The sequence below is a fragment of the Grampus griseus genome, assembly GCF_964374135.1.
Source record: "Grampus griseus genome assembly, chromosome: 6".
Lineage (NCBI taxonomy): Eukaryota > Metazoa > Chordata > Mammalia > Artiodactyla > Delphinidae > Grampus > Grampus griseus.
The window spans coordinates 24,123,201-24,267,379 of NC_139000.1; the positions used below are offsets into that span (position 1 = coordinate 24,123,201).

The 144,179-nt window shown below is 41.1% G+C and overlaps 4 protein-coding genes and 1 long non-coding RNA gene across 5 annotated transcripts; 2 read left to right on the forward strand and 3 right to left on the reverse strand.

Annotated features, from left to right (window-relative positions):
* Positions 1-10,836: 10,836 nt before the first annotated feature.
* Positions 10,837-73,810, reverse strand: ELP1 (elongator acetyltransferase complex subunit 1). The gene is made up of 37 exons (XM_082657469.1): positions 73,570-73,810; positions 68,277-68,439; positions 67,335-67,487; positions 65,626-65,707; positions 64,879-64,959; positions 61,743-61,828; positions 59,536-59,632; positions 58,524-58,614; positions 57,320-57,443; positions 56,282-56,375; positions 53,096-53,326; positions 51,803-51,973; positions 50,904-51,003; positions 48,999-49,181; positions 46,698-46,804; positions 46,048-46,151; positions 44,799-44,852; positions 44,601-44,706; positions 43,633-43,748; positions 43,190-43,263; positions 42,367-42,445; positions 42,185-42,264; positions 40,482-40,619; positions 40,287-40,372; positions 39,602-39,750; positions 38,903-39,026; positions 37,877-37,974; positions 36,199-36,400; positions 34,045-34,106; positions 22,508-22,570; positions 22,061-22,121; positions 20,221-20,334; positions 19,401-19,512; positions 18,196-18,323; positions 17,659-17,813; positions 15,462-15,537; positions 10,837-12,693 (listed from the first exon to the last, which is right to left on the reverse strand). Exons 2-37 carry the CDS (start codon positions 68,424-68,426, stop codon positions 12,626-12,628), a joined length of 3,999 nt encoding a protein of 1,332 aa, XP_082513595.1. The 5' UTR covers positions 68,427-68,439; positions 73,570-73,810; the 3' UTR covers positions 10,837-12,625.
* Positions 73,811-74,033: 223 nt separating this feature from the next.
* On the forward strand, positions 74,034-79,836 carry ABITRAM (actin binding transcription modulator). Its single transcript, XM_082656466.1, has 6 exons — positions 74,034-74,218; positions 75,343-75,394; positions 76,000-76,129; positions 78,241-78,317; positions 78,397-78,466; positions 78,560-79,836. Exons 1-6 carry the CDS (start codon positions 74,122-74,124, stop codon positions 78,695-78,697), a joined length of 564 nt encoding a protein of 187 aa, XP_082512592.1. The 5' UTR covers positions 74,034-74,121; the 3' UTR covers positions 78,698-79,836.
* Positions 79,837-82,120: 2,284 nt separating this feature from the next.
* LOC309824060 lies at positions 82,121-83,171 on the reverse strand. The gene is made up of 3 exons (XR_014296885.1): positions 83,113-83,171; positions 82,856-82,969; positions 82,121-82,179 (listed from the first exon to the last, which is right to left on the reverse strand). It is a non-coding gene; the product is annotated as an uncharacterized lncRNA (long non-coding RNA).
* A 14,187-nt stretch (positions 83,172-97,358) lies between these two features.
* Positions 97,359-101,055, reverse strand: ACTL7A (actin like 7A; the record flags this gene model as incomplete). The annotated part of the gene is given in 3 exon segments (XM_082656873.1): positions 97,359-98,660; positions 98,664-98,770; positions 101,025-101,055. Coding segments are annotated over 3 exon segments (1,440 nt in total).
* A 3,449-nt stretch (positions 101,056-104,504) lies between these two features.
* On the forward strand, positions 104,505-105,896 carry ACTL7B (actin like 7B; the record flags this gene model as incomplete). Its single annotated transcript, XM_082656121.1, has 1 exon — positions 104,505-105,896. Exon 1 carries the CDS (start codon positions 104,643-104,645, stop codon positions 105,894-105,896), a length of 1,254 nt encoding a protein of 417 aa, XP_082512247.1. The 5' UTR covers positions 104,505-104,642.
* Positions 105,897-144,179: the final 38,283 nt, after the last annotated feature.

A 144,179-nucleotide genomic window follows, 5' to 3' on the forward strand; every position in this document is an offset into this window, starting at 1 on the left:
AGTTTTTCACCATTGAGGACAATGTTGGCTGTGGGTTTGTCATATATGGCCTTTATTATGTTGAGGAAAGTTCCCTCTATGCCTACTTTCTGCAGGGTTTTTATCATAAATCGGTATTGAATTTTGTCGGAAGCTTTCTCTGCATCTATTGAGATGATCATATGATTTTTCTCCTTCAATTCGTTAATATGGTGTATCACGTTGATTGATTTGTGTATATTGAAGAATCCTTGCATTCCTGAAATAAACCCCACTTAATCATGGTGTATGATCCTTTTAATGTGCTGTTGGATTCTGTTTGCTAGTATTTTGTTGAGGATTTTTGCATGTATGTTCATCAGTGATATTGGCCTGTAGTTTTCTTTCTTTGTGACATTCTTGTCTGGTTTTGGTATCAGGGTGATGGTGGCCTCGTGGAATGAGTTTAGGAGTGTTCCTCCCTCTACTATATTTTGGAAGAGTTTGAGAAGGATAGGTGTTAGCTCTTCCCTAAATGTTTGTTAGAATTCGCCTGTGAAGCCATCTGGTCCTGGGCTTTTGTTTGTTGGAAGATTTTTAATCACAGTTTCAATTTCAGTGCTTGTGATGGGTCTGTTCATATTTTCTATTTCTTCCAGGTTCAGGCTCGGCAGGTTGTGCATTTCTAAGAATTTGTCCATTTTTTCCAGGTTATCCATTTTATTGGCATAGAGTTGCTTGTAGTAATCACTCATGATGCTTTGTATTTCTGCAGTGTCAGTTGTCACTTCTCCTTTTTCATTTCTAATTCTATTGATTTGAGTCTTCTCCTTTTTTTTTTTTTTGATGAGTCTGGCTAATGGTTTATCAATTTTGTTTATCTTCTCAAAGAACCAGCTTTTAGTTTTATTGTTCTTTGCTATCATTTCCTTCATTTCTTTTTCATTTATTTCTGATCTTTATGATTTCTTTCCTTCTGCTAACTTTGCGGGTTTTTTGTTCTTCCTTCTCTAATTCCTTTAGGTGCAAGGTTAGGTTGTTTATTTGAGATGTTTCCTGTTTCTTAAGGTAGGATTGTATTTCTATGAACTTGCCTCGTAGAACTGCTTTCGCTGCATCCCATCGGTTTTGGGTTGTCGTGTTTTCGTTGTCATTTGTTTCTAGGTATTTTTTGATGTCCTCTTTGATTTTTTCAGTGATCTCTTGGTTATTTAGTAGTGTCTTGTTTAGCCTCCATGTGTTTGTATTTTTTAGAGATCTTTTCCTGTATTTGATATCTAGTCTCATAGCATTGTGGTCGGGAAAGATACTTGACATGATTTCAATTTTCTTAAATTTACCAAGGCTTGATTTGTGACCTAAGATATGATCTATCCTGGAGAATGTTCCATGAGCACTTGAGAAGAATGTGTATTCTGTTGTTTTTGGATGGAATGTCCTATAAATATCAGTTAAGCCCATCTTGTTTAATGTATCATTTAAAGCTTGTGTTTCCTTATTTATTTTCATTTTGGATGATCTGTCCATTGGTGAAAGTGGGGTGTTAAAGTCCCCTACTATGATTGTGTTACTGTCGATTTCCCCTTTTATGGCTGTTAGTATTTGCCTTATGTATTGAGGTGCTTCTATGTTGGGTGCATAAATATTTATAACTGTTATATCTTCTTCTTGGATTGATCCCTTGGTCATTATGTAGTGTCCTTCTTTCTCTCTTCTAATAGTCTTTATTTTAAAGTCTATTTTTCTGATATGAGAATTGCTACTCCAGCTTTCTTTTCTTTTGCGGTACGCGGGCCTCTCACTGTTGTGGCCTCTCCCATTGTGGAGCACAGGCTCTGGAGGGGCAGGCTCAGTGGCCATGGCTCATGGGCCTGGTCGCTCCGCAGCATGTGGGATCTTCCCGGACCGGGTCACGAACCCGTGTCCCGTGCATTGGCAGGCGGACTCTCAACCACTGCACCACCAGGGAAGCCCTCCAGCTTTCTTTTGATTTCCATTTGCATGGAATATCTTTTCCCATCCCCTCACTTTCAGTCTGTATGTGTCCCTAGGTCTGAAGTGGGTCTCTTGTAGACAGCATATGTATGCGTCTTGTTTTTGTATCCATTCAGCCAGTCTGTGTCTTTTGGTGGGAGCATTTAATCCATTTACATTTAAGGTAATTATCGATATGTATGTTCCTATTCCCACTTTCTTAATTGTTTTGGGTTTGTTATTGTAGGTCTTTTCCTTCTCTTGTGTTTCTTGCCTAGAGAAGTTCCTTTAGCAGTGGTAAAGCTGGTTTGGTGGTGCTGAACTCTCTCAGCTTTTGCTTGTCTGTAAAGGTTTTAATTTCTCCATCAAATCTGAATGAGATCCTTGCTGGGTAGCGTAATCTTGGTTGTAGGTTTTTCTCCTTCATCACTTTAAGTATGTCCTGCCAGTCCCTTCTGGCTTGCAGAGTTTCTGCTGAAAGATCAGCTGTTAACCTTATGGGGATTCCCTTGTGTGTTATTTGTCATTTTTCCCTTGCTGCTTTTAATATGTTTTCTGTGTATTTAATTTTTGATAGTTTGATATGTGTCTTGGTGTGTTTCTCCTTGGATTTATCCTGTATGGGACTCTCTGTGCTTCCTGGACTTGATTAGCTATTTCCTTTCCCATATTAGGGAAGTTTTCAACTCTAATCTCTTCAAATATTTTCTCCATCCCTTTCTTTTTCTCTTCTTCTTGTGGGACCCCTATAATTCGAATGTTGGTGCGTTTAGTGTTGTCCCAGAGGTCTCTGAGACTGTCCTCAGTTCTTTTCATTCTTTTTTCTTTATTCTGCTCTGCAGTAGTTATTTCCACTATTTTACCTTCCAGGTCATTTATCTGTTCTTCTGCTTCAGTTATTCTGCTATTGATCCCTTCTAGAGTATTTTTAATTTCATATATTGTGCTGTTCATCGTTGCTTATTTCCTCTTTAGTTCTTCTAGGTCCTTGTTAAATGTTTCTTGCATTTTCTCTATTCTAACGTTTTGGATCATCTTTGCTATCACTATTCTGAATTCTTTTTCAGGTAGACTGCCTATTTCCTCTTCATTTGTTAGGTCTGGTGGGTTTTTACCTTTCTCCTTCACCTGCTGTGTGTTTTTCTGTCTTCTCATTTTGCTTATCTTAATGTGTTTGAGGTCTCCTTTTTGCAGGCTGCAGGTTCGTAGTTCCCGTTGTTTTTGGTGTCTGTCCCCAGTGCCTAAGGTTGGTTCAGTGGGTTGTGTAGGCTTCCTGGTGGAGGGGACTAGTGCCTGTGTTCTGGTGGATGAGGCTGGATCTTGTCTTTCTGGTGGGTAGGTCCACGTCTGGTGGTGTGTTTTGGGGTGTTTGTGGCCTTATTATGATTTTAGGCAGCCTCTCTGCTAATGGGTGGGGTTGTGTTCCGGTCTTGCTAGTTGTTTGGCATAGGTGTCCAGCACTGTAGCTTGCTGGTCGTTGAGTGAAGCTGGATCTTGGTGTTGAGATGGAGATCTCTGGGAGATTTTCTCCGTTTGATATTATGTGGAGCTGGGAGGTCTCTTGTGGACCAGTGTCCTGAAGTTGGCTCTCCCACCTCAGAGGCACAGCACTGACTCCTGGCTGCAGCACTAAGAGCCTTTCATCCACATGGCTGACCAGTCCTCCTCCAAACTGTCAAAGTCTTGAAAAACAAGAAAAGCCTGAGAAACTGTCATAGGCAAGAGAAACCCAAGGAGACAGTATGATCTGCTGTACTGTGGCCTCCTGGAAGGGATCAGTTGTGGAAGCTGCAAGTCCGAAACCAACGGGCATCGGGGTTGGTTTCTGCTAAAAGCTCTCTTGCTGGCGTGCAGATGACTGCCTTGCTGTGTTCTCACATGGTGGAGAGGGCTGTTATTTGTAGTTTAAATTTTCTAGTTCTGTTCTTGGTGTCTGTTATCTTCTCTTACATCCTTTTCAACTTTTAGCTTGCTGTGTCATGCCTTATAATGGAGTGCACCTAGCTCTCCCAGATGCTTAGCAGAAAAAGGTGGAGAAGACAGTGCTCAAAGATTTTTGAGAAATGTTACAGGGTGGAGTCACTTCATGTGTACATTTAACTTAGTTTACACAAGTCACCAAAAGGAAGAAAAGATAGCTGTTGAAACAGTGGAGATGACTCTTCCTGGTTTTGACAGTGATAATATGCCCTGGAGTTAGCATGAAATGGGAGACGTGACTCTGCCAGCCACTTAGTTAACTCTGGGTTCTGTGTGCCTCTCATAGTGTAATTATCTCAACTGGGCTGAGAATGAGTCTCAGATCTGAAGATACTGCAAGACCCCTGACATAAGCCAACTACCCCCATCTAGTGCGCAGCCAAAGAAACAGCAGCCTCTTCCTATTAGAGGAAAAAAAGGATTAGTGCGAGATGCTAGGTCAGTTTCCCGTATGTGTGCCTTTGTATTTTTCATGACTGATTTTGACTATATGTGATTTTCATATCCTATGCTAAATTTTGATTGTAACTGCCATTTAAGATAGGACCCCATGGTATTCCTGCCTCTCTCTCTCAGAAATTCACAAAGTATATAGTTTGATACAGAATAAAGACATATTAATGAAGCATTTCAGCAAAAGAATGCTTAACTCTACCTTACCCAGTGCTTCACAAACGTACTTGACCTGAGAATGGTTTCTTGGTCCTGCCTTTTATGATCCTTCGAGCAGTCTTGGAGAACACTTTTGAAAATGCTATTTTAAAGCAGTTCACTTTGAATGTATACTCTGTAGAGCTCAATCTCCAATTTGTAGGGGACCATTTTGATTTAAATAGTACCACCAAAAACCGTTTCAACTTGAGTTTTGGGAATACCGTTCTTAGTAAGCCGACTGTGCTCAGATGCTTACTGTCTTTGCAGGAAAGCTAGCTGAGCAGAGGAAGCACGGCGACGCAGCCACAGTTTTGGAACAGTACGCCCAGGTAAACTCAGTGCCTCCCATCCACACCCCTCCCCCACCCCCAATCAACAAGCAAGTACCTTAGTGATCATGAAAATTAAAGGAACTGTGGGTATTTAGGAAATCCAGAGATAGTATTTCCCCTGAGGGTCTCCCATCTTGCTGGCTTGACTTGGTAATCTAAATTCAGTATATCTCTAAGTAATTACACTTGCTGTGCCAAAGAACACTATTATAATATGCACTAGTGGCTTGACCTTGGTAGAAAGTATAAATTAAATCTGAAGGGAGTTATACCTTTTATATTAACTTACCAAAGTAGCAACAATGAGAAAAGACCGTTCTCAACCAAAGGGATGGAGCGTTACACCCTTTTTCGGCTTTCACTTCTGTTCTTTCTGTTGGAAATGTCTCTTTTACCTCGGGCAGCTTGATGGGTTCCAATTTCCCACCAGATTATAAGGATAAGTACCTACACCAGCTTTTGATAGAATTCTAGGATTTATTATGAAAATAATAAAGCCTATGTGCTGTCACAGACTTAACAGGACACAGGTACACAATTAATACCAGGGATTCCTGCCTCTAGGGTTTTGGCCTTTGATGAGAAAGTGTTTGTTACAGTTGTCACTAGTGGGCACATCTGCATAACAAAATTGTGCTTTTAAAATACTTCATTGTCTTTCATGTAATAAGAGTGAGTGAAACAAGGTAACTGTGATATCATTAGATCCTGGAAAGAAAATATGTTGGGTGATTGAGCTGAAAACATGAAGATATATCCCACCTAAGATGGTTAATTAAATGGATAAGATGCCTGCTTTTGATTTCTAACATTTCTTTTTGACTCTTTCTTAGAATTTCCAACTCTCTGCTTACATGACCCATCTGTTCTTCCACGTTGTTTTTTCCATTAGAGGTGTTATCATATTTATTGTACTGATCTTAAGTTCCCAGCCTCACAATCTCAACATCCCTGCCCTATCAGAGTCGTGTTCTGATGCTTGCTTTGACTCTTCAAACTGTGTTTTAATCCCTTTTGTATGCCTTGTAATTTTGTCAGAAGCCTAATGTGTGTGATAGACTGGGTTAAAGCAAATCTGATAAATAGGTCTTTAATGATATGGTGATGAGGCTGGGGGTTGGGTAGGAGAAGTGTTCTGTAGTCCTGTGATTAGCTGGCAGTCTTGAAGTGAGCATGTACCTCATCTGTGAACTTCACCAGTTATTCTCAGTTTTTTTTCACTTCTTAGGTAGGATAGGAAGGTTAGAGGGGGCTGCAGCTGGGTATTTCCCTGCCTCCACATTGGTTAGGCCCTGGTGAAACCCACTTCGATTAGGCTTTGCCAAAATCACTTGAGTGCAGGTCTTGTCAGTATTTTCAAATGTCTGCTTTTCCCTTCCCCGTGCTAGAAGTACGTAGACACTGTGAGAAGTTCTGGTAGGGCTCTTGGAGGTAAAAACTCACAAAAGTGTAGGAATCTCTGTAAGTATGGACCCCCATAGAGTTTTTAACTCTTGGCCTTGTCTACAGTGAGTGCTATTAGCTGGAGAAATTCAGTCTTTCACCCTAAGTGTGATGTTTGCTAGCTTTTTTGGGAGTTTAATAGGTGTGAGAAACTGGGAGGGCCAAATCTTGTTGGCCACCTGTTTTGTACATAAAGTTTTATTGGAACATAGCCCCACCATTTGTTTACCCATTGTCTGTGGCTTCTTTTGCACTTAAAACCACAGAGTTGAAGAGTTGTGACAGACACAGTCTGGATGAAAGTCCCAGAAAGCCTAAAATATTAACTTTTTACAGAAAAAATTTGCCAATCCTAGCCCACTTGTGTTGAGGAAATTCCCTTTTATTTCTGGTTCTGAGAGTTTTTATCATGAACGGGTATTAAAGTTTGCTGATTGCCTCTTAAACTAAGATGTTTTCTGTTTTGTTTTTAGACCAGTGATAGGGTGAATTGTATTTATGTTTTTTCTTTTTTTTAATTGAAGGATAATACCTTATTTACAATGTTGTGTTAATTTCTGCTATACAGCAAAGTGATTCGGCTGCACATATATATACATTTGTTTTTATATATTATTATTTTCCATTATGGTTTATCATAGGATACTGAATATATACTTCTCTGTGCTATACAGTAGGACCTTGTTGTTTATCCATTCCATATATAATAGCTTACATCTGCTCACCCCATGCCTCCCCGCCCCCTTCCCCCTTGGAAACAAGTCTGTTCTCTATGAGTGTGAGTCTGTTTCTGTCTCGTACATAGGTTCATTTGTGTCATATTTTAGACTCCACATATAAGTGACATCATGTGGTATTTGTCTTTCTGACTTTCTTCACTTAGTATGATAATCTCGTGTTGCTGCAAATACCATTGTTCTTTTATATGGCTGAGTAGTATTCCATTGTATATATGTACCACATCTTCTTTATCCATTCATCAGTTGATGGACATTAAGACTGTTTCCATGTCCTGGCTATTGTGAATAGTGCTGCTATGAACATAGGGGTACATGTATCTTTTTGGATTAGTTTTGTCTGGATATATGCCCAGGAGTGGGATTGCTGACTCATATGGTAATTCTATTTTTAGTTTTCTGAGGCACCTCCATACTGTTTTCCATAGCAGCTGCACCAACTTACATTCCCACCAGTGGTGCAGGAGGGTTCCCTTTCCTCCACATCCTCTCCAACATTTGTTATTTTATAGAGTTTTAATGATGGCCATTCTGACCTGTGTGAGGTGGTACCTCATTGTAGTTTTGATTTGCATTTCTCTAATAATTGGCGCTGTTGAGCATCTTTCCATGTACCTCTTGGCCATCTGTATGTTATTGGGAGAAATGTGGATTTTGGTCTTATGCCCATTTTTCGATTTGGTTGTTTGTTGAGTTGTATGAACTGTTTGTATATTTTAGAATTTATGCCCTTCTCCATAGCATCATTTAGAAATATTTTCTGCCATTCTGTAGGCTGTCTTTTCGTTTCGTTTATGGTTTCCTTTGCTGTGCAAAAGCTTCTAAGTTTGACACGGTCCCATTTATTTTTATTTCCATTGCCTTGGAAGACTGACCTTAGAAAACATTGGTACGATTTACATCAGAGAATGTTTTGCCTATGATCTCTTCTAGAGATACAATAGAACATATAATGATACAAGAACAGTTAAGAGTTAATTGATGTTTCCAGGACATTACATCCAAAAAACCAGAATTCACATTCTTTCCAAGTGCACAAGCAACATCCTCTAGGACTGACCACATACCAGGGCACAAAACAAACCTCCACAAATTTAAGAGTGTAGGAATTATTTGTAGCATCTTCTCAGACCACAGTGCCATGAAACTTGAAATCACAGAAAAAGAAATGCGAAAAACGATTACATGGAGACTAAACACCATGCTACTAAAAAAACAATGGGTCAATGAGGAAATGAAAAATTACCTTGTGACAAATGACAGTGAAAATACAACCATACAAAATCTAGGGGGTGCAGCAAAACCAGTTCTAGGGGGAAGTTTATCACAATACAGCCCTTCCTTACAAAACAAGAAAAATCTCAACCTAACCAACCACTTAAGAGAATTACAAACAAAACAAAGTCAGCAGAAGAAAGGAAAGAATAAAGATCAGAGGGGAATAGAGATTTAAAAAAGGACAAAAACCAATAAAAGCAAGAGCTGGTTCTTTGAAAGGGCAGACAAAATTGACAAAACTCTCCAGGCACAAAAAGACAAGAGAACCTAAATAAGCAAAATAAGAAATGAAAAATCAACCAGTTACACAGAAATACAAAAAACTATAAGGGAATACTATGAACAATTATATAGCAACAGATTTGAAAACCTAGATGTAATAGACAAGTTTCTAGAAAGACAGAGCCCACCAAAATAGAATCAAGAAGAAATAGACAATTTGAAAAAACTCCCTACAAAGTCCAGGACTGGATGGCTTCACAGGTGAATTGTACCAAACATACAAAGAAGAACCTATACCAATCCTTCTCAAACTCTTTGAAAACACTGAAGAGGAGGAACAAACACTACCAAAGACATTCTATGAAGCCACCATCACCTTGATACCAAAACTGGACAAAGGTATCACCTAAAAAGAAAATTACAAGCCAGTATCTTTGATGAATACAAATGCAGAAATTCTCAACAAAATATTAGCAAATTGAATCCAACAACACATGAAGATCATACATGGGACCTCCCTGGTGGTGCAGTGGTTAAGAATCTGCCTGCTAATGCAGGGTACACAGGTTCAATCCCTGGTCCAGGAATATCCCACGTGCCATGGAGCAGCTAAGCCTGTGCGCCACAACTACTGAAGCCTGCGCGCCTAGAGCCCGTGCTCCACAACAAGAGAAGCCACTGCAGTGAGAAGCCCGCACACTGCAATGAGGAGTAGCCCCCACTCTCCGCAACTAGAGAAAGCCCATGAGCATCAACAAAGACCCAACACAACCATAAATAAAAAATCATACACCAAGTGGGATTCATCCCAACTTCACAAGGATGGTTCAACATATGCAAATCAATGTGATACACCACATCAAAAGACAAGACAAAAACCACATGATCATCTCAATAGATGCAGAAAAAGCTTTTGCCAAAATTCAGTGTCCATTCATGTTAAAAACTCTTTCCAAAGTGGGTAGAGAGGCAACATATCTCAACATAATAAAACCTATTTATGACAAACCCACAGCCAATATAATACTCAATGGTGAAAAGCTGAAAGCCCTCCTGCTAAAATCTGGAACAAGACAAGGATGCTCACTTTCACCACTTCTACTGAACATAGAACTGGAAGTCCTAACCACAGCAGTCAGACATGAAAAAGAAATAAAAGGTATCCAAATTGGGAGGGAAGAGGTAAAATTTTCATTCTCTGCAAATGACATGACCCTGTATATAGAAAATCCTAAGCACTCCACACAAAAACTACTAGAACTGATCAGTAAGTACCAGGATACAAGATTAACATACAGAAACTGGTTGCATTTCTTTACACTAACAATGAAATACCAGAAAGGGAATGTAAAAAAAAAAATACCTTTTAACATCACAGCCCCAAAATAAAAATACTTAGAAGTAAACCTGACCAAGGAGATTAAAGACTTATATGCTGAGAAGTATAAAACATTAATAAAGGAAATTAAAGATGATTCAAAGAAATGGAAAGATATCCCATGCTCTTGAAATGGAAAAATTAATATTATTAAAATGGCCATACTACTGAAAGCAATCTACATATTTAATGCAATCCCTATCAACTTACCTATGACATTTTTCACATAACTAGAACAAATAATCCTAAAATTTACATGGAACCATAAAAGACCCAGGATTGCCAAAGTAATCCTGAGGAAAAGAACAAAGCAGGAGGCATAAACCTTCCAGACTTCAGACAATACTACCAAGCTACAGTAATCAAAACAGTGTGATATAGGCACAAAAACAGACACATGGATCAATGGAACAAAACAGAGAACTCAGAAACCCACACACCTATGGTCAATTAAACCTTAAAGGAGGCAAGAATATAAAATGGGAAAAAGACAGTCTCTTAAGCAAGTGATACTGGGAAAGTTGGACAGCTGCATGTAAATCAATGAAGTGAGAACATACCTTTACACCATGCATAAAAATAAACTCAAAATGCCTTAAAGCTTATTTTTAAGAAATCCTCTTCAATTATGACTATGAAAAATCCCTCAGATGTGTGCATGTGTGTATATATGTAGATACATATGGAAAAGTTATTTTAAAATACATGGCAATGCTAAGAAATTACACCAAGCTATACTCATAAAGACATAATAAAAATATTAGCTCCTGCCTCTGTTTTTTAAAGAAGTCTAAATTTAAAATGTGCATTTATTGGAGAAAGTCCTCTGCAAGTTTCCTCTTGATGTCTGGAGCATCTGAACAAAGCTGATTCCATGGAACAAACTAAATAACTGAGGCTTTTAGCTTCTTGCATGAATTTGCTTTGGGAAGAGGCCAAATTTGGGGGAAGAATTATATACCCTTCTCTAGAACTTGACAAAATCTTTCCCACAAATTAAGCATTCACAACTCCAAGGAGTTTCTCCTTTGCCCATACACAGCACTTTTCCCCATGAATTCACCCTTGACTTAGCCTTCAATTTGGAAGGTCTGCTCTCACTTGCTTCTACTCCAAATGAGTAAAATTCCTTCTTGCTCAGAGAGAGAATAACTGATAGTAATTTGTATTCACACAAATTCTTTTTTGCTGCTTCAATATATTATTTCAAGGAAAGTGAACATCCATGCAAAGTCACACCATTATCAACAGACACATTTACTTCTATTTCCCACCCATCAGCATGGGTCCCTTTACTATTATCCATAGCAAGAGCACTATAATATATTAAAATGACATGTAAGTTACCATGTTCATTAATCCACACCAAAGAGTAGTCACAAAGCACCTGCAGCCTTTCAACGTTGGGCACTTAATTATAGACCTTCTTCTACTTTTTCTATTATTTTGTGAAAATTTTCAGACACACAGAAAAGATGAATTATACAGTGAACACACCTAGATTCTAAAGTTTACATTTTGCTATACTAGGCAAATTCTTCTTTAGTTACACAATTCTGGGTATACCTATACTCTGATGTCCTGTTAGTTTACGTAGAGTAATAAAGGTCTGGTTCTGGTATTAAAAGCATGAAAGAGACTGTTAACCTTACCCAAGAGTCAGCCACAAACTTCTGTCAAAATGAACTGAGCTTTTTTCTAGACTCACTAAAAAGAGATAACATTCTCATTTCTTCCAAAGAAAATAACTAAAAGACAGAGGTCAGTTAAGCACCATAAAGAAAAATAAATGAAATGACCTAAATACTGACAAAAACTTTATGTTAAAAGAAGCAACATTTGGATAAAAAGGAGTAACTTACTACTGTTCATGCTTATGATGCACACTGCTCACCATCCCAAATGAACGCAATACTGTTTCAGAAATTCTGATCTATTCCAGCTCTAACACTGCTAACTCTAGCAGAACATTCACAGGCAATAAAAATAGTCTATATGGACACTGTAGTGATAGGAGGCTCAAACCAGTTATAACTGGAAGCACATGACCTGGCAAGATATTACAAAATAACCACTGTCAACCTAGGAAAGCTTAGAATATCAAAGGATAGATTTCACTTTTCACTCTGCTTTAGTTCAAGGTGAAGTCATTTAAATGATTAAATTCGACCTATTGTTGGGAGCACTAATAGCCATTAGTTGTTTATACATAAGGCTTTCCTCAAGGAACATAAAACAATTCGAAAACATTATTTAACTTCTCTTCACATTTTTGAGGTAGCAGCCACAAAACATTCCCAATTAACTGAGGCACAAGTCAATTCTGTGATTTGTCCACAGTCCCAATATGATTCAGACCTGTAGCTGGGAATGAAACCCAATGTCCTGATTACCATAAATGCCAGAAATATGCTCTCAATCAGCACTAAGTAGAAGAACAGTAATTTTTACGAAATGATGCTATATGGTTAAAGCCTTGCTAACGATTAAGATTATATGCAAAATAAAATAGAACTGGTGTCTGCTGAGGTCAGCTGCACAGAGCAGCTCTCCGTAATGCTAAGGTAGATGGTCTTACTCTCCCCAGTTCCCAGCAGCCAGGCCTCGAGGAGTGAGGAGTGGAAGGAAAACAGCCTTCTCTGCCAGAGCCCTCCTAACTGGGGTCAGAGTCACTCTAAAAGGCTCAGTTTCCACTGGGTTCTTCTGTTGATCTTTGGTGGTATAAAAAGCTCAGCATCTGAAAGAAAGGAGAGGGAAATTGTGATAGGCACACTATTTTTTCTTGGTGGGAGCTGAGGCAAGTAACTCTAAGCTAAAATTAGGCAACTGGGCTTTGCACCTACAAGACGACCATCAGAACCAGAGTTAATGTTCCATCAAACTATGCACCTAAGATCTGTACATTTTACTGTATGTAAAATTTACATCAATTTTAAGAGTAAAAAAAAGTAGTGGCGTGTATTCAGTATGTAAAGTTAATGGACAGAAAATGCTTTATGATAAAAATTTCTGCAAACACACTGATCAATAAAAATGTCCATATTTTAAAAATATAAATAAATGGAGGCAGCGGTGATGGTTGGGGGAAATTTGTCACCGTTAGATAAAACTCACAGGCCCTCTTTCGGTTAGATTTATGGAGTCTCTTATCTAAGTGTAGGAATCATATACAGGAAGTAGAGACATGAGAAAACATGCATATATAAAGATGGTCTTTCTCAGTATTATTCATAGTACATCTGTATATATGACCCATACAGACATGAAAAATTATTTACATGAATATTTTGAAATGTGTGAAAAATGCTCAAGATAAAATGTTTTAAAAACATGGTTTTCATTATACATATATACATGCATGATACACATGTATGACTAGAAATTATTAAATCTTAATTTTCTTTGCCATACTGTACAATCCAGATTTTCTCTACTAATCATAACAGTTTTATAATTTCACATACAATTACTACTCTCTACACCCCCAAACAAAAATCTATATAGACAGAAAGACCACAAGAAGTTTCGCTTATTTATAATATTGGAAAAGCCTACTTAAATGCATTGTCAACAAGCTCCATAATTTTATGTTAAATAGTGGGTAAACTTTGAATGAGACTCCATCATTTTTTAAAAAAGAAACAAGTTATGAAAATAGTGTATTTTATTTTTAAAAATTAGGCATAACTACAATTATATTTGATTCTTAGACTTAACCAAATATAAATACAAAGTATTGACTTATTGGCAGGAAAGAAATTATTCTGACAAACTGTATGACAGCAGAACATGACATCTTTCACATTTCCATGTTTGAATTTCACAGCACAGAGAGAGTCATTTCACAAAAATAATTTGAGGGCTTTATCAGTTTTTCCAAGGACTTCTCTTAATCCTTTGATACTCAAATCATACTCATTTGAAGAATTTTGTTATTAACTGTAACGAGTCCAGTTTCTCCGTGATTTAAGCACTACTGTGGTAAAACGTTAATCCATTTTATGAAATGGATTACATTTTTGCAGACCTGCAATCAACCTGCATGGTACTACGTTGCATCTTAACATGAAACAATCAGAAAATGCCCCGTCAAGTCTCTGATCCCCCACTACTACTGTTAGCTGGGAAGGGGCAGGTGAGGAATATTTGAGAGGAACTAATTTTGTGAGTAGCTCATCCGCCTCTTTTTGGGTTATGAGAACTTCTCCTTTCCTAAACAATCTACACTAGTGTTCCTACACAGGGACACGGATAATACATACTCTGATAATGAGGAGCCTCAAAATTTTAAAGTCTTTAAGGCTCAGCTGGGAAATGGAAGTGCTCTTTGATAAAGCCAACTAGACCAGCCTAGAGAAAGGTGTGACTGAACTTGACCTGAAGGTCAGCATCAAGCCAGCAGTGAGGAAAAGAGGGGACAAAAATCACAACTGGATTAGACACATTACAAACTAAACAATTACCAAACAGCCTCTGGCCTGAGATGAATTGTAGCATCTCAGAAATAAGTGTACGTTTTGGGACTGATACCAAAGGCAGCTTGCCAGCCTCCAGGAAGAAGGGGATCTAGGGATACAGCAGTTAACTCTCTGCATGTATGAGCTTAGCTGGAACGGAAGGTGGTTAATTTTTTCCTGGTAGCAACATAAGCCATGAAAGTTAAACTTGACATGGCTCCCACAAAGTCTACTTCAAATGTCATCAAAATGCTACCACAGTGTAGCATTTAAATGAAAAAATTTCAGAACATTGCCTCTCACATGCCAGAAATGCAAATAGCAGCCGTAAAAACTGCCACCTTTTCAAAGCTAAAAAGAAGTTGCTGTGCTTGACTGATCCACATGAAGGACAAATACTGTGGCACCAAATTGATCTGTCAAAAGGTTTTTAACCAACTTTCAAAAGAAAGCCTTTTAACTTTGAGGAATATGTAACCTAACTGATGAGAATCCTCTCCCGCCCACCACAAAGAAACAGAACATTTTAGGAATTCAACAGAAAATGCAGATGAAATGCTAATGTTCTTTGGATTTGTTTTCAAATTATACTGTTAATCCTAAGTATGACTAAAATGGTCCAGCTCTTAAGCAAGGAATATGAAAATGTCCCCAAGACACAATGCAAAACTGCCAATAGCCAAAAAGGATGATTCAGATGAATCCTTAAAATGTATGTGCAAATTAGACTGTTTAGGAGTCACACTTCTTCAACTGTGATGTGTCTGTATGGACTAGTGTATGTATGCCATTGTATTAATAAGTGTGTATGTCAGATAAATTTTTTTTTAATTATACATTTAATGTCACATTGGATTTCTTACCCGCTAACCCAGGATCCCAACACTAAAGGCATTAAACTAATTTTACTAAAGACAGACTCTTAGAACTGAGGGAAAATAGTAGTGATTCCCCAATCTCTCCTTATACTACTAACCATCTCAACACTTAGAAAAAGATACTCCTTCTGCTTAGTACTATAATAATTTAGAGAGAAAAAAATACTAACCAAGAACAGGAACTGAAGTCTTTTCTTGTTGGTAAGAGGCCATGATACTATTTGCAGTAGAATTGGGACCTAGAACCTAAGTAGAAAGTAGACTGAATCAGCAAAGATTATCTTATACTTCTGCTGACTGTATATACCAAATCTCTACCAGCAATAAATAGCCTTTCATTTTCATTGTGGTATCAAACACATATGTGATTTTAATTTGCCAGTTTCTCCAGTCTCAATTCAGACCTCTACATCTCCTGTCCACCAGAAGAACAAGGTAATGATGGGGGGAAAACAGAAAAAGAAAATCTCACTGATATATGCCTGGTCCTTTCCAAATAAGTGAGCCATACCCTGGGGGAAGGGGATATAATAATAAGAGGTTATAGAATACACAGAGCACCAGACTGTACTCAAAGATTTGTGAGAATTTTTACATTAAAACAATTCTGTGCATATCACGGAGGAGAATGCAAACTTGCACATGTGTTTAAGGTAAAACAAGAGACTTTGCAGGAATTCCACGCCCGCTCGAGCCTCAGCAGGCACATTCCAGGCCCTCCGCCTCGCCTTCACTCAGGTCTGTGTGTTCTCTCCTGGCGCACTCTCAGCAGTGATGGCATGTGCTCAAAACACTGCCATGTGACTAAAGCACGTAGTATACTGCATATATGACATTACCATGCTTTACCAACCAGAGCAAAAACACAATTTTCCTGGTCATTTCCCCTAGAAGACTCGTAAGTTGGTATCTTAGATGTTAACATGATCTGAATAGACGAGGATAAGGGAGAGCATTGGGAAGCATTATAAATTGTTAGCCTCGAAAGCACTAGTTCTGAAGGTGATCACATTTCTTCTAAGAAATACTTATTATAGTAAATTCAAGTATTTATGAGGGGCTAATTCTCAGTTGCTTTTATCTTTATGGTTTGTAAAATGCTTTTATATCTACCCTCTCATCTAACCTTCAAAACATTCCAGTGAAGTATACAGGAGAGTATTATCCCCATTTATAACTGAGGAAATCGAGACCCAGTAAGCTTATGAGCCGATTTCCAGCCTTTCTCTCAGCTCCAAACCCACCCTTCCTATACACTGTTCGTGATGCTGGGACTGGGGGCCTGAGAAAACACCCCTCCTTGGACAGCCGTTATGCTCCAACAATAGCAGACACCAGCTGGACAGAGGAAAGAGAGGGAATTTGTTCCCTTGTTCGCTTGCTTTCACTCAACAGTAGCTCTGTACCCCGCAGCAGCTGTTTGTTCCAGTTTCTGTTTATTTCTATACGCTTAGACCCAGCCTCATCCTGCCCCCTCGGCAATACCAGCACTAGCTGGCTGCCACCCCCTTCTCCGAGGTTCAAGAACCAGCTCTGCAGGGGCCTCACCTCCGAGCATCTAAATTCTAAGAATCCCAACTTTCCTTTTGTTCCTTCAGCTTTATGGGTACAAGCGGCTGTCGGGTTTCAATCTCAATGTTCCTTCTCTGTGTTCCCTTTCTGCCTTCTCAGTCCTCTAGTACTTGGTTAACCAGTTCCATATATTAAACTCTCTCTGATAAAATAACAGCTGTGGTTTTTGTTTTTCCTTAATGGACTCTGACTGATAAACCAGCCTTTCTGAATCAAAACTGAAACTTTGAACAACAGACCTGAGATGTAAGAGACTGAGCAGATATACACAATAAATAGATGACAATATATTAGAATTCTTGATGGGACACAAACAGCTTTAACATAATTAGCAAGCTTGTTACAACAACACAGAAGTGACAAGTCAAATTTACCATAAAACAAGAGAAAAAGCAATTGTCTGGGCTTCCTTTAAAGAACTCAGATCCCATCCATAAGTCTGAACAGAGAGGTGAGAGGCCTAGCTTGCCCCCTACCCTGACCAATCTCACTGAAGGTCAGGGCAACCATCTGACATCTGACTTTCCCATCTTCTCCATGACAGCAGTTTCATGCAGAAAGGAGAAATAAAAAGCAAACTTAACCTAGGCCAAGGTGTACTATGAACTATACTATCAAACATAAAATCTTACTGACAGCTTAAACATAAGCCTAAGACAATTTAACTATTGTATAGTATGTTTTAAGAACAGGAAAATCTTTTGCTCTCACTATTAAGAGATTGTGTGAGAGTAATAACCTGTCAAAGTGATTAAAAAAAAAAAGCAGCACATTCTGTCTTTGAGGAAAACTTACAGGTGTAGCTGAACTCTGCTGGGGGGTGAGAGTCCAAATTTCTGGAAGTGACCTTTCCATTAGCTGCAGAGTATCTTCAAAGGCCTTCTGTAATTCCCTTCCTTGCTCGTCAAACTCAAAGAGAAAGAGTATCTTTAAAATATGGTATATTTCATCTAGAGAGAAGAAATTTGAGAGTGGTAAGTTGTATCACCAGCTCCACTGCTAGAATCCTAACAGGAGTTTCTTTCCCAAGTGAAAATATCTAATAGCACACTACAATATCTCCCTCATTTTCTTCTTTCTCCCCAAAAGCTGGAATAATTCAACGTATCTACTACAAAAAGAAAACAAACCCACTAGAGCCAAGCAGGAAAGCAGTGCCTCCTCTGTCTTTATCCTGGTTTCAGTGATAGTCTCTCACAGCTCAGGTAGGTGGATGCCAAAGAGGAAGACGTCTAGGCTATTGGCTGAGAAGTTTTGTTTCAGGAATGCACCCTGAAGTGACGAATTTACTATGTTTTTTGTGGGCAAGAATCATCAGTATTGAGAATATACCTTTCAGTTTTTCAGTGCCCTGCACCACATCACTCAATGCCTCCAAAAGGGCCAGATCCTCCAGTGGACTCCCTTCCTTGAGGCTGTGCTTCTTCCGTTCCGCTTTGCGCCGATTCTTAGATGATCTCCTGTTAGAAATTAGAGATGTTTTAAAAGGGGCTCTCCTTGTGCTGAACAGATTAAAATGAATAACTATTGGCCACCAACTTTCTGGGAAACCAGAGTATATACAGATAGTATTTGTATTTTGGGGAAAATGGTGAAGGTGTTAAGATGATACATAAAAATTAAATTGGGAGAGAAAAGGCAGGAAGTAATAAGGAAAACCCTAAAAAGTGATGCCTGGCCTTGAAATTTTGATTAAAATACAGAATAAAATCGGATTTCATCTGATAATAAGAGGCAGAAAAATGAAAAGAACAAACAGCTTCAATTTTGTAGCAAAAACCAAATAAGTTTAAAGGCAACAAAATTAAGTTGAAGTAAGATAACAGACATACAAGATTGGAATTTGAATATCATAAAATATATATGAATCCCACATTCTCTCCTGCCTCAGAGGTCTTTAATTATGCCATTTGTTTTGTCTGGGACTCTCACCCCAACTCTCAAAGCCCAGTTCTAGGTGGCTTTCTTGCAGTTTCTGATTGCCCCACACAACCTCACAGGTCTCCATTCTGAATTCCTAAAGCACAATTTGGTTTAAATATATAATCTTGCATTATATACTTTTGTTTCCCAAGGAAGAGTACAAGCTCTTATAACTCACATCTCCTTAAAAGGTTTTGGTAACATCCACTACAACTAGCTCGATTATACTTCTGACAAGTTGAATTTTGAATTGAAGAAGTGTGAAATCTTTTTTCTTTATAATCTTTATATTTTTCTCAGTGCCTACACATTATAGTCACTTAATATTTCTTAAATGAATAAAGTTAGATGTCATATATAAACTGAGTACCCAGTGTAAGCGCCATGTGGTTGATGGGCAAACACACAGGCCACGAAGTTGCAGCAGAAAACATTTCAAAGCTGAGTCTAATCTCTTAGATATGCTGCGAAGGTCCTTGCACAGCTTCCACAGGGCCTTGAAGAATGTCCTCCCCCTCCTGCTGCACTGTCCTGTTGGAAAACTGACCTATTTACTTGTACTTTCTCCATATACCCAGGGCATGGTCAATGTGCTGAATAAACATGATACATACGCTGATATTCTGGAGTTACTGTGGGAATATTTGCCACTCATGTCACTGCCACTCATGACACTGCTAGTTTCAGAGAAGAGATCTGACTCTTGACCGTGGGGTGCCTCATCATCTAGAGGAGAAGAACCAGACAGCATGAGAACTACCTGCAATGAGGGTTTACCTTCAGTGGGGTAAGGGAACTACAGTTAACCAGGTCATATCTAAGGACATGAAAACTAGTACAAAGTCGATCTCAAAATGAAATAGATAATATATACAGTTTTATTACTGTAAACTAGTACTTTACCAAACTTCTTTATTCTTTTTACATAAAAAATTTTTACTTATTTATTTATTTATTTATCTAGCTAGCTGGCTGCGCTGGGTCTTAGTTGTGGCATGTGGGATCTTTGTGGCCATGTGCAAGATCTTCGTTGTGGCATGTGGGATCTAGTTCCCTGACCAGGGATCGAACCGGGGCACCCTGCATTGGGAGTGCAGAGTCTTAACCACTGGACCACCAGGCAAGTCTTTTTTTTTTTTTTTTTTTTTTTTTTTTTTTTTTAAAGCAAAGGAACTTCTGGAAATGAGGAGATCACTGTGTAAATACAGTAGTCTGCTGCTCTGGTCGGGGTGTGGAGAGAACGTTTGGCAGACCTCTGCCCATTGGTGCCTGGTCCTGCCCCCAAGCTCTCACCAGTACCCACAACAAAGACCCTCACAGACCCTCAGAGGCCTCGGACTTCCACTTGGCACAGTAATCACACTGCGTGCTGAGACAAAGCGCGATGCTGGCCCCCCCCCCCCCAAGCATTGGTGTCTTCAGGTGGGCACTCACCCAGATGCACCTGCTGTGCTTGCTCCTTGAGCTCTCGTACCACCAATAGACGTGCTTTATGGCGACTGAAGGTGGCTGTCTGAGAGTCCAGAAACGCCATATAATTTTTCTGGGCTAAGGGTGCAGATGGAAAATAATTTGAGCACGTTTAAACAAAGAGATAAAACTAGAGTGGGAGTGGTTAGTGAGGGAGTTGGAGCTTAACAAAGAAAAGAAGTTACCAGGTTTTTCAAGCAAGAATTTTTTCTTTAATGAGAAGTAACCAACATTGCTATAGGAGAAAGAACTAGAGATTGAGATTCCAGATCTTAAAGTTCATCAACATCATCCTAGAGGGCTTCCCTGGTGGCGCAGTGGTTGAGAGTCCGCCTGCCGATGCAGGGGACACGGGTTCATGCCCTGGTCCGGGAAGATCGCACATGCCGCGGAGCGGCTGGGCCTCTGAGCCATGGCTGCTGAGCCTGCACGTCCAGAGCCTGTGCTCCACAACGGGAGAGGCCACAACAGTGAGAGGCCCGAGTACAGCAAAAACAAAACAAAAATCACCTGAACAAAAGACTTGGTATGTAACCCAAGAGAAGACTAGTAAATAAAAGGAGTGCACAGGAAGCTGCTAACAAAAATAGGAGGAAAGTCTCTGAAATGCTTCTTAAACATATAAGTATTAGGTCTTTGTAGTTTTTCATCTACAAATACCCAATACTTATATGTTTAAGAAGCACTTTTTCTAGGTTCTAATTAGTGGAGAAAAATCCAAGAGTGGGCTAGATGGATTGTTATAGGGCCAGGAAGGATGCTTCCAGTATCCAGTTAGGAGTACCTAAAGTGAATGATACACAAAGAACCCTCCCAGTTTTGAGTAGGACAGGGTAGTAGAGAGCAGGCAGGGTAAGAATATAAATACATGTTAATGTCAGAAAGGCCAGACATTACTTACAGGGTAGACTGTGCAGAGCTTAAAATCAACCTCTACTCCCAAAGACTTTTATAAGTCCAACTGATGTCCTTCTTTTACACTTTGCTTTTAAGGGATATAGCGAACACCAGAGTATACTAGAACTGATAACACTCATCTGTTATTGAGGAACCATCTGCAAAGGTTCTTCTTTTTATTATTATTTTCTGGGCCGTGCCACACTGCATGCAGGATCTTAGTTCCCCGACCAGGGGTCAAACCTGAGGCCCCTGCAGTGGAAGTGCAGAGTCTAAACCACTGGACCACCAGGGAAGTCCCTTCTTATTTTTAAAAAATTTTTATTTTGAAAAAGTTTCAAACCTACTTAAAGGTTGCAGTAATTCAATGTACATACATATACCCTTCACTTAGATTTATCAATTATTAACATTTTGCCATATTTTTGGCTTCCTCTGTTTCTAAACACACACATTTTTGTGGAACCCTCTGAGAGGAAGTTGCAGATATGATTCTTCCCTCTTAAATACTTCAGCATCTCTCTCTTAAGAATCAGGATATCATCTATATAACCACAATACAATTATTAAATGCAGGAAATTAACCATTTGATACAATATTATCTAATATACAGTTCATATTTGAGTTTACCAACTATTCCCAAAGATTCTTAATTGTATCTTATCACAGGTTTTTAACATTCAAATAAGTTATGTGCTACTATTTAGCAACATACCATATTTAAAAACCATGTTCAGAAGTAAATTTCACACCCACTGGAGAACTCTGATTGACTCGATATAATGAGTCCTTTCATCACTGACATGATTAAAGGATGTAATAGCACAGGCAGTACTCTCCCATCTCCCTCTCTCCCAGCAGTTCTATACTTCCAAATCAGGAATTCTATCTAAATGTAACCCTCACCTTCTAAAATGGAAGGCTTTACGTTGGTTTCTATAATATCTGGTCTGTTATATTTATGTACCTAAAAAAAAAAAAAAAATACAACAATTTTAGGCAGGAAAACTTCAAATCACTGGAAAGTTAAGATACTTGGAAATGGATCACTTTCAGAGGTGACAGGATATTTTCCAGAGGAGTAGGCCTCCTATAAGGTAGCCAATGAAAACTCAATTCATTTCAGTAAAAATTAGTAATATTTCATATTTAGAGGACTAATTCCAAACATCAAGAATAAACTTTTTAAATGGTTTAAGAAGCACTGCTTATCCTTAGACCAGGAACCTGAACTATTTCTAACAAATTTCAGTAGCTCCGAAGACAAGGGACTGCGGCTGACGCTGTCTCCCCTGTGCAGGCTCTTGCTCCGCTTAGCACTTCATGCAGGGAGGAGTTTTGAAGTCCTCTTACCAGTCTCAGAGCTTCTTCCCAGGCAGCTCCTTCTAACAGCAAGAGCACAGCTTCTTCATAATCCTGACAGGGGAACATCAAGGAAGGTAACAGGCTAATGGAGCAAGTGTGTTAGATGCCACCATAATAAACTGCAAAACTGCCCACAGAGCTGCCTCCCTCTGCCTTTCCAGCCTATCACTCACAGTCCCAGTTGGTGGGACTGGCCTAGAGTACATGCTCGATAAATATTGATGCAAGAGACAAAGGAGGGGTGTCAATTCTGGAAATGATCACAAAGCACAAGGTAAGCATCACCTCTCTACATCCCTGAGCATCAAAACCACGAGAAAGACTGTTAGAAATGCCCATTTCCCCCGCTGCGCCTCCAAATCTGATTCCAGAGGTTTAGGTGGACTCCTGAATTGACAAGTGCACACTCTGGAAAAATGGTAGACTAGAATAGTAATCTTCTAAACCATTTTTTCTTTTTTAATGTTTATTTTTTTATTTTGAACTTCAAACTTACAAAAAACTGATGAGTGTAATAAACACCTGCATACCCTACAGTCTTTAACCATTTGTGATGCTTGTACCCTTATCACTAAACACTTTTGATCATGTACCCCAATACATAATTAGTTAATGTACTTAAAAAGCATATAAAACAAAACACGTTTTTAAAAGATGAAATATATGAGGCAACTGGCTGAGTTTCTTCAAGTAATCTCTGTTATAAAAAGGTGTATACATTAGATAAAAAGGTGTATACATTAGATAAAAGGGATTTAAAGGACATAACAAAATGCAATACCTGTCCCTAGACTGGAATCTAATTTGGATCGATCTACTGTAAACAATTTTGGAATATTGAGGGAACTTAAATTGTAATTATTAGATGAATTAAAATGTGTCAACATGGAGAGATGAAGATCACAACCAAACACACCAAATTTACAAACAGAACAGCATAATTTCATTTTGGTTAAAAATACGTGTGCGCGTGTGTGTGTGTGTGTGTGTGTGTGTGTGTGTGTGTGTGTGTGGAGAGAGGGGGTGGGGAAGAGACAGGAGAGAGAAAACTCTAGAAAGAAAACAAGAGGTGCTAATAATAGCAATCTCTGAGTGGTAGGAATGAGATGTTTTTATTTTCTTGTATGTGCTTTCAGCACTTTAAACAATCTATAATACATATATACTACTTTAAATAGGTTATTTTTAATTAAAAAGATTGATTAAACATTTTCTTCCGAGAGCCCAAAGGATCCTTGCAGGCCTGTACCACGTGTCCCAGAGGAACGCGGTAGGATGTATTTTGCTTGACTGGCAATGTGTGAGTGTGTGTGTTTTATTGAGATCAAATTCACATAACATACACTGAATGATTTTAAAGTGTGTAATTCGATGGTGTTTACTGTATCACAATGTTGGTAACCACAAGCTCTCCCTTTCAAAATTTTTTTATCATCACATAAAAACACTCCATATCCATTAACCAATCCCTCCTTATTTCCCACTCCTCTCACCCCCTGGTAACTTCTAACCTGCTTTCTGTCTCTCTGGATTTGCCTAATCTGGATATATTGTAAAAAAGGAACCACACAATAGGTGACTTTTTGTGTCTGACTTATTTCACTTAGCATATGTTTTTAAGATTCATCCAAGTTGTACCATCTACTGGTTCTTTGTTCCTTTCTTTCCCCTTATTTTTTTTGATTGTAGTAAAATTTAATATAAAATTTACCCTTTTAACCATTTACTGTATAGTTCGGTGGCATTAAGCAAATTCACACTGTTGTGAAACCATCACCACCACCATCAGTCTCCAAAACTTTATCTTGCAAAACTGAAATTCTATATCCATTAAACAGTAAATTCCCATGTTCCCCTACCCCCAGACTCTAGCAACCATCATTATACTTTCTGTCCAGATGAATTTGACTACTCTAGTTACTTCATGTAAGTAGGATCATACAATATTTGTCCTTTTATGTGAGTTATTTCACTCAGCATAATGTTTTCAAGTTTCATCTAAGTTGTAGCATGCATCAATTTTTCATTCTTTTTTAATACTGAATAATATTCCTGTGTGTGTGTATCTGTGCATGTATGCACATATCACAATTTATTCATCTGTTCATCTGTCATTGATGGACATTTGGGTTGTTTCCACCTTTTGGCTATTATAATGCTCTAAAAATATAAACATTTGTATACAAGTTTCTTTGTGGACGTATGTTTCCATTTCTCGAGTATATATTTAGGGGTGGAACTGCTGAATCATATGGTAATGCTATGCTTAACTTTTTAAGGAACCACCAAACTCTTTTCCATAGCAGCTGCACCATTTTACCTTCCCACTAGCAATATACAAGGGTTCCTATTTCTCCACATCTTTGACAACACTTATTTTTCATTCTTTTGATTAAAATGATTCTAGTGGGTATGAAGTGATAGCCCACTGTGGTTTTGATTTACATTTCCTTAATGAACAACGATGTTGAACATCTCTTCATGTGGTTAATGGCCATCTGTATATCTTCTTTGGAGAAATATCTATTCAAGTCTTTTGGCCATTTCAAACAAAATGAGTTGTTTGTCCTTTTGTTCTTGAGTTGTAAGAGTTCTTTACATATTCTGGACATAACAAGGAAACTATAAACCAATATTCCTTGTGAACAAGCAAAAAAGCCTCAAGTAAACTTTCGAATCCACCAATATAGGTCATACATTATGACCAAGTTGGGTTTAACTCAGGGATGCAAGATTGGTTTAACATTCAAAAGTCAGTGCAGATGAGTGATCAAGATGGTGGAGTAGTAGGACATGAAGCTCACCCCCTCCCACAAATATATCAGAAAGACACATACATGTGGAACAATTCTCACAGAATATCTACCAAACGCTGGCAGAGGACCTCAGAACTCTGAATGAGTAAGAAAATCTCCCTGTAACTGGGTAGGACAAAAGAAAAAAAAAAGAGAGAGGAATCGGGACAGGACCTGGGCCCTTGGGAGGGATCTGTGAAAGAGGAAAGGTTCCTGTACCCTGGGAAGTCCCCTCACCAGTGGGGAGATTAGCTGGGACAGAGGGGGAGCTTTGGAGCCTGGGAGGAGAATGCAGCAACTGGTTTGCAGCAGCTAGAATGGAGAGACAGACAGTGCCACCGCCCTGCACTCCCCAGCCTAAGACACATGTTCTCTGGTATGGGCGGGGGCTGGGTGTGTAAACTTGGGCTTCAGAGATGAGACCCAGGTAGACAACTGGAGTGGGCTGCACGCAGACAGCCTGAAGGGGCTGGAGTCTGGGGCAACCACACCTGGGAGTGCACGCGGAGGAAAGCTAGGCTGCTTTAGCGGCCAGGTGCCATTGTGTGGGCGGTGCGTGAGGGGAGGGGCAGGACCTGCCACTACAGCCTTTTTCCCTGCAGGAGCTCTCAGGCAGCAGAACACCGCCTACACGAGCTCCAGGAGCGGTCACGAGCAGCGACTGCCCTTTGGGCTTTAGGAGTAATCACCAGCTGCCACCACCACCCTTCTGGACTCCAGGATTGGTCGTGAGCTGTCTCTACTCCCTTTGCATGCTCTAGGGGTGCACATGATCTGCCAGTGCCACCGAGAACCCCAAGACCAGGCACTAGCTCCCATATCTGCACACCCCCTGTCAAGGGGATGATGGCCAGCACATGCTGAGGAAAGAGGCTACAGGTAAAAAAAAAAACAGCCCTCATGGGACTTTACTGGTGGTCTAGTGGTTAAGAATCTGCTTCCAATGCAGGGGATGTAGGTTCGATCCCTGGTTGGGGAACTAAGATCCCACATGCCACAGGACAACTAAGCCTGCATGCTCTGTAGCCCGCATGCCACAACTAGAGAGAAGCCCCTGCGCAACTAAAGAGGAGCCCATGTGCCGCAATGAAAGATCCCACATGCTGCAACAAAGATCCCACGTGCCACAAGTAAGACCTGATGCAGCCAAATAAATAAACAAATAAATAAATAATAAAAACAGCCCTCGCACCAAAAATATTAAACCCACACAAGATACACAGGGACAGACCCACATATAAATAGCCCTCCAAGACGAGTAGCTAACTGTTTCTCCTAAACTCACAGAATAAGAGAAATATAAGTGAAATGAAGAAGCAGAGGAACCACTCACAGTTAAAAGACCAAGAGAATTCCCCTGAAAGAACAAATAAACAGACCTCTTCAGTCAAATAGACACCAATTTCAAAAAGGAGATAATGAAAATACTGAAAGAATTAAGGAAGGCTACTGACAGAAATGCAGAGTACTGTAAAAAAAAAAAAAAAAAGGAACTAGAAACTATAAAGTATAACCAAGAAAAATTAGAGAACTCATTTGCTGAGATGACAACTGAACTAAAAGCAATGAACAGCAGAATAAGTAATGCACAAGAACAAATAAGTGACCTGGAAGATAGCAACAGAATAATGGAAATCACCCAATCAGGACAGCAGACAGAAAGGCAAATTAAAAAAAAAAAAGAAAATGAAAGCAATATAAGAGACCTATGGGATAATATAAAGCATGCCAATGGGGATTGAAAATGTATTTGAAGAAATTATGGCTGAAAACTTCCCAAACATAAAGAAGGAAACATATCCAGGTATAGGAAACACAGAGGGTCCCAAACAAGGTAAGCCCAAATAGACCTACACCAAGACATAATACAAACAGCAAAATTTAAAGATAAAGAGAGGATTCTAAAAGCAGCAAGAGAAAAACAAAGAGTTAATTACAAGGGGACCCCCATAAGGCTATCAGCTGATTTCTCTACAGAAACGTTGCAAGGCCAGAAAGGAGGGGCAAGATATATTCAAAGTCCTGAAAGGGAAAAGTCTGCAACCTATGATACTCTACCCAGCAAGATTATCATTTAGAATACAAGGAAAGATAAAGAATTTCTCAGACAAGCAGAAACTAAAAGAATACAGCAATACTAAACCTATTCTAAAGGAAATACTGAAAGGTCTTCTCTAAATAGAAAAGAAGAATATATAAGAAAGAGAAAATCACAATTGGAAAGCAAATCACCTAAATAAGCCAGTACAGAGATTAAAAAAAAATTTTAAAATTTCTGTGAAAGTGATAACCACAATAAACAGCAAAAGGATGAACATGAAGATGTAAAAGAGGACATCAAAATCATAAAGTGTGGGGGAGGAGAGTAAGAAAATGTAGATTTTTTTTTCATTTCCTAGAATGTGTTTGAGCCTATATGACTAGCAGTCTAAGGCAAGCAGATACAGGATGGGGTTAACATAGTGGAAAAACAGGGTAACCACAAATCAAAGACATACAATAGATTAAAAAAACCAAAAAGAACGTAAGTATAACACAAAAGAAAATCATCGAACCACAAAAGATAAAAAGAAAAAGGGACAAAGAAAAAATATAAAATCAACAGGAAAACAAGGTTAAAAAGGCAATTAATACATATCTATCAATAATTACCTTAAATGTCAATGGACTAAATGCTCAAATCAAAAGACACAGAGTGGCAGACTGAATTAAAAAAATGAGCCTACAATACCTGCCTGCAAGAGACCCACTTCAGGGCAATGAACACACAGAGATTGAAAGTGAGGGGACAGAAAAAGATATTTCATGCAAACGGAAATGACAAGAAAAGTGGGAGTCACAACACTCATATCAGACAAAATAGACTTTAAAACAAAGTCCATAAAGAAGGATAAAGACGGACACTATATAATAAAAGGATCAACACAAGAAGAGGATTTTACACTCGTCAACATATATTCACCTAATATAGGAGCATCCAAATACACAAAACAAATACTAACAGACATAAAGGGAGAAACTGACAGGAATACAATAATAGTAGGAGACTTTAACACCCCACTCACATCAATGGACAGATCTTCTAGACAGAAAATCAATAAGGCAACAGAGATCCTGAATGATACAATAGAACAGTTAGACTTAATTGATATTTTCAGGGCATTACATCCAAAAAACCCCATAATACACATTCTTTCCAAGTGCACATTAAACATTCTCTAGGATTGACAACATACTAGGGCACAAAACAAGCCTCAACAAATTTCAGAGTATAGACGTTATCTCAAGGATCTTTTCTGACCACAATGCCATGAAACTAGAAATCAACCACAGGAAAAGAAATGAGGAAAAAAATGACTACATGAAGACTAGACAACATGCTACTAAAAAACCAACAGGTCAATGATGAAATCAAAGAGGAAATTAAAAAATACCTTGAAACAAATGACAATGAAAACACAACCATACAAAATCTATGGGATGCAGCAAAACCATTTCTTAGAGGGAAGTTCATAGTGATATAGGCCTTGTTCAAAAAACAAGAAAAATCTCAAATAAACAACCTAATCAACCACTTAAAACAATTACAAAAAGAAGAACAAATAAAAGAATTATAAAAAGTAATTCATGACGTAATTCATGAATAAAAATAATGCATGAAGTAATTCATGAATTACATGAAGTCAGTAGAAGGAAGGAATTAATAAAAATCAGGGAGGAAATAAAATAAAGATTTAAAAAACAACAGAAAAAAAATCAATAAAACAAAGAGCTTGTTCTTTTAAAGGGTAAACAAGATTGACAAGCCTCTGGCAAGACTCACCAAGAAGAAGAGAGAGAGAACCCAAATAAACAAAATAAGAAATGAAAAAGGAGACATGACAACTGATACTGCACAAATACAAAAAACCATAAGGGAATACTATGAACAACTATATGCCAACAAATTCACAACCTAGAAGAAATGGACAAGTTTCTAGAAACATAGAACCCACCAAAATTGAATCAAGAAGAAACAGATAATTTGAAAAACCAATCACTAGAGGTGAAATAGTCTGTAATTAAAAAAACTCCCTACAAACAAAAGTCCAAGACCAGATGGCTTCACAGGTGAATTCTACCAAACATAAAAAGAAGAACTTATACCTATCCTTCTCAAACTCCTCCAAAAAACTGAAGAGTGGGGAACACTCTCAAAGACATTCTATGGAGCTGCCATCATCCTGATACCAAAACTGGACAAAGACACCACCCAAAAAGAAAATTTCAGGCCAATATCTTTGATGAATACAGAGGCAGAAATTCTCAACAAAGTGTTAGCAAACTGGATCCAACAACACATAAAAAAGATCAGACACCACGACCAAGTGAGATTCATCCCAAGTTCCCATGGATGGTTCAACGTACGCAAGTCAATTAATGTGATACACCACATCAACAAAAGGCAAGACAAAAACCAATAGATGCAGAAAAGCATTTGACAAAATTCAACATCCATTTATGTTAAAACCCCTTTCCAAAGTGGGTATAGAGGGAACATATCTCAACATAATAAAGCTATTTATGACAAACCCACAAGCAATATAATACTCAATGGTGAAAAGCTGAAAGGCTTCCTGCTAAAATCTGGAACTAGACAAGGATGCCCACTCACACCACTTCTATTCACCATAGTATTGAAAGGCCTAACCACAGCAATCAGACAAAAAGAAATAAAAGGTATCCAAATCGGAAGGGAAGAGGTAAAATTGTCATTATATGCAGATAACATGATCCTATACATAGAAAACCGTAAATACACCCCAGAAAAACTACTAGAACTGATAAACAAATTCAGCAAGGTAGCAGGATACAAGATTAACATACAGAAATCAGCTACATTTCTTTACACTAACAATGAAATATCAGAAAGGGAATGTAAAAAAACAATACCTTTCAAAATCACAGCCCCCCAAATAAAATACTTCGGAATAAACCTGACCAAGGAGGTGAAAGACTTATATGCTAAAAGCTATAAAACATTAAGAAAGATAATTGAAGATGACTCAAAGATATGGAAAGAAATCCTATGCCCTTGGATTCAAAGAATTAATATTGTTAAAATGGCCATACTACTGAAAGCAATCTACAGATTCAATGCAATCCCTATCAAATGACCCATGACATCTTTCACAGAACTAGAACAAATAATTGTAAAATTTGTATGGAACCACAAAAGACCCAGAATTGCCAAAGCAATCCTGAGGAAAAAGAAGAAAGCAGGAAGCATAACCTTCCCAGACTTCAGACATACTACAGAGCTACAGAAATCAAACCAGCATGGTATTGGCACAAAAACAGACAAATGGATCAATGGAACAGAATAGATAGCCCAGAAATAAATACACACAACTACTGTCAATTAATCTTCGATAAAAAAGTCAAAAATATATAATGTGAAAAAGACAGTCTCTTTAGTAAGTGCTGTTGGAAAAGTTGGACAGCCACATGTAAACTGATGAAGTTGAAGCACACACTACACAAAATAACCTCAAAATTGTTTAAAGACTTAAACATAAGACATGACATAATAAAACTCCTAGAAGAGATCACAGGCAAAACATTCTCTGACATAAATTGTACCAATGTTTTCTTAGGACAGTCTTCCAAGGCAATGGAAATAAAAACAAAAATAAACAAATGGGACCTTGTCAAACTTACAAGCTTTTGCACAGCAAAGGAAACCATAAACAAAACGAAAAAACAACCTATGGAATGGCAGAAAATATTTGCAAATGATGTGATGCACAAGGGCTTAATTTCCAAAATATACAAACAGCTCATATAACTCAACAACAAAAAAACAAACAACCCAATCAAAAGATGGGCAGAAAACATAAATAGACATTTCTCTAAAGAATACATACGGATGGCCAATAGGCACATGGAAAGATGCTCAACATCATTCATTATTAGAGAAACGCAAATCAAAACGACAATGAGGTACCACCTCACACAGGTCAGAATGGCCATCATTAAAACTCTATAAAATAACAAATGTTGGAGAGGATGTGGAGGAAAGGGAACCCTCCTACACCACTGGTGGGAATGTAAGTGCGGCTGCTATGGAAAACAGTATGGAGGTGCCTCAGAAAACTAAAAATAGAATTACGATATGAACCAGCAATCCCACTCCTGGGCATATATCCAGACAAAACTGTAATCCAAAAAGATACATGTACCTCTATGTTCACAGCAGCACTATTCACAATAGCCAGGACATGGAAACAGTCTTAATGTCCATCAACTGATGAATGGATAAAGAAGATGTGGTACATATAATACAATGGAATGCTACTCAGCCATATAAAAGAACAATGGTATTTGCAGCAACAAGAGATTATCATACTAAGTGAAGAAAGTCAGAAAGACAACTACCACATGATGTCACTTATATGTGGAGTCTAAAATATGACACAAAAGAACCTATGTATGAGACAGAAACAGACTGACACTCATAGAGAACAGACTTGTTTCCAAGGGGGAAGAGGGTGGGGGAGGGATGGAGTGGGAGGTTGGGGTGAGCAGATGTAAGCTATTATATATGGAATGGATAAACAACAAGGTCCTACTGTATAGCACAGAGAAGTATATATTCAGTATCCTATGATAAACCATAATGGAAAATAATATATAAAAACAAATGTATATATATGTGCAGCCGAATCACTTTGCTGTATAGCAGAAATTAACACAACATTGTAAATAAGGTATTATCCTTCAATTAAAAAAAAGAAAAAACATAAATACAATTCACCCTATCACTGGTCTAAAAACAAAACAGAAAACATCTTAGTTTAAGAGGCAATCAGCAAACTTCAATACCCGTTCATGATAAAAACTCTCAGAACCAGAAATAAAAGGGAATTTCCTCAACACAAGTGGGCTAGGATTGGCAAATTTTTTCTGTAAAAAGATAGTTAATATTTTAGGCTTTCTGGGACTTTCATCCAGACTGTGTCTGTCACAACTCTTCAACTCTGTGGTTTTAAGTGCAAAAGAAGCCACAGACAATGGGTAAACAAATGGTGGGGCTATGTTCCAATAAAACTTTATGTACAAAACAGGTGGCCAACAAGATTTGGCCCTCCCAGTTTCTCACACCTATTAAACTCCCAAAAAAGCTAGCAAACATCACACTTAGGGTGAAAGACTGAATTTCTCCAGCTAATAGCACTCACTGTAGACAAGGCCAAGAGTTAAAAACTCTATGGGGGTCCATACTTACAGAGATTCCTACACTTTTGTGAGTTTTTACCTCCAAGAGCCCTACCAGAACTTCTCACAGTGTCTACGTACTTCTAGCACGGGGAAGGGAAAAGCAGACATTTGAAAATACTGACAAGACCTGCACTCAAGTGATTTTGGCAAAGCCTAATCGAAGTGGGTTTCACCAGGGCCTAACCAATGTGGAGGCAGGGAAATACCCAGCTGCAGCCCCCTCTAACCTTCCTATCCTACCTAAGAAGTGAAAAAAAACTGAGAATAACTGGTGAAGTTCACAGATGAGGTACATGCTCACTTCAAGACTGCCAGCTAATCACAGGACTACAGAACACTTCTCCTACCCAACCCCCAGCCTCATCACCATATCATTAAAGACCTATTTATCAGATTTGCTTTAACCCAGTATATCACACACATAAGGCTTCTGACAGAAAATTACAAGGCATACAAAAGGGATTAAAACACAGTTTGAAGAGTCAAAGCAAGCATCAGAACACGACTCTGATAGGGCAGGGATGTTGAGATTGTGAGGCTGGGAACTTAAGATCAGTACAATAAATATGATAACACCTCTAATGGAAAAAACAACGTCAAGAACAGATGGGTCATGTAAGCAGAGAGTTGGAAATTCTAAGAAAGTCAAAAAGAAATGTTAGAAATCAAAAGCAGGCATCTTATCCATTTAGTTAACCATCTTAGGTGGGATATATCTTCATGTTTTCAGCTCAATCACCCAACATATTTTCTTTCCAGGATCTAATGATATCACAGTTACCTTGTTTCACTCACTCTTATTACATGAAAGACAATGAAGTATTTTAAAAGCACAATTTTGTTATGCAGATGTGCCCTCTAGTGACAACTGTAACAAACACTTTCTCATCAAAGGCCAAAACCCTAGAGGCAGGAATCCCTGGTATTAATTGTGTACCTGTGTCCTGTTAAGTCTGTGACAGCACATAGGCTTTATTATTTTCATAATAAATCCTAGAATTCTATCAAAAGCTGGTGTAGGTAATTATCTTTATAATCTGGTGGGAAATTGGAACCCATCAAGCTGCCCGAGGTAAAAGAGACATTTCCAACAGAAAGAACAGAAGTGAAAGCCGAAAAAGGGTGTAACGCTCCATCCTTTTGGTTGAGAACGGTCTTTTCTCATTGTTTCTACTTTGGCAAGTTAATATAAAAGGTATAATTCCCTTCAGATTTAATTTATACTTTCTACCAAGGTCAAGCCACTAGTGCATATTGTAATAGTGTTCTTTGGCACAGCAAGTGTAATTACTTAGAGATATACTGAATTTAGATTACCAAGTCAAGCCAGCAAGATGGGAGACCCTCAGGGGAAATACTACCTCTGGATTTCCTAAATACCCACAGTTCCTTTAATTTTCATGATCACTAAGGTACTTGCTTGTTGATTGGGGGTGGGGGAGGGGTGTGGATGGGAGGCACTGAGTTTACCTGGGCGTACTGTTCCAAAACTGTGGCTGCGTCGCCGTGCTTCCTCTGCTCAGCTAGCTTTCCTGCAAAGACAGTAAGCATCTGAGCACAGTCGGCTTACTAAGAACGGTATTCCCAAAACTCAAGTTGAAACGGTTTCAGGTGGTACTATTTAAATCAAAATGGTCCCCTACAAATTGGAGATTGAGCTCTACAGAGTATACATTCAAAGTGAACTGCTTTAAAATGGCATTTTCAAAAGTGTTCTCCCAGACTGCTCGAAGGATCATAAAAGGCAGGACCAAGAAACCATTCTCAGGTCAAGTACGTTTGTGAAGCACTGGGTAAGGTAGAGTTAAGCATTCTTTTGCTGAAATGCTTCATTAATATGTCTTTATTCTGTATCAAACTATATACTTTATGAATTTCTATGAGAGAGAGAGGCAGGAATACCATGGGGTCCTATCTTAAATGGCAGTTACAATCAAAATTTAGCATGGGATGTGAAAATCACATATAGTCAAAATCAGTCATGAAAAATACAAAGGCACACATACGGGAAACTGACCTAGCATCTCGCACTAATCCTTTTTTTCCTCTAATAGGAAGAGGCTGCTGTTTCTTTGGTTGCGCACTAGATGGGGGTAGTTGGCTTATGTCAGGGGTCTTGCAGTATCTTCAGATCTGAGACTCATTCTCAGCCCAGTTGAGATAATTACACTATGAGAGGCACACAGAACCCAGAGTTAACTAAGGGCCTGGCAGAGTCACGTCTCCCATTTCATGCTAACTCCAGGGCATATTATCACTGTCAAAACCAGGAAGAGTCATCTCCACTGTTTCAATAGCTATCTTTTCTTCCTTTTGGTGACTTGTGTAAACTAAGTTAAATGTACACATGAAGTGACTCCACCCTGTAACATTTCTCAAAAATCTTTGAGCACTGTCTTCTCCACCTTTTTCTGCTAAGCATCTGGGAGAACTAGGTGCACTCCATTATAAGGCATGACACACAGCAAGCTAAGAGTTGAAAAGAATGTAAGAGAAGATAACAGACACCAAGAACAGAACTAGAAAATTTAAACTACAAATAACAAGTTTCTAGAGCAGAAGTATCAACGGAGCCAGAATGAAGAGTTAATAAGACTCAAATAAGGACTTCTTGGTACCTGTAAAAAGAGTTCAGCTTGGAAATTGAAAGGGCTTATAGAAGAGTCCACAGATACAATAACCAGAAAATGCCAGAAACAGAAAAGTGATAATCTCACACATTTTTATAATCCCAAAGGAAAAAAAAACAATGTGAAATTACTCAAGAGAATATATATGTACATTTAACAGGATGTAGTTTGGATTTTTTTTCAGGACTGCTTTTTATGGGGATATCATAACAATATTTACAAGACTCTTGAAAAGGTGGGGGGAAAATATACCAGCCACTCACTCACTTCAAGCATGGCTGAGAGGGCCAGAGCCGCACCCGTCACTTCTCCCAGGCACTCTGGGAATGCCACTCCACTCTAAGAAATCAGACTGGAATAACCTCACCTCCAGTTCAGGCAATCCCTAGATCCTGACACAGCTAAACTGCCTTTGCTTTCACATTGCTTATACATTTGGCTTCATTTCTGAAAATTGCTATTATGGTTTCCAATGATCTATTGGCTATATTTGAACAGTCCCACCTGGAAATTCATCTTTACATTCTCGCAGGGCACATTGCTACCCAGCTACACTGTACCCGGTGTCCTGTAAAGTGTGAGTTTGGTGAATGAGGTAGAGAAAAGTGTTAGCTAGATCATTTCCAACTTTGAGTGTTCTCTCACGATTCTAGCTTTTCCCCTTCCTGAGGACTGGAATACAGATGTGGAGAAAATCCACCTTCAACTCTCTGCCTAAGAGATGGCAGATCCACACCATGGGAGGACTTGTCAGTGCCATGAGAGAGACAAGTAAACTGCTTTCTTTATTGTGCCATTGTATTTGGGGAGCTCTCGTAGCAGTTAAACTTTTACTCTACCTAATAAGCCACTCCAAATTAACCTTTACCCATGCACATGACAGTGCACCAAGGTGTGCTCCCACCTGACACATGTCTGCAAAACTGCCAAACAAAACCACAGAGACACAAAGCCATTAGAGAAGTTATCTGGGAGAACCTAATGGCGTGTTTACCTGCCAGAGTTCTGCCCAGGCCAGCCAGCTGGTCTTTGGTCAAGTGAAGCTGGGCTGCCACACAGAGAGCTTGCTGCCAACTGCCACAAGCCAGAAAGGCGCTGAGAGCTTTCTCGTGGGCACCAGCACGGGCAAACACGAGCCCTGCTGGCTCACAGAGGTGCTCCTGCAGCAGGTGTTCCCCGTAAGCAATGCTGATGTCCTGGGACAGGAGGAGACAAAGGGTTGGTGAGGACAGGTGATAACTGTTTTTTTAAATCTCCAAGGTAGGCTGCCTCTGTCATTATACTTGAAACTCCCTGGAATGACTTAGAAAAACCCTGTGGATGACCAGTGAATTCAATCTTTCTTCCACTCAGAACCTTACTGAGGATGTGCCATGTATTCATCCAACAAATAATTACTGAGTGCTGTTCAGGGCAGCGGGAGTAACAGAGCAAAGCAAAAAATAAAGCCAAACAAAGCAGAAACAAACAAACAGAAAAAATAAGCAGTAACAAGAACCACTCCCAAGTTCCTGCTCTTGTGGTGAAAGAGTACGGACTTATAAACACACTGTGGTCGACAGCATAATGGCAGATAGTGGTAAAGGGATAGAGCGATGGAAGTGCTGTTTCAGAGGGCTGTGAGGATTAGAAGCCATGTGAAGAGTTACGGGACAGTATTCCACGCCAAGAGCACACAAAGCACCATGGCCATTGGGCAGGAATGGGTATGGAAGGCACAGGAAAGAATAACAAAAAGGCTGGTATGACTGAAGCACAGAGGGCACAGGGGACGAACAGATAAGGCAAATGAGAGCAAAGAGGCAGGCTTTGGCCAAATTCTGTATTCCCCAGGCTCAGTATGAGGCAGGGAATCAGAGGGACATAATACGGGGTCCCTGCCCTTAAGGAAACCCACAGCCTGGTGGGGCAAAAAATCAGTAGATAGCAGATTGATAAATGCCCTTCCCAAGTTTAGAACAAGGTGCTCTGGGAGCTCAGTGTTTGGCACCTCAGCCAGGAACGGCTTTCTGGCAGAGGAGACCCGAGAGTTTAGAAGGACAGGAGGGCTAAAGGAAGTGGAGGAAGAGGGCTGCCAGAGGCAGCTGATGCTAAAGAAGCAGGCAGGGGCCAGATGACAGAAAGACGTGTACAATTTGTGGACAAACTGAAAATGGTGGTGATGATGGCACGGGCTCCATATCCCAGGTTGGCCACCTCACGTCCCAGGTCCTGAGGCAAGGTGGTTCCTCATTTGAAAATTGTGCACAACACCTACCAGGTTGTTGTAAGAATTATAATACATGTAGCTGATAAGCAAAGTACTGCACATGAGAAAAGCTAAACAGATGTTTGTTCAAACAAGCGAACCAAACTTTATGCAGAAATACATGGGAAAGATCAGCACTATTCAGGATGATCGTGAGTTTGGGCTGGAGGAGGGGCAGGATGGAAACTGCCATGGTATTCCCGAGGAGGATCCAGAGACAACGCCTAGGTTTCTTGCCTGGGCAAGTTCTTCAGAAGAGGAACAGGTCAGGGCCTTTCTCCCAGATAAGAAGTTCAAGATGAGGCTAATTAGTTTGAAGATAAACCTTGAAACCAAGGACAGTGTCAGGGGCTCAGGAGCCTCATCCTTCTCCAACTACAGCACAAAGCAAAATCAGGAGAGCCTCATTTCACATGCTACACACCTTGTACTGCTGCGAGTTTGGTGGATATAACTTCAGAGCTTCGTTATACAAGTTTTTATCTTTTATTAAGTTCAAGCATTCTGGGAAGTACTCCAGTCCTACAGGAATAAGATTCATACACACACAAGCTTGAGACTTGGGAAGCATAATGGATTTCATTTCTACCAATGGTCCCTACATAAAATCAACAAGGGACCTTTTTAAGACCCGCATAATTAGAGTATCTGGAGAACGGGAATGCAGGAGTGTGAGCTTTAATGAGCACCACTGCAGATTCTGAGGTATGAGAAGCGCCAGTTGCAATCAGAGTTCTACTTAAAAGGAATTTTACACCACCCCTGATGAATGACCATCCAGCCCAGTGTTTGCTCAGCATCCTTAGTAAGAATCATCTGGGGAGCTTATTAACCATACACACGCCTGAGTCCCGTCCCAGCCCAGCTGAACCAGATCCTCCAAGGAAGCCAGAAGCTGAATGCTTAACAAGCACCCCAGGTGACTCTTCCTTGTCCCCGTCTCAGCCCTTAGGAAAGAGTCATAACTGCTGAAGCGTGAGGCTCCACTACTGGTCAGGGATGGGGTGAAGCACAACACCCGGCATCGTGCTGCTTCGACTCCATATCACTGCCAATCAAAACTGTGTCAGGGCACTGCCAGTAGGCATGGCCACTCAGACAGGCTGGGTTTCCTTCAGGTGTCTGCAAACACCAGGAGAAGAGTGAATTATCAACCAATTTTGATTTTAAGACACTGAAGTGAATTTCGAGGATGATCACTCTTGACTCAGAAGCATCTGCTCTATCTTCTTAGCTATGGAGCTCCTCCCGTTCATTCAAAGACATTTGCTTTACCCTCAGCTTTTCAAAACATATGATAAAAATAAGGTGCGCGTACGTAATTGTTAACGTTTTCAGGTGTGGAAATTGAAATCCGTCTGTCTAAACTAACATTTGATTGCAATTTATACCCTCCCTAGTTCCAAAGAATATTTGAAGCAGAAATAAACATACTAACCCTCACACTTACCACATTTGCTGAGGTGGCCAATGGCTTTTTCATACCGTTTCAAATATTTGTCTATAGTGAACCGCTGATAATTCGTTTCCATTTTCTTAAGTGTATTTAGAAATGGAAGGTATTCTTTGGGATCCTAAAAGTTAAAAAAAAATTTTTTTTAAAGGACAATTTTATTGCTCGTGATTATATTACTTATAAAAATAAACATATAATAATTATAGCAATGAAACGAAAGCTACATCATTTTAAAAATATGTAGTGTATTCATATATTAATTATATATAAAACCAAACTACATAAAACCACTTTTGGTAAAAATGCCTTAACATATGGGCATATTGTCCAGGTTCCCAATTTGCACTGGTAAAAGAAGCTACATGATAGAACTGGACTGGAATATGAATCATTTGTTATATTTCCTTTATAAGAGAAGAATTTGTTCACACTTAATGCCTATAAGCTTAAAAATAACCCAGTAATTTTATTTCAATTGCTCAACCTAGCAATCAAAACACTTTGGTAAGCCCAGAACAGCGACAGAGAATGAGCTTGGAAGTATGGGTCCTGGAGACTAACAGTTCTGCCTCGAGGCCTGTCCTCACAGCCTTAACATCAGACCAAACACTGCAGTTTCAGGAGCACTGTTTCATACTACCATGTTCGCATAAACAAAAATGAGAAGTATGTCTAAGCAGTAACTCCACATACCTTCTGTGACTTCTCAGCTACCATGAGGACCAAATCAAAGTTATAGGTCCCAAGAGAATGATCATATAATTCATTAACATCTACAAGAAGCAGCAAATACTTCAGGGCCTCTTCAGCACTCACAGCATCAGGAACAGGTGCAGCACTTCCTATCAGTGTGTAAGAAAACAAAACAGAACAAAACCATTTGGGGAAAAAACCCACACACCTAGCAACATAACCAAAAAGACAAAGTAATACGTTTTCCTGGCAGAACTGGACACCAGATGAATATATTCTTTTGACTCTTTTTTTTTTCTTTTTTTTTGCAGTGCACGGGCCTCTCACTGCTGTGGCCTCTCCCGTTGCGGAGCACAGGCTCCAGACGCACAGGCTCAGCGGCCATGGCTCACGGGCCCAGCCCCTCCACGGCATGTGGGATCTTCCCAGACTGGGGCACGAACCCGTGTCCCCTGCATCGGCAGGCGGACTCTCAACCACTGCGCCACCAGGGAAGCCCTGACTCTTGTACAAGCTTTATAGGGCAGCATTCAAAGAAATGGACCCAGGTCTTAAAATGGAGACGAAAAAGCCACACGCCAAATCAGTGATGTGACCCTGGTCCTGGTCAGTGTGATCTCCAGAAGACCGAAGACCCGATGTCAGTTGAGGCCCCGATACACACACTCTGTCAACATGTCTCTACCTTGAAGCTCGTGTACCTTCTGCAGCACAATTTCCAGTTCTGGGGTTGTTTTTTTCACGTGAGAGGTGAGTATTGATAGGCAGTACCTGAAGTAGTAAGTGAAGTACACCAGAATAAGGAAGGTGAGCAAGCTGAAGAGAAACAACTACACACTTCTGTTACTCAAAAGATGCCACCTAACGACAGCACACGTACTTGTGAGGATTTATGTTCTCCATGGCTGCTCTCATAGCATCGCAGATAAGGTCTACTTTTTTCCCATCAGGATCGCTGGACAGCTGGACAGTGCTGGTAACTGGTGGAGGGTACATGGTTTTTGTAACATCTTCTTCCCTGCAAACAAGCGTGTATTACAAGGTCACTAACTGAACATATGTCCCAGCTATCAAACTACTAACATATATGTTGGAGTGCCGATGAGGTAATAAATAAAAAATGGCTTTTGGAAGACAGTTTAATTCTAAAAATATTCATATATGGTGAAAAATGGAAAAACTTGCTGAGAAAATGGAAACATGTCCACAGAAGACTTGTATGTTAATGTATACAGATGTTACATTCATAGAGCCCCAAACTGGGTACAGTCCAGGTGTCCACCCACAGGAGAATGAAGAAATAAACTGCAGTATGTTTACACTACGGCATACTACTCAGCAATAAAAAAGAATAAACTAGTGATACATGCAAAAACATGGATGAATCTCAAGATAGTATACTATATGATTCATTTATATAAAGTTCTTGAACAGGCAAAACTGATCTACAGCGAAAAACTCAAAAAAGCAGTTGCCAAGAGGGTGGGGACAAAGAACAAATGAGAAGGGATTTGGGGGAACCTTCTGAGATGAAAGAAATGTCCTCTATCTTGATAGGGGTCAAGATTACATGGAAGTATACCTTTGTCAAAACTCAGTGAATGGTACACTTATAATCTGTGCATTTCATTATATATAAATTTGACATGCAGGGGGACCCCGTACACAAAGAATATGCTCTAGTTAATGTTATGCAAGGTGAGGTACTGACAGGTAAAGTGGACTGATGCCTATAATTACCTCGAAATTTGTCTAAAGTAAAGATGAAGGGTGGGGACTTCCCTGGTGGCGCAGTGGTTAAAAGTCCGCCTGCTAATGCAGGGGACACAGGTTCGAGCCCTGGTCTGGGAAGATCCCACATGCCACGGAGCAACTAAGCCTGTGCGCCACAACTACTGAGCCTGTGCTCTCTAGCCCGTGAGCCACAACTACTGAGCCCACATGCTGCAACTACTGAAGCCTGTGTGCCTAGAGCCTGTGCTCTGCAACAAGAAAAGCCACCGCAATGAGAAGCCTGCACACCACAACAAAGAGTAGCCCCTGCTCACCACAACTAGAGAAAGCCTGCACGCAGCAACGAAGACCCAATGCAGCCAAAAATAAATTAATTTTTTTTAAAAGTGCATTAGGAAAAAAAAATGAATGGTGGATGGACAGATGGGAAATAGTGATAAAGCAAATACAGGAACTGTAGAATCTAGGTGCTGGTACAGGATGCTCACTGGACAATTTTCTCAACTTTTCTACATGTTTAAAATTTTTCATTAAAAAGTTAGAAAAAAATAAAAAAAATAGAAAGTTAGAAAAAAGTCACTGCAGAGGAAGACATCATTTATTTCAATTAATAGTTTTTTATGTACACCTAAAATTAAAGTCAAATAATAATTCTAAATGACATCTTTTAAAGTCTTAGTTTTAAAAAGGGAAAAGACTGAAAATCCAGTACATGCGGCATCTAAGAGTTAGAGATTAAAAAAAATATATTGAAAAGTAATTTTTCTCCTCTATTTATCTGTCTGATTTCCTTAACCAGAAGAGAGAAAATTATGCATGCGATACTCATGAATTATTCAAAATACTTACTTCAATTCTGTGAAAAACAGATTAATATGATTTACAGAATCTATCTGTCTTATGAAGGTTTCCACATTTTCAAGAAACACCTACCCAAGAAAAAAATAAAAAAAGGACAAAACATTTTAGTTCAGATCATCTTAGTTCAAGTCTAAGGTAAGCTATGATAAATATCAGATTTAGAATGTTACCTTAGGGTTATGATCATGAATCAGATTGAGATTAATTCTCAGTTTTCTCATGCATTCAAATGCTTCTTTAAACATTAGTCTGTGAAGAGACAGAAAATGAACAGAGAGGGCATTTCACAAAAAGTAAGCTCCCTGGACTCAGCATATTTTCATAATGATATAAACCAGTTAAAATTAAGACTATAGCCCAACTACTACTGGATTTCTACTCTGAAATCATAGAATGAAAAAAATCAGGTACCAGATTCATTTACCTTCCTAAAAGGTGTGATTTAGTCATCATGGCTGGTTGAGGACTATATCCACACACACGCACACAAAATCATTACGGAACTTAGAGCTACTTTCTTTTTTAACAAAATGTTAGTAAACATTTTCCAATATAAAGTTTCCCCCAAATTCAGAGATTCAGATAATGGATCATTTCCTTCACGACAGTGGCTCAGGCATTTTTGGGTCATAGGCCTTTTTATAAGTCTGCTGAAAGCCTTAGGCCTTCTGCCCAGACAAATACACACAGACACAGGATGGTACAAAAATTCCCTGGGTTCACAGGCCATCTAAAGCCTATATCGTTCCCCTTAGGCTAGGAAGCCCTGTTTCGTACACTGAGCCTCATGATTCCTTCTGCTAGGAATGTTTATTACACCATACGATATAAGAATCAAAGTGTGAAGAAAAGAGAGCCTCTGAGAATCTGATTGAAGATATATGTAATGAAAGATTTGAAGACTTTTAAGTTTTAAAAATCTTAATGGAATACTTGCTGTCTTCACACGTAAGTCATAACAATAAGCTAACTAATCATATACATGGTACTTACTTGTCCAACCACTTCCGAATTTGAGCTAAAACCAGGGCTCGATGATGAACAACTTCTAAGTTTCCCCTTGGCATCTTAAAATAAATAAATCAAATCGATAACTTTTTTAACTAAATAGAAAAAAATTAAATACCCAGGATATACAACTTTACCTAACTCTTCTTAGAGAACTAACACAACACTGTAAAATGAGCATAGCTTTGGCAAAATTTAGTTGTGCTCAAAACTTATTTTGACTTTTAAAAGAAGTCTCCCTCTTAGCCTTACTGGGCAGAGCCTGTATTAACACTCCTTTGTATAAAGCTAACAGAGAACATAGCAAGGAAAGGCTTATAATAAATTAACACAAATGATAAAACAGCTTAAAATATAATCCACAAGAATTCTGTTTGCTATTTACTGTCAAATGACTATCAGAAACATAGCCTGAAAAATCAGCTTACCTGTAATATAAGCTTTGTGTCCTGGGGCACAACAGTGACAATGCGTGAACCCCTCTCCACCTTCCGCAGAGATTCCCCATTAGACACATGGCTGCTGCTCAGACCTGCCTGTAATGCTAAAGACACCGTAGGCTAAGCCTTAAGAATCACTGTCAGGACAAGCCACTCTCCACTAACTGCAGCTGAAACTGCATGTTATCCAAAGTAGAAAGAAGCAATTAACAACTAAGCCGCACTGCTCTCTTACTCAGCCTCAAGACCATTAGCCCCTCTGATAAACAATCTTATCCCAGAATTTTGTGCTCTCTCACAGAGCCCTCATGCACATGCCCATACACAACGTCTCAACTGATATGGAAAACACAGGGAGGACTGGGCACCTTCTCTCTGTCTTAGTGTACTGATAAAGCTACGATCGTATCAGTGAAAGATTCCCTGTTTCCAAGTTATCAACAGAAGCAAAGAAAATAAGTGGGCTTTTTTTTCATAAGAAAATTGTGTGCATGCGCACACAAACACGCTGGGTGGGGGGACGTGGAACACAGAAAAAAATGCAGCCGATTTCCTATGAGCCATGAGATGGAGTCCTTCAGATATACAATGGAGGGTTGCCACAGTGAGAAAAGGAAGATTACAAAGAAGATTGAGCATACTGCCAGTTTGGTGCCTACATGGTAATTCAAAGTAAAATATTAGTTATATTAAAAAATTTCCTGAAAATTGTTTGTTTACCTTAGGATGTGCTGCTTAAGGAAGGACCTCCTTCTCTTTGCTAACTGATGTGGAGTGATTCAACTGAGATATCATGTTGAGATTAGGGGCTAAGTAAATGAACTTTAGAAGTTTTCTCCAGTCTAGGACTCATGATAAAAAGCCAAAGTATGCAACAATCTTAAGTCATCAAGACTTCAAAGGACAAACGATATTAGAACAGGGACTATTTTCTATTTTATACACTGAAAACTTACTTTTCAATGATGCATCTCTCAGGCAAAAACACTGGCAGGTATGGGAATAAGTCGTCAACAATAAAAACTCATCATATACTGCAAATGATGTGATATTTGAAGCAACCTACAAAAGGTCAGGGAGGCAAAGGGGAGAGTTAGCTATATTACTTGGGGCCAAGACTGAAAAAGATTCAATGTCAGAACAAGCCTTGATACCTCAGTGTCATTGATGAAAAAGCGACATCTATCAGTCAGACCGAGGACACATTCCTGCAAAGAAATAAAATATGAAATTACAAACAATTCTAACCAAACTAGTTAAACCAAACTTTTCTATTACATGGTTCCATTGCCCTATGATTTCACATCTAGGTCCTTGTAATGCGGACTGAAGATGCCTAAGATGTGGTTGGTCCAGTGCAAAGTGTGCTATGAGGCCATCCAGTGCATCAGCAAGCCCCGCCGTTTCTATCTCCTATGCATGTCTCAAACGTATCACCTTTTGGCCCCTCACTGCCTCCACTCACAGCCACTTTCACTCTCCTCCCTTTCAACCTACTCTCTACTGGGCAGCCAGAATAACCTTTCAAACCATGAAGCACATCACACTACTCCCTGATTAAAATCATCAATTTCCAATCTATGTTAAATGAGCAAAGCCACGCTCTTTCCCATGGCCTATCACTAAGGACTAGCCATTGCTTCCGTTAGGTTCCTTGAGTAAGCTGAGCTCTCCTAAGCTCACAGTATGGATAGTTCCTCCTCCCTGGAACACTCTCCCTTTCTTAGAGATAGAACTTTCTTTTTCTTCACATCTCAGCACATACACCACCACCTCCTAGAGGCTTTCCCAGACCACCAAAAGTTGGTCTCCCCATCCTCACAGCTACCATCCTCTAACTAGCCTCAAACACTTCTCTATTCTCTACCATTACACCCTGCTCATTTACTTCATTCTCCTATCAGAAGGGACAGCCATACCCGTATTGATAGATTAAAAATTCCAGAAGGGCAGGAACTAGTCAGCTGTTTGGTTTTGTAACCACTGTATCTACCACCGGCCACAATTATAGGCATTCTAATATTTGATGAATGATAACCTACTGAATACTAGTTTCAAGATTACATTTCTGTTGTCCCCAAAAGTTACTTATAAACTAACTTTGAATGTTTTGTACAAATGGGGATAAAAGTCTGCCAATTGCATTTTTCTATTTTTGAATTTATACTTCCAAGGAAAGGAATCAACTAACCACTACATGCAATCTCCTAATCCCATTTCAGAGATTTACAGGCTGAGGCTTAGGAAACTTCTCATTGTTGAGAGTGAGTAACTCCTCATTGTTGCCTTGAGATTTAGTGGACACTCAGGTCCACCTCCAAGGTACACACTCTTTCTACTTAATGCTATCAGTTCCTGGGTCACTGCTCTAAGTGGTAAGTTTTTCTGCCTGTGTTTACTTACCTCTCCTCCAACCATGGCCAGTTCGGTCTGTGTGCACGGATAAGGAAATCGAACAGGAAATCCACCAGGGTTCTTCCATGGTTCAACAGCCAGAGAGGGTGATTCTGCAGGATTGGCAGATGAGGTTTACCAAGAGCTGATCCGCTCTTTGTAAAAAAAAAAACTGTTACATTAACACTTGCTAAAATACTTAACATGCAATTTAAATCACTTTCCAAATGTGTTTTGGAAACTCAGTAAAGTACTCCAGTTCATTACAAGAGAAAATACAGGGAGAACACACCAGCTAATTCTACTCTATAGATTAGGGTTTTTCAGGGTAGTTAAAAGACCTAATAATCACGGCAACACTGATAAGATACAAGTATATGTACTCAAGAATTAAATATCTACGTAAGTCATAAACATGCTTTCCTAACTTTTTTTTTTTTGTGGTACGCGGGCCTCTCACTGCTGTGGCCCCTCCCACCATGGAGCATAGGCTCCGGATGTGCAGGCTTAGCGGCCATGGCTCACGGGCCCAGCCGCTCTGCAGCATGTGGGATCCTCCCGGACCAGGGCACATACCCGTGTCCCCTACATCGGCAGGCGGACTCTCAACCACTGCGCCACCAGGGAAGCCCCCGCTTTCCTAACATTTTGATACTCACCCCAAAGGTACTTAAGTATCTGACCACCAGCCACCTGCAGTGCTACTGACTTGGTCTTGGAGTTGCAACACAGACTGATTATGACCCCATCCACTGTCACAGATGAACTGACAAGAGTAAAATAAAAAACAAAGGAAGTGAAGGAGGTGTGAACAGACTTGTTTTTCTCAAAAGTAGTGACATTTCATTGATTTTGCAAAACAGAAAAAGAAGCAATTTTCCTTTGGTGCTGCACTGCCTATTTCAATATAACATAAACATAATAAATGCACACACATATGTATATACACACTAATAGATAAACATTGCAAGCGCAAGCCCAGGTAAAGCAATTACCTGTCACACGACATTTTCCACAATGTCAATAAGTAGGTGTCTACATTGTGAGGTCATCACTCCTATTCTGGCAGCAACTGTATATAACTTACTGCAACTTATTTCAATTTATTGCATTAAATAAAGCAGTGAATCTGTGGGAAAGTGAGCACGCTTAATACCTATATTGCTATTATATTCATTCATAGAAATCTGTGGGTCTCCCTTAATGGGAAGAGAGGAATCTGTTATTGCCATTATATTTTTTCCTGAGTCAATGAACCAAGAGTAGACATGTCTTAAAGGAAGTGGAAGAGGTACGATAAAAGCAAATGGTGCCAATGCTAACATTTATTCAAAGAGTTTTAAACAAATCTACAAAAACCCCCAAGATGCCACAAATTTGGGGAGGATAAGTTATCTGAGAAGTTAAAGGAATAGACTCTGGAGGTGCAATGGCTGGGACTGGATCCTGGCTCCACCTGCGTTATCTCAGGCAAGTTACTTAAACTGCTCTGTGCCTCAGCTGTCTTAGCTGTCAAATGAGGGCGCCAACAGTACATACTTCAGAGAGGTGCTGTGAGAAATAAGTGAGTTAATACAGGAAAAGCATTTAAAAGGGTACCTTTTACAAAGCACAAGCTATAGTAAATGTAAGCTATAAGCTGATTGGGGGACTATATATTTGTCAAAGACTAACATTTTTGTATGAACAAAATAGTCTTTTTTGAGAAACAAAAGTCAAAGCAGCAGAAATATATTTTAAATGACTTCTCACTTCCTTTATAGCAAATGAGATGACCGCATTTACCTTCTACAAGATGATAAAAAATTTCAAATTTTTAGTAGTGGAAACATGCATAATTTAGGCATTTCTAATGTAAATTGCTCTGTTTTACAAAGGAAGCCCCTGTTAAGTCTGCATGCAGCTAGAACATATTCTACATCCAGACATATTCACAAAACCTTTAAAAATGTGAAACATTACTGGGACTTCCCTGGGGGCCAGCGGTTAAGACTCCACGCTCCCAATGCAGGGAGCCCGGGTTGGATCCCTGGTTGGGGAACTAGATCCCACGTGACGCAACTAAAAAAGATCCTGCGTGCCACAACTAAGACCTGGCGCAGCCAAAATAAATCATAAATAAATAAATATTTTTTAAAAAATATGAAGCAGTATCATTCAAAGATTAGAAATTAATGACTGCATTTGGAATATGCTTCATGTATACAATAAAGAAAGGTTCCTAATTTTGCAACAACGGTTTTCAGAATTTAAACCTAACCAGCAGAACTTTAATTACATGTGAATCTGGGGATTACTATCAATGTATGCCAAAGGTGCCGAGTTTTGACACTGGAAACCTGAGGATTTCTCGGAGCTGTCCACACAACGCTATCTGGTGCACAACAGGGCTTGCGATACAGAAAACAACATTCATTAATGAAACCTGTTACGTGACAAAGATGCAGTCGGGAATCAAAATGAAACTCAGGGCCAGGGAGCTATGAAATTTTAGCAAAGAAAAACAGAAGAGGTTTTCTAGTAATAAATGCAATCAAGTGCCAAACAAAATGTACAGGAGGCTGGAAGAAGTATTTTGAAGTCACTAAATCAAAATGAAGTGCATATATATAGATCTCATAGTCGATTTTAATAACTAACAAGGGTAATTAGAGTGGCTAATTCTCATAGGCTAATAATTACTCTGCTGGAATATAAGGTGAATGAAAATTTTTAACACACCTTAAAAATGTTTTGCCTCATCTCTTGGCATTTTTCACCACTTCTTGATGTATTTTAGTCTATATTTTGACATGACTAAAAACTAGACTTAACCCTCTTGCTAAGTATGTCTAAAAAGGAAGCCACTGCCCCTCAACCCTGCTCACTGGAAGTAAAAAAAAAAAAAGTCCCATGCTCATAAAAGAAGCCTAACTCTATCTGCTTATTAACACATGGAATACAGCGAATTGTTGGAATACCTAATGTTGAGCTGTCCCTGCTCGTCATCCATCGCAGAAGGGGCCACAGTCAGATGGTGAATGACAGACTGTGGGCTGGACTGACTGTGGCTCACAGCCAGGAAAACGTCTTCCTGAACCCAGGTGAGAAGGCCAAGCTTCAGTGGGTTTACTTCTTCATCTTCACTGTTCTCAAACTGAATTCTGTTTTAAACATCGAAGAATTTTCAAAACATGAATAAAATTTAGCATCACCGAGATTTTCCTGAATGAAGGATGAACCACTTTATATATAGTCAACTCCTAATTATTTGGAGGGACAAAACCTGAGGTAATGCCCAATACCAGAAAATCCAAAAATAATGTTTGCCTGGCTTAAGAATACAGTTTTCTAGTATTTAAAATTAAGTATCTTATACTCTGAGATCTTTAGATTTGAAGAGAACATTTCAAGAAACTGACTACACAAGAAAAACTGACAGCCCCAGGCCCTACGCTAATAAACCCCAGCAGTCTTCCATTGTTACCATTTACCAGCATTCAAAGCAGGCTTCAGCAGATATTTAGGTCTCAGCTGAACGGATCCTAAGCATCTCTTATCAAAATGACTAATTCGTTTGGGAGATGACTTCTTTGCCGCTAATGCCTTCCTCCTGTAGCATTCAGACACTGGAGGAGGGCCTGTTTTTACTACTTCACGCGGGAACTCACAATGGCTCCTTCCTGTCTTTCAGCTCAAGCAGCAGATCCTCAGCACCCACTAAAGCTGAGTCACTAGTCTGATCTTCCTACTCAACCAGCTCTCCCTGGACTCAGTCTCTTCACTGCATTCAGCCCCACGCAGGAGCATTCCTGCCTCGGGTTCTCACTGACACTCTTCTGTCCACCACACTCAACATTCTCAATCCTTCTTTGGCAATCCTAAACCTATCTCTTTTTCAAGGTTCAAGGTAAGTTATTTATGCCCTTCATGAAATCTTCTCTAAATGACTTAGAGCTATCCTTCTCACAATTTTTTAAAAAATGAAACTATATTCTCAATTTCCTCATGCTTTCTAGTTTGCCTTAAATCTGTCCTCTAAACTTTCAAGTCTGTGAAATGAAATAATCCATGTACATGCTCTTTCAAAAACTACTAAGCATTATATAGACAGCTCCCAAATCATACACAGGTAGGAAATATATTCATTAAATATATTGCATATATTGGCATTTAAGAAACATTTTATTTGTTATATTCAGTTATTTGCTCATTATTCCCATTAATTTAGAAATAAATGTGCCCAGGAGACAAAGTACTGCGTTAGTTAAGAACATGGGCTTATTAAATAGAACACAATCAAATTCTGGGTTCTCACAGAAATGGACTTATAATTAATAATTTGGCTTCTGGGTCATTTTACAATGCCTATAGTGCACCCGAGGTATTCAATTATATCCAACTGTTTGTAGTACTGTTTCAATAGGAACATGCATTCTGATTTGCAACAAGAGCCTCAAAACACAGCAACCAAAAGTTCTGCATTGTAGGATGAAACAAACTAGAGACTGCATTAGGTCAGCCGCACATTAACAATGTACATATCCTCATTTGTGTAAGCAAATGCACTCTGCTCTACCATCTGCATCTCCACCTTTCCCATGGGATTTTCCCTGTTGAAAATCCCCCCAGGGATGTTGGGGGAATGGGTTCTAAGTCAGCCTAAGACTTATGCTCCATTGCCACCCATCAGCATATATGATATTCAGATATATAGGTAACTGACTTCTCCAACCAGGCTGTAAAACCAGGACCAAGGTGTTGTACCTACTTCTTGTTCCACTGAGCAACAGGCACAGGATAAGGTAATAACAGCTGGCTGAATTTAGGACTAAATGCTGGCTGCTTCTGTGCCCAGAGGTCCAAGGCAACTAAGAACAACCTACTTGTAGCTCTTGTCCAGATGAGGTGTTCTAAGAGAAATTTTAAATCCATTTCCACCCACAGCTCCCAGTTTCACCGTAGAGTCTATGCTTGGACTATCACCTAGGAAAAAAAAAATGCAAATACTATCATAGTAAACTACAAACATTTTTCCTGATACTAAGGATATGGGGTTCTGCATTTAATGGGCTCTAGAAGGTAATCCACTTTACAAATAAAGCAATCTAGAAAATAACCACATCTCAGCCTCTCTCTTAAATTAAATTTCTGCCTACCTTTCAGGCTAAGAATTCAAAACTTATTTGAAAACAAGGCTACCACTGCCATGAGCCAGTATAACCTACGATACAACCATAGAATTCACAAATTTCAGGTTCTTCAAGTATATCAGGAAAGCAACTAGAAACTGGCAGCAATGTGACTGTGGAAAGACAACTAGATTAGACGCTAAAACACCTAAGTAGAGGTCCTTGTCCTTTCTTGCTCAAGCAGACTGCAAACCCTCCGGCGTGCTGTTCCCTCATCTATAAAACAGAAAAACTCCACCTCTGACACAGCTCCTAGGAAAGCTGTGAGATCAACTGAAAATACGTGCAATGGCAATGTTAAGGACGTAATGAGATACTACGTTCTTTCTAGGGTTGAGAATTATTCCTAAATAACTAACCCTTCAAATTCAACAAAGCAAAAGGAATTGTTCTTATTAGCCAGAGTAGGATTGAACACCCCCCACAAACACAGAAAAAACCCTGCAAGTCAATTAAACATCACAGTAAGAATGATATTAATTATAAACTTCAAAATTTTTGGAAGCCCTGGAGCTAATGCAACACCAAACTGTAATTTGCCTTCGTGTAGGAGATTTGATTCAGAACATCCTGATAACAGTTTCTGAACATACCACATTTATAAACAGAAATCTGGTTACTGGCATCTAGGACAGCGAGGTCATTGCTCTTTTTAGGGTGTGCCGAGAACATGACTTGATTTACAGGGTGTGGGAGCAGCAGTCGGTAGGTGCACATGGGAGGCGGAACCACACTCTGCCGGAAGACTGTCACCAATACCCTGTCTGCATGCGAGAGAGAAAGAGGATGAGACACATGGATGTTCAATTCGTAAAACAAGGCATCTGAACAGCACAGTACCACTAATTAATAATGGTGGTAGAAAATATACAGCGATTCTTAAAAGTAACTGTTGGTGTTTTTATCATGAATAAGCTTAAATACAGTGTAGAGGAGGGAAGTAAGTGTCAGAGCTCTGTCTATATCTGGCTATTGTCACCTCCAGGCCTATAGCAGTCCATCTCGGGGCTTGGAGTTTCAGGTGCCAGGGACTAGGGCAAGCAGGCCAAAAGGTCAGAGTTCTAGCTTTAAACCTGGGCCTGCAACCAAGCCAGAATAAACCAAAATCCTTAAAGCACTTCCCTGTGCATGGATCTGGTAATAAGGCATATGTGCTTACGTCCTCTATATAGAACATATGATTGTAAAATCAGTGTTACGATCACTACATAGAACATAAATTAGTACATCAACTCACGTTACAACCTTAGAAGCAAGTTTTCCTTTAGGTCATTAGCAATAAATAAACTGTCTATTCAGGAAAGACTGACTTTCCCTAGTTTCTTTCCCCTCACTAAACAAAAAGCCTCAACCTAATTAAAAAACACCAATCCAATCCGAGTACTAGGCAGATGTCTGTAACTTGAACTGAAGATACTGGAAAGGTATATAATTAGCAAGCAAATTATATATATAAATTAAATATATATCAAAAAATAAAGCAACATAATGGAGTGGTGTGAGGGTCAACGCAACCCTATGTCAGGGCACAAAGACAAGGCTGACACACCAACGCCAGGAGCCTACTGTTGTCTTCCTCTCCACCCAGGGTCAGAAATGTCAATGTCTTCAAAGCCCAGACAAGTAAATGTGTAAAGGCCATGGTTGTAGTAGAAAAGGGAGTTGAGGGAGGCAGGGGGAGAGGAGAGACCATGGTTCTCAGGGGAGTACACGCCTCACCTAAGGGCGTTCCCATTCAATCGAAACCAAAACAAGTAAAAACAAACCAAACAACCAGAATAATCAATCAAATAAAAATCCTGCACTGTTTCAGTCAAACTACCACATCTGCAGGCTCCTGGCTCAGGCCCCCTGCGGGCCCACGGACACACTTTCCAGCTCCTTACTTCCATCAACAACAGCCACATTTGCCATGTCACTTAAATTCTCTCCTGAGCTCCGGTCAGTCGTCCAGTGCCAGTCATAGCAGAGGTAATGCCAGCCTTGACAGAGAACATGCAGCCGGTATGGGGTCACCGGGTCCCACATCAGAGACACAATCTTGCTCTTCCCACAGGTGCTGAAGGGCAGGCTTTGCTTGAGATACCAGTGATAGTTTCCAACAGTCCAGAGCTGAACTGCAGGGGAAAATGAAAAGGAGGCCATCAGAGGCAGGGGTTTGAGGACCGGACTTCGTACCACTTGCTAGAGAGGGATGAGGACACCCTTTTCTTTTTCAAATGACCCTTTCTGCTCAGCCTCTTCATTAAGATAATAATATTAACAATAATTGTTAAAGTATAGTTTGTCATGAGGATAAAATATTAAGCATCAATAAGGTCAGAAGCACATGTGTTCATTTCTACCTCTACCTTCAAACTTTATGATCATGATGATGGAAGGCTCCTACCACAGGACAGTGCTTTAGTGAGTTGTTTTTTTCCATTAAGACTTAGAAAGAAGAAAATTTGGCAATTAGATTAAAAGTATTAAAACACTCAATCCAAGAGCACTAGACTAGCATCACTATGTTGTATTACGCTTAAGACGCTTACTATTTTCTTCCAGGTGTTTTGCATGCAGTTATGTCCAAGGGAGATTAGCATGCAATTACCCTTAAAAGAACAAGACCAAAACCTGTAGTGCGCAGGAAATAGGAAGAAATTGGTCAAAGAGTACAAACCCTTCAGTTATACGTTCCAGAGATCTAATGTATAGCATGGTGACTACAGTTAACAATACTGTATTGTATGCTTGAAAGTTGCTACGAGAGTAGATTTAAAATGTTCTCACCGGGCTTCCCTGGTGGTGCAGTGGTTAAGAATCCGCCTGCCAATGCAGGGGACACGGGTTCGAGCCCTGGTCTGGGACGATCCCACATGCCACGGAGCAACTAAGCCCGTGCGCCACAACTACTGAGCCTGCGCTCTAGAGCCCATGAGCCACAACTACTGAGCCCATGTGCCACAACTACTGAGCCTGCGTGCCACAACTACTGAAGCTTGCATGGAGGCAAGTGGAGCAACTAAGCCCGTGCACCACAACTACTGAGCCTGCGCTCTAGAGCCTGTGCTCCGTGACAAGAGAAGCCACCACAATGAGAAGCCCGCGCACCGCACCGAAGAGTAGTCCCTGCTCGCCACAACTAGAGAAAGCCCGCACGCAGCAATGAAGACCCAACGCAGCCAAAAAAAAGTTATCACCATACAACAAAAATGGTAATTATGTGAAGTGAAGGATGAGTTAATCAACCTTACTGTGGCAAACATTTCACAGTACATGCATGCATCAAATCATCACATTGTAGCTCCTGAATGTACACGTTATATGTCAATTATATCTCAATAAAGCTGGAAAAAAAAGACCTAATCATGTCAAAGCCAACCTCTGTTAAACAGATGACACACATAAATGAAGATTTTAATTATATTAAGGAATTTCTTTTCTTTAAACATCTCCCTCATCACTAATTCTTAACTCAGCAATCACAGCAAATCCAACCTAGTTCTCAAACAAGGCTACTACAATACTTCAGCCTACCTCTGGGTTAAGTTAGACTACATGCTCATGCTCTGTGAAGACAGACGTTGTGAGGACAGCTTCTCCACAACAAGAGAAGCTACCGCAATGAGAAGCCCACGCAGCACAAGGAAGAGTGGCCCCCACTCGCCGCAACTAGAGACAGTCTGCGCACAGCAACGAAGACCCAACACAGCCAAAAATAAATAAATAAATAAAATTAAAAATAAATAAGTAAATAAATGTCAGTGTTTACCAAAAAAATCACCTGGAAGTTTTTTTTTTAATTTAATACTGATGTATAGTCCCCATTATAACACACTGAGAGCAGCTCTGAAATAAGACATTGGTAGCATTTTTTTTTCCCTAAAGCTGCAGTCAGGGTTGAGAACTATTGTGTTGAATGAATAAATGAATGAATTAGCTTCTCAATAGCATTTCGGTTAAAGTTCTATTGATTAAAAAGTTTGAAAGCCACTCAGAAAATAATCAAGCAAATGAAAAGATTTATGAAAAAAATGTTCAGTGCACTGCTATTGATGACAGTGAAAAATTACAAAACTTTAAATGTCTAACAACTAAGATTTAATAAATTGTAGCATAAATGAATATACAGCAATTTAAAATGACACAGATAGATATCTGAAATGGAAAGTTTGTGACACACTGTAAAAGCAAGTTACAAAACTGCAGGTATCATACCTATTTAACAAAAATGAGATCATAGCTTTACTGAGATGTATACATAAAATGTGGAAGACAAGAAACTTTAAATAGTGATTATTACTGAGTGACAGAGTTACAGAAGAACTCTTCTTCTTCGCATCTTTATTTTCTAATGCTTTCACATATTACATATACACTGAAAAATACATATTTACAATTTGATTTGCAATTTAAAAGCTATAGAAGATTCTTACTTATATCTAATCTCATTTCTCTTTCACTTCCACAGTATTCCTTTGGCTAGCATTTTTATTTGCTACAGCGGTACCATCCATGAAGAGAAAGCACTGATGACTTGTGATAATTTACATGTCAACTTGGCTAGGCTATGGTGTCTAGTTGTTTGATCAAACACTAGTCTAGACGTTGCTGGGAAGGTATTCTGCGGATGTGATTAACCTTTATAATCAGCTGACTTTAAGTACAGCAGACTATCCTCCATAATGTGGATAAATCTCAACCAAAGAGTTCATAGAGCCTAAGAGCAAAAACTAAGGCCTCCCATGGAAAACGGAATTTTGCCTCAAGACTGTAACAGAGAATCTTGTCCGAGTTTCCAGACTGTGGGCCTGTCCCACAGATTTTGGACTCAAGACTGCAACATCAACTCTTCACTGAATTTCCAACCAGCCAGCTTACCCTGATTCTATTTCTCTAGAGACCCTGCCTGATACATAACTGAAATCCATCCCATCAAAAGCTAACCACTCCCTCATCTCTACCTACCCCCCTCAGTTATCTCTGATTCCATTACAAGACTAAGTGAAAAGGATAAAGGAAACTCCATGGCCTACTACTTTCAATTACATTTTATGGGGCAGAAGGTTGAGGTACTAGAGCTGTCTTACCATAGGTTTTCAGAGTGGAATTTTCTTCCCTCTGAAGGTCTTCCAGCCAAACTGCAAGCACAGTGGAATCTGCATTCCAGAGAAGGTCATTAACCTAGTAGGGAAAAAAGACCTGTCACTGGCCTTTATGTAGTTACCTCAAAATCTTTATGATAGCTGAATTCCCTGCTCTCACAAGTCAAATAATCCCACACTTGAGTTGATCCCTAGCTGTAAATTACTAACCTATTGAGTTTTTAAACAAATCTCTGTCGTCATATGTAAAGGACTTCAAAAAAATGCATTATGTTTAAATACTTAACCCAATGAAGGTGACATTTTTAGACAATCAAGAATATTTGAATATGGACTAGATATTAGATAATATTAAGGAGTTATTACTAATTTTTTAAGGTATCATAATGGAATTGTGGTTATATTAAGAAAAATGTTCTCAATTGTTAGAGAAATGAATATTGAAAATATGATTTTTAAAATTAAAACCCTAGGAAATTTTTACAAAGTGTGTGTGTAGGGGGCGGGGCAGAGAGTGAAGAATAGATGAAAATAATTTTGCAAAATGCTGGTACATATCTGTTGAAAGTAAGTAATAGGTACATGGGAGTTCATTAAACTCTTCTCTCAACTTTTAATATATTTAAATTTTTACATAATTAAAAATCACCATGATTTGTTTTCGCTCCAGTGAAGATCCAAATGGTACACAACCTCCTTAAGGTTTACATGTTAAAAATGGCAAGTGTCTTTATCACTGGAAGAATTATGCTTTTGTCAAAATAAACAATAAAAACTGGCATTTATATTTCCTTTCTGTGTTTTATCTAGGGTGCGGAAGGAATGTTATTGCTTCTCTACAAAATCTCCTTAGGAAAAACAATTTGGTTTATAAAAAAAAAAAATTCAGTCATAGGAAGCCACTATTTTTATTACTGTCTACTCTGGGGCTTCTATTTACATACCCATATCAAATACAAATCTTCTTCTCTAGAGCTGTGCAAAGTCCTCTAAATGTGATGGTAAAACAACTCAGGCACCTACCTTAACCTCATCTTTAAAGAAAGGAAGTGTAAAATGTCCATGGAGAAGTCCATTTTTCTCAAAAAACACAACATCCTGCTGATTGGGTTTATCTTGCGTAGATGCGATCAAACTGCCTGAGGGCCTTAAAGCAAACCCAGAGTGTTAGAGCATCCAAAAGCTCATCCAGCTGGCTAAGAACAAGATGAAATTCAGAGAAACACTTTTTTCAGCAAACACAAAAAGCCTCCATCCAAGGAAGTTTTAAATCCCATGTTTCCTGGCAAGCAGTCACCCTAGTGTGGGACTGTATCTGCCCAGGGGACAGAGTGCCTTTTCCTGATTTGCACAAGGGCTCTATTTGCCCACAAAGACTCACAGATTGAGACTGCACTTGGGTGACTTTTTAAAAGAACCAATAAATTATTTAAACCATTCCCAGTATAATGTCCTATAAAACCATAAACTATTTCTCTTTCAATTATATGACTTCAGCAATATTACATGCTCAGGTAGGTATTTTTAAAGACTTCTAAATCTACTGAAAACACCTTGATCGCCCCACCTTGTCTGTATTTGTCTCTAGAGTTTTAATTCAAATACATTTCTCTCTTTTCTCTGTCGTCCAACTGCCACTCAAATACTGGTAGGAAACATGTCTAAAACCTAGAGACCTAGGTTTTGCCTATAACAGATGCTGCTGAGGCAGAAAATATTTCTTCTATCTATAATCAGGACAGCCATATATCATAAGCAGGTTGTGACCTGCACAAGGGTACTAGGCCAAAAGGTGAATTGGGCCCAAATCCAGCCCGCATGTTCCTCAGCAAACAGGTCCCCTTAGTGTGGGAGTTTGTGCAGAGAAAGGAAGAGCTTTTCCTAGTTTTCACCAAAGCTCTGCTGCCCCACAGAAATTCACAGACTGCAACTTCCCTTCGAAGCACCACTTTCTGTTTTACACAGTGGCTTCATGTAGGCCCCGCCTATAACCTACAAAATGTGTGGGCCTTGGAATGATGAGGTCTGCGAAGCTCAGAATCTACTATTCAAACCACATTCAGACTTCAGGGAACTAAAAAAGAAAGATACAGGCTTACAGTCAAATGAGAAAAAGTAATTATCTCTTTGTGTTTTATAAACACCTACATTCAGTAGGTACCACCACTCCCACCATAGTACCAAGAAATCTCTGGCAAGAAGTTAAGAGGTTTCTTCTCCCACTCACTTCCAAGCCAGAGCAGGTCCCAGTCCTGCCACAGGCTCACTGGTTGACTGTAAAGCAAACTCCCGGCTCCACACTCTGACCTTTCGAGCCCCTGTGTAGTAGAGAGAGGGAGAAAAACAACAATGGCAAAATTTAAAGCATTGTGATAAATGTTGTCAAGTCTGAACTTCCAAACACCTTCCTTATTAATAAAAACTGTCATGGTTTCACAAAGCCAATTAGATGAATCTTGTTAAAAATTCGTATCCAGGGCTTCCCTGGTGGCATAGTAGTTAAGAATCCGTCTGCGGGGCTTCCCTGGTGGCGCAGTGGTTGAGAGTCCGCCTGCCGATGCAGGGGACACGGGTTCGTGCCCCGGTCCGGAGGATCCCACATGCCACGGAGCGGCTGGGCCCGTGAGCCATGGCTGCTGAGCCTGCACATCCGGAGCCTGTGCTCCGCAACGGGACAGGCCACAACAGTGAGAGACCCATGTACCGCAAAAAGAAAAAAAAAAAGAATCCGTCTGCCAATGCAGGGTTCGAGCCCTGGTCCGGGAAGATCCCACATACTGCGGAGCAACTAAGCCCATGAGCCGCAACTACTGAGCCTGCGCTCTAGAGCCCGCGAGCCACAACTACTGAGCCCATGCGCCACAACTACTGAAGCCCGCGCACCTAGAGCCCGTGCTCCACAACAAGAGAAGCCACTGCAATGAGAAGCATGTGCACTGCAATGAAGAGCAGCCCCCGGTCGCTGCAACTAGAGAGAGCCCGCGCGCAGCAATAAAAGACCAAACACAGCCAAAAATAAATAAATAAAATTAATTTATAAATAATAAATTTAAAAAATTTTTTAAATGCTTTAAAAAAATTCATATCAAACTGGTAGGAGGCTGGGCCAAATAGCCTCAAAGAACTCTTCTGATTCTTAGCTCTATATTCATTTAACACCTGAAGCAGCACATTGTTACCTCATGGGTGTAATGAAAGAAAACCCTCAAAGCAAAAGTAAGAAAAATTTATTTCCATACCTGTCTCTGGGCAAACAACACTCACAGCAAAAAACTGTCCATCACCACGCCAGGTAACTTGTGGTCTATGGTCATCCCAGGGCAAAGCAGACTCGTGCTAAAGAGAGGAAAAAACACCAATGTTACTGGTGGCCTTAAATGGCCCAGAATCAAACAAGCCTCAGGCTATTAAAGTTAAATCTTTTATATAAGGTTTAAGCTATCTAGAAATCGAGTTTCACAGAATCCTCAGGAACCCTTCCAGAAGGGCCCTTAGACCCAAAAATCAAGAGAAAAGAACTTAAAACCAAACAAAACAAAATCTTTCTCTGGACATTAAAAAGTGGCCTCCAAGCATAGCAACAGGGAAAAAGAGCTACATATCTAGATACTAAAAATAACAAGCTGAGGAATCTATCAGGTAACTATGTAAGAAAATTAATGTTTGTCTAAATTTAAGAGGGTAGAGTTTTATTCACTGAGTAAACTTCACAATGCTGCACAGAAGAGTTAAGAAGATGAGAGGAATGTGGGCAGGGAAGAGCCAGAGGAGATAAAGCCAGCAGCAGTGATGAAAACATGGACAAGCTCCGCATTCTGCAGCACCGAAAGAAGAAAGGTTTCCAGTGCCACTTGCATCTCAGTCCCGAATGCCTTGAAGACAGAAGCCAATTCTGTGGGGTTGGGGACAAATGACCACCTGAGCATCCGTCATCACATTCCAGTGACAGGCTAAGTCAGAATGGTGCTAGTGTCACAAACTGCACAGTAGGGAATACACAGCAGCCTAACAAGATTTATTCTCAATGAAACTGCCCTGTGGTATACACAAACTTCCTCTAGTGAAGGGTTAGGAGACAATATGAGTTACACGGAATGTAGCCAGAAATTAATTAAGGATGGAAAATGTAACGGCAGGCAGTGTATGATTTCATCTATCCTAGAAGGTCAGCACAGGGAAATCTCCACATATAATACAGACAAAGTGCTTCCATTCGCTCAGGCCCACATCTGGGGATTATCCTCAATTCCTCTCTCTCTCTCTTACCCTACATCTGATCTATTATCAATAAATCCTGTAGCTCTATCCTTCAAAATGTATCCAGAAAGAAGGAAAACATAGAGTTTCATCCAGGAAGAGAAATCAGAAAAAAAAGACTAATACATACATATGTAGGAAAAGTATAAAAACATGCACGTGAATTATCAACAGTGAACGCAGGGCAGCAGCTCCTTCTGGGGAGGAAGGGGGAGGGTATCAGGAAGGGATACAGAGTGCTTCATTTCTGTCTGTGGTGAGTTATTTTTTTTAATGAATATTGGTGATACTTATTCTCTATGTGAAAAAAAAATAACAAAACTACTTGGCAATAAAAAAGAAAAAGGATCTTTCTAGGATGACTTATTCCCTAAGGTCTCCAAACAGCTTGTTTTACTAGAGCAGAAGAGATCTGTCCATTACCGCCCTCTACCTGTGAAACAGAGCAGGACCCGATGGTCCCCCCAACCCCATGTCCTCAGCCTGCCTTTTGTCTGCAGAAAAACTTTAGCCAAACAGTAAGTTTAATCAGAGAAGTGAGAAAATGCAGAAACAAAGGAAAACAGTCCAACGTAACTAAATAATAATAGTTTAGGCATTAAGCACAGTCAAGGACCTTTTTAGTTCCTCCTCAAGGGCTACAGATAATATTCTGAGCCATATCCTGTGAGCTGTCTTATAGATACTGAAACCGCCACCAGGTGGAAGAAATTAACTACATGATGACCAGACTGTGGCCATGACATAAGCTGCCACAAATCCGAGAACTGGCCTCCAAGAAATGGGAACAAACCGACCCTGGAAGTAAAGACTAACTGTACTTAATAATCAAGATGACGCTGGTCAGACCACCGCATGACCAATTTCAAGATGACTGTCAGAGCCGCCTGTACTGTTTCTGCATGTAGCGTCCCCTCGGCCTTTAAAGCTCTTGCCCACTGGTTGTCAGGGAGGGGAGTCGGCCTTTGGACAAAAATCACCCCCCTCAACCCTCCCACCCCCCAGTTGCTGGCACCCAGCGGAATAAAGCAAACTTTCCTTTCCACCAACCTTGCCTCTTTATGGGCTTTAGAGCGGCGAGCAGCCGGACCCCACTTTTGGTAACACCTGGACACCTAAGAGCTCCTGGTGGGCAGCAGAACTTCTATTTGTTCGAAAGAAGGTTTTTTATCCATCAGACCAACCTTACCATTTGCATCTGAAAGGCCGCTTGCCTGCCTTCTGATCCATGGAACTGCGTCTCCTTCCTGCCCCAGCCAACAGTGATGAACTTGCCTAGAGAACGAGTGAGAATATGCAAGACAACCAATAAGCTAAATAAAATAAAAGCAGTTTCATGGCTATTCTTCATGAACTTGGGTCCTCTGAGATCTCTCAACAGACTGACCAGCAGTCAATATTTTAAAAACCTACGTTCCATATTATATACTGAAGGGATTCTGAAGACTTTGAAATGCCCTTATTTTGGAAAGAGCTTTACTGTCATCGTATATAAATTCCCTTGATGACAGTCAGCAATCCATCCCCACTTTACAAGGAGAATGAAACATGAAGAACCTATGCAATATGTCCACAGATAACAAAACATAAAACTCAAGAAGACAAGAGCTGGGAATAAAATTCCAATCGTAAGTTCAATCCACTAAATGTATCCAACCTCCCTGCTAGTGTTGGAGACCATGATTATGGAATTCAAGCCCTCACAGAGACTGACACACCCTAGTGACAGAGGCCAAAATTAGAACACAGGGCTTCTGCCTTCCAGGCTGGGCTTCTTTCTAAATTATAATGCTCATCTTACATAAAATATAGAGTCAGTTGCTGAAATAATGCAGCCTTCTGTTCCTGAAGGTAGGACCTGGCATCCACCTATAAGAGGTACTTACAGAGATGCCCCTGAAAGCATCGGCCAGCTCCAGGACCCAATATTTCCCTCCTACAACTGATGCTGATTCTGACGAAGCAGAGCTGTTTATAATTTCTATAAATTATGGGTCAGCATGACCGTTTCCTGTCTGCTCTGCTTGGGCACACCCAAGTACTGCAGTATCCCAAAGCATACCTTGCTGCTGTATACAAATAGTAGTACCTATCCTGGTGCACACCCCTGCGCTTCTATCCGAAAGTTTCCACAGAGAGATAAAGGGTCGAGGAGTGAAGCAAGACAACTTTTCCAGTGGGATCAGATGATAAGTGGTGGAGTTACAGCAGGAATCAGCAAACTACAGCCTGCATTTGCTTTTACAAATAAACTTGTATTGGAAACATACCCATTTCTTTATGTACTATCTTAAGTGCTTTCACACTACATCAGCAGAGTTGAGTAGCTGCAACACAGACCACATGGCCTGAAAGCGGAAAACAATTACTATCCAGTTCTTTACAGAACAAGTTTGTCGACACCTGGGTTAGAAGAAAAATATCTATTCACCGCTCCACAGAGTGACTTTTTGTACTGACAAATACATTTCTAAGACCTAAGACCCTGACTTGGACTCCCTCTCCTTTGCTTTACTCTATTAGATTTCTTATGAAAAAGTTGGTGGGATGAGCCAGGCCCAGAGCACTTTCCCATGCAGAGATGTGTTGGTTACTACCTCTATGACTACCCTCAAAGCTGGATGCCCCAGAGTCCCACCCCGGGCCCTAGACCCAGCACCATACCTGCTCCCTGAGCAAGCACATCTAATCCCAAGACTGTAAAGATTCCCCACATGCCAATGACTCCCAGTCCACGGCTCTGGCCTCTCCTGAGCTTCAGCCCCTTCTACTTACCTGCTTTACTTGGTGATCCCATATGGCCCTTAAACAAATCCAAGAAGGAACTCATCACCCACTCCTTACAGACCAGCACTTCCCCACCTTCCCTCTCAGATACTGACATCTTTATTTCCACCACCTGAGCTTCTGGCTAGAGTCCTACTAAACTTTCTTCTTCACCTTACATACCCAAAGCCTATTTATTTCACTTTCTAAACTGGTATTTCTCAAACTAGCTAGGGCAGGAGGGGAACCATCATGCACACATATTCCAAAAAAGTTTCTCATAATTCCAAAACATGTACTCCTATCCTCATTGAGAATCAAAATTTTCCTGCATTTTTCCCTTTTCTAGTCCCACATCCACCTTCTTTATCTCTCATGTGGATTCCTGTAGCAACCTCCTACCAGATCACCCTGTCTCGTCTCTTCCCTCTCCACCAATCAATCTTGCATCATCAGAACCTTTAATGACTGATCTCCTGTAACTTCATGTCCAAACTCCCTATCAAACTTAATCAAAATCCCTCCCCTTTATTTCATTCCACATCCATGTCCTGTCACTAGGCAATGCTGACATACTCACAGTTGCCTGAATAAGCCATGCTGTGTCAAAGGCCTCCATGAAACATCCCTGCCTTGGAATGAACTAATTCACTTGCTTGCACCACTCCCCCACCCTCAACCCTCATCTACCCAACACCAAGTCAGCCAAAACTCAGCTCAAGTCGGGCTCCTCTGGGAAGCCTTCTGTCCCCATCACTCCCTTTCTCTCCTTATGCTACCCTAATACCTGCACATCCTGTTATTACTGACTCCTTAAGGGAAAAGATGAATTAACCACAGCACCAAACACACTGCTGGGTTCACACTACCTACTCAAACATTATTTCTGAACAAATTATTTTTGAATGAATAAATGAGTAGCACTTTTCTAAATGATTTCTTAGTAGAATGCGAAGTCATGAATTTAGACCCCAGCGAAAGTTAAAATACCATCTCCCCCATCCTTCTCCTCAATCAGGCCAGCTACCTGGTGCCCTGAAGTTGGCCAGAGCTTCTTACACTCAGTAAGCATCTCCACTCTTCTCCTCTTCAATACTTCCACAGCCTAATGCCCATATCACCTCAGCTAGATCTTAGCAAGAAAACAATATGATGGGTCCCATGAAAATTCAGGTCTAATAAGTAGGAACAAAAATCAGCTCTCTATCCTGTCTCTCTTGTCTTCTCCCCAAAATTGTACCTCAGAAATGCTTTCCTTATTCTAGCTAGTACAGTCCTTTTCATTAAACCCCCTGACTAAGCCTGTCCTGGGGTTTGGGCAACAACTACCCAGGTGATTCTAAGCACAGATTCCTATTCCCCAAATTACTGACAAAGCCAGCTCTCAGACTTGGAGAGGCACCAGAGGTATGCCTTTTAAAATCTGGAATGAACTAAAGGAACTGGTTTGTCAGTGAATTAAGTTGGGGTTTAAGCTTCATAGTTCTTTGGGCTTATTATGATGTGGCTATCAGTGTGCAAGACAAGTCACAAAATGGTTCAAACAAAGCTATACTTACTTTCACCAAAATCATCCTGGTGGATTTGCTGTTCCATGATTGGTTCAAACTCTTTTGTCATCATAATTAGGGTCTGTTGACCTTGGAGGAGCACAAACAAGAATGATTTTGTTCTCATTTAGCATATCTGCCATTCTGTAAGTATCTACAGCATTGGAAGCTACTGAGCTGGAGTGGAGGAGTTTATAGTCAAAACAGGGAAGACAATTTATTCAAAATGTTCTGACTCTCATTTTTTAAAAAAAGTTTCGACTGGGTAAGTCACCTAGTACTTATTCTCAGCTATTTACGTATGTCAAGCTAACATTAAAGTCCACATAGCCCTCTTCCACTAACTTCAACGATTTAGTCAGCAAGATATCTCTTCGAATGTATACCTCATCAGGGTGCTAGTTTGCAGAAACTCATCTGGAATGAAAAGACTTAAGGGAAAAAAAATAGGACTGGGAGAGCAGTTCTTAGAATCAGTTTATTTTATGTAGCAACTCTTCCTCTTAGAGGAGGTTAAATATTGTTGACATTTTAAACCATAGCTATGGACCTTAGCAGCAACTTTTTAAAACAATATATTAAGAAGTAAAACTTAACTCAAAAACACCACATTCCCTATAGATTATCATGTTGGTATCCTTGTTCCAAGAAATGCTTTTTTTTGAAACTTAAGCACCCTAAAACTTAAGCCTGTGAGATATTAGGAGTCATGTTTTATAAAAGTCAAGAATTAGGGACCAGTAGTGACAGGCTTACCTGTGGCAAGAAGCACCAGCTCTTGGTCAGGACTCCAACTCATGACAGAGATACCACTGGCTACACTCCCGACACATTCCAGCTGAGAGAGACATTTTAAAATGTTAAGGGAGATATGAAAATATAAGCATCTCCGTAAATATTTACTATGACCTTAATCAAAACAATTAACAAAACACACAAAGGTGAAATTATTCAGTGAACATTTATTCAGTAACAGGCATGATACAGACCATAGGGACTGGAAGTGACTACGGCCACTCCATTCCTCCCGTTAAGGAGATAAAAGATGCCTCTACAGCAGGGTTAGGGATGTAACCGAGGTCTCTGGGAATTAAGTGGGGGCTCAGGACAGAGACTGACAAGTGGCCCAGGACAGTCCAGGAAAGCTTCTCGGAGGAGGTGCTTTGAAGGGTAGGAATAGGGCCAGGAGGAAGAGACTGGGGGGCAAATGTGCAGCTAAAAAGAGCACTTAAAAATCAGCTGCAACTATAGAGCCTAAGGTATACATATACACAGGAATGGTGGGGGTGGGAGGTGAGGCTAAAAAGGAATTTGGGGAACAGTGAGAGGTCTTATACGGCACAATAAGTAATATGGATTGTGTCCTGCAGACACTGTGATGCCACAAATGTGGAGGATCAGCACCGTCTGGTGGAGACCAATGGATTGGAGGAGCTCAGTAATTAGGAAAATGTTCTACAAAATGTTTTGAAAGTAAAAGCATACCTTTTAAATGTGAGAAATACTAAGTAAGTTATACTTGATGGCTTTGATATTTCTCACCATGAACTGAGAATAAGATTTACTGCTGTACTAAATGGGACCGTTAAAAGCAAAGGTGCCAGATTTAGACTGCCAGGATTTAAATCTCACCCGATAACTGTTTGACCTTAGCCTAGTCATTTAAGCCCTCTGTGCCTCAATTTCCTCTTTTGAAGAACAGAAAAACAACAATCTACCTCATAAGGCTGTAGTGAAGATTAAATACAATTCTGCATGAAAAACACTTGAAAAAGTGCCTGGCACATTGTAAACATTTAATAAATGTCAGCTGCTATTATTATCCTCTGATTAGTAATATGACTTGTGATACATCCATGTTAAAGAGATCACAACTAAGGGAGTAATCAACAAAGTTTAAAAAGCTGTCAGGAAGGTGAGGATAGAAATCCAGAAACTAAGCCTTATGCTAAGTAGAGAAGGAGGCAAATGGTTGAAATCTATCTTCTCTGGCAGTCATAAGATGTGCACATAATGATAGCATATCACCTTAGCACCTGTAGTTCAGAGACTCTTAAAGTTAGCCATCAAGGAGAGGCTTATTCAGCATTCATAAAAGAAAACGTAAGCAATATAAACATTTCAAAGACTTCATAAATTGAGAAATAAAAGTTACAACTCAGGATCAGATATACAAGAATGGCCAGATTTGGGTTTTTGTTCAGTTCTTATTTGGAATGTTCTGATTGTTCTAATTAATAAATGCAGTAGACAAAACTGAGTTTTAGAAGAATCCTGAAATATCGCTAAAGCCATGCCAACAATTTTCTGTAAAGAATTATATAATGCAAAGACTTTAATTTGCAAAATGCTTAAATATTATGGCTCCTGACATTTTAAACTTCTACGAAAAACTAGTGACATGAAACAGAAAAAGGCGTTTGAGGATGTCTAAGATTTCCTCCTCACTGATCTCTTCCACTTACCTGGTGTGTGTTGAGATTGCAAAGTAGGACATCTCCAGAAGCTGTGGCCACACACACAGACTCGTGATCCAGCAACTCCTGAATACCAACAATGCAGCCACTTCCATCCTCTGGGAGAAAGCCTTCTGCCACCAGAGGAATTTCATTTTTCACCTTTCACCAAAACAAATAAGCAAATTAAGTCAATCTACTTTCAAGAACAATTCATCACACTTCCAGAAATACTTTTTAATGCTTCTTTTATAATATAAAAGCTTTCAAAAATGTTTTTTTCCTAGATTAAAACCCAAACTTTCATTTGAGAAATTTCACAGCACTACCATCTTTAACACAAAACACAGGTCATGTGACCTTTGTGCCAAGCAAACATAAAAGCCTGGTATCTTTGAAAATATCCAATAAAACATGAAGCTAATAACTATGATTTTCTAAAATGTATACACTATGGGGAAAAGGGACTAAGAATGTAATCACCTAAAATACATTAGTAGCAGAATATAATTAAGGGAAGGTGTCAGAATCAACCTAAAGAGCTTTTCAATATACATACGCTCAAGCTCCAGAAGTGAAGATTCTGATGTAGTTGGTATGAGATGGAGACTGAAAAAATTTAAAAAGCCCTACAGGAAATTTTCACCTGCATTCGCACTTGAGAACTGTTAATAGATAGTATTTACATGGTAGAAAGGGTAAAAAGTCGGGCACCCCACAAAATACAATGTCAAAGCTCTGCCAGCTTAGATTAAAACAGAAGCAGACTAAAAGACAGGGTACTAGTTAAGTTATGTCTAATATGACATCAGTATAAAGCGAAGGGAGCATTCATTTGCGGGGGACGTAAATTCAGAAAGATTTAAAGGAAAGACTATTTGGGGAAGCAAGTTTGGAAAAAGACAAGTCAAGAGTCATGCCAAGTGCTAGCACCCTCCATCAATAACTTACCTCTCTTACGACAGGGTCTACTTCTATCAGTCCATGTTCTGAGCCAATGAGCACTGTGTCCTGTTCAGTTCGGAGAGAGAAGCACTGAGGTTTCCCTGGAGCCTGAATATCCCTGAACTCCAAGCTCCGAAATAACTTTAGATTTCTCATGATGAAGCGACTCCTGAAAGAAAAGTACAAATATCTCCTGATGACACTTTAATTTCTCTGAGAAATAGAAACAGCTTAGTAGCGATAAATCACACTCCAATATAAGCAAAATGATTCAGGGAGCAGAGAAGTTAGAATAACCGAGAAAAAAAAGATCTAATCTGAACCCACACAGAGATGAGTGGTAGCAACCTAACCAGCTGTGTAAATCTACGGTCTACAAATTGAGGCTGTGACATCTATTTTACGTTCTCACTCTTTGAAAGAGGCAAGATTCTCAACTTCAGAGTTTTTTCTTCAAAAAAGATTTAACATCAGTTATCCTGAAGGAAAGTTGAGGAGAATGCAATGAATGAGAAAACATTTTATTTTGCACATGAGGATATTTTATAACTTGACAGATTTACAAAATAATATAAAAATCCACATATATACTGGCAGTGGAAGAAAATAAAATTACTTTAATATCACCAACTACATTTATTTATAAACTGGCTCTATATCTTCCTTAAAAAATTAAAATTGAAATCAAACATAGAAATAAAGAAAAGCAGTTATGGGACTTCCCTGGTGGTACAGTGGTTAACACTCTGCGCTCCCGAATGGGAGAAAATATTTGCAAATGAAGCAACCGACAAAGGATTAATCTCCAAAATTTACAAGCAGCTCATGCAGCTCAATAACAAGAAAACAAACAACCCAATCCAAAAATGGGCAGAAGACCTAAATAGACATTTCTCCAAAGAAGATATACAGACTGCCAACAAACACATGAAAGAATGCTCAACATCATTAATCATTAGAGAAATGTAAATCAAAACTACAATGAGATATCATCTCACACCAGTCAGAATGGCTATCATCAAAAAATCTAGAAAGAATAAATGCTGGAGAGGGTGTGGAGAAAAGGGAACACTCTTGCACTGCTGGTGGGAATGTGAATTGGTTCAGCCACTATGGAGAACAGTATGGAGGCTCCTTAAAAAACTACAAATAGAACTACCATACGACCCAGCAATCCCACTACTGGGCATATACCCTGAGAAAACCATAATTCAAAGAGTCATGTACCAAAATGTTCATTGCAGCTCTATTTACAATAGCCTGGAGATGGAAACAACCTAAGTGCCCATCATCGGATGAATGGATAAAGAAGATGTGGCACATATATACAATGGAATATTACTCAGCCATAAAAAGAAACGAAATTGAGCTATTTGTAATGAGGTGGATAGACCTAGAGTCTGTCATACAGAGTGAAGTAAGTCAGAAAGAAAAAGACAAATACCGTATGCTAACACATATATATGGAATTTAAGAAAAAAAATGTCATGAAGAACCTAGGGGTAAAGCAGGAATAAAGACGCAGACCTCCTAGAGAACGGACTTGAGGTTATGGGGAGGGGGAAGGGTGAGCTGTGACAGGGCGAGAGAGAGTCATGGGCATATACACACTAACAAACGTAGTAAGGTAGATAGCTAGTGGGAAGCAGCCGCATGGCACAGGGATATTGGCTCGGTGCTTTGTGACAGCCTGGAGGGGTGGGATAGGGAGGGTGGGAGGGAGGGAGACGCAAGAGGGAAGACATATGGGAACATATGTTTATGTATGACTGATTCACTTTGTTATAAAGCAGAAACTAACACACCATTGTAAAGCAATTATACCCCAATAAAGATGTTAAAAAAAAAAAAAAAAAGACTCTGCGCTCCCAATGCAGGGAGCCCAGGTTCAATCCCTGGTCAGGGAACTAGATCCCACATGCATGTCACAACTAAGAGTTTGCATGCCACAACTAAGGAGCCCATGTGCCGCAACTAAGAGCCCTCCTGCTGCAACTAAGGAGCCCAAGTGCCACAACTAAGACCCAGAACAACCAAATAAATAAGTAAATATTATTTTTTAAAAAAAGAAAAGCATTTATTGTTCTCAGGGAGAAAAGAAGACACTACTTCAAAACGATGACCAACAATTCAAGGAGCTTCATAACCTGATATAACTACTTCACATTACTCCACTTTCCTGGCCTGATTTTCACCAGGGCAGTAGAAAAGCTGAGAAAAGAACGATCAATAGGAAATCTACCTTGGTCTGACAAAATCAGACTTGTTTTAACGTATAATATTACCTAAGAGGAAAAAAAAGTTAATGTGCTGTATATTTATATCCAGACCTCTTTAAGGTTTATACTGTAATTGGAAGTCCCTAACTTATATTAGGGGTGACAATTACACAGACCACACTGGCCTTCTTGTCACCTTAATCCAAGGTGAATTCTCTCATCTTGCATTTCCTACTTATGACAATGAAAGAATAAACATGAATTAATCCTTATACTACATAGCAGATAAAATGTTAAGTGTAGTAGAGTGAGACAACATAAAATGTGGGTTAAGAGGAAGGCAAGCCCACACGGTGGAAGTGAGGAAGAGAATCATGGCAAACAATGGTTTTGTGCGCTTTCATGAGTTATATTCAAGAACTTCTAGAAATTATTCGAACCTGTATTATACCATACAGACTTTTTATTTAGATCTAATTCTATATAGAAAGCTTGGGTTTTTGAAAGCATATAAAAATTACATTACTTTTCATCTTTAAATAACATTAAGACGACCACTGACATAGATCTGAAAGGATGGGTGGATTTGAGAGGAGAGGATGTCTGGCTAGAGGGGAGTAAACACGGGACAGAGCAGGAAGAGGTGAAAACAGACAACAGAGGACCAGATGTATTTCAACCTGATTTAGCTGATAATAATTATGTTGTAATTGTTGCCATGATCAGAGCATCAAAATGTCTCCCTGTGAACTTGGATTCTATTCACCAACAATCCGTGGAGCTCTGGGGTCCGTGAACCCCAGCATAAGAATTTGGAAGGCAAAGGCAGAAGGAGCTGAGGAGGACTCCCTTTTTCCTGTTACCTTGCTGTTTCAGTCAATGTCACCCCAGCAATGGGCCTTCATCCTTCCAGGGGCCCTTGGTCCCAGCCTCTGGCACTCCCATGACTAGCAGGATAACAACCACCCCAGAGGTACCAGCACTAACCAGGCCAGTACTCCCTCCAGGTGCCTGAAATCTAGTACCATGGAGCTCCTCCTCTGAATTCCAGAGCTATCAACGCCAGCTTTCCAATGCCCCTCCTCCCAGGTCATGATAACCCCAATGGCTTCCCTTGTTTTGATCCTCAGACCTAGCTAAGTGTTGTAACTGCTTTCAGCAGTTTACTTTTTTAATTACTTCACTGCTCCCTTTTGCTTTTTGTTCCTCCAGCAGGTATTTAACCAATTCTTCGTATTAAATTCTGTTGAAATACTGTGTGGTTTCTACTTTCCTGACTGGACCCTAACTGACAAACATATCAAACAACCTGAGTTCTCAAATCACTGAGCTTTCAAAATCACCGGCCAAGTGTCACAGGGAAGAACCTTTTGTATTCTATCACAAGTTAATCACTAAAGGGATGCAGCCTATAAGCTAAAATTACACATAATGACCCAACTCTCAGAACCCTGACTCCCAGGTAATGTGCATTAAGCTAAAATACTTTTATTTAGCTCACAAGAAACATCCTGACCAGGCCCACCTGTGAATGCCTGCAGGGAGGAAGAAATTAACACATCCCCTCTGGAGGCTGATGGGAACCAGGAAATGTTTGACTTTACTCCCTCCCCTTTTAGTATAAAAGAAGCCTTAATTCTAACTCAGGCAAGATGGGTCTTTGGGGGCACGAGCCCACCATCTTGGTTTGCTGGCTTTCCGAATAAAGTCGTTATTCCTTGCCCCAACACCTCGTCTCTCGATTATTGGCCTGTAGTGTGGTGAGCAGTACGAGCTTAGGCTTGGTGACACAAGGGCAGCTCATCATTCATCTCTCTCCTCCCCAACCCTTCCAGCCTCAAAGTGAACTTCTCTAAAATTTCACACCTATCAGCCTTATTCCCTTACCTTCTCAGAAGTGTCCTACTCTTTTTCAAGACCAGCAAAGGAGAACGCTCCAAACTCCCCCAGGACCTTGGTTTATTGGTACCCTTTCTTTTACATCTGCAATCTCCAACTCCCCTGCCCTCAAACGACTCATCCTTTCTCAGCCCTTAAATGCGCTAAAGATCTCTCCACACCATAGATCAATTCTGGATCCTCTCTGAAATTTCTGACAACTCCTCTATTTTCTTCCCTTGCTCCTTCATCCATCCACCTCTTGGCTAATTATCGTGCCCATGACCACAAATACCAAAGAGATCACTAATATGCTTAGTAGATCTAAACGTCCAGCCCTGACCCTCCCTAAACTGAACACTCAACTCACATTTTCAACCTCCTGCTGTTACCACAAGGATTTCTCAAAAAGCACATCAAATGCAACCTGTTAAATGAAGTACCTGCTATTCTCCACCAAACTAGTTTCCCCTCTGGGGACATGGCATTCCTACTTTCTCTGTCCTCCAAGCTGAAGCTGTGTCTGCTTCCCTTTTGCCCACACTTTCACAGTAACCTATTCATTGGTTACTGCCCTGCCTGTCAATGCTCGGTTTGAATCCTTTTACACAGTACCGTAATCCTACGATCCGGTTTGTGGCCTACATCATATACCGACTGAGCACTTGCTAAGTGCTAGTTCTGGAGAAGAGATGACTGACAGTTACTGCCTCCTCAGAGGTCACAGCTTAACGGGGGAGAGGGCCACATAAGATACCACATCACATGGAGATGCACGGGGACAACACCTCCAAGGAAAAGTTGCAGATGCGAGAAGCGACTCGCAGCACAGCACCTGAACTTCTATTACCGTCAGCTTCTATCATGCATTGTTGCGCTTTAATTGGTGCATTACTTGGTTCGGCGGTATAGTCCGCAACTGCAAGGAATCCGAAGACTGGGTAAGTGTGCAGCTGGGGGAGCAGCATATGATTCCCCCTCCTGCCGCGCCGCGCAGAGCCCTCTGATGGCCTTGGGTGCAGCAGGCGGCGAGTCTGCAGAAAGAGAACTCAAGGAGCGCAGAGGTGGTCAAGCCGCACTTCACTCCCAGACCAGCAGCAGGCAGCGGTTGGGCGCTAGGGGGTCCCCTTCAACAGGGCACCCTCTGGCGGACAGGGCCCGTTTCCATGCCCCCACCCCAGCTAGGCCGCTCGAACGCTCACCTACGCCGCGCTCTGAGGAAACGCAAACAGCGGTGCGTCCGCCCAGGGCTGCGCACGGGCCTCTCCCTGACCGTGCTTCTGTGCTCTCACGACGCGCACTGGGTCTCCGGGTCGCCAGGTCGCTCGAGCCCCTCCGGTAGCGGCGAAGCCAGGCGGAGGGGCGACCTGCGAAGCATGTACTCGCAAGCGAAGAGAGCCCCACGCGCGCCGAGCGGCCGCGCAGTGACGTCGTGAGCCGAAGGGGGCGCGGCCTGCCTTCTCCGTCTTCCCGCAAAGATATATGTGGAGCTGTGCTGGCCGCCGCCCCCTATCCCTACATCCTCCTTCCCAGCCTATTGTATTTGTTCCCCGCCTTGACGTCAGACGCCAAAGCTCAGTTAAGTGGGGCCGGTGGGTGGAGCCTGCGGATCCTGGGGAGCAGAGCGCGTGCGCGCAATGCGCGTGCGCACCCCGCGTGTCTCGGCTACACGCCGGAAAGACGTGTTACTCCGCGGCAAGCGGGAGGAAGAGTACAGGCCCCAGAGGGCGGGGTTTGCAGCACCCGAGGTCGCCATGGCTACCGAGCCCGAGACCCCTGTGGCCGGCTCAGCTAAGGAGCCCGCGGTGCCGTCGCTTGTGGATCGTTACTTCACTCGCTGGTACAAAGCGGGTAAGTGGAGAATGATGTCAGTCTCTTCTGGGCCCAATTTGTCTGACAGTATAGGGACTATGATGAGAGATCATAAGCCACGCGCACCTTCCCCAGCCCTTCCTCCCCACGTCAGAAGGAACTGGATCTCTCTGTTCCTCTGTAGGCCAAGGGAATGGCATTTGCAAGGACGTGGAAAACAGCAGGGTGCATTCTGGGTTGGGCGAGCGCAGTGCGAGTTCACGAGGGTGGGGTCGCTTGCGGGAAGATGGTAGACTAAGGTGAGATCCCCGAGGGAGGCAGGAGCTGGATTGCAATCTCCTTGAGTGCCTAAAGGGATTTGAGGGGCTCAGCCCTCCAAGAAGAGGCGATACATAAAATGATTTAAATGGTAGCGGTCTAAACTAAGGTAGAGGCATAGGGATGGAGAGGAGAGGGTGGGTTAGAATAGAGGCATTTAGAAAGCAGAATCTACAGTTTTACTTAAAGGAAGTCGCTGGTATTACACATTTGCCACTTAGAAGCAGGTATCCTGTTGTACAGCTTTGTGTACCCAGCAAATATCAGTGATGAGAGCATCGTCGGGGACCCTCCTCTAGCCCAACTTGCTCCCATTCATTTAGGGATAATAGGTGTACTCATCTTTTACAACACTGAAATATTTTACAATAACATACGTTTTATTAGCCAGACTTAGTGTAACCAACTGTCCGGTTAACCCTGGACTGAGGTGTTTTCGGGAATCCATTACTTTCAGCGCTAACATCAGGACAGTCCTGAGCGAACCAGAATGAGTTAAGTCTCTCTAAAACTGACCAACAAAGCATGCTACTAAATTAAATAATACATTACTAATGACTTTTGTTCTAATAGAAATGATTGTACTCATTTTAAAGTGAGGATAAAAAAAGGTGGAGCAAAGAGTTAACCATCATTTTAACATTGAATGAATGATTCCATCTGGACCAGATGTCTTTAAATACTTTATGGTCAGCCTTTAGGTATATCTTTTTGAGTAATGAAGGGATACCAGTGATATATGTGTCCCGCCTTCATAATTAACTACGTCTATGAACCAAAGAAAGTACTACACAGTGGTAGTAAATATTGACTCAACAGCCGTCAGACTCATTCATTTTTTCTAGATGTCAAAGGAAAACCCTGTGAGGACCACTGTATACTCCAACACTCTAACCGGTAAGCAAATTGGGAATTTTAAATGATCAAAAAAAATTTTTTTCTGTCATTGTAGCCTGGTATGGTCTTGTATTGAATAAATATTCATTAAATGATTATCTTCCACTGTATTGAGATGGTATTATTTATAGTAGGAGTGTGGTTGACAAGAATGAGTCTTGCAGTGCCTAAGCTAAACAAATAAACTTGCTTACCCAAACATCCAAATGGAGGACCACACCCTCAGTCGGCTACTACCTCAAGAAACCAGCCTGTGCCTAACCACTGAAGTGGCCAAGCCCGTGGAGAGGGCTAGGGTAGAAGCACAGATGGTATCCTGTCCATACCGGCATGCCTTACTTTTCTCTCTTCCTCCTCCGTGCTGTCTAAACACCTGTAGTACGCTTCCCTTTTGGGAAAGGAAATTCAGTCCCATTTTCCCCATTTTTATTGCTGCATTCTTCTCTTCAGTTAAGCTCCAATAGTAGCCAGAGGAAAATGGGGGGAAATGATAGGCTGACTAAACAAATGTCAGCTCAGGTCTTCTTGTGCCAGTAGGAATACTGTGTCATAGGAGGAAGAATCATACCAAGCAATAATACAGGATCAATTTTTCCTCCTCGTAGAATATGTGTCATCACACTGGCAGGATCCCATCCAGTTCTTCAAAGTGGAAAAGCAATTAAAAGCATTTCCTATCAAATCAGTACGAACTGTAGCAGACTTCAGAACAAAGTCTCTGGGAAATTTAAGCGGGTATGTTCCTGTATTTCTCTACTTAAATCCTCTATTGTCATAATAATGATAGAGCCAGCCAGTCTTAGAACCCAGTAATGTATGCTCAGCATACTTCCCTGGCAGTTAGAGATGATTTTAAGAATACTTAAGCTCTAAAGAAATTCTCAGGCCAAAAAAATGAGGTATTTCAGAAGGTATATTATCTGTCATATTAGCTTCTGGGCCACCATCCCTGTCATCCCCAGGATGAAGGATGGAGAAGGTGGGCCTTTGAAAGAACAACACTAATACCAATATAACAAGATATTTTGTCCCTTCCTGTTTTGTTAAGCCAGTATTTCGAATTCTATAAAATACAGATGATCAATACTTCTTTATCATATATTTTCACATGTGAACTTAAAAGTAAAATAAAGTCCTGAGGTAGTGAAAAAAAAATCAATCTGGGAAAATATACAGTATTTGCTTCGTATCAGTTGCCATTCCTAACTCATTGCCAATTTAATACACATCTAGCTACACCCTCTACCTCCACATAGTGTTTAGTTATAGAAAATGTTACCTGTGCCCTCTACAATTCTAGGCAAATGGACATTTTACTGTTAAAGGAGGGTATCACACCAAGGACAACTCAAAACCATACTAAACTATCCTAACAAACCCCCTGGAAAGGAAAGTTTCAGTGGATGATTTAGGTCCTTCATTTACTGAGTTCATACTAAGAGTTCCTGCTAATTACCTCACTGTTCTGGAAGACCCTTGTTTACACTCCCCTTTGTAGGCCTGAAGGCCCCTAATAACCTGCCTTATAATTATTGATTATTCCTCACTCAGGAAGCAAGTGGACTTTAAAAAGCATGGACCATTCTTAAAAGTCTACAAATTACAAGTAAAACAGTTAGTGCTTGTGATGTTCCTGTGATCAATCTTTGTCCAAAATAGTAACACTGTTGTTACTGCTGAGGAACAGAGAGGGACCTGCACATGGAACCCACTGTAGATAAGCTTTGATCGCATCTCAGCACTGCCCATCATTTATTCTCCCAAGGGAGGTGACCAAGAGGGGTTAAAACACTTCTTTCTGAAACAGAGCCAGTGGTAGACAAACCATCTGGGACAAATCCCCAGCCCCTCCTCCCAAAAGTGGGGAGTCACTGACTAGTCTTTTGAAACGAAGTACCCACAGGCAGAGGAGTGAAGCTCATGCAGTAACACCTGAATGCTGTCTAATAAAGTTGTGAGTGGGAAAGAGGCCATAAAGAACAGCATCTTGACCTCAGATGTTCACTGCAGTAAAAATTCCTGGGAAAAAAGAGCAACACATGAGACATGCTTGCATCCATTTCCCATGAGCCTCCTTGTACTGGGTTGGCCAAAAAGTTCGCTCCGGTTTTTCATGTTAGGGAAAAACCTGCATGAACTTGGTGGCCGACTCGATATCCATACAGTGGAGTACATGAAAATATAACCGTGCCACAACATTCAAACAGACATATGTCAAAATGTAGTATTTGCTAGCAGGTTATAGGATAATGGGTAAGTTACTCTATATGCTACTTAAAACTTTTCTGTTTTCCAGATTTTCCTCAAATTGCTTTTTTTAAAATTAGAAAAATATCCCTTCTCCAGAAAGTCTTAGTGATTGACCTAATAAAGAAGTTCCTTTCTCTATTAAGTTCTGATATAAAAATAAGGTAGGAATCTTAATGAAACTAACTTTATACAATATTGCGATCATTCTCTATAATGTTGAATTTTATATTATGCTTATTGATGAGATTTTCCTACCCTTTTGAAGTCTTTACACTTGGCTATGTGCAGCTTTCTCATGTACAGTTAAATATAAAGTATAATAAGTTAAGATAAAATATATTCTTAATATGTAACTAAACTACCTATTATCACATTTGTCTTAGTCTGCTTTTTCCCCTAGAGCCTAGGATGGTGCCTAGCCCATAGAGGCATTTAATATATAAATATTTGAATAAATGAATGGTTTTTCTGTACTTAAGTCATTTTTATTTAAAACACTAATTCCAGGAATATATCCTATTGTAACTCTGAGGGCTGCCTCACAAAGAAAAGTGAAAATGTACATCAATTAATTTTTTCTTCCCTTTTATTATCAGGGGGCACAGTTTCTAACAGAACTTGCACCTCTGTGTAAGATTTACTGCTCTGATGGAGAAGAATACACCATATCTAGGTGAGTTACTTTTTAACCACAATTTTGGAGAAACAAAGAAGATAATATTTTTCTTCAAAGCAATATTTTCTTTAAATAGCTGTGTTAGAGGACGGTTGATGGAAGTGAATGAAAACATTCTCCATAAGCCATCTATTCTTCAAGAGAAGGTAAAAGGGTCTGGGGAAGTAAGATCCCATCCACACACCTTTTACCTGATGTTTTACCATTTGACAGTGTTAAATATTCTATTTCCCTTCTAGCCATCCACCGAAGGATACATTGCAGTTGTGTTGCCCAAGTTTGAAGAAAGTAAAAGCATAACAGAAGGGTTACTGACACAAAAACAATATGAAGAAGTCGTGGTGAAACGCATCAGTGCGACAACAGCGACCTCATGAGGATTAAGATTGAGTGAAAACAACAGGGCATTCTTATCCTTCCCTGGCCTACCAGTCAGTGCACTAAGGAAGAACCAGAGATGCTGAAGCATACTTCACACCGGGCCGTCCGCAGGGAGGCCTGATCTTAAAACCTGACCTAGGTTTCCTTCTTTGTCTTGCATAACAAGCCTTGATTCCATTTTGTCTTCAACCTCCCAGATCTGCCTGCCCATGTACTCACTCTGTTCTTTTGCTTTTCTCTTTCTAACAACTGGCAAGCGACATGTTTTTCTGATTAAAAACCAACAAACAAAGCACTTTGAGGAAAATTTGAAAAGACAGAAAAGTAAAAATAATTTACCCATCATCCTGTAACCCGTTAGTAAATACTAGGTTTTGATGTGATTCTGGTTGAGTATTATGTCATGGTTATTGTTTTTGCCTCAATTTTCCATCACTTTGAAGTTGAAAAACAACAACCGGCCTTTCTTACCCAATCTGCTTCAGTGTGACATGACCGAAACGTCTGGTCCCACCCCTTCTGCCTCAACTCCCCCGCTCAGGTTGCTGGGAAGTGGCAGAGTATAGAGTGTACCTTCTCTATGTCTATGGGTTGGCCTTCAACTCTGAACAATGTAGCACTGTAACACTGGTTTCTTAATGAGGGACACATGAAGAGGCTTTGAAAGGGGCTTTGCTAACATGGAAGTACCAATATTATAATGCTGTATGAAGTAACATGTGCATTTGTGGTCACTCAGTCTCACACTCTAGTTACAGGGTAACCAGCAAAGAAGTTCCCAAGGGGTTCCTGGAATTCAAAGACACACATGCTTTTGAACAGAACAAAAGCTTTCACATCATTTAAACAATAAACAAAAAACTATGAATTCATGGTTTAAGATTGTATACTTATTTACATTGAATTTCAAATAAAAGGACTTTCCACATTGGTATTTTTCCTTAAGGGCTGCAACACATACATACATATAAACATTTCTGTTTTTAAATAAAACAATTATCCTTGAGTATAAATTCTTTTAGTTCTCCATCATCTTTTGCTGTTCAAGTCGTGTTATCCCTTCCCTACCCCTACTTGCATTTAAATAAGAGAATATTCTCTTTTGAGTTATGTAAAATATTTTGTAAATAAAATTTTAAAATTATTTTTGACTCACAAGGAAACTTCTTTTAACCCTAACTCTCCCCTAAGTATACCCAATGGACATGATACAGGTAGTAATTATAGAAACATCTACCTTGATGGTGCTATGAGCTGACAGTGTAAGCACAAACCAGCAAATCCCCATTTCAGGTAGCACAAATGGTTCCCAAAGGTGTCATAAAACAAAGATACTAAAGATAGTAAAAGAATTATGTATCTATTTTACATATAACATTACCTCACATCATTTTCCCTATATTTCCATTGTAATTTAAAAGAGTATTTTGATTTCAGGGCATAAAAATCATGTTTGATGATTTTTATAAAGGTCATAACCAAGCTGAGTGCATCCCATTTTCTCTCCAAGGCCTACAGTAAATTCAAGTTTGCTTAAATAAAATATTGACTAGCTAACTGGTGGTTCTTCAGGATCTTGTGAACATTGTGATGGCTGACCCAGATACCGATCATCAGACGAGCCTACAGAACTACTGCCGTTTGGCAACTGACATGTCCTGTTAGATTTCAAAATAAATTTCAGGGCTTCCCTGGTGGCGCAGTGGTTGAGAGTCTGCCTGCCAATGCAAGGGACACGGGTTCGAGGCCTGGTCTAGGAAGATCCCACGTGCCATGGAGCAACTGGGCCCATGAGCCACAAATACTGAGCTCTGTGCGTCTGGAGCCTGTGCTCCGCAGCAAGAGAGGCCGCGACAGTGAGAGGCCCGCGCACCGCGATGAAGAGTGGCCCCCACTTGCCACAACTAGAGAAAGCCCTCGCACAGAAACGAAGACCCAACACAGCCAAAAATAAATAAATGAATAAATAAATTTAAATAAATAAATAAATAAATTTCAAAGCATCGGGATACAAGCACAAAAAACAAAGTTAACTATACTACACCATAAAGACAGAACTTATAACCAGATCCTTCAATCAAAACCCACCCCACAAAAACAAAAGCTTTAAACCCTAAAATTAAAAAGACTAAAGTCATTTATTTAATGAATATTTCAAAGGCACATATGTATACTTACTCAAATTATTTTGAACAGCTTAGTTCAATTGTTCTCTGTCTTCTATCTTCTGTTCCATCAGTTACTACTGAGATGTACAAAAACTGCTTTTTAAGCCAGTAAAATAAGCTTAGGATTCCAGCTAATATTCAGGGCAGACAGGCCAGCTATGCTAGAACGAGAACTAAAACCATCTGCTAGTGAGTTCCTCCAGGATTCCGTGGAGAGAGGGACATGCATCACAACAGATTTCCTGTGCTCCGTGAAACCCTTACTAGAGAACAAACGTGTGCTCCTGGCATGGATGATCTGTGACAGAGGGGACAGCAGAGGCCCAGTCATACTCAGTGGATGGAGGGATTGAAGAAGAGTCCACAGGTTTAAGGAAAACCCTGCATCACCCAGACTACTGTGTCTCTTCTGCTGCAAATTGGTATAGTAGATGATAAGCTTAAATTAAAAAAAATAGGAAGTTAGGGTAAAATGTGCCAAAGGTGAGCATATATTCAAAATAGCTTCTTTGGATTAAATTGTTATTAAGACAGAGGGATATTTGGTTTGACTTTTAAGGAACATTATTCATGGCAATGTCCCATTTAAAATCACACTGCAATTAGAAATATAGCAACTACCATGGCATTTATAGTTGTCAGAAAGCTTCACAATCGGTTTCATGATCAGAAAATAAAGCAAGATTTCAGTTTGTTTTCTTTACAAAATTTTTGTATTTCTGAAATATAAAGGATCGTTTGCTTTCTAAAAATGTCAGCTTTGCCACATGGTGTTCCAGAGATCTGACCTCAAAAGCTTCTCAAGTTTTACCATCCACAGAATCTTTATTTGTAACTGAGACTCATCTGTTGTTGTCCATTTGAAGCTGGAAACAATTAAGACAATTAGTTTCTGCTTTACTTTTAAAATAAAAATTGCAAAATTAAAAGTATCTATTTTCTTTTGCATTTTCCTTTAGACTAATTTTTTTTTTTTTTTTTTTTTTATGCGGTACGCGGGCCTCTCACTGTTGTGGCCTTTCGCGTTGCGGAGCACAGGCTCCAGACGCGCAGGCTCAGCGGCCATGGCTCACGGTCCAGCCGCTCCGCGGCACGTGGGATCTTCCCAGACCGGGGCACCAACCCGCGTCCCCTGCATCGGCAGGTGGACTCTCACCCACTGCGCCACCAGGGAAGCCCTAGACTAATATTTTTAATGTGAATTTAAGATACACAAATTATCTTACCTTCTTCAGCAGTTTATAGCAAAGCGACAGAAGTTGGACCAAAGTAGCCATTATGCATCTTGTCTTTGTAATACTCTTATCAACCTATAGTGACAGAAAGCAAGCAAATCAAATTCTTATAAGGAGGCCTTCAAAAGACTTTAGCATTTAGTTTGAAAATGGTAAAAATTTCTTCATTATAGGGATCTCAAAGGGTATACAGATTAAGGCATCTGAGCTGACTTGATGACCTGAGGTCCCAGAACACAGAAGCAGGGATTGTTGCCCAAGTCTCATGCCAATTTCATGGACCCCAGGAAGAATGGATGGAAAATCAACCTGTTCTATTTCAGATGGTTTAGGGGCTTCTCAAAGTGCACCAAATAGTGGCAGTGAACCCCCTTCGTTGCAATTCTTTGCACTCTACTTTTTTTTCACTCCAACTCCCTAAAACAAACAACAGAAGCCCTTCACTCTGAGGTGTCTGTGCCCTAGTTAGTCAGGTGATGATGTTGGGATTTAAGGGTAGCTGCTCCGTGCTATGGTATTAATCATGTCCAAAAAGCTAATTTACTTGGTGAACCTACTACTTCCTGGGGTCAGTTATAACTGCAGATGATAAATGGTTCTTGCAGTCAAGGCAGGAAAAATGGAAACACATGGTTCTTCTGTGGGTAATAACACTTTATTTGAAGAAAAAGGGGCTGGAAGCTAACCTAATAAAAAAAGAAGTGTGAAAGTTTCTCAAGCGCTTTCCTGAATGTCCCACCCTCCCTTTTACCTTTAGAAACACTTGATTCTGCAAAGGTGTCTTAGTTACTGCCTGGAGCTGGTGGCACAGAGGAACAAGCTTGTTTATTTCCAGGAGAAGCATAAGCTTATCATCATCTTTCAGCTGAAATGTAAATAAGGAAGTTATAACACCTCCAATGAAATTCCATCTTTTAAACCTTACATACCTTTATACCTTAATAATATACCCTCAAAGTGGGTATTTATGACATCACCACCAGCACCAGGCAAGGATATGAGCATTACCTGTTTTGAGAAAGCTTGCACACTTGAAGCAAGCTTCAAACCCTCTTCAGCAAAAACCTGGTAGAAAGGAAAAACATCACTACGTTAGGCGTATGTCATCTAGACAGTTGGTAAGAAATACACTCATGGATAATTTTCATACAGAAGTTAAAAAATAAAACCTAAACATAAAAGGTCTGTCATGGAACTTCTATGTTTTTTGTTGTATCCAGGAAAACACAAGCGTTTAACAGTATTCAGAAGCAGATTTCCCAGACCTGATGCAGAATCAGTCCCTGCAGTGGCTCCCCTACACCGGGACACCTCCAATTACTGTGCAGGATCACACAGACATTTGATACTTAGCCATAAAAATTATGCCTGGGCTTTTAGATGGATCCGAAGCTCATCTCATAATATCTCCAATTATAAGAGGGTGTTGAATCTTGGAACATGGGGTCAAAAGGGTTAGATGAGGTCAAAAGTGTTAGAACATTCCTGCTTCCAGCTCAGCAAGATAGAATTTGTCACCTATACCATTCTTCAACTAGCCATTTGAGGGGATTATTTTTTCCCTATTGACCATACATTGTACAATTTAGTGAGGAGAAGAGGATGATGGGAAAGCATACTGAAAAATACTTTAGAATATTCGGGATGATTATTTTTAAGTGGTACACAGAGTCTTTTAGAGTGAGAGACACCAGGGAAGTGAAGACTGAACTTCAGGTGGCAGCAGGAAGAATGAAAAAACAGGGCAAATTTGAGAGTGATTTGTGAAGAAAAATAACAGATCTTGGTAATAAATTAGATAAAGCATATGAAGAGGAAGGAGGCAATAATTTCAGGGTTAACTTTAATTCTCTTTCCAACAGCCTTGCTATCATTGGATAACCTGATCTCAAGGTCAAATTGTCCTTCACATCCTTCCCTATCCTTTAAAAGGGAAAACAATGTGGGCTTCTCATTGCCACGGCTTCTCTTGTTGCGGAGCTCAGGCTCTAGGCGCGTGGGATCAGTAGTTGTGGCTCGCGGGTTCTAAAGCACAGGCTCAGTAGTTGTGGCTCATGGGCTTAGTTGCTCCGCAGCATGTGGGATCCTCCCAAACCAGGGCTAGAACCCGCCTGCATTGGCAAGCGGATTCTTAACCACTGCGCCACGAGGGAAGTCTCTATTCCAACTTTTTAAAAAGGGAAGAACTCACTTATAGTCAACTTTACAGAAAATTCCAAATGAAGTATTTTCTATAATTCTGCTGACTCTGTTGACAATCATCCTCTCAAGCTGAAATCCCTTCCCTGAAGAAGCTCAGGTGAAAGCACATGGGAATGCCAAAGGAAAATACGTAAAGTTGATAAAAATTTCTATCAACGTAAAGTTGATAGAAATTTCAGATTTCAAGTGCAAGAATGCCCTCGGTTCTAGAGAGGCAAACAGACTAACATGCGCGTCAGGGAATTAAGAAAGGACTCTGTAATCCACTTATCAATCTAAGCCTCCAGGTAAGTGAGGAGAATTAGAGCTGGGCCTATGTGGAGTTTCATGAGACACACAGGGCAGAAGGGTGAGTGTCAGTATATATGTCTCTCCCTGAATGCCCTAAATCATCAGGAATATAGAGGAAGAAAAGGAAACTAACATGCACTGAGAAGCTATAATGGTCTCAGCCCCATGACAGATGCTTTCTTATGTGTTATCTCATTTAATCAATATCATTCATCCAATTCAATAATGAAGAAGCCAAAAACCTTTCCTCGCATTCAGGACAGTATAAGAGAAATCCATTTGCTGATAGGATATTTTCACCTACTTGGGAAAACCTGAAACTTAATATTGCATCTAGTGACTATCAAAGCCCATTCTATTTTACCCCTATAATATTTGGTTTTTGTTTTTCCAATAAGATAATCAAAAAGCTCCAAAAAATGCTACTGCAAGTCCTCTAATTTTCTACCACTATCTATAGTATACATGTGTTGTGTGCACAGGTAAACACACAATTACAGTAAATCATTTAGAAAACTAGCTATTACCAACTTTTATGCTACAGTATTAGCATAAAATGGAAATAAAATCTACCTCTGGTTGATGAATTAAATCCTGCGAAGTTTTTAGTGGACTCTCTCTCCTGAAATAAAATGAATTATTAACGAGGTAGGAAAAAATTATTGCCTTAAATTGATTTTATACTAAAGTTTTAGAGCATTTCATGCATTAACATACCCAAATTTTGAAGAGTAATATTGAATAGACTAAAAATATTTTGAGTATTCTTAAAACAACTTTAATATTTAACTATTACTTCTTAAGGTACTTCAAAAAATTTCAGGTAAACATTATATATGTTCATTTTATGATATAAAGAAACTTAAAACTGACAAGTTATATTTAAGCTTTATTTTTCCTTTTTAAACTTTTTTATTTTGCTTCATAAGTTAAAGATATAAGACCTGATAATATGTCTTAACTAAAAGGCCTTTGTTCCATATGGAGAAAAGATCTGACCAAAAATCAGGAAATTCTCATTTTTTATTCTAATTTCAACTCTGGCAGGAATTCAGTTGTTTTTGATGAGGCATGTAAGTTAAGTTTCAATTCTGAGTCTATGAAATAATCATAATAATATTTGTGCTACCACTCTCATCAGAAGATTAGGGAATATCACATTGACAACTACCAAGAAGAATTAAGTTCTGCCCTTTAACACCTATGAGACGTGAACAATATATTCTTATTCTCTGATAACCTGTTGTAAGAATCAAATGAAATTATGAAGCGAAACTACTTTAAAAACCATAAGGCACTGGTAAGTGTGAAATATTTTAAAACTATAATGTACTAGAAAATCTAAAATATATAAATTATAAAGAAATATGAGTAACTGCATATAAATGATAAAGAAATTATATAAATTGTTAAGACAACCTTAAACAATAGCCTGAAGAAAAGCTGTAAAATTGCCCAGGAAAACTACAAAACTGGATATTGTGAAAACTAACAGATGAGTCTCAGAAAGAAGCAATTAGATGAGGCTGGTAAGCCATCGTCTTAAGGGAAAACAGAAAAATTGTTTGGGAAAAAACAGGTATACCGACAGGGTGGGTAGAAAACAAAGCCAGCTTGAGATTTTACCACAATCATATTACCAAGACTTGCCAAGTTGGCACAAGATGTTATCCATTACCATTATCCGTTCCCATCAAGAATTCTAATATATTGTCATCTATTTATTGTGTATATCTGCTCAGTCTCTTACATCTCAGGTGTATTGTTCAGAGTTTTGATTTTGATTCAGAAAGGCTGGTTTATCAGTCAGAGTCCTTTAAGGAAAATAAAAACCACAGCTATTATTTTATCAGAGAGAGTTTAATATATGGAACTGGTTAACCAAGTACTAGAGGACTGAGAAGGCAGTAAGGGAACACAGAGAAGGAACATTGAGATTGAAACCCGACAGCCACTTGTACCCATAAAGCTGAAGGAACAAAAGGAAGAGCTGGGATTCTTAGAATTTAGACGCTTGGAGGTGAGGCCCCTGCAGATCTGGTTCTTGAACCTCAGAGAAGGGGGTGGCAGCCAGCTAGTGCTCGTATTGCCGAGGGGGCAGGATGAGGCTGGGTCTAAGCGTATAGAAATAAACAGAAACTGGAACAAACAGCTGCTGCGGGGTACAGAGCTACTGTTGAGTGAAAGCAAGCGAACAAGGGAACAAATTCCCTCTCCTTCCTCCGTCCAGCCTTGCCCTGTCCCTCTGGTGTCTGCTATTGTTGGAGCATAATGGCTGTCCAAGGAGGGGTGTTTTCTCAGGCCCCCAGTCCCAGCATCACGAGCAGTGTATAGGAAGGGTGGGTTTGGAGCTGAGAGAGAGGCTGGAAATCGGCTCATAAGCTTTCTGGGTCTCGATTTCCCCAGTTATAAATGGGGATAATACTCCCCTGTATACTTCACTGGAATGTTTTGAAGGTTAGAAGAGAAGGTAGATATAAAAGCATTTTACAAGCCATAAAAATAAAAACAACTGAGAATTAGCCTCCCATAAATACTTGAATTTACTGTAATAGGTATTTCTTAGAAGAAATGTGATCACCTTCAGAACTAATGGTTTTGAAACTAACAATTTATAATGCTTCCCCATGTCCTCCCTTATCCTCATCTATTCAGATCACGTTAACATCTAAGATACCAACTTACGAGTCTTCTAGGGGAAATGACCAGGTAAATTGTGTTTTTGCTTTGATTGGTAAAGCATGGTAATGTCATCTGTGCAGGATACCATGGGTCACATGGCAGTGTTTTGAGTACCTGACATCACTGCTGAGAGTGCGCCAGGAGAGAACACACAGACCTGAGTGAAGGCGAGGCGGAGGGCCTGGAGTGTGCCTGCTGAGGCTCAAGCGGGCGTGGAATTCCTGCAAAGTCTCTTGTTTTACCTTAAACACATGTGCAAGTTTGCATTCTCCTCCGTGATATGCACAGAATTGTTTTAATGTAAAAATTCTCACAAATCTTTGAGTACAGTCTGGTGCTCTGTGTATTCTATAACCTCTTATTATTATATCCCCTCCCCCCAGGCTATGGCTCACTTATTTGGAAAGGACCAAGCATATATCACCGAGATTTTCTTCTTCTGTTTTTCCCCCATTATTACCTTGTTCTTCTGGTGGACAGGAGATGTAGAGGTCTGAATTGAGACTGGAGAAACTGGCAAATTAAAATCACATACGTGTTTGATACCACAACGAAAATGAAAGGCAATTTATTGCTGGTAGAGATTTGGGTATTTGCAGTCATTAGAAGTATAAAATAATCATTGCTGATTCAGTCTGCTTTCTATCGGGTTGGTCAAAAGGTTCGTTCGTTATTTTCCATAAGATGGCTCTAGTAGCACTTAGTTGTCTTTAACTTCACTCGAAACAATTTTGTTAGATTGTATGTGACAGCATGCAGCACGTGCATTTAAAAAAAGACATTAAATTGGTGAATTTTTGTGTAGCCATTTTAACATTGAAGATGGAAGGAAAAAGGCAACATTTTCGTCATATTATGCTTTATTATTTCAAGAAAGGTAAAAACGCAGCTGAAATGCAAAAAAAAAAAAGATTTGTGCAGTGTATGGAGAAGGTGCTGTGACTGATGGAACATGTCAAAAGTGGTTTGCGAAGTTTCGTGCTGGAGATATCTCGCTGGATGATGCTCCACAGTCAGGTAGACCAGTTGAAGTTGATAGGAATCAAATGAGACATTAATTGAGAACAATCAACATTATACCACGCGGGAGATAGCCGACACACTCAAAATATCCAAATCAAGCATTGAAAACCATTTGCTCCAGCTTGGTTATGTTCATCACTTTGATGTTTGGGTTCCACATAAGTTAAGCAAAAAAAAACCTTCTTGACCATATTTCTGCATGTGATTCTCTACTTAAACGTAGTGAAAATGTTCCATTTTTAAAACAAATGGTGATGGGCAATGAAAAGTGGATACTGTACAATAATGTGGAATGGAAGAGATCGTGGGGCAAGTGAAATAAACCACCACCAATCACAGCGAAGGCCTGTCTTCATCCAAAGAAGGTGATGTTGTGTATACGGTGGGATCGGAAGGGAGTCCTCTATTGTGAGCTCCTTCCGGAAAACCAGATGATTAATTCCAACAAGTACTGCTCCCAGTTAGACCAACTGAAAGCAGCACTCGAGGAAAAGCATCCAGAATTAGTCAATGCATAATCTTCCATCAGGATAACGCTAGACTGCATGTTTCTTTGATGACCAGGCAAAAAAGCTTGGCTGGGAAGTTCTGATTCATCCGCTGTATTCATCAGACATTGCACCTTCGGATTTCCATTTATTTAGGTCTTTACAAAAGTCTCTTAATAGAAAAAAATTTCAATTCCCTGGAAGACTACAGAAGGCACCTGGAACAGTTCTTTGCTCAAAAAGATGAAAAGTTTTGGGAAGATGGAATTATGAAGTTGCCTGAAAAATGGCAGAAGGTAGTGGAACAAAAGAGTGAATACGTTGTTGAATAAAGTTCTTGGTGAAAATGAAAAATGTGTCTTTTATTTTTACTTAAAAACCGAAGGCAGTTTTTGGCCAACCCAATACTTAGGTTCTAGGTCCCAATTCTACTGCAAATGGTATCATGGCCTCTTATCAACAAGAGAAGACTTCAGTCCCTGTTCTTGGTTAGTATTTTTTTTCCACTCTAAATTATTCCATTACTAAGCAGAAGGAATATCTTTTTGTAAGTGTTGAGAAGGTTAGTAGTATTAGGAGAGAATGGGGAGTCACTACAATTTTCCCTCAGTTCTAAGACTGTGTCTTTATTAAAATCAGTTTAATGCCTTTAGTGTTGGGATCCTGGGTGGGGGTCTGGGAAATCCAATATGACATTCAATGTATAATTTAAAAAAATTGTTCTGACATGCACACTTGTCAGTGCAGTGGTATACACTCATGCATACAGGCACATTACAGTTGAAGTTTGAGTCTAAACAGTCTAATTTGCATGTACGTTTTAAGGATTCATCTGAATCCTTTTTGACTATTGGCAGTTTTGCATTGTGTCTTGGGGACATTTTCATATTCCTTGCTTAAGAGCTGGAACCTTTTAGTCATCCTTAGGATTGACTATAATTTGAAAACAAATCCAAAGAAGATTAGCATTTCATCTGCATTTCCTATTGAATTATACCAAAAATGTTTTGTTTATTTGTTGGGGGGAGAGGATTCTCATCAATTAGGTTACATATCCCTCAACAAAGTTAAAAGCCCTAAAGGCTTTCTTTTGAAAGTTGGTTTAAAACTCTTTTTTTTTTTTTGGCCGCAGGGGATCTTAGTTCCCCCGACCAAGAACCTGGGCCCTGGCAGTGAAAGCGGAGTCCTAACCACTGGACCGCCAGGGAATTCCCTAAAAAACTTTTGAAAGATCAGTTTGGTGCCAGAGTATTCGGGCTTCATGTGGATCAGTCAAGCACAGCAACTTCTTTTCAGCTTTGAAAAGGTGGCAGTTTTTACGGCTGCTATTTGCATTTCTGGCATGTGAGAGGCAATGTTCTGAAATTTTTTCATTTAAATGCTACACTGTGGTAGCATTTTGATGACATTTGAAGTAGACTTTGTGGGAGCCATGTCAAGTTTAACTTTCATGGCTTATGTTGCTACCAGGAAAAAATTAACCACCTTCCGTTCCAGCTAAGCTCATACATGCAGAGAGTTAACTGCTGTATCCCTAGATCCCCTTCTTCCTGGAGGCTGGCAAGCTGCCTTTGGTATCAGTCCCAAAACATAACACTTATTTCTGAGATGCTACAATTCATCTCAGGCCAGAGGTTGTTTGGTAATTGTTTAGTTTGTAATGTGTCGAATCCAGTTGTGATTTCTGTCCCGTTTTCCTCACTGCTGGCTTGATGCTGAACTTCAGGTCAAGTTCAGTCACACCTTTCTCTAGGCTGGTCTAGTTGGCTTTATCAAAGAGCACTTCCATTTCCCAGCTGAGCCTTAAAGACTTTAAAATTTTGAGGCTCCTCATTATCAGAGTATGTATTATCCGTGTCCCTGTGTAGGAACACTAGTGTAGATTGTTTAGGAAAGGAGAAGTTCTCATAACCCAAAAAGAGGCGGATGAGCTACTCACAAAATTAGTTCCTCTCAAATATTCCTCACCTGCCCCTTCCCAGCTAACAGTAGTAGTGGGGGATCAGAGACTTGACGGGGCATTTTCTGATTGTTTCATGTTAAGATGCAACGTAGCACCATGCAGGTTGATTGCAAGTCTGCAAAAATGTAATCCATTTCATAAAATGGATTAACCTTTTACTAGAGTAGTGCTTAAATCATGACCGAATTGGGCTTGTTATAATTGATAACAAAATTTCTTCAAATGAGTATGATTTTAGTATCAAAGGATTAAGAGAAGTCTTTGGAAAAACTGATAAAGCCCTCAAAATGTTTTTGTGAAATGACTCTCTCTGTGCTGTGAAATTCAAACATGGAAATGTGAAAGATGTCATGTTCTGCTGTCATACAGTTTGTCAGAATAATTTCTTTCCTGCCAATAAGTCAATACTTTGTATTTATATTTGGTTAAGTCTAAGAATCAAATATAATTGTAGTTATGCCTAATTTTAAAAAATAAAATACACTATTTTCAGAACTTGTTTCTTTTTTAAAAACAGATAAGGGGTCATTGAAAAGTTAGTTACTATTTAACATGAAATTATGGGGCTTGTTGACCCTGAATTTAAGTAACCTTTTCCAATATTGTTAAATAAGCAAAACCTCTTGTGGTCTTTTTGTCTATATACAATAGAATTTTGTTTCAGGGTGTAGAGAGTAGTAATTGTATGTGAAATTATAAAACTGTTATGATTAGTAGAGAAAATCTGGATGTACCGAAAAGTATAGCAAAGAAAATTAAGATTTAATAATTTCTAGTCATACGTGTGTATCATGCATGTGTATATGTATAATGAAAACCATGTTTTTAAAACATTTTATCTTGAGCATTTTTCTCACATTTTAAAATATTCTTGTAAAATAATTTTTCATGTCTGTATGGGTCATACATATAGGTGTACCCTGAATAATACTGAGAATGAATGCCTCTCTATATACATATTTTCTCATGCCTCTACTTCCTCTATATGATTTCTACTTAAGTAAGAGACTCCATAAATCTAACTGAAAGAGGACCTGCGAGTTTTATCTAATGGTGACAAATTCCCCCCAACCATCGCCCACCTCTTCCAGTTATTTATTTATTTTTTAAGTAGGGACATTTTTATTGATCAGTGTGTTTTTAGAAATTTTTATTACAAGTATTTTCTGTTCATTAACTTTACTTACTGAATACACGCCAGCACTTTTTTTTACTCCTATAATTGAGGTAAATTTGACATACAGTGAAATGTACAGCTCTTTTGTGCATGGTTTGGTGAAATTTAATACATGCATATGGCCTCGTAACCACAACTACCACCCCCTCCCATTTGGAATACAGAACATTCTTCCACTTTGAATCACTCAGTGGGCATTTTTTTTCTTCAACCCTCCCAGATGCCTAAAGTCGAAGTGGAATTCCTCTTCTTGGGGCAGGGCCTCCAGGCTGTGTTTGCTCTGACTGGGAGGTTGTTAGGGTCACGGAAACATTAACTCTGGTTCTGATGGTCGTGTTGTGGGTACAAAGCCCCGTCGCCTAGTGTTAGCTTAGAGTTACTGTCTCAGCTCCCACCAATATGAAAGAGTGTGTCTGTCACATTTTCTCTTTCCTTTCAGGTACTGAGCTTTTTATACCACCAAAGATCAACAGAAGAACCCAGTGGAAACTGAGCCTTCTAGAGTGACTCTGACCCCAGTTAGGAGGGCTCTGGCAGAGAAGGCTGTTTTCCTTCCACTCCTCACTCCTCGAGGCCTGGCTGCTGGGAACTGGGGAGAGTAAGACCATCTACCTTAGCATTACGGAGAGCTGCTCTGTGCAGCTGACCTCAGCAGACACCAGTTCTATTTTATTTTGCATATAATCTTAATCGTTAGCAAGGCTTTAACCATATAGCATCATTTCGTAAAAATTACTGTTCTTCTACTTAGTGCTGATTGAGAGCATATTTCTGGCATTTATGGTAATCAGGACATTGGGTTTCATTCCCAGCTACAGGTCTGAATCATATTGGGACTGTGGACAAATCACAGAATTGACTTGTGCCTCAGTTAATTGGGAATGTTTTGTGGCTGCTACCTCAAAAGTGTGAAGAGAAGTTAAATAATGTTTTTGAATTGTTTTATGTTCCTTGAGGAAAGCCTTATGTATAAACAACTAATGGCTATTAGTGCTCCCAACAATAGGTCGAATTTAATCATTTAAATGACTTCACCTTGAACTAAAGCAGAATGAAAAGTGAAATCTATCCTTTGATATTCTAAGCTTTCCTATGCTGACAGCGGTTATTTTCTAATATCTTGCCAGGTCATGTGCTTCCAGTTATAACTGGTTTGAGCTTCCTATCACTACAGTGTCCATATGGACTATTTTTATTGCCTGTGGATGTTCTGCTAGAGTTAGCAGTGTTAGAGCTGGAACAGATTAGAATTTCTGAAACAGTATTGTGTTCATTTGGGATGGTGAGCAGTGTGCATCATAGGCATGAACAGTAGAAAGTTACTCCTTTTTCTCCAAATGTTGCTTCTTTTAACATAATGTTTTCGTCAGTATCTGGGCCATTTCATTTATTTTTCTTTATGGTGCTTAACTGACCTCTGTCTTTTAGTTATTTTCTTTGAAGGAAATGAGAATGTTATCTCTTTTTAGTGAGTCTAGAAAAAGCTCAGTTTGTTTTGACAACAGTTTTGTGGCTGACTCTTGGGTAAGGTTAACAATCTCTTTCATGCTTTTAATACCGGAAACAGACCTTTATTACTCTACGTAAACTAACAGGAAGTCAGAGTATAGGTATACCCAGAATTGTGTAACTAAAGAAGGTTTTCCCTAATATAGCAAAATGTAAACTATAGAATCTAGGTGTGTTCACTGTATAATTCAACTTTTCTGTGTGTCTGAAAATTTTCTCAAAATAATAGAAAAAGAAGAAGGTCTATAATTAAGTGCCCAACACTGAAAGGCTGCAAGTGCTTTGTGACTACTCTTTGGTGTGGATTAATGAACATGGTTACTTATATGACATTTTAATATATTATAGTGCTCTTGCTATGGATAATAGTAAAGGGACTCTCTCTATCCTCTGAGCAAGATGGAATTTTATTCATTTGGAGAAGTAGCAGGTGGGAGCAGACCTTCCAAATTGAAGGCAAAGTCAAGGGCGAATTTATGGGGGGAAATGCTGCGTATGGGCAAAGGAGAAACTCCTGGGAGTGATGAATGCTTAATTTGGGGGAAAGATTCTGTCATCTTCTAGAGAAGAGTATATAACTCTTCCCCCAAATTTGGGATCTTCCCCAATTCATGTTGCAAGAAGCTAAAAGCCTCAGTTACTTCGTTTGTTCCATGGAATCAGCTTTGCTCAGATGCTCCAGACATCAAGAGGAAACTTGCAGAGGATTGTCTCCTGTAATCAAAGTGTATTTTACATTTAGACTTTTTAAAAAACTGAGGCAGGAGCTAATGGTTTTATTATGCCTTTATGAATATAGCTTGGTGTCATTTCTTAGCACTGTTGCATATTTTAAAATAAATTTATTTTCACATATACGTACATATATATACACATATATTTATGTGTGTATATACATATATGTGCACACATCTGAGGGATTTTTCATAGCCACAATTGAAGAGGATGTTTTTAAAGATAAATAAAACTGACGATTCTTAGTAATTTAAGGTGACTACAATTTTGGGAAGCAGAATTAGCTTTTTTTCCTCCTCCCGTGCCGACCCATAACCTGCTTTGCTTCAGTAGAAGCACCACCTGGACAAGTCCTTGGGAGTCTTTGGCTGTCCTTCCTTGTCTGTCATATTTAGTAGCAACTGAGTTGAGGATGAACATCTTAGAAGCTAGGTAACCATAAATGTCTGAGATCTGTAGACAAGCCAAAGTTAATATGGTGATGTTTGGCAACCCTGAAGGCCTGCTCTTGATTCCTATTTTCTCTGTGCTCCCTAAGCCCTTGCCTATGCCTCATGCTTACACTAGGCTGTTCCACCATTACTCTTACCACCTTTGAAGTCCCAGGAACTTCAAGACCAACAGATGTCCTCTTGGTATAGAGAAAGGACAAAATCACGGGTCCACTCATCTTAGTGTCCTTGAACAAAGTCATGGAATCTCACTGAATCTTGCTTTTCTACAACCTTGTGTGCCCACCCAGGCTAACCTGGGTTTCTCAGCCTCGGCACTGTTGATATTTTGGGTTACGTCATTCTTTGCTGTCCTGTGCCTATAGGAGGTATAGCAGTATCTCTGGCCTCTACACATTTGATGCCAGTGCTATGTACCCTCTACTCCTGTTATGATAATCACCAATATCTTTAGACATTGCCAAATGTCCCTTGGGATTCAAAATTGTCCTCAGTTGAGAACCACTGGGCTAATATGACATCAAAATACTTAATAAAAACTATTCATCTTTTTTTATGTGTGAGGAAGATTCTTTTTTCTGCAAGTGTGATTTATACGGATCAAGTGAGAGAATTCATAAAAGTGCTTTGAATGAGATTACACAGTTGTTTAACCTTATATTGGTATTTTTCATTTTAAAATGCAGTATAGCATTTGGTCCTAGGATGGCCTGGGAGTTCCCATTCTCTAGAACCACGTCCCATGCCTCCCCTTCATCAAGACCCTCACCTTTTGGGGGGTAATCGACTGGGGGTTCATAGACCCTTAAGGGATCTAAGATAGAGTATTTCTGTAATCCTATGTATTTTATTTGATGCAGTTAAAAATATTATTCTATTATTTTGAGGGGTCCATAGGCTTTACCACCCTGCCAAAGAGGTCCAAAGGTTAAGAATTAACCAAACTTCAACCTGCCCATCAGTGAATGTTCATAGAGTGTTGACAATAGTGGTTTGGGCAGAAACTGAGGTGAACAAGGCATACCTCTCTCAAGTCAATGTACCCAGCTCCTAGCTGATTCCCTGATCCTCCAGGGTAAGGCTTAGTTCTTGCTGACTAAGCCCTTCTGTGGCTATTTCTGCTTCTCTACTCTAGCTTGCTAGTGCCAGCCAGCTGTGCTTACTTACCAGGTCTCCAGGGTGGGGCATTTAGGTCTTTCAAGGCTGTCTAGGCAAACCTGGAGGCTAGGAGAGTGGTTCTGTAGGGCTTCTCCCTGGGAACGGTAGAGATGCCATCACTCTCCTATGAGTGATTGAATGTGTGTGTCTTCGGGTGTATGTGTGGCTCAGGATCATCGTATGGCATTTGGGCTCCTTTATAAGAGGTAGAATTCTACAAGCTAATACTAGCTAACAACACTTGTGATCACCTCCTGGAGGCCACGCACTCATATTCAGACGTTTACCTCTGATATTTACATCAGCTGTGTGAGGTACGCATTTGAATTCAATTTTACAGGTGAGCAGACTCAGGTCACACAGCTAGTTGGAAGCAAAACAGTTTCAAATTGCAGAATCTAAAGCCCACGTTCTTTCCACTATTTTATGCTGCCTGCCAGTGTTGGAGACAGGGCAGAGAATGTACTGGGGACTGTTCTAAAAAACTGAAAGTCCAATTATAAACTGCCCCACAGGAATATCACAGAACATGCTGGGCTCTGGAAGGGCTTCCTGGACCATGAGGATCTTTACGTTCCTTCAGTTCCTTAGTTGGGTTAGAATGACCAGCATGGACCAGCCTCCCACAGACCCACACTGCAGAACTGGCAGCCTTTATCCTGCGCCGTTCCAGACTCCAGCTGTATACCCTGCAGGTTGATGGAGAATCCAGTCTGGTTGGAGATGAGCATCTGCTGCTTGAAGTGTCTGGAGAATGGCTGTGGGTTGCATCCTCATGACCTTAGTGCTGATAACCCAAGATAAATCTGCCCCCAGTTTTTTAAAGGGGGAAATTTATATAGCACCCATTCCCTGAAGAGTTTTTCCCTTAAGATACACATATCTTGCTCATAATACACCAGGTTTCAGCAGCCAATCACCATGATGGGTTGGTAAGAACTGGTATTGAGACATAAACAACTATTGGAACTAAAAGAAAGTAGAGTTAAAGCAGGCGTCAGACATCTTCGTCAGCTCTTTCCAAGTCTTCAGAGTCACTGACCAACTGTGAAATGCACTCTGCTGCTTTGTGGGAGACTGAACCATTACAGCATGCTTCCTGTTGGTGTTTATTGAAAGGGACCTTCTTATAGGCCACAACAGCATTTACTGTATCTATCTAATCTATCTTTATCCCACTCCCCCTTCCAAGCAGAGTTTAACAATACTGTAGTACCTAAAGTGGGGAATATACAAAATAAGGCACAGAATAATTTTAGAGGTAGTTTCTCCCCCAAATACTTAAGCAATCAACCTATAAAGCACATCTTTTTGGTCCATAATCCTTCCCCCCTTCTCCCCCCATCCCCCCCCCCCCCCGCTGTTGTTTTGGCAAATGGACATTTTAAGGCAGATGCTGCATGCATGAAGTTCTCATTGCGTGAGGAAATAGAGAAACACACTGTGGAGGGAAACAAGAGGATTGTTTAATACTGCGGGAGTGAAACGGCTGGCTCAGCTCTCTCTGTATGGGATGGGTGCTCACCCAGCAAAGCTGACGCACGGCCACCACAGAGACCATGCTTCATCGGAGTTCAGAAGCACCTTCTGTAGAGGAAGAAAGGCCCGTGCTCCTCGTACTCAAAGCGGTGGACCCACAGTGGTTGGAAGCTCTGAAGCGATGCTAGGATGGAGCCACCCGTCCACACCGCAGTGTCTCTTTCGGGCAACACGTTTACCTGGGGGGTGTCATTAGGACACATGCTGTTCAGCTCCTTCTGCAGACGGTTAGGGAAACCACTGAGCATGCTGCTCCCCCCACAGAGTAGGATATTCCCCATGAGGTCTCGTTTGAGGGCGATGTCACACTTGTTAAGGCAGGACACTGTCTGGGTGTGGAGGCCCAGCTGCATGGACTTGATCAGAGAAGGCTTGAAGAACATTTCTGAGCAGAGGAACCTTTCCTGGCGCAGGTATATCTCCTGCCCATCCGGCAGGGTGTACTGGATCGTATGCTCAGTAGCTGGGACTTTCTTCTCTTCAGTGGGGTCCAGGGCCACAAAGCAGCATTTCTTCTTGATGTCCTCCACAATGCCCAGCTGGTCCTCAGTGAAGTGTTTCCCCGAATTGTTCATCAGGCCCATCAAGTAGGTTGTCAGGTCAGAACCCGCATAGTCCAGCCTTCCGGTGATGCTGGGCAAAGGATAGCCCTCGTAGATGGGAACTACGTAGGACACACCGTGGCCGACCTCCACAACCAGGCCGGAGGTCCTTCCGTAGGAGTACATGGACAGGCGGGACTGGTAGGCGATATGCATTGCGGGAGTTTTGAAGGTCTCAAACAGCATTTCAGCATACTTCTCTCTATTGGTGTGTGGGCTCAGGGGTGGGTCTGAAACCAAGACCGCGTGCTTCTCTGGGGCAATCTTCATCTCTTGACGGAAGAGATAGTCCCAGATATCCTGCACTGTATCCCAGTCCACGATGATGCCATGTCGCAGAGGATTAATTAGCTTGAGACGAACCTCTGGGTTGACAAGCTCCTGCCCCACGAATGTCTCCTTGCGATTGTCCCCAGTTTTGGCCGTCTCCATGTAGGGTTTGCCCACTGTGGATGAGATCACGTGGGTGGGCTTTGGCAGCCCGGCAAAGCCACATTTACAGTAGCCCGTGCCAAGGTCCACGACCACTGCTTTGGTCGACTCTAGCTTGGACTTATTATTGACCACAGGTGATTTCGTAGGTTCTTCCGGCTCTGAATGGTTACGGCGAACCCGCACTGCCCACTTCGCTGGGCCGTCCTTTAAGGAGGCAGTCTGGAGGACCTGTGTCTGCAGGGAGGCCTGTTCACCCATTCTCTCAGAAGGCCCAGCCCCTATGATTGCCGCCTGTGGAGGCTACATGCTCTCAAGAGCTATTTTGCTCTCAGAAATTTCCTCAATCCCACTGGCCTCAAGGCCTGAAAGGCTTAGAGGGCAACTTGAGAATTTCCCCAGTGATGACATCACTGATTATGACATAATCCAGTGTCCCAGGGCTTTCAGGCTTACTGGGAACCTTTGTCCTGTGTTAGGGTGGATTTGAAAGCGTTTTTAAAGTGACTTACTTTTTTCTAAATTTTTTAATAAACGAGGTTTAGCCAATCAATTAATATTTATTGAGTACTTGCTATGTGCAAGGCAGGCAGCCGTGAAAAAGAAAGACAAAAATCTCTGCCCTTGTAGAGTTTACATTCTAGTCAGTGGGGATTGGGGAGAGACAGACAATAACCAAAATAAATATATGTTAGAAGATGTTAATGGCAAAAGAGAAAAGCAAAGCAGGGAAAGCTTGGGGGAGGGTGGCTGTGTTCATGTGCCATGTATTTTTCTCCCTGAGACGGTGACACTTGAGTGAGGACCTGAAGGAGGTGAGGGAGAGTGCCACGTGTATGTCGGGGAGCAGCAGGTGCAGACGATTGTGGGTTAGAGCAGGGTCTGCAAACTCAGGCCTGCAGCCTGTTTTTTTTTGTTTTTTTGCGGTACGCGGGCCTCTCACTGTTGTGGCCTCTCCCGCTGCGGAGCACAGGCTCCGGACGCACAGGCTCAGCGGCCATGGCTCACGGGCCCAGCCGCTCCGCGGCATGTGGGATCTTCCCGGACCGGGGCACGAACCCGTGTCCCCTGCATCGGCAGGCGGACTCTCAACCACTGCGGCACCAGGGAAGCCCTGCAGCCTGTTTTCTAAATAAAGTTTTATTGGACCACAGCCATGCTCATTCGTTTATGTATTGTCTATATCTGCTTTTATGCTACAAGCTCAGAGTTGAGTCATTGCAATAAGTACTGTATGGCCTAAAAAGCTGAAAATGACTATCTGGCCCTTTACAGAAAAGGTTTGCTGCTTCCCAAGTCAGAGGATTCCAAGAAGACCAGTGTGGCTGCAGTGGAGAAAGCAAGGAAAAGTAGAGATGGGAGAAGGGGTCGGGGAGGGAGAGCAGCTCAGGTTAGGCCTCATAGGCCATTAATAGGACTTTGGCTCTAACTCTGTGTGAGGTCAGAAAGCACTAGAGAATTTTGATCAGAGAGTTGACACCATCTGATTTAGATTTTAGCAGGACCAATGGCTGCTATGGTGAACATGCCAAGCACTTCTGTCCCACTTATTTCTTAGGGTAACCTGCAGAGGAATTATTTTTGGACACATATTTGCACACATACTCCTCCTTTGTCCAGGTCATTGGGTTGACAATGAAATTAGACCCTACAGTCCCACTGATGAGAACATTGAGGCTCTTGGGTACATAGCCCACCCAAGGATATCCAGCCAGCAGTGCCAAGTTCTGCTGACTGTGACTTCTTCCCAGAGGTGTCCCTTGATGCGACCCAACATGTGTCTCTGAGGCTGCTTGGCCACTGTATCACATGCCATCTCTGAAGCTGGGCCTGTTGGTGCTGACACCCACTGCTCTCAAAGTGCCCAGGAGCCATCCTTATGTTATGCAGCACCGTGCTCTTATTAAAGAGGCAGTCACTACAATGGTGGGCTTTCTCCTTTAAGGAAGTTACTGGGGATGCTCTTTTCTCCTTTTGGGATATGAGAGAAGAAAAGGACCAAGTCCAGTTTCATGAGCCTTGTGACTATGTGATAGGGGCAGCTTCTTGGTTCAATGGGTAGAGGAGGAGATGGTATTGAATTTTGAAAGAAGAATAAGAAAGTACTTTTCTCTATGCCTGGCTGCCTGAGAAATAGCTTATTTACCTCTGCTTTTCAGGGGTTTGCATGGCCAGCTTGGATTGTCTGACTTTATTTCAAGAGAACTTGTATGACAACCAAAGGTGTATTTAGTTTAGAATCATCCATTTTCTTTCTCCTCAACCCACCTCTTGATTTCTGAGAAATATGCAGCTGCTTAGTACATTTTTACTGCCCTGGAGTCCTGTAAGAGCCTATATTAGTTTCCTATTGAGACAGTAACAAATTACCACAAATTTAATGGCTTAAAACACAAATTTATTATCCTGCAATTCTGGAGGTTAGAAGCCCACAGTCAGTCTTAGTGGGCTAAAATCAAGGTCTCAGCAGGGCCTCGTTCCTTCTGGAGGCTCTAAGGGTTAATCCTTTTCCAGCCCTTAGGTGCTGCCTAACTTCCTTGGCTTGTGGCCCCTTCCTTCATCTTCAAAGACCTCTCAGACTTCTGCTTCCATTGTCATATCTCCTTATCTGAACTTGACCCTCCTGTCTCCCTCTTCTTAAGAGACTTCTGATTACTTTGGGCCCACCTGGATAATCGAGGGTTGTTAATCTCCCCATTGCAAACTTCTTAGCTCACATCTGCAAAGTCCCTTTTACCATGAAAGGTAACATATTCACAGTTTCCAGGAATTCAGATGTGGATATCTTTGGGGAACCATTATTCACACTCTGTCGCTCAACCTGTACATACCACTTCACTAAGACACTCAGAGCCTGACATGCTCTGTTTCACAGGCTCCTCCCCCACTGCCCATGCTTGCTGTCCTTGGTGCTTTCTATCATAGGTGGGAGAGGTGCTGTGCTAGCTTAAGGCCAATTGCTCCATCTAGCCTGTAACGTCCATGGGCACAGGGACTCTCAGGGTCCATCCCCACATCCTTCAGGCTAAAGCCAATGGTCACATTTCACTCCTTTTACTTCACCTCTCAGGATTTTGCATACTTGGATGCTGTCTCCTAATGGAAACCCTTTTCCCCTTAGCTTTCACGTCACCCTTTGTGACCCTTCTCTCTGGGTCAGCACACAGTGATATCAATGATGGAAGGATATAGAGACTGTTGGCACACTGCACCCAAAACCTCCACTGCCTGGCACCCACAACCCTGCACACCTGTCACCAGCCATTTAAGGCATATGTGGGCTCCTGGGGGTCTCTGGTGAGGTCCCTCTAGGTAGAGACACTCTATGTTGCTCATGTTTTCTTCGGCTGTATTTTCTCATGGGATAACACCTACTTTTGCACCTCTGGCCCAAGACCAAAAATACCATGAGATCCTTCTTGAAAGCAACGCTGAGGCTCTCCCCTAACGTGGAAAAAGAAAACATGAAAAAATTAGACCAAGAAACACATTTCTCCCTGAGGTGGTATCCTTGCTCCTAGCTTTGTTTTTTGGGACACCACCCACCCTTGACCTTTGGAGGAAAGGTGAACCAGGCCCTGTAATTTTAGCAGCTAAGGAGGGAAGAAAGAGAATCTAGTAAGGAAAAGGCCAAAGTACGTTTCTTTTCACGAACGCAGATTCCTAGATCCCACCCCCACTTTACTGAATCTGCACGTTTCGAGCCTAAGACTGTTGAGACCTAGGAATCCAACTCTTCAATATGTTGACCTTTGGGAATCTCTGAGTCAAGCTCCCAGCAAAGAAAAGAATTCCTTGTTAAACAGACATGAGCCTCATTCCCAAAGCTCAGCCCTCAGTGTGATAACCCCAATACTAAGACTAACCAGTTTCCTTGAGGTGGAAGGGAAAGGAGCTGTCTTCAGAAGGTGGAGACACTCTACTGAGGACTAAATCTACATCATTTCTCTTTCCCGAGCTCCATAATCCACAGCCTAGTGGCCTCTGGACATCTCTAAGTCAGCACGCCCCAAATGGAACTCATTGCCTTCCCCTGTATAACTGCTCTTGCCCCTGTATCCTCTGTCGATATATGAGGAGCCCTACCATCCACCTAGATGCTCAAGCCTGAAACCTGAAGGCAGCGGATAGGATTCAATCTGATGAGGGGATATAGCACTATCAAAATCAGGTTCGACTAACATCTTGAGTAGTTTGCCCAAGCTCATACAGATTATAATAATGGAGCTAGATTTGAACTCGGGTCTTCTGAGTCCAGTTCCTTACTCCTCTTTCTATTTTGTATTGTCTTCCCATAAGGAGTGGAAGAAGAGGAGGCTTAGGGGGGTCCACGTGCATTGCCTTTAAATAGCCTAAGTGTTGTCACATGGAAGAATTAGCTTGCCTTGCACAACGTCAAAAGTAGACCCAAGACCAATTAATGGTTTCTTCAGAGAGGTACAGATATCAATCCAATGTGAGGAAAAGTTTGTCCCTCACAGCTGTCCATGCCAGATCAAGTGTCTAATCCTCAGGTTCTGTGATTTTGAGATACCACCAGTGGAACTTGGTGGTGCTCATAACTGAAATCCTTATAAAGTTGTTTCCCACATAATCCAGTTCCCTAGTGCCATGTTCCAAGAAACAATTCAGCAAACAGAAATTCCCATGAGTTCTTTATTAACATTCTTATATGTTCCACAGCAGTATTTCTTATGTCTTAAAAATCCCTCTTTTCTTTCTTACCAATGTCACCTAATCCTTCAACTACTTCTGCTCTTATTAAGTTTCCCAGAAAACTTCCTTAGCCCCAGTTGTTTCTCTTCCCCTTTTCCTCCTGTTTCTTTACCAAAGCCCTAATCTGTCTTTTGTTTTAGAGGGGGGACAGTTTGGCACAGAGGACCCTATGGGAACCTAATGAATTTGTTTGTTCTGTATGACAGGCCATCTTTGCTTGGGCAGAGGAAAGGGATTCATCCTTCCCTCTTCCTCACTCCCCACATCTAATCTTCTAATGTAAATTCAATGCTTCAGGCTAGACATGTCACAGGAGCCTATGAGAAAGGGTCTCAAATGCTAGACTAGAAGCTTGGATTGAATTGAGGACAGTTGAGAACCAACCAATTAGATTAGATTCTACTTTCTGAATTTCTTTAGAACCTGTCCCTTCTTTTTTTCCACACTATCACAGCCCTAGCTTAGGCCACCTTCAAGTTTTACAAAAATTTCTTCAACATCCTCCTTTTAGATCTCAGAGTCTTGTCCCTCCATATTACAGCTAAACATGAATCTTTCTAAGATTTTGTCCTGGAAACCAAATCTGACCACTCCCCACTTAAAGGCTTCATTGGCTCCCCAGCTGTGGTCAGTTTAATCTAAGCCCTTACCTCTAGAATTTGGGGTCCGCCCTAGTTGCCCCCATGACTGCCGTAACCTGATGTATTTTTCCAAACACCTTAACTACTGGAAGCTCCCCACCATGCCTCCCTCTGAGTGTCTGATCAGGCTGTGCTCTCTGCTTGGGATGGCTTTCCCTCCTCTTAGCTACCTGACAAGTATCCACTTATCTTTCAGTACTCTACATAGGCACCACCTCTCTGGAGAAGCTTCTGACTCCCTCCCTCCTTTGTGCACCTCTGTTCTCCCAATAGACGTCCACCTGCAAACTCCTCTGCATCCATTCATCTTCTTCCCAACTAGACTGGGCACTGCTTGTGGCCAGGTTTCTATCATCAGGGCCTACACACTCTTCAAGGTGACCTGGTACATTGGATTTGGAGGAACTTGGGTTAAAGTACAAACACTCCAAGAGCTGTTTGCTCTTGGGCAAGTCATTTGCATTCTGAGCCTTGATTTCCTTAGCTCTGTCTACCTGCCAAGATGCTGTGAAGTGTCACGTGAGGTGCCTGCTACAGTGTTTGGCTTACTGTAGGGGCTCAAATATTTATCACCCTCTTGGCCAAGAAGCTGAGGAGGAAGAGGTGTTCAGCTAGTGAACGGGGGATTAGGAGTGAGGATATAAGGGGAGGGAGCAGAAACCTCTGAGACCCAAGTGTGGTTGGATTTCTAAAACTGTGCTGGCCACCTGCTCCGTCTGGGAGCAAAGTCGCGTTAGGCCGATGGGGGTGGGGCTGATCGATCAAGGGCCTGCCAAGGCCAAGCCCTCCCTGGGCTGCTGGAATGGACCAGCCCGTGGTGACATCACAATCCTGAGGAGTTGCCAAGGCACTGCTGGAGGTGGACCCTCTTATTTCTCCCCATGGAGCTCTAGGATGTGGATGTGAGAAAGGTGAGCAAGGAAGGCAAATGGCGACGAGGAACAGCCCTAGCCCCAAGCCCGTGGGCACGGCTCAGGGGGACCCTGGAGAGGCAGGCACGCTGCCAGGTCCTGAGGCTGGCATCCGGGACACAAGTTCATCCACTCAGCTGAAGATGAAGCCCAAGAAGGTGCATAAGATCAAGGCACTCATCATTGACCTGGGCTCCCAGTACTGTAAGTGTGGCTATGCGGGTGAGCCGAGGCCCACCTACTTCATCTCCTCCACTGTGGGCAAGCGCTGCTCGGAGGCGGCTGATGCTGGTGACACCCGCAAGGAGGTCTACGTGGGCCACGAGCTGCTCAACATGGAGGCGCCTCTGAAGCTGATTAACCCACTAAAACACGGCATCGTGGTGGACTGGGACTGCGTCCAGAACATCTGGGAGTACATCTTCCACACAGCCATGAAGATCTTCCCCGAGGAGCATGCCGTGCTGGTCTCCGACCCCCCACTCAGCCCCACCAGCAACCGCGAGAAGTATGCAGAGCTCATGTTCGAGACCTTTGGCATCCCTGCCATGCATGTGACCTCCCAGTCGTTGCTGTCCATCTACTCCTATGGCAAGACCTCCGGGCTGGTGGTGGAGAGTGGGCACGGCGTCTCACACGTGGTGCCCATCTCCGAGGGCAACGTGCTACCAGGCCTGACGAGGCGTGCCGACTATGCCGGCAGCAACCTCACTAGCTACCTGCTGCAGCTGCTCAACGCTGCCGGCCACAAGTTCACGGACGACCACCTGCACATCATCGAGCACATCAAGAAGAAGTGCTGCTACTCGGCACTCAAGCCAGAGGAGGAGCTTGGCCTATGCCTGGAGGATCTGCGTGTGGACTATGAGCTCCCCGACGGCAAGCTCATCACCATCGGCCAGGAGCGCTTTCAGTGCGCCGAGATGCTCTTCAAGCCCACCTTGGTGGGCAGCGACCAGCCTGGTCTCCCCGAGCTCACGGCCGCCTGCCTGAACCACTGCCAGGAGGCGGGCTTCAAGGAGGAGATGGCAGCCAACGTGCTGCTGTGTGGCGGCTGCACCATGCTGGATGGCTTCCCAGAGCGCTTCCAGAGGGAGCTGAGCCTCCTCTGCCCTGGGGACAGCCCCACAGTGGCTGCTGCTCCCGAGAGGAAGACCTCCGTGTGGACCGGCGGCTCCATCCTGGCCTCCCTGCAGGCCTTCCAGCAGCTTTGGGTCAGCAAGGAAGAGTTCGAGGAGCGGGGCAGTGAAGCCATCTACAGCAAGTGCTGAGCAGTGGTGTCCCTACGGTCCAGGCCCATGGGCAGGCAGCCACAGACCGCTCTGTACACATTTACAGAATTTCACATAAAATTTTAAGATGCAATGGCTCTTGTCTGGTCTGGATTTCTTGCTCTAGTGTGATAGCAGAAGGTGGTGGGGAGCTGGGTTTAGGCATATTAGCACCTTCTGCTCTGCTGGGTCAGGAGCAGCCGGGGGTGGGGGAGGGTCACTGGCCCCTCCCCCTCTGCTCTCCCCATGAGGGCAACATCATCATAGAGCCCAGAATGTGGCTTCCTGTTCTATTAGCTCTTCAAGGTTCAAAATCCAATCCAACAGACACTCAGACTGCTTGCTCACCCATGGACCAAGGGGGAAACAAAAGCTCAGATTAAGGGACTAGCCTGGGTCACATAGTTAAGTGGTGGGTGGGAGACTCACAACTAAGTGTCTGATTTCCATCTCCTGTTTCTGCCCCTGATGGTCACCTGCCCATAGCTTTGTCACTGCTTGACTGCCTCACTAACCAACCCTCACTGCCTGCCCCCTTCAAAGGAACAGCCCATGGGTGTCCCCTGAGTGGGAGGGGCCATTTCTACCCATCGGTGGCCCTCTCCCTTTAGACACCTGCCAAAGTTGCAGCTATTTTTAGAGTCACAAAAAGCCACTGAATCTGGAGGCTGTTAGAGAAACCAGAGGCCATTTAGAAATCATGTGGTTCTCTCCCTCCTGTGGAGTTGGGGAAACTGAGGACCAGGATGGAGGGGGCCATGTCAGTGGTTAAGCCTAGGTTTCCTGACCCAGGTCATGATTATTTCTAGAAGGGCAAACATGGTTACTTCAGTTTGGAATGCTATAGCAAAATACCACAGATGGGGTGGCTTACAAACAACAAATCTATTTCTTATAGTTCTGGAGGCTGGAGGCCAAGATCAGGGTGCCAGCATGGCCAGGCTCTGGTGAAGGCCTTCTTCCGGGTTACAAACTCCTGACATCTGGCTGCGCTCTCACTTGGTGGATGAGATGAGGGGTATCTCTGGGGCCTCTTCTATAAAGGCAGTAATCCCATTCATGAAGGCTCTGCCCTCCCAAAAGTCACCTTCCAAAGGTCTCCACTAATACCATTACTTTGGTTCGGTTTTCAACATATGAATCTGGAGGGAGGGGTGGGGGATTGGGACGGTGGAAGCAAACATTCCACCTATAGCAATGGTTCTTAATGGTTAGCAACCATTAAGCACTTACCAAACATCTACTATGGGTGAGGCCCAGAGCTGGAGACAGAAATGGCCAGAATGTGGCCCTTCCCTTGGGATTACACACAGCTAGTGGGGGATCCAGTGGACAGCCACGTTGGTGGCTGAGCTCAGTGTTCCTGGGGGTGGGAAGGCGGAGGCGGTGTATTGGAAAGCTGCAAATGGAGAAGGAAGTGCTAGGCGTGGTGACCACTTAGTAGCTTTAGGGCTGAGGGAGAAGCCATCGAGTCTTGTGAGATTTCAGCTGGTGAATGACTGACTGCCTAGAAGAGGGTGGTTCCTGCCTCTTTTCCTCCCCCACCTCCTGATGGGGTCCATGACCAGGGGCCCATGAGCAGTTGTCTGTGAAATCAGACATGGGTGAGCTGCGTAATCTGATGGGCTATCAAATATCTGTGAGCCAACTCTTACCTTAGACAAAGAGTCCTGATTTGGGGGCAGTCTGTGAGGCTGCCTCTGTCCCTGGCCTTGTGCGAGAGCTGCAGCTTTGGGAAAGAACCAGACAAGGTCTTTATCACCTAACATCTTGCCATCTAGCCCTCCCTGTTGCCTAGAATTGGGTTTCTAGCCTGGAGTTTGAGTTCCTCTGGAGCTGACAGGGCCTTGGTGCTATGCAGGAACCTGGGCTCTTTCCTGTAGAGAGAGTTGCAGACTGGAGGACTAGAGGCTGATGGTGCCAGTAGACACATTTTATTTGGCCAGAACAGTGTATAAATTTTTTTCTGGAATGGGGCCTTTCAGTGGGGCCTATATTCTTGTGTTGCCAAAGTCTCTTCCACTTTGATGTCTTCACATATACCTGCTGCTTCAGCATAACTTTTGTTGTATTAGCCAGCATTCTTTTCTGTTGCTTGCAACCCAAGAACATTTGCTTAATACTTATCCTAAATATCTGATGAATTATAGAGAGGGAAATGGAGGCTTATAGAGGGGAAAGTGATGTGCCCCAAATCACCCAGGCAGTAAATTAGTGCTGCATGTGAACGTTCTTCCACATGCTCGTCTTGACCATCTCTAAAAACCATGCCTATGTCTACCCTCTTGCCTCCACAATCCTTTCTTCCTCACTCCCCACATTCTCAGCAAGTTCTCCTATCTCCACAGTCACAGTTTCAGTGCCCTGATCTCCTGGTCCTCTCCTCTAAAAGCATCCCTGTGTGGCCAATGGTATGAATACACTAATCACTTAATCTCTGGTGACTCTTCTAATTGAAATATTAAGACCAACATTTCATTTATTTCCCAACAGAAAAGCTACTACACATGAAGAATTTTTGTCACAGTATTAGAGAATGTCAGATAACACATTCACACTTTAGAGTACAAACCTAAGCGTGTCAATTGACCGTTGTTCTATATTCTCTTGTTTAGGTATTTGTCCCCGAGGTTAAACTTGAGCTTCTTAAGGGCAGGAACTTGGACTTCCTCATCCTGGTTTTCTCTGGGCCCAGTGCAGAGAAATGGCATGGGGTGGGTGTTTAGTACATGCCAATGGAAATGACTTACTCCCAGTCAGTGAGGTAGAAGTTACAAGTATCTTTCCGCATTTTACAGGTGAGGACCCTGAAGCTTGTAGAAGTTAAGAATCTTGTCCAAGTTTACTCACCTGGTAAATCACAGTCTTGTGCTAAATCAAAGTTTTGTGATTCCAAAATGCATCTTTGCCCTTATCTCCTTTCTGCAAATTTTCAGTCTCTTTTACAAGAAAAAGAATACATATAAAAGATTCCTTTCAAGTAATAAACAACAAATATGATGTAATTTCATAATTATCCCAAGGCATAAAAGTTAAGAATGCCAATCTTTTAGCAAAGGAGAGACAACTTGCTTGAGACTTCCAGAGACATAAGTAAGCAAGTATTAGAGTGACATCATGTGGTAAAGTCCTACTAGTTAGACATGGCAAGAGGCCTGTTATCCTCACTGCCTGTCTGGGCAGCCTGATCTCTCTCCCCAAAGTGTATTACCAAGTTTGTCCTAAGAATTATCTGCATGAGGTAGGTTTAAGCAGTTCAGTTCATTATAATACAAACCATTAATGGTGTTTTATTTGATAAGTGTTTTTTCTTTTTTTTAATCCTACATTTTCTTGTAATATAGTGGTTCTTAACCAGTGGGGACAGGGAGTGTGGGGTATTGGTGATGCTGGAGCTAGCTCTTAATGGCTTGTGACAGCCCATTGTTAATATCAGGAATTTTGCAAGCCAGTTAAACCATGTTGGTAGCTTGAAATTGTCCAAGGTATAAGTATTACCTTTTTTTTTGGCAAGTAGGCATTCCTGTGTCTTTCAAGGGGATTTAGTTAGTGTATAATGCAGATGCACATTGCACACTAAAGAGGAGGGGGTAGTGGCTGAAACGGCAGATAAAAATTTCATGTTAAATTTTTCTTGCCCTGCCTCAAAAATAATTTTGCTTCCTCATGAAGACGCAGCTCTGTAAGGTCAGAACGCCTTTTACCACCTGTCCAAGCTCCACTCACCTTCAAGGCTCCTCCCAATGCCCCTTCCCACCACTGTGGCCTTGCACACCAGCCTTGGCTTTATCACCTGCCCAACTCAGCAAAAAGGACAGACTGTGTCCTTTCCATCTCTGTGTCATGGCTCAGGGTAGGTGCCCTGGGGAAAGTATGCTCTATGTATTGCTCAGAGGCTCCTTAATTTGTATTTGTTTGTCCTGGACTTTTTGCTGTTTCCTCCCAGACCTCTGCAGAATTTCTAGGGTTCTCAGCCTTCAACCTGGCTGTCTGTCAGAATCATCTGGGGAGATTTTAAGAAAAACCCATGCCCAACTTCAGTCCCAGTTAAATCAGAATGTGTGGGGTGGAGTGGAAGCACCAGTGTGATCTCACAGACCGCCAGTGATTCTGATGTGGGAACCACTGCTCTAGGGAAGCCTCAGGCCCCACCTAGTCTTTCATTTTCACAGGCAGAAATGCCAAACCTTTCAGGCAGCACTCGGTCTAGAAAAATGTTCTTTTCCTGAGATGGAACCTGAAAATCTGCCAATTTTCTGAGCCTTTAACATTCCAGAGACCACTGCATGGCTTCTGAAAGGAGTTTCACCCCTCCTGGCTTCTGCATTTGCATAAATATGTAGAATAATAATTAGGATCTAAATAAGTCATAGAAGAAGTAATAGGACTATGCTTAGTGAGTTCTGGGAAAGTCAGGCCAGAAAGCAGTGCTTTACGGATGACCCTTGAGCAATTGCAGAGAGCCACTTCCATGGTTTCAGGCAGGAAGCGTCCGGCAGAGAAAACCGTGAGGATGGGAACTGGATCAGCAAGACCTAGCATGAATGTAACCCCTCAACCACAACCTTGAGAAGCACCCCTCCCTCATTTTTATGGCCAAATAAATGGATATGGGGTTGAATTCTGCCAGGATCCCTTTCTCCCCCATCGCTAAAACAAAGGTAGCTTGGTACATTTCCATAGCTCTAAGCACTTTCTTCCTCTTCTTGTGGCTTGAGAGGACCAGGCCTTTTCTCTACTTCTCACCCTGGTGTGTGCATGCATACCTGCATATACACAAACCAGTATGCGTACATGTACATGCATGTACACAGAGCATGCAGTCTCCTTAGAGGAATTTATTTCTTTGCGAAGGGGGGCATTAAAATGGAGGTCAAAGTTCTTGTCTTGGTCTTGTGGTTCTCAAATTTTGTTGCTTATTAGAGTCACTTGAGGAGCTTTCAAAATTCCTGATGCTGAGGACTTCCGGTTCATGGAGTCACCTTATTCTCTCAGATCCTCCCTCTTACAACTAAAGGTCCCTGGACAGTGAGAGAGATTCTCTCCTTGACCAAACTCTAGCCAGGGTCCCCTGAGCCCTTTCTTAACTAAGCCTCAAGCTTGGCCTATAAAGACTGGAAAAAACACTGAATAGTTTCTAACAGCTCAAGGCTGCATCCACAGGATGACCCTATGCCTCCTTAGAATGTCTGAGAAAATTCAAGGATGCCCAAAGAACTTACTGTCTGTTCAAGCCAACACCCGAAGGAAGATAGGCTCCCTGTCTCCCAGCCTCTGCGGGAGGGTAGGAGCCTAATTTCAGTAAGTGCCAGTTGGTTAACCCAGATGGGTTTCACAGAGACCAACCCTTGCTTCCTGCTTTTTTGTATTTTTTCACTTCTCTGACTCTCCTAAGCCCCTGCTTGACTCCCTCCCTATGCCTTCATTCTCCCTTTAAAATGCAGTCATCTTGTGACTTCCCTGGTGGTGCAGTGGTTAAGAATCCGTCTCCCAATGCAGGTCTCCCAATGCAGGGGACGTGGGTTCGAGCCCTGGTCTGGGAAGATCCCACACGCCGCAGAGCAACTAAGCCCGTGTACCACAACGACTGAGCCTGGGCTCTAGAGCCCTCAAGCCACAACTACTGAGCCCACGTGCTGCAACTACTGAAGCCCGCATTCCTAGAGCCCACGCTCTGCAACAAGAGAAGCCACTGCAATGACAAGCCCGCGCACCGCAACGAAGAGTAGCCCCCGCTCGTTGCAACCAGAGAAAGCCAGCGCACAGTAACAAAACCCAACACAGCCAAATATAAATAAATAAATAAATTTATATATTAAAAAAAAGAGCAATAGGAGCATCTTTTTTTTTAAAAAAAAAAAAATGCAGTCACCTCTGTATAAATCAAAGTGGAACTCTTTTCTCTCCTGTAACAGTATTTTACTGTTTAAAATCTGTTCTTACCACTTAAACTAATGTCTGGCTTTGTTTAACTTTGATAATATAACACACCAAATAAACATAGGAAGACTCCAAAAAGTGAAAGAAGTACTTGTAGGCAAGTTGTTATTATCTTTAGAAATTACTTATATTAACTATATTTTCTTATTTTTCATAAGACTCCCCAAATGCCAGAGCATCACAAATTTAAAAAATAAGAAAATATATTTAATATAATTGGCCCAGTGATGAATGGATACCAAATAGACAAACACAGAATCTAAGAAAGCACAGTTAGGACCTCCCTGGTGGTCCAGTGGTTAAGACTCCCTGCTCCAAGTGCAGGGGGCAAGGGTTCTACCCCTGGTCAAGGAACTCAGATCTTGTATGCTGCATGGTGCAGCCAGAAACAAAAAAACCAACAACTCTCTTTGGGACTTCCCTGGCTGTCCAGTGGCTGAGACGTTGTGCTTCCACTGTAGGGGGTGTGGGTTCGATCCCTGGTCAGGGAACTAAGATCCCACATGCCAAGCAGTGTGGCCAAAAAATAGAAGAAAAGAAAAGAAAACACAGAGTGGGTTTCAGTGGGGCTGAATGGGGACTTGATCTTCCACTCCATCCTCCTGCGGCATGGAACGGGGTAACATGCAGTGGGGTATTGTCAGTGGGTCCAGCATTGCTGTACCTCCATCCTCATGCAGCAGCAATGAGGCGGAAAAAGGTGATGAGAGGTGGGGCTAGTTGGCACTTACCTCTCTCCTCTTCATTCTCTGGTGATGAGGGGGCCCAGTGGGGAGCTGATTTTACACGCCCACTTGGAGGCAAGTAATTTGTGGATATCGAGAAACTGATTAGAAAGTTTATATGGAAAGGAAAAAGACCCAGAATAGCCAATACCACACTGAGGAAGAAGAAAAAAGTTGGAAGACTGACACTATCTGACTTAAAAACTTACTTAAGTTACAATAATTAAGACAGTGTGGGATTGGTGAAAGAATAGACAAGTAGATCAATGAAGAGTATAGAGAGCTCCAAGATAGACCCACACAAATATAATCAATTGATTGCTGACAATGGAGTAAAGACAATTCAATAGAGAAAAGATAACTTTTTAAATAGAGTTAGAACAATTGGAAATCCTTTTGCAAAAAAATAAACCTAGACACAGATTTTACACCCTTCACAAAAATTAACTCAAAATGGATCATAGACCTAAGCACAAACCTATAAAACTTCAAGAAGACAGCATAGAAAATCTAGATGACCTTGGGATTGGTGATGAAATTTCAGATGCAACACCAAAAGCACAATCCATGAATGAAAAAATTGAACTAATAAGTTGGACTCTATTAACAGGAAAAACTTCTGCTTTGTGCAAGACATTGTTCAGAGAATGAAAAAACAAGCCACAGAATGGTAGAAAATATTTGCAAAACAAATCATCTGATAAATGATATGTATCCAAAGAACTCTTAAAATGCAACAATAAGAAAATGAACAATCCAATTAAAAAATGGGCAAAAGATCTGAACAGACACTTCAACAAAGAAGATATACATATGCCAAATACACATATGAAAATATGCTTATCCTTTATAAAAGATGCAAAATCGTACATCCACTCTAAAAGGCAATTTTTTAAAAACCAAGCTAAATGTATTCTTACCATATGATCTAACAATCACACTCCTAGATATTTACTCAATTGAACTGAAAACTTATGTCCACATAAAAACCTACACATGAATGTTTGTATTATCTCTACACTAGTTGCCAAAAACTGGAAGCAACGAAGATATCCTTAAATAGGTTAATGGATAAATGGTGGTACATCTGTACAATGAAACATTATTCAGGAATAAAAACTATGGACTTTGGTTAATAATATGTCAGTATTGGTTCATTAATTATTACAAATGTGCCACAGTACTGCAAGTGAAAATATGTATGGGTGGGTGGGGGTGGTACATGGAAACTTTCTACGTTATCTGCTCAATTTTTCTCTAAATTTAAAATTGTTTAAAAATAAAATCTTTTAAACAAGCAAACAAAAGGCAATCTATAGCTTGGGAGAAAATATTTGCAAACCATATATCCAGCAAAGGACTAGTATTTAGAATATGTAAAGAATTCTCAAAACTCAATAGTTAAAAGCAATCTAATTAAAAAATGGATGTAAGACGTAAACAGACATTTCACTAAAAAGAATATATATGTCTTCTTTGGAGAAATGTCTATTTAGATCTTCCACCCATTTTTTGATTGGGTTGTTTGTTTTTTTGATATTAAGTTGCATGAGCTGTTTTTAAATTTTGGAGATTAATCCATTGTCAGTTACTTCATTTGCAAATATTTTCTCCCATTTTGAGGGTTGCCTTTTTGTTTTGTATATGGTTTCCTTTGTTATGCAAAAGCTTTTAAGTTTAATTAGGTCCCATTTGTTTATTTTTGTTTTTATTTTCATTAGGAGGTGGATTGAAAAAGATTTTGACGCTATTTACGTCAAAGAGTGTTCTGCCTATGCTTTCTTCTAAGAGTTTTATAGTATCCGGCCTTATATCTAGGTCTTTAATCCATTTTGAGTTTATTTTTGTGTAGGGTGTTAGGGAGTGTTCCAATTTCCTTCGTTTACATGCAGTTGTCCAGTTTTCCCAGCACCACATATTGAAGAGACTGTCTTTTCTCCATTGTATATTCTTGCTTCCTTTGTCATAGATTAGGTGACCGCAGGCGCATGGGTTTATCTCTGGGTTTTCTATTCTGTTCCTTTGATCTATATTTCTGTTTTTGTGCCAGTACCACACTGTTTTGATTACTGTAGCTTTGTAGTATAGTCTGAAGCCAGGGAGCCTGGGTCCTCCAGCTCTGTTTTTCCTTCTCAAGATTGCTTTGGCTATTCGTGGTCTTTTGTGTTCCCATACAAACTGTAAAATTTTTTGTTTTAATTCTGTGAAAAAATGCCATTGGTAATTTGATAGGGATGGCATTGAATCATACAGATGCCTGAAAAGCACATAAAAAGATGCTCAGCATCACTAATTATTAGAGAAATGCAAATCAAAACTACAATGTGGTATCACCTCACACTGGTCAGAATGGCCATCATCAAAAAATCTATAAACAATTAATGCTAAAGAGATGTGGAGAAAAGGAACCCTCCTACACTGTTGGTGGGAATGTAAATTGGTACAGCCACTATGGAGAACAGTACAGAGGTTCCTTAAAAAACTAAAAATAGAGCTACCATATGATCCAACAATCCCACTCCTGGGCATATATCCAGAGAAAACCATAATTCGAAAAGATACATGTACCCCAATATTCAAAAAAGCACTATTTACAATAGCCAAGACATGGAAGCAACTTAAATGTCCATCAACAGAGGATTGGATAAAGAAGATGTGGTACATACATACAATGGAATATTATTCAGCCATAAAAAAGAACAAAATAATGCCATTTGCAGCAACATGAATGGACATAGAGATTGTCATACTGAGTGAAGTAAGTCAGACAAAGATAAATATCATATGATATCACTTATATGTGGAATCTACAAAAGGGGTACGAATGAACTTACCTACAAAACAGAAATAGAGTCACAAATGTAGAAAACAAAATTATGGTTACCGAGGGGTAAGGAGGGGGGGAAGGGATAAATTGGGAGATTGAGACTGACATATACACACTACTATATATAAAATAGATAACTAATAAGGACCTACTGTATAACACAGGGAACTCAATACTCTGTAATGGCCTATATGGGAAAAGAATCTAAAAAAGAGTGGATATATGTATATATATAACTGATTCACTTTGCTGTACACCTGAAACTAACACAGTATTGTAAATCAACTACACTCCAATAAAAATTTTTAAAAAAGGATGTATAGTTGGCAGATAAGCACATGAAAAAGTATTCAACATCACTAGCCATTAGAGAAATAAATGCAGATTAAAACCATAATGAGAACTATCACACATCAGAATGGCTTTTAAGAAAAAATGATGACAACACCATAGCTGGTGAGGATGAGAAAGTAGATCACTCACACATTGCTCATGGGAAAATGATACAGTCACTCTAGAAATCAGTTTGGTAGTTTCTTACAAAACTAAACATGTAACTACCGTATCACCCAGCAAATGTACTCAGACATTTATCCCAGAGAAACTAAAAGTTCTCTTCACACAAAAACCTGTACACAAATATTCATAACAGCTTTATTCATAATAACCAGAAACTGGAGACAACTCAGATGTCCTTCAATGGTTAAGTCAGCTGGTACATCCATACCAGGAAATACTACCCAGCCATGCAAAGGAAGGAACTAATGAAACACCCAACAACTTGGATGAATCTCCAGGGAATTATGCTGAGTAAAAAAAAGCCAATCCCAAAAGGTCACAGACTGCATGATTCCATTTATATAACATTCTTGAAATGACAAAAAATATAGAGATGGGACTTCCCTGGTGGCACAGTGGTTAAGAATCCACCTGCCAATGCAGGGGGCATGGATTTGATCCGTGATCCGGGGAGATCCCACATACTGCGGAGCAACTAAGCCCGTGTGCCACAACTACTGAACCTGAGCCCTAGAGCCTGTGAGCTGCAACTACTGAAGCCCACATGCCTAGAGCCTGTGCTCCGCAACAAGAGAAGTCACCGCAATGAGAAGCCCACGCACCGCAACGAAGAGTAGCTCCTACTCGCCCCAACTAGAGAAAGCCCACACACAGCAACAAAGACCCAATGCAGCCAAAAAAAAAAAATTATATATATATATATATATATAAAAATGGAATACAGATTAATGGTTACCAGGGTTAGGGAAGGGGTATGTAGGGAGAGCTGGGTGTAGTTATAAAAGGAAAATTCAAGAGATCTTTGTGATGGTGAAACTGTTCTGCATCTTGATTGTATAAGTGTCAGTATCATGGTTATGACATTATACTATAGCTTTGCAAGGTGTTACTTTTGGGGGAAAATGGGATCTCTGTATATTACTTCTTACAACCGCCCCCATGAATCTACCATTATCTCACAATAAAAGTTTAAATGAAAATGAAGAGATAGACTGAGAAAAGAATCCTAATGCCCAGGCCACACTTTAGAGTGGTTAAATCGAAATCTCTGGGGGTGGGACCAGGTATTAGTATTTATCTTTAAGTTTTCCATGTAGTTTCAGTGTGAAACCAAATTAAAGAACCACTTTTTTAGACACCTGTGTGGAGCATGTGGCATCAGTGTAGAGGTGGTGGAGAGCTTCAGGGGTTGTACAGATAAACTTACACCAGCCGTGTGGTCTTGGGAAAGCCATTTAATTTCATTTAACCTCAGCCTCTTCATTTGTAAAAATGGTGACGAACTGTCCTTACAGTTCCCAGCGCTTTTCTGAAGATCAAAGAGAGAATGTAGGTGAGTGGTTTATAAATTGTAAAGTGCAATATAAATGTTCTGGTCAATGTACAATGTATGTTGTATATATGTGCAAGTGTGTTTTTAAATATGTACAGAATACCTACTGCATGCAGAAATCTTCATATTTATCTCATTTAATTTCATCAACAACCTGGCAATTAGGAATTGTGATCCTGATTTTACAGAGAGGAGGAGCAAGAGGCTCATAGAGATAAATAGTTAACACCCCTGGTGTTAGGAGTATAAATAGATTATATTCCAGCAAAACTCCACTCACTGGCCATGGGTTTGCCTAACAGCAGTGGATATCAAGTCATTTACGTTTAAAGGTAAGCCCCTACTTTCACTTCTAAGACACACAAACAAATAAAATTCCTGTAAGGGCAATTTTTGTTGAATCATCTGAGTAATAGTCTGAATTCTTCACTTCATTTGCCAATATAGATGAAGCTAGGTGTAAGAGAGGAAAACAGAAAAACAATTGAGAATAAGAAAGCACCTGGTTTCCAAATGATTTATTCCCAGCATGAAGCCAGAAGAGAGGCCACCTGGGGTAAGAAGGGCTAGTGGTGTCCCATTAGCAAGTGTTAAATCCCTCTTAATGCCCTTGTTTGATTACAAAGGTATTTAAAAATGCATTAAGTATGGAAAAGGTGATTCTGGCTGGCATCAGACTTCCACAAAATAAGTGCCAATGTAGAGGAGAGAAAGAAGCTCTCACCTTTTCATGTACTTCTGTCATAAATTAAATTAATTACTGGAACATTTGTAAAAATAGAGTCTCAGAGGGATCAGTTCCAAATCAGAGAACTGAGACAATTATATGTTAAAAAGTCCACATATGTAACTGAAAATATCTTGGTCACTGGTATGCTTTTTGGATTAAGAGAATTACTTTATTGACTGGCCATGTGTGTGCAAATAGAGACCAAGTAATTCAACGTCTTCTACCGCCCAGATGGAGTTGGAACAAGGGATCAGCCTCAATGCTGGCCACCTGGCAACGTTTTTCTAATGATCTTCCAAGAATTTGGAGCTTTGCACGAACTAGCCACCATCTTTCCACCTCTGAATGATGTTTTTCCATTCACTATGATCTCTGTTTATGTGTGTAGATTCCCAAGTAAATTAGATGCTTAAGGTTTTAACTCAGTGAATTGGCAGCAACTCACGGGATGAATTTTAAAAGATGGGGGAAGAGAAAGGTAAAGACATGAGGAGTCATTTTGCCCCTTGTTCCTTTTCCTTTTTTCCTTTTGAAACCAAGAAGCAACCTTCCTACTGACCCAGGTCTTGGGGGAAGTGGCCGGATTCAGTCCTAACTTGAGGACATCTAAGACTTGAAGAAGTTGGACATGGAATTTTACCATTCTTGGTCTTATTTTCCTAAACTGGTGAAATGGTAATAAGAAACATGGTATGGGAAAACCATTTGGTAGTCTCGGGTGATCTTCTTGGCATTGGCCTGGGTCACTGGGCATTGGGGTCTCTGGTGGGGCACCTATCAGGACAGTATCTGCTTCTGTCTCCAATGGGTACTTCCCCTCTGCTCTTCTTTTTGCCCTCTTCCTAGCTATCAGGGAACTCCTGGATTTTCTCACTGTCTCAATTCCTTTGCCATGCTGTTTCTTAGCAAGCCATTAGTAGCTTTCAATATTTAAAACTATTGAAAAATCAGATTAGGTGTAGGCTGTATATTTCCCTATTATTAAATTAGAAATGCTAATATTGGTCATCGGAGTCATCTTTCACAAACTGCAGCTTTTCTCAGTTTCAAAGCACCATTGCACCTCCCCTGTGGCATTTGATCCTTATAAGCAGCCTAGAAGAAAGTGGGGGGGAGTGGGTGTTGAACAGTATTCTCATTTTATAGATGAGAAAAGTGAGGCTCCAAGATGCATTGAATTTAATTATTGCACACATAGCACTGTGTCTGCTGCACTGGGGGGACATAAGGGACATACCATTCCGCACGCAAAGCATAGTAAAAGCTAACATGGCAGACAATCACCGTTCGCTGAGCACCCAACTTTAATTCAATACAGTAAACTGAACTGAGCACCCACCTGATCCAGGCTCTGTTCTAGCCCCTGAGAGTGGGTGGGTGGGACACGAGGATGGAGTAGCCTTGCTGTCAAGTTATTTATGGTTTTGTTGGGGTAGGGTTGTCAGATTTAGTAAATAATGATAAGGATACTCTGTTAAATTGGAATTTCAATAAATAAGAAGTAATTTTCAGTATAAACAGGTCTCATCCAATTTTATCTGGCAGTATTTTACATGGAGGAAAGTAGACTAAAAGTCTGAAACTATTGTGACGATAGTGGGTACTCTGGGAGGATTTCCTGGAATAAGTAACAGTTGAGTTGGATCTTGAAGGCAGTAGAGGCCATAGAAAATCTAGTCAAAGGAGGCACAATAGAGTCTAGGGAGCTTAGGGAATGGGGTTATTTATCATTTTGGTCTCAGTTTCCTCATCTGTAAAATGGGGATAATAATAGCATATCTGTTGTAGGATTGTTGTGAGGATAAAATGACTTTATATGTGTGAGGCACTTAGGACAGTGCCTGGCACAGAGTAAGCGCTATTTATGTATCTGCTCCAGTGAGAGGTGACAATGAAATTAACTAAGGCAGGGAAAAGCTGAGGAAGAGGAAGGGATTTGCCAGAGGGTCACATTACTGGACTCAACTGACCGGAGGAGCAGAGCAGTGAGGCAGAAGGTGGAGGGGAAGAGAAGTGACATACATTCCTAACAGGGGTGAGTGGGAAAAGCTGGAGCCTGGCAAGAGGTGAAGAGGAGCTGGTTTGGGGGAAAGTGACCAATTCCATTGGCACCTGAGTTTGGGGTGCCCACTCCAGGTGGAGAAATGTGGCTGGAATCAGGAAAGAAAGCAGGGCCAGGGGTAGAGGCCTGGGAGACTTCAGATTGGAGGTGAGGAAAGCCAGGGCATGAATGAAATCACCCAAGGACTGAATGAGAAGTGAATAAGAATGCTAAAGTCCTACCTTGCCAATGTTCTGCTTGCAACTCATAGCTATTCTTAGTATTTAATGTAGTTTACACTCACTAAGGCAGTTTCATAAAAACCAAGGCAACCATGGAGGTCCGCCAAAGTTACAGACTTGCATTTATGGATGTGTGGACATGGGCTATCTCTGAAAGGCAGGCTCTGATGAGAACTGAGAGACCTGGAAATGGTGGAAGGAAAACTTACTTTTTAATTTATATCCTTTTATGCCTTTTGATTTTTCCTCCAAGTAAAAGTGCTATTTGAATGAAATTTATTTATTTATTTATTTTGCGGTACGTGAACCTCTACACTGTTGTGGCCTCTCCCGTTGCAGAGCACAGGCTCCGGACGCGCAGGCTCAGCGGCCATGGCTCACGGGCCCAGCTGCTCCACGGCAAGTGGGATCTTCCCGAACCGGGACACGAACCCGTGTCCCCTGCATCGGCAGGCAGACTCTCAACCACTGTGCCACCAGGGAAGCCCTGAATGAAATTTATTTTTAAGAAAAGGAGAAAACACTAGAAATTTTGGTAACATAGTGTGAGAGCCTGAAAAATTGCTCTCATTTACATTTCATTCTTTCTTTAGTCATCCTGGAGTGGCTTTTGTGGAGATCTATGGTTTTGGTCATTTTCACCCTTAGGAACAAAGATTTATGCCTCAGGATGTGTCATGCCTTGCATGTGTCCATAGAGTCTTAGCTTAAGGAGAATATATTGCTCTAACCATTGCACACATTCTTCATTTCTTTCAGTGCCTGCTGTCTACATCAGTCTCTCTGTAGACTTGGATTCTGGGGACCAATAGTGAACACTGTATTAAAATTAATTTGACACCTGTTTGAGACCGGCCCAAAGTACCAGCCCAAGGTCCTGGTCCCCAGGAGGTGCACAGGGGTGAGTCACTTTGGGAACCTTGGATTTTCCCACATCTGGTAATGGACATAGGAGAAACAGATGAGAAAGAAAAATTTGTCTTTCTCCTGTAGTTACTACTGAAGTGTTCCAAACAAGAAATAGATAAGAAAAGGTCATGGACAACTGGGGAACTGAAACAGAAATGATCTGGTCAGATTCTTTTTAGATGAGAAAACAGGCTCTGGGTTGGGAAGCAGCTTGCCCAAGGACACATAAGTGGCGAATGGAGGAGCTGGGACCATTGTGAGATTCCCCAGGATCTGGTCCTGCACTCTCTCTACAGCGTTGGAGATTCTGGTGCAGCTACATGCAGCTTGGCACATCCAAAGCCTTTGCACTGCTTTTTAATCCTTTAAGAATCACTTAAGGAAGAACAGACTTGTCTGCAAGTGCAAGTGACCTGGCAGGAGTGCACTCTTTGCAGGAACAATGTGATTATGCTCCCTCTGCGGAGAGGAATGAGTCACCTCCAGTAATAGCCAAACCAGTTTCTCTCATAATACTGGGGGAAAAGACTCCACACATCAAAACCATATCTTCAGAAGACAGTGGGGTGGTGCTCTGGCCTGAGTTCCCAGGCACCCTCTTTGGGCCCCAGCTTTTCCATCAGTGTTAAGGAGCTCACATGGCCAATTGTATCTCACCAGGAGGTGCGATGGCATTAAAGACACTTCCCACAAATGGCAAAGGCTCACAGCTAGATCAAGAACAAGCCAAGCCTTCTTGGTGAAGATGGGTACAGCAGGAAGAAGGTCATGGCAGAGAATAATAGGTTGCATTTACCAGCCTCCTTTGCAGCTAAGTGTGGTGTGGCCATGGGACTAAATTCAGGCCAGTGAGGTGTGAATGGAAATGCTGTGTGCAACTTCTGGGTCATCGTCAGTTTAAAAGAAGATGTTCTGGAATAGCTTTCCCTTTCCTCTTTCCTTGAGCTGGAACATGAATGTGCTGTGACCTAGCTTTGACCATGCAAACAAGAATAATGCCCTTGATGATGGCAGAGCAATAGGATGGAAGGAACCATTGGGTTCCTCAATGGTTACATGGAGGAAAACCACTCACTAATCTAGACCTCAGGGCCATTAGTGACAGAAAAACAAATCTCCATCTCCTTTCAACTACAATATTTTGGGTGTCTTTTGTATATAGAAGCTTATCCTTTACGTTGACTTCAATGGACAGAGCACAATAGGAAGTGAGTGATATTTTGAGCAAAAATCCTTTTGGAAAATTACTGGATTGGGCACAGTTTCTCTGTAGAACTATTCCCCATCCTTTTTCCTTTCTGACAGTTTCCTAATTGAGCAAATCAGCTTTCTCATATGACCCTTATGATAATCCTGTGAACAGGGTTTTCTTTCATTTTATAGTTGAGAAAATGGAGACTCAGAATGGGGAGGTAATTTCCCCAAGATCACACAGTTAATAAATGATAGGACTACGATATAAACTCAGGTCTTTGTGATTCCAGAGTCCAGGCTCTCTGCTCTGTGGGATGCTGCCCCTCCCAATAAGCCAGAATCTGTTTCTGAATATAGTTGCACACTATGTCTTGGTGGTTTTAAAGCCTTAAGATCATAAGTAGAAAGGGCTTGGTTGTTTCATAAAGGTAGAGGCTGGCAGGAAGCTGTAATTTCCGAAAGTACCCAAATTGTAAATTACCAGTGCTCTGACAGTTTATTTACATTCCTGTTGTATGGAAACCAGACCATGTTTTTCCATAGAATCAATGTGATTCATGGTGACACACACTCAGGCTAGCTCCCAGGTACCTGTATCACTCATAGCCTAGGTCTAGGTCTAGGGAGCAAGGAAAGAGAGTCATGGTAGAGATTATGATTCTCCAATGACCAGATGCCTCAGGCCCATTGTGCCCTACGCTTCTGGCCTGCTTTGCCTCCACCCGCCACTTCCCCTACATTTCAACTGAACCTCCCAACTCCTTAGTCTGGCTCATTTCATGTAGGAATAAATAAGAAAGCAACGTGGTTGATCAAATTTACACTAAAGTGATTGTTATCTAGGAAAATCTATGTCATTCAGTATGGTAGACTTAGAAAAATTTGCTTTCTATTTAGTGTATTTAATTACAGCGTTATTGTGGTCTACAAATATACCTGGACCAGGCCGGGGAATTATGTTATTTTATTGAACACGTTTAATTCTTGCAAACAGACTAAGCTTCATATGGAAGGTTATAGGTAGTATCTTAAAGCAGAGTGAGGTGGGGAATCAATTTCAGAGGGCAATCAGATATATAGCTACCTGGTACAATTGCCAGAAGACTGGATGACATTTATAGAGTTTGGAAAGCAAATGAATTATCTGGGAACACAAGAGCTCTGTGGTAAGTCTGCTTTGTTCTATATCAGTCAGAATTTAGTTCAGGAGACAGAGTTCATCCTGAATATACTTTTTTAGCAGGAAGAGATTTTAATGCATGTAATCTTACCAACTTTTGCTTACCAAAATGGTGATGAGTGTTGGGGCAGCTGGCTCTGGTTCTGGGCCTCTGGGTATGCAGAACATTACAGAAATGACCCACTAGGAAAGCACCCACCGCTTAGGCCACCTGAGACTATTGAGTTCAAGAACCCATCACTGTAGCTTTGACCTTGGATAAGGAAGTGGGAATCATGAAGCTGCAGTCACTGTAGCAAGGCCAGTGCCAGTGCCACACCTACCTTTGACACACAGGAAGCTGAGCAGATGCTGGTGTCTGCTGCAGAAAAGTCTGCCATCCTCCTGGTCATGCTTATATTATTTTTACCTCACCAAACTCAGACAAGCATATCTAATTGCATCCAAATAAAATTTGCATCCAGAACCTGCAGAGGAGTGCGGGAGGTGTAGTTTTAGCTTTCTAACCTCTGCCATACAGCAAGGCCCTCTAGATGTACCCTGTACAATAGAACTCTCTGTGATGAGGGAAATGTTCTCTCTGCATGGCCCAGTACAGTAGTCTCTACCCAGATGTGGCAGCTGAATACTTGAAATGTGGCTAGTACAACTGAGGGACTAAATTTTTAAATTTTGTTGGAATTTTATTAATGATTTAATTTTGAATCGCCACATATGGCTAGTAGCTAGGGTATTGATTAGTGTAGCTCCAGAAGGAGGGCGGAAGGGAGGCTGAATGAGCCAACCCACAGTATCCATAACACTGATTATAATCCTTGCAAATCACTGTGGAGGATAACCCTCACGGTCTCTATTTCTGCACCTGTAAGATGAGGATAACTACTTCCGAGGGTAATGTTACAATAAAGTAGCTGGGAAACAGCTTATGATTAGCAATACATTCAGGACCATGAACACCAGAGGGCTGGGATTAGGATGTAGTAGGAAAGATGATCCCAGAGGATAATTCACTTTACCCCAGATAAATTCACTTGAACCTAGGGTCTGGCACAGTTCCCTTAACAACTCAAGGGCTTTACAAAGTGTACTTTTCCAGAAAGATGCTGATATGTGCTTGGCTGAACTTGGCTTCTCCAGTCCAGACCTCTCTCCTGAACTCCATATCCACGTATCTACTTACTGAATGGCTTCACGTGGATGCCCAACAGTCACCACAAATGAAACACATTTATCCATCCACCCATCTGTTTGTCCATTTGTCTGTCCATTCATCCATATATCCATCCATTCATCCAAACATTCATCTAAACACACAAACATGTATTATATGCTATCATATGCCAGGTAATGAGCTAGGCACTTGGGGTGTAGTATTGAACAAAACATAATACTTCCTCTCTTCGAGCTTACAGCTTAACAGGAAATATAGAGAAGTAACAGAGAGTGGGGTAAGTAGAAGTACAGGGTGCAATGGGAGGACCTTGGAGGAGCATCAGCCCTATACCTGCAGGGCCCAGGCTGGGTCAGAGAAGGCTTCCTGGAGGATCAGAAGAGTTGTAGTTAGTCAAAATAGACAGAGGGGAACAACAAAAGCAGAGGCTCAGAGGCAAGAGAGAATGCAACACTTGCTAAGAACCAAAGATGTTCAGTATGAGTGGAGTATGTGAGGGAGTGGTGTAAGATGGGGTAGGAGAGGTAGATAGAGACAGATGATGCAGGATCTTGCAAGTCAAACTAATTGGACTTTATTTTAAAAGAACAGGGGAACCATAGAAAGATTTTAAGCAAGATATTTGCTTTGGGAAAAAGCTGTGCTGTGGACTAAATTATGTCCCTCCCTCAAATTCACATATTAAAGCCCTAACCCCCAGTTTGGAGATGGGTCCTTTGTGAGGTAGATAGGTTTAGATGAGGTAATGAGAGTGGGCCTTCATGATAGGATTAGTACCCTTACAAGAAGAGACACCAGAGAGCTTGTTCTTACACTATCTCCCTGTCATGTGGGAACACAGCAAGAAGGTGGCCTTCTATAAGCCAGGAAGAGATGCCTCACCAGAGACTGACCTTGCTGGCCCCTCAAACTTCTACTTCCTTTCTCAACAACTCTGAGAAATTTCTGTTGTTTCAGCCACCCAGTCTATGATATTTTGTTATAGCAGCCTGAGCTAAGTAATACAAACCCTCTGGTTGTAATGTGAGTGAATTCTAGGAAAAGAAGTCTGGTGACAGGGAGATCATTGGAAGCAGGAGGCTGTCAAAGTAATTCTTTTAAGAGATGACTACCTGCATGAGGGTAGTAGCAGTGGGAGAGGAGAAAAGAGTGCAGGATATGGGGATACATAGAGATTTCTGATCTGGGCAATGGCTGTTTATTGGTGCTAAGGTAAGGAACACTAAAAGAAAAGTTGGTTTTGAGATGGGGAGCTGTGTTCAGTTTTGGGTGTGATAATACATTCAATCTGTTGATCCCTTATTCTACTATGTCTAATAACTTCACTTGATCAACAGGTTTTCATAGTGGTCTTTTAGGGAGATGAGTCAGTGATTGAAAAGATTAATAACAGTAGTCTTTTTGAAGGTTTTGGGAGACAGAATAATGTTGCACCAAAGATGTACACACCCTGACTCCAGGAATCTGTGAATGTTATCTTACATGGCAAAAAAGGGATTTACATATGTGATTAGACATGGGGAGATTATCCTGGACTATCTGTGTGAGCCCTATCTAATCACAGAGTCATTAAAATGGAGAACATTTCCCTGTTGGGTCAGAGAGATAGGATGGAGGAAGAAAGAAAAGAGAAGGCTCCAGGACCACATGGCTTCACAGGTGAATTCTATCAAACATTTAGGGAAGAGCTAACATCTATCCTTCTCAAACTCTTCCAAAATATAGCAGAGGGAGGAACACTTCCAAACTCATTCTACAAGGCCACCATCACCCTGATACCAAAACCAGACAAAGATGCCACAAAAAAAGAAAACTAGAGACCAATATTGCTGATAAACATAGATGCAAAAATCCTCAACAAAATACTAGCAAACAGAATCCAACAGCACATTAAAAGGATCACACACCATGATCAAATGGGGTTTATCCCAGGAATTCAAGGATTCTTCAACATATGCAAATCAATCAATGTGATAAACCATATTAACAAGCTGAAGGAGAAAAACCATATGATCATCTCAATAGATGGAGAAAAAGCTTTCAACAAAATTCAACATCGATTTATGATAAAAACCCTCCAGAAAGTAGGCATAGAGGGAACTTAACTCAACATAATAAAGGCCATATATGACAAACCCACAGGCAACATCATTCTCAATGGTGAAAAACTGAAAGCATTTCCACTAAGGTCAGGAACAAAACAAGGTTGTCCACTCTCGCCACTCTTATTCAACATAGTTTTGGAAGTTTTATCCACAGCAATCAGAGAAGAAAAAGAAATAAAAGGAATACAAATCAGAAAAGAAGAAGTAAAACTGTCATTGTTTGCAGATGACATGATACTATACACAGAGAATCCTAAAGATGCTACCAGAGAACTACTAGAGCTAGTCAATGAACTTGGTAAAGTAGCAGGATACAAAATTAATGCACAGAAATCTCTTGCATTCCTACACACTAATGATGAAAAATCTGAAAGAGAAATTAAGGAAACACTCCCATTTACCATAGCAACAAAAAGAATAAAATACCTAGGAATAAACCTACCTAAGGAGATAAAAGACCTGTATGCAGAAAACTGTAAGACACTGATGAAAGAAATTAAAGATGGTACAAATAGATGGAGAGATATACCATGTTCTTGCATTGGAAGAACCAACATTGTGAAAATGACTATACTACCCAAAGCAATCTACAGATTCAATGCAATCCCTATCAAACTACCAATGCCATTTTTCACAGAACTAGAACAAAAAATTGCACATTTGTATGGAAACACAGAAGACCCCGAATAGCCAAAACAATCTTGAGAAAGAAAAACGGATCTGGAGGAATCAGGCTCCTGGACTTCAGACTATACTACAAAGCTACAGTAATCAAGACAGTGTGGTACTGACACAAAAACAGAAAAAGGAACAGGATAGAAAACCCAGAGATAAACCCACACACATACAGTCACCTTACATTTGATAAAGGAGGCAAGAATATACAATGTAGAAAAGACAGCCTCTTCAATAAGTGGTGCTGGGAAAACTGGACAGTTACATGTTAAAGAATGAATTTAGAACACTCCCTAACACCCTACACAAAAATAAACTCAAAATGGATTAAAGACCTAAATGTAAGGCCAGACACTGTAAAACTCTTAGAGGAAAACATAAGCAGAACACTCCATGACATAAATCACAGCAAGATCCTTTTGACCCACCTCCTAGAGAAATGGAAATAAAAACAAAAATAAACAAATGGGGCCTAATGAAACTTAAAAGCTTTTGCACAGCAAAGGAAACCATAAACAAGACCAAAAGACAACCCTCAGAATGGGAGAAAATATTTGCTACTGAAGCAACTGACAAAGGATTAATCTCCAAAATATACAAGCAACTCATGCAGCTTGTATCAAAAAAACAAACAAGCCAATCCAAAAATGGGCAGAAGACCTAAATAGACATTTCTCCGAAGAAGATATACAGATTGCCAACAAACACATGAAAGGATGCTCAACATTACTAATCATTAGAGAAATGCAAATCAAAACTGCAATGAGGTATCACTTCACACTGGTCAGAATGGCCATCATCAAAAAATCTATGAACAATAAATGCTGGAGAGGTTGTGGAGAAAAGGGAACCCTCTTGCACTGTTGGTGGGAATGTAAATTGATACAGCCACTATGGAGAACAGTATGGAGGTTCCTCAAAAAACTAAAAATAGAACTACCATACAACTCAGCAATCCCACTACTGGGCATATACCCTGAGAAAACCATAATTCAAAAAGAGTCATGTACCACAATGTTCATTGCAGTGCTATTTACAATAGTCAGGACATGGAAGCAACCTAAGTGTCCATTGACAGATGAATGGATAAAGAAGATGTGGCACATATATACAATGGAATACTACTCAGCCATAAAAAGAAATGAAATTGAGTTATTTGTAGTGAGGTGGATGGACCTAGAGTCTGGCATACAGAGTAAAGTAAGTCAGAAAGAGAAAAAGAAATACCTATGCTAACACATATATATGGAATCTAAAAAAAAAAAAAAGTTCTGAAGAATCTAGGGGCAGGACAGGAATAAAGACTCAGACATAGGGAATGGACTTGAGGACACGGGGAGGGGAATGGGTAAGCTGGGATGAAGTGAGAGAGTGGCATGGACATATATACACTACCAAATGTAAAATAGAGAGCTAGTGGGAAGCAGCCACATAACACAGGGAGATCAGCTTGGTGCTATGTGTCCACCTAGAGGGGTGGGATAGGGAGGGTGGGAGGGAGACGCAAGAGGGAGGAGATATGGGGATGTATGTATATGTATAGCTGATTCACTTTGTTATAAAGCAGAAACTAACACATCATTGTAAAGCAATTATACTCCAATAAAGATGCTAAAAAAAAAAAAGGGAAGGGCTCAGTTTTTCATTGCTGGCTTTGAAGATGTAGGAAGGGGGCCACAAGTCAGGGAATGTAGTAGACTCTAGAAGCTGGGAATGGTTCTCAGCACTTGGGCAATGGGTGAATATTGGTTCACAGAACCTGTAAGATAATACATTTGTTTTGTTTTGTTACTACATTGTGGGTAATTTGTTGGGGCAACATAACAACTGAATACAGGCCTTCACATGCATGGTTGGTAGGTATGTCAGTCAGGGTACAGTCAGGAGCTTAAATCACACTAGCAATTTGAACAAATTTATTATAAAGAATTATCAACTAGTAAAAGGTGATTAACAAATAAAAAGAGTAAGAGAACTCTAAGGAATATCAGAATAGAAACTGTAGGGTGCAGCTACTACCTCTAAGGCTGAGAGAAAGTATCAAGGAAGGAGTAAACTTGGCCAGATGATTTTAAAGAGGTCTTGCAAGGAAGGTAATTGATTGGGATGGTTTAGAGTTTATGGCATAATAGGTTTGGATTAGTGCATGAAACAAAGCAAAGATCTTGAAGCAAGCCTTGATAAGCAAAGATCCCAAAGCAAGTACTGGTAAGCAATTATTAATCCTGATGAGTAAATAATTTTAGTTGTTTTGCATTTTAATCTTCCAGGAGTAAAGCATTTCCTGGAACAAAAAGCTGAATTACTTTTGCTTGTTCTCAGTGTTGTTTAGCATAACGATGGAAAAATATTCAGGTTTCAGCATTATTTAATACAGATAGAGAAAAATATGTTGGTTTAAATTCTCATTACTTTGCAATTCTAATAGGGGGAAATGATACCTTCACTGTTGTTTAAATTTTTGTTTCATAAATGAGTGGAATAGCTTTTCATGTATAGTTATGTGCGAACTCCTGTGAATTAATCATCTTTTTCTGATTCATCTGTAGGAATGTTGCATAAAAAGGGCATTAATTCCTTATCAATTGAGTTATAATTTTTCCCAGTTTGTCATTTGCTTTTGACTTTGTTTTTACCTTTTTTTTTTTTTTGCTGTATGTGGGCCTCTCACTGCTGTGGCCTCTCCCGTTGCAGGGCACAGGCTCCGGACACGCAGGCTCAGCGGCCATGGCTCACTGGCCTAGCCGCTCCGCAGTATGTGGGACGTTCCCAGACCGGGGCACGAACCCATGTCCCCTGCATCGGCAGGCGGACTCTCAACCACTGTGCCACCAGGGAAGCCCTTACCTTTTATTTTAATACAGAAATGTCTATATTGTCCTACTAATTAGTCAATTCCTTTAAGATTTGTAGGTTTCAGGTAATGCTTTAAAATGCCTTTTCATACACATCAAATTGTTAACTGTGCTTACCTTACCACTTCAGGCAGTGGGAGTATAGAGGGATGGAAAGAGTGTTTACATTTTGTAATTTATACATTTATGTGTTGTTTAAATTATTAAAAGCACGCTCTACTATTATACTTCTAAAATAATTTTAAAGTATAGAAATGCTTTTCCTACTCCAAGATGATAACCTTCTAGAGCTTTTTATGGAGATTTTCAAAAGACATGCTTATTTATGGAGTTATATCCAGTTTTTCCTCCCAAATGCCTAGGCAATTGCCCTTTGTTAAAACTGCAGTGATTTATAGATTTAGAGAAAACTGACATCTTTATTATTATGTATCTTTCAATCCTAAAAAAGGGTATCTTACTCTCCTAAAACAAATTTTCTCTCCAGTCTTAAGTCCCTAGGTAGAATTTTAGAAACTTGTGATTTCTGTGTACTTACTTTTTTACTTAGCTACTTTATTTTATTACCTTATCAGTTAATTCTCTTGGCCTTTCTAATTTTCTTAACTCTCTGTCTTAGGCATGTAGTTTTATAGATAACATAGTATGTGGTTTCATTTTTGAACTCAATTTGAGTTTTTCATTTGCTATTTCTTTTTAACATCTTTATTGGAGTATAACTGCTTTACAATGGTGTGTTAGTTTCTGCTTTATAACAAAGTGAATCAGCTATACATATACATATATCCCCATATCCCCTCCCTCTTGTGTCTCTCTCCCACCCTCCCTATCCCACCCCTCTAGGTGGTCACAAAGAACTGAGCTGATCTCCCTGTGGTATGCGGCTGCTTCCCACTACCTATCTATTTTACATTTGGTAGTGTATATATGTCCATGCCACTCTCTCACTTAGTCCCAGCTTACCCTTCCCCCTCCTCATGTCCTCAAGTCCATTCTCTACGTCTGCATCTTTATTCCTGTCCTGCCCCTAGGTTCTTCAGAACCATTTTTTTTTGTTTTTTAGATTCCATATATATGTTAGCATACGATATTTTTCTTTCTGACTTACTTCACTCTGTATGACAGACTCTAGGTCCATCCACCTCACTACAAATAACTCAATTTCATTTCTTTTTATGGCTGAGTGATATTCCACTGTATATATGTGCCACATCTTCTTTATCCATTCATCTGTCGATGGACACTTAGGTTGCTTCCATGTCCTGGCTATTATAAATAGAGCTCATTTGCTAAGGATTTTATCCCACTTTCATTTAGTTCTATAGCAGATGTTTGTTCTGCTTCTATATACTTATTTCAAACAGACTGTCTTAGTCTGTTTGGGCTCTTATAACAAAAATACCATAGACTGGGTGGTTTAAACAACAGACATTTATTTCTCACAGTTCTATAGGCTATGAAGTCGAAGATCAAGGTGCCAGCGGATTTGGTGTCTGGTGAGAACCTGTTTCCTGGTTCATAGATAGCCATCTTCTCGCTGTGTCTTCATGTGACAGACAATAGAGACAGGAAGCAAGCTTTCTAGTGACTCTTACGAGGGCCCTAATGCCATTCACAAGGGTGCCACCCTATGAACTCGTCTAATCCTAATCACCTACTAAAGGTTCCACCTCCTAGCACTATCACATTGTGGGATAGAGTTTCAACACAGGAATTTTGGGGAGACACAAACATTCAGTCCATAACATAGTCTCGTTTGAGTTTCCTTCCTTTTTATATCTTTCTTGGTAATCTACCTTACTACTGCCAACAAAACAAATCTGGTATTTTGGGTTCTACTAAATAACAGTTACTTTTATATCTCTTCAGATATAGGTTTTTGTTTAGATCTTCTGAGTTCTGTCCCAAAGTATTATCATATATTATTATTATTTCTACATTATGTAAAAAGATTTTTAAAAGGGCACCAAAATTGGGTGACAAGGTGGTCTAAGATTTCTAAGTTCCATTAAGCTCTTCAGATAAAATATACTAAATGGCTGTCATATTTTGAGTACTTATTATGGACTGGGCAATTCACACATGTTATCTAATTTAATCTGTAGGATATTTCTAGAGATGGCTATTATTATTCTCATTTTCACCTGAAGAAATCAAGTCTCAATAAGTAGGAAATGCCCAACTTCAAACAGGAAGTGGATTTAAACCAGTCTCTTTCTACCAAGTTTCTATTCTTCCTTGCTCCTCACATGCCTTCTACATCTTGAGAGAATAAGTAAAAGCTAGTTATGCATCAAATGAAAGGGTTAGGAGTGAGACTTCTCTGAGTATTATTTATTTATTTTTGACTTTGACCCATGTAAATGTTTTACAGTTTTTGGAAAACAATAAGGGAAAATAAAGCTAATCCTAAAATTGAGAATGAATTGAAACAACCTTAACTCTTTATAAAATTGGTTATATAACGACATAGAGATAAGAATTATTTCAAGTGACTTTGGAACATGCTCTTCTGGTATATCTTCTTGGTGGATTATATTCTAAGGAAAAATGAACTGCAGATACTTTGAAACTTGACTCAGTAGTTTTATTATTAGAAATAATATTTGTATTATAATTTTAAAATTACATTATATATATATTAGGATAGAATGGATAAGAACATTAATGTTACTAAGATCCAAAACTTTCATTGCTAGAGAAATGAGATACAAAGTAAAAACGCAGTGTTAAATGGAATATTACTCAGCCATAAAAAGAAATGAAATTGAGTTATTTGTAGTGAGGTGGATGGACCTAGTGTCTGTCATACAGAGTGAAGTCAGAAAGAGAAAAACAAATACCGTACGCTAACACTTATATATGGAATCTAAAAAAAAAAAAAGGTTCTGAAGAACCTAGGGGCAGGATAGGAATAAAGATGCAGACGTAGAGAATGGACTTGAGGATACAGGGAGGAGGAAGGGTAAGCTGAGATGAACTGAGAGAGTGGCATGGACATATATACACTACCAAATGTAAAATAGAGAGCTAGTGGGAAGCAGCCACATAGCACAGGGAGATCAGCTTCGTGCTATGTGTCCACCTAGAGGGGTGGGATAGGGAGGGTGGGAGGGAGACGCAAGATGGAGGGGATATGGGGATGTATGCATATGTATAGCTGATTCACTTTGTTATACAGCAGCAACTAACACAACAATGTACGCAATTATACTCCAGTAAAGATGTTTAAAAAAAAAACCCCAAAATACCTGGTGTTAAATTTGAATTGTACATACTAATATGAAATCATGGTTAATTTTTTTTTAACTTTTTCTGTTCACTGAAAGGACCTAAAAGCAATGATATCCCAGTAGCAATGTTAACTGAGACTCTATCCCTCATTCTTGGAAGATAGTTGTGCTGCCAGTTCCAGCAAAGCCTCATCATCTGGGTGGGAAAGGATTGAGTGCCCTAGGCTAGGACTGTTTCATGGAAGGAAACAGTTCAGTGCTTAACTCAGCAGTTAGAAATTTTAAAGTTGTTTGCCAGGAGTGAGGTCTGCCTGTAGCACTCTTCATCACCCTCACAATATCTTTTGTAAAGACTACATTGCTCACTAATGCTTTTATGTGAAAGTGGACTCTCATGGGTGAACGTGAAGGTGGAGTCATGTCCTGTGTCTGGGATGGTGTGAGGTGGGAAGCTGGAGATGAGAGCACAGGAAACCCTGAGAATGCAAATCTTTGGGAGTTAGCAAAAATTCCTGGAAGAACTCCAGATTTTCAAAGGCTATATAATTGGTAGGATCGAAGCTCAGGTGACCAAGGGGGTAATGGACAACCCAACTGCTATCTGTGTTATAGGAGGAATAAATAGGAAATAACACTACAGTGTATCTATGATATGATAAACGAATGGAACTGGAAAAATACTATGGCTCAGAGAAGGATGGAGGGATATAGAAGGCCCAGGAAAGGTTGGAGGGATCTACCAGGCTGGATGCTGTGAAGAGGAATTGTGAGTTCAGTTTCCCCTTTAAGGGCCCTCTCCCACCCTCAAGAACACTGTCACTGTACCATGGCTCCATGATGGGGTCATATTCTCAATGCTCAGTCGTCTGAGCCTGAGGTGCACTTCAAATAAACTCTGCTTTCAGATGCATCTCAGTGAGTCTTGGGGCATTAGTTGCATTTCACACTTTCTGTATAGTATGGGGTTCATTTTTCCATTCCTGGAATACTTACAGAGAAATCAAAACTTACTTTTAGGAAAAATAGACATATCAATTTGGCAAAGGAACCCTAAGGTAAGCCAGCAGCAGAGACTAACCTTTTTCTCCTCCTCTTCCTACTTTTCTAAATCAATTATGTTGTTACAGAGAGCCACATAAGATGGAAACTCTCAGGGAGGATTAGAATGCAGGGAACAGGGGAGGGCTTGAAGCCCACAGACCCTTTATCTGCGTGTGACAGAGGGCTCCATGGTAAAATCCTGATCACAGTGAGTCCCTGGCCAGGGCTGGATTATTAATAGAGTTCAGGATTCTTATAGGAGGACAGAGTCCCTCAACTCTTATTCACCAGTCATGGTTCCACCTCAGGTATCTCTGGGCCAAGGCTTCCCTTTGTGTTAGGGATGATTTGGAGAACAATGCCCTAAGCCTTTGAAAGCCTTGAATCAGATGCTGAGCCCGAGCTCTGTGAGCAGGGGAAAGTCCTATGTGAAGGTATACACATGTGCCTGCAGTTCTGGAAATGAGTGCCCTTCATCTGCAGAGGATAAGGACTGAAAATATCAATTGAGCATAACATACAGAAAATACTTCTTGAAATTTGCAAAGAAGGAAAAATAGAAAATATTTTTATCTACTTTAAAGTGACTAACAGGGATGATCACAGAGCTCTATTAATATGGAAAATCAGATTATCTATGAATAAATGAATGTCTATTGCTTGTCCGGAGAGAAAAAAGTGAATATTCAGTCCTAGCCTCTCACTCTAGTCTCTCAAGATCAGTGCAGAGTCAAAAAGAGGAACAGAGGTGTAGACTTAAAAGGTAAGGTTTTGTCTAGTCAACCCTGGGCTACTCAAGTTCAACCTTAATCTCACCTTTCCATGAGGGCCCAGTCTACACTCTGAGGATGTCAGTTCCTAGAGCACTTCTCTATTAGGAAATAGAGCTCTCAGAGAGGAGGCTCACAAGAAGGGTTCATATTCCCTGTTCTGCCCATCCACCCACTCAAAGAATGATGGAGCTGGGCCATGGGTCTTGGTCACTGGTGGTGGTGTGAGATATACTGGAACCACTGTTGGTTTTGGAGGCAGAACTCCTGGATCCTGATTTTGGACAAGCTATTTCACTTCCCCAAGGTTCAAGTTCCTCCTCAGAGGTAATACCTGGCCTCCATACCTCACAGCGTTGTTGTGAGGATCACAGGAGATAATGTCTGTGAAAGGCCTTAGTATTATTGGCATGGATAATTCTGTATGGTAAATTTGGTGTTTTCAGAGTCCTAGTCTCCCAAACATCTCCCCCAAAGGATCATCCCACTCAGCCTCCTACAATAACACTTTGCTCCTCTCTTCACCACAAGTAACCCAGGCTTTTGGATTCTCACATTGGAGAGGCTGACTGAAAAGAATTCACTGTAGCACAAAACAAGCTTTCCTAATGAACAGCAGATTAATCTCTCCCTCTCTCTCCTGTATCCCTCTTCCTAGGATGGCTTATGCAGTTCCAGGGCCCAGTACAGCCTGGGGTTAACATTGAAGGGGAAACCTGTAGGGAAGGGAATGTGAAAGAAAGCCTTGGCGTGAGGAATAAGAGAAGCATTGTGAAGTCTGGGATGTGGGGGAATGTAGTGTGTTTCCGGCTCTGTGAGGCCCCCATCCTAGCCCTCTTGATTTTAGCTTATTCCTCTTGTCTTCTGCAGAAACTTGGACAAGCTCCCTGTTACAGGAAGTTTGTGGCCACCGTTTCATCAAGATCCCCACTGTGAGTGGGGAGTAGTGGCCATGGAAGCTGACATTCTGCTGTTTGGGGAGCCTATGGAAGATGCTGCTGCCTCAGAGTCCCATGCTTCCTACCATTCCTCTGAGAGGGGTCAGCTCAGTCTCTGCCTTCAACCTCTCAGTGACCCTCAGAGGACCCATAACCAGGCCCTCTCTTAGCCCTTGTACCTCTAGTTTCTACTTTCTCACTGGATTCCACAGAGGCCTATGTTCCAGACCATGTACAGACTCCATAACACTGGCTTCCATCTTCTCTGGGGACTCTCCAGAGGCATATTTACCTCTGTTGTCTTTTTGCCCGAGTACCCTTTGGGGCCCATCTTCCCTCACTGAACTCTTAACTGTCTCCTTTCCTCTCATTGTGTTCTGTTTTCTTTTCTTTCTTTCTTTTTTTTTTTTGGCTGCACCGCGCAGGTCTTCTTCTACCCCGACCTGGGATTGAATCTGGGCCCTTGGCAGTGAAAGCGTGGAGTCCTAACCACTGAACTGCCAGGGAATTCCCTGTGTTCTGTTTTCTCAAAGCAGCCCCTTGTCACTCCTTTCATCCCCATCACTGGCTTTAGTGAAAATTTGTTTGGAATAGCTAAATTTTCACAAAAGGTTTCTGAGCATTATTTTGTTTAGGACTAAAACCTTCCTTTCTATGTATCACGTGATAGGGGGTTTTAGAATTCTGGTTGTTTGGCCTATTACACTATTTTTCATCCCCAGATCACTTTTTGGTTGAGTCTTATCAACCAAAGAAGGAAATCAGCTGATTAATTCCATGAAATTGACAGCAAAGGAAGTTGGGTGGCACCCAAAGGAAAGTAAGTACACACCCAACAGAAGGGGTAATTGCATGCAGTCTCATATTGGACTCACATCGAGGAGTGACTAAGGTGAGAAAAAAAAAATAGTATTAAGGATAAAGACCTTCAAGTTATCATAGTTCATAGATAAGGAGCGTCAATAATTTAAACCTTAACTTGGCAGAGAGCAAAGAATAAAGAAAAAGAGCAAAAGCACATGCAGATTAAAGCATAGAAATTTGTGGCTCTGGTGGTCTTGTCTGGTAGGTCTTGGGGGAAGGTGACACTTCTTTCAGTTATCTCCTTTGGAATGATTCCTCTGATTCCTCTGTTTGAGGTCGCAGGACAGCCTTCCAGTGACTTTGTGTCATGTATATCTGTTGACTTTGGAGGCCTGGAATTACTGCTGTGTTAGTTGTTTACAGTACCTGGTAAGGTCCTTCCCACTGAAGTTCGACAACAGTCTTCCTCTGATATCTGACCTAGTAACTTAAAAAATGAAGAAATTTATGTTATTCAAGAGAAGAACAGAGAGTTAACAGGATATTTTGGTAATTCAAAAGAAAACTCTTGGGACTTTCCTGGTGGTCCAGTGGTAAAGAATCTGCCTTACAATGCAAGGGACGTGGGTTTGACCCCTGGGCAGGGAACTAAGATCCCACATGCCATGGGGCAACTAAGTCTGCGTGCTACAACTACTGAGCTTGTGCACCTCAACTAGAGAGCCTGCATGTCGCAAACTACAGAGCCCACACGCTCTGGAGCCCACAAGTCACAATTAGAGAAGAGAAAACCCGCACGCCACAACTAGAGAGAAGCCTGCGTGCCGCAACGAAAGATCTGGCGTGCCGCAACTAAAAGATCCCGCATGCCTCAACGAAGATCCTGAGTGCTGCAACTAAGACCTGATTCAGCCAAAAATAAATAAAATAAATAATAATAATAAAAAGAACACTTATCTAGGCACAAAATGTGTATATTACAATTTGCAGTAAAAGATTTATAAGCCTTTTTCTGTGAATAAATCTATTAACATGGAATATACCTTTGAATTTTCCTTTTTGTCATTTATAGAATTAAATTAATATGCCTTTGTATGTATATGTAGACATACATAAATACATAATGCATATATAATGAAATTTTAGTTTTTAAGATATACTTTATCTCAGCATATTAAAACAAGTGTATATATTACACTGAATTATCATTTAATAACCTAATATTTCCTTAACAAACCATATTCATTATCTTACATACATATTCACATTTTCTGTGATTATTATATAAGTATAGTCTTTATAATTTTTATTGATTACCACATTTAGCCAAGGTAACCAATTTTTGTTTCCTCCAGAAACAGGGAAAACTAAAAGGCAAGAAACCAAGAACTGCTTAACTAAGTTTTTATGGGTACATGTTTTAGATCACCTTTTACATTTTCAGGAAACAGAATAAACACATCAGCCAAAGGTGCTTACACACTCTATTAATTTATAGCCCTTATATAATGTATATGAATACGGGTAGCAGGCTCAGTAGTTGGGACTCACAGGCCCAGTTGCTCCGCAGCATGTGGGATCCTGCCAGACCAGGGCTCGAACCCGTGTCCCCTACATTAGCAGGCAGATGCTCAACCACTGCGCCACCAGGGAAGCCCACAGTGTTCTTTTTTAGACAGACCAGTTATCCAAACTCCTCTTGAGAGTTTCTTTTCCCTTTATGCCTCAGGCATTTCTCAAATGAACATCCTCGTTCATGTCAAAGTTCCCCAAGTGGCCACTATAATTTTAATTTCTCCTCAGTGAAGTTATGCCAGGAGGTAGCACAAACTTGTTAGCAGACAAGCCCATGAGAGACTGCTTGACTGTTGATCAAAGGTAAAACATCACTTGTGTTGTGAGTCCTCAACCCTAAGGTTAAGCTGCCTCTACTTGCTGACCTGAGAAATCAGCAGCCACCTGGCTCTCAGAAAGTGTGGAGAGCTCTTTGCCAAAGCCAAGTTCTCATACCTAGAGAAGACTGGGGAAAGTTCTCATAGACAAATAGAAGACAATAGATAAATAGAAGGCAGGACAGGGTGTTAAAAGCCAAATTTCACCAGGGGAGATGAGTCTGATGGGAAACCAAAAATTCCAGGAGACAAATAAACTGATATTGAAGGACCAAAGAAGACAACCAGAATCGAAATTCAATGTAAAACCACACAATCAGACAGACAAATCTTGAATGTCCTGAGACTCAAGGAATCTCAGATATGCACATTAGTACTATCACAGAGGCCAATCCTTCGTAGGGAGGGATTTGACCAAGTATCAAGAGAATCTCCAAATGTCCTAATCAGGACACCCAGAGCAAATTTGTAGTCTGACAAAGTCAGGGTTATTGGCTCATTGCAACGAAGGAGGTCACACATTGGAGGAATCATGGGGTGTGTCACCAAGACAGGGAAAAGTTATGATACGATGTTGGGGAAGGGTGGCATTAGGTGAAATTTATATGAAATAGTATTTTGATACGTTAAAGCAAAGCAGGGCTGTGTGTAAAGGGGCAACATCATGTCTGGATGGCAAAGAGGAAACTAGGTTTCCTTTCCTTAGAAGCTACAAATTAAGATAGATGCAAAATGTTAATGTCCCAAACTCCCTTATCTGAATCTGCACCAGGGTTGAAAATTAAGGCAGGTGCTCTGTGTCAATGTCAGTTAGATCCTGCAGGCAAGACTGGGATGTTTTGTTCTTACTTCAAAAGCAAAGTTTCTGGAAAACAAGATTTCTCAGTAACAAAGTAATAGTTATGCTACTGAGTGTCATTCAGACGCTTCACAGCTGTAGTGTTTCCTTGGGATAACTATAATTTTCTGCTGACTTTGCACCTGGCTTTATCTGTGATCGGTGTCTGTTTTCCCATTTTGATGAATGGCATGGCAGATTTTCATTTTTTCAGGTCAAACTAATTTTCACTTTTCCTCTTGTTTTAGTGGCTTGTTGAACTTGCCGGAAAGAAGCTGTGGTGGCAGGGACCTTTCCTGGAAATTATTAATTTCTTTCTTTCTTTTCCTGTTTCCCACTTCCTAGCATGGGCTATCTAATTTTAGGGCCCCAGTGCAGCCTGGGGTTGCCACAGAGACCAGAATGAGAAAGCAAGCCTTGGGGTGAGGTATAAAGGAGTATAATGAAGTCTCAGATATGGGGCATGGGAAGGGGCAGCATGCTTCAGGTGCCCTTACTCTTGTCAGACCCTCTTGTTCCTACTCTGTGCCTGGCGGCAGCTTGCAGCCTCTTGCGGTTTTGGTAACTGCTGGGTCAAGATCGGTGCAGGGAGGGTTGGGAAAGCATCACTGTGGTGGTTGACCTTCTGCTCTGGGGAATCCTGTGAAAGATGCTGCTCCCTCTGTGTTCCCTTCTGTTCCCACAGCTCCTCTGCGTGAGCCTTCTTTAACTCTGGCCTCCTCCCTTTTACCAGACCTTCCAGAAGATGAATAACTAGCCCCTCTGTCTGAGCCCTTTCACTTCTGGCCTATCAGCCTTTCTTCCCAGGACCCTACAGAGTCTCATCTTCCCCTGCTGCTCTCAATTTTGTATCTGACTCTGCTCCTGCATAATCTGTTTTCTTCTCTGCCCTGCTCTTCATAATTGGTCCCACTCCCTCATCACTCCTTTCACCTCCATACTGGCCTCTCTGCCACCAAAGGCTCTGTCACTGGCTCCCACATTCTCGCTCATCTTTTTTCCACTCCCATGATGGCCTTCTCCCCTCTGCCTGGGAGTCCTCCTTGCCTTGATCTCTCCTAACATTTCATTTATTCTTATTTCGCCCCATTACCAGCTTTCTCATCTTTTCCATGAAGGTCCTCTCTGCCTCCACTCTGCCCCCCAGGTCCCCTTATTCAATCTCAACACTGCAGATCCCTTTCTGCGTCCAGAGCTACAATCTTAAGGGACCATCTTCTACCCCCATCATCTACCCTTCCTCCTTTCCCCTAGAACACACTCAGATACTAGACTCTCTTCCCCAACCAGATCCCTCCTCTTGCATGATCGTAACTTTTTGGTCAGGAATTCAACCTCTTGTCTCTCACAACATCCCATTCACTCCATGAATCCCACTGATTCATTTGCCTGTCACCCATCATCACCAACAGTCTCTACCCCACCATTGCCAGACTCTACTTTAATACTGACTCAGTTTGGCTTGATTTAAATCCTACTGAACGCTGTCCCAGAGAGCTTATCTTCAGAAAACCCCCTTTGTCTGACTTCTACTGCAAAAGACTTAGGCATTGACTGCTCAAAAACCTTGTCCATTTCAACCTCCTCCCGGGGGCAGCTGTCTGTTAAGGACTTGTTTTTCCCTACCTTCTCATACTGTGATTTCCAGCAGGAGGAGCTTTTTCCTTTCACCCATCAAGTTCTGTCTCTGGGGAGACTCTGCAATCAGGCATGTGGAAGCAAGCAGACACTCTTTCCTTAGCTCTGCTGTCCAGAAGCTCCTGAAGATATGTCACAAAGAGTGTGGATTTCCAGATTTGGGAGGACAAAGAAGAAGGAATCATTCTAAAACAACGGAGGGCATACTACCAACTCATCTTCTTTAGCATCACTTGCTGTTGAGCACTACTCCACAGCCCTCCAACCCTTCTAGAGATGTGAAGGCCAACCACAGTAACTGCATAGTCCACAGGAGCCTCCAAATTCCAAACTCTTGCGAGACTCTGCAGCACAAATGTAGCTAGCTCTTCAGAGGTCCCCCTCTCTGCACAGTGAGTCCCTCCTGGCTATCTTTCTGGTCTTTGATAACAGTCCCACACTAGTCTCCCTTTCTCTTATTCAATCTCTAATGTCCTCCTCCCCCAGTCCAAATGCACTTAACCAATCCCCCATTGCTTCCTCAGCCCCAGACTTTGCCCCCACCTTAAAGCCTAGCCCCAGTCCTTGGGGGAAAATTCTGGAGGGAAGGAGCTCACCAAAGAAGGACAGTATCTTCTCTGAGTTGAGTTTCCACTTTAGGAATATGATGATGCAGGTGAATTTAGGTATTCTTTCAAAGATTAAACAGTCCAGGGAGATAGTCAAGGCCAAGGAATTCCCCAGCTCCGGAGCAGCCTAGGTCAGCAGAAGCCCTGTGTTCCTAAGCTTCAGGCCCTAAGGAAAAGCCAAAAAAAGAATTTAGCCCCAAAGGATGAGAGGACCTTAAGGAGATCCAAAGATTAAATACATCAAGGAGGGGAGGTAGGATTAGGGATCTTCCAAGCCAGTCACCCTTCCGGATTTAGCTGACACTCTAGCGAACAAGACCCCTCCCCAGTTTTTGCCCCAGATGTAAAAGAGACTTCAACAAAAAGTCACCTGGAGAAAAAGGATGAGTTGTTTGTTCAGTGGCTTTGTCCCAGGACACAAGGCTAAGGGCAAAAAGGTCACTTACAAAAAACTACAACTGTGCACGGTCCACATTCAGTTGAAACCAGAGGAGTCTTTGCGTGAAGGATCCGAGTCATTGTTTGAAGCACTTGGGACACATGAGTAAGAAAAACAAAGCTCCCTCCCCTTGTGGAGTTACAGCGTTGGTCCTTGAGTCAGCTCCTTATCTGCATACTCAAAAACGATATCAAACCTCCTTCACTTTCCTCAAGCTCCTGCCCCTCCCTCCTCCTCAACAGATTTGCTATTTGGCCCACTTTTTTTTTTGCGGTACGCAGGCCTCTACACTGTTGTGGCCTCCCCCGTTGCGGAGCACAGACTCCGGACGCGCGGGCTCAGCGGCCATGGCTCACGGGCCCAGCCGCTCCGCGGCATGTGGGATCTTCGCGGACCGGGTCACGAACCCGTGTCCCCTGCATCGGCAGGTGGACTCTCAACCACTGCGCCACCAGGGAAGCCCCTGGCCCACTTCTGAAGGGATCATAAGCCTTCAGATGGGAACTTTTCATCACCAAATCTTCAAAAATGGTTGCACAGCACCCTCCTTTCCCTCTTCCTTACTGCTATGTAAAGTGTGGGGGTCTTTCTGGGAGGCCTTCCTTGACCATCCCAAGACCGGATTGGTGCCCTCACTTTCACCATCACAACTCTATTTGTAATTTTGGGCTACTCTCTAGGTCCCCAAAGTACCAGGACCTTCTCTATCACCCTCACTACTGGCCTGGTGTATCGCACCTAGTTAACGGTAAGTCAATAACCGTTTAGACGAACTAACTAGCAAGCGTTGCGCAGAACCTCCGCAGGCACAGCCCCACCCAGCGTGCTTCGCGGGCCCGGCAGAGGCCTGGAGGGGGACTACATCCGGTGGGACTACCCCTGGGGGTGGGGCCATATCGGGGGCGGGGCCACATCCGGGACAGGGGCCAAGGGCTGGGGGCGGGGCCCGCGTTGGGCTCCCGGCCCGCTTTTAGAGGCGGCGGCAATTTCTCCTCGGAATCCTGAACCCGGAAGTCACAGCACCGGATTCCTCTCACGGGTGAGGTTGTAACGGGGCTTTCCGGCAGACTGAGGGGCGCTTCCACCTCTACTGCCTGCGTTGTTCCACTGGCTATCGCTTCACCTCAGCCCACTGGGGCCACACCATCCAGGCTGCGGCCTCCCAAGGCCCTGAAAGGCCCCGGAGGCCCTGAGCACGGGACCTGCCCTCTCTGCCTGAACTTAAAGAGGACATCTTCGTCACCATCACTGTAACGCCGACTGCTGTCTAGTGGGCTCTGGGCAAGTCCTTGGGCTCCCAGCCCAGATGTCACCCTCCCACAGGCCTGGAACAGGACCGTACACCGACCTAGTGAGGTGGCCGAGAGGAGTGGAAGGAACCGCGCACCTTTCAGCGCCAGGGCCCAAGGCTGGCCCAGAGGCTCTGCTGCGGTTGCCACCTGGGCTGGTAAGGTCGCAGCTGGCACGCTCCTGGCAGGACCAGTATCCACATTGTGCGGGGTGCTTGCTGCCCGCTGGGAGTTGTTTTCTGAGGAGCTGCCGCAAAGGCCCTGCCAGCCAGGCCAGGAGGCAGGGCTGGTGAGGCCCCGAGGGAAAGGCCCGTGATGGGAAAGGGCAGCGTGACTGCGGAGATGAG

Bases quoted from the DNA above. Each gene is read 5' to 3' on its own strand.
- ELP1 (XM_082657469.1), bottom strand. From the start codon at position 68,426: ATGAGAAATCTAAAGTTATTTCGGAGCTTGGAGTTCAGGGATATTCAG. The intron at 57,444-58,523 runs GTGAGTGGGAGA...GTTTGCTTTAAG, and splicing joins GGACCTGCTCTGGCTTGGAA to GCCCTCAGGCAGTTTGATCG. The intron at 17,814-18,195 runs GTATATTCTCAA...TCTTCTCTCTAG, and splicing joins GGGCACTGAAAAACTGAAAG to ATGAAATATACCATATTTTA.
- ABITRAM (XM_082656466.1), top strand. From the start codon at position 74,122: ATGGCTACCGAGCCCGAGACCCCTGTGGCCGGCTCAGCTAAGGAGCCC. The intron at 74,219-75,342 runs GTAAGTGGAGAA...CATTTTTTCTAG, and splicing joins CACTCGCTGGTACAAAGCGG to ATGTCAAAGGAAAACCCTGT. The intron at 75,395-75,999 runs GTAAGCAAATTG...TCCTCCTCGTAG, and splicing joins ATACTCCAACACTCTAACCG to AATATGTGTCATCACACTGG.